General features: G+C 46.6%; 3 protein-coding genes and 1 long non-coding RNA gene across 10 annotated transcripts; all 4 read left to right on the top strand.

Moving 5' to 3' along the window:
- LOC110402109 lies at positions 6,083–10,378 on the top strand. Its single transcript, XR_002440909.1, has 2 exons — positions 6,083–6,699; positions 8,302–10,378. It is a non-coding gene; the product is annotated as an uncharacterized LOC110402109 (long non-coding RNA).
- Positions 10,648–93,342, top strand: ACTN1 (actinin alpha 1). Of its 5 annotated transcripts, XM_021403742.1 has the most exons (22): positions 10,649–10,934; positions 47,310–47,424; positions 51,844–51,963; positions 58,894–58,980; positions 59,543–59,630; positions 60,993–61,071; positions 66,237–66,318; positions 67,947–68,032; positions 74,890–74,982; positions 76,085–76,315; positions 76,849–76,996; positions 77,563–77,713; positions 80,098–80,206; positions 80,691–80,831; positions 82,922–83,104; positions 84,026–84,160; positions 85,034–85,213; positions 86,139–86,285; positions 88,269–88,349; positions 88,898–88,963; positions 90,442–90,600; positions 92,454–93,342. In XM_021403742.1, the coding sequence occupies exons 1-22, from the start codon at positions 10,827–10,829 to the stop codon at positions 92,610–92,612; spliced, it is 2,748 nt and encodes a 915-aa protein (XP_021259417.1). In that variant the 5' UTR covers positions 10,649–10,826; the 3' UTR covers positions 92,613–93,342. The 5 variants fall into 5 exon arrangements, with proteins under 5 accessions (XP_021259418.1, XP_021259415.1, XP_021259417.1 ...); XM_021403743.1 differs by lacking the exons at positions 67,947–68,032; positions 88,269–88,349 and adding an exon at positions 69,359–69,444 and having other exon boundaries at positions 10,648–10,934; XM_021403740.1 differs by lacking the exon at positions 88,269–88,349 and having other exon boundaries at positions 10,648–10,934; positions 92,454–92,612.
- On the top strand, positions 98,504–115,078 carry LOC110402073 (serine/arginine-rich splicing factor 5-like). 3 transcript variants are annotated; one of them, XM_021403760.1, is made up of 9 exons: positions 98,504–98,699; positions 99,380–99,503; positions 100,891–101,029; positions 104,464–104,534; positions 105,637–105,720; positions 107,750–107,822; positions 111,609–111,682; positions 112,458–112,568; positions 113,558–115,078. In XM_021403760.1, the coding sequence occupies exons 3-9, from the start codon at positions 100,904–100,906 to the stop codon at positions 113,850–113,852; spliced, it is 834 nt and encodes a 277-aa protein (XP_021259435.1). In that variant the 5' UTR covers positions 98,504–98,699; positions 99,380–99,503; positions 100,891–100,903; the 3' UTR covers positions 113,853–115,078. The 3 variants fall into 3 exon arrangements, with proteins under 3 accessions (XP_021259435.1, XP_021259434.1, XP_021259436.1); XM_021403759.1 differs by having other exon boundaries at positions 98,516–98,699; positions 113,555–115,078; XM_021403761.1 differs by lacking the exon at positions 99,380–99,503 and having other exon boundaries at positions 98,558–98,699; positions 113,555–115,078.
- ZFP36L1 (ZFP36 ring finger protein like 1) lies at positions 137,512–140,623 on the top strand. Its single transcript, XM_021403758.1, has 2 exons — positions 137,512–137,722; positions 138,128–140,623. The coding sequence occupies exons 1-2, from the start codon at positions 137,666–137,668 to the stop codon at positions 139,076–139,078; spliced, it is 1,008 nt and encodes a 335-aa protein (XP_021259433.1). The 5' UTR covers positions 137,512–137,665; the 3' UTR covers positions 139,079–140,623.

Genomic DNA, 141,306 nt, shown 5'->3' on the forward strand with positions numbered 1-141,306 from the left:
AGGTCCTCTTCTGTTGTTCGTTTAATTAAAAATAACCTACTTGTCTTCTGGCGTTGGCCTTGGCTGAGGCTGCTGGAGCTGCACGTCAGCCTCCAGCCTCTGCCACCCGCCCTCACTTGCAGCTGAGGTGACCCCCGTGCTGCAGGCGCTGAGGGCTGTCCGTGAGCCGTCCTGCCTCGCCCTGCCTTGCAGCCCAGCACCGTGAGCCCTGCCCGCATCTGCTCTGCTGCGCTGGAAGGGACGATGTGACAGGTCCCATTCCTGCAGGGCTGGCTGGGAGAGGGGTGTAGGGTGAGGGCACAGCACAGGGGCGTGGCTCTCTGAGAGGGGCAAAGCACCAAAGCTTTCCTCATTGGTTTTCATCCTCCACTCCTGCTCTGGGGGCCTCTCAGCACCAGGAAGGGTTGACAGGAACAACACCAATGTGACGTCATCCATGTGGGATGTGGGTGCCAAATACTCCTCATCTTGGTCTCACCGGTGACACAACCCAAAGGGGAGCGTGGCCCCACCGAGGCTGTGCCCTTGGGCTTTCCCTGCAGAGAGCAGGGAGGCTTGTGAGAAACAGGGAGCCTTGTGAGAACAGCGTGGCTGTGATGAAATCGTCTATGGAGCATCACTCATCGAGGCAGCCCGGATGTTGAGCTAGGCTGCCAAAAAGGGAGCTTTTCCCATCCTCCCCAGCCCTCTGCTTTCAAAACATTATTTTTCTGTGAGTGGAGCAAAGATTTCTGATCCGAAAACTTAATGTTTCTCAGGACCCTTCTTGCTTTGCAAAAAGAGAAAGGTAGAGCATCTGGTTTCTTTGCTTCATTTTAAATGCCAGTGCTTGTTTTGTTAATATGTTTACATTCCAGATTTCCTCACATGTAGTAAAAAATGAACTCTTTGGGGATTTTCTAGATAGAAGCACATTAGCTTGGTTGTTTTTTAGGCAGCAGTAACAAACCTGTACTCAGAGCCTGGAGTTCAAACATCAGAGGTGGGGAACAGACTTTGAGAAAAGTTTTCTGATTTGCCGCAGAAATTTTCTGACCAGGAGGCACTGACTTAGGCTGGGAAAGGGACAAAAAAATATCTATAAAAAGCCAAAAGGTTTACAATATAGCATCTCAAATATTTTCTGATCAAGCATCCCATGCGTGCTAGGTCCCCAGCAAGTTCAGGATGGTGAGTTCCAGATAACGTTTCCTTCTGCAACTCTTAGACCTTTTAAAGCAATTGCAGCACCTTTTGAACGAGCGATGAAATTCGTCCTTATAAGGTGGAAAAGCTCCATGTTGTGCTCCTGGAAGACTGGAATGCAAGGATGGCGAGGATTGCCTCACATGAGCCTCTTATCTGAGAGATTTGTGATAAGACTGAAGAAGTTCGTGCGATACAAGAAGAATTTCCCTCTTATGTCAAGGAACCCAGAGATGTACAAGAGGTATAACACGCAGGGTGAATTATGAGGAGGAAATGATGTAAGCAGGCCAGACTGTTCGGAAGTCCGCCTGCTTGCTTGAGTGTGTCCTATTTTGTTCTTTGAAGGATTTTGTTGACATCAGTACAACATCAGCTTTACAGACTCTTGACTGGAAACATGATTCTGTTGACTGTAGGACAAAGTGACAAAACCCAAGGTCTTTACAGACCCTCACATTGTGCCATCCCTATTTTTGACCTTTTGCTGATGTTGAGTTGGGGGAGAGTGAGGGAGGACTTTGGCAAAAGCCTTTCAGCCTATCAGTTATTTGTAATTTCCCTCAGGCAACTTCTCCTGAAGGTAGCAGCCCCTGCCCCTCTTGCCATGCAGGGGGATACGCTGTGATGCTGAAACAGCTCATTTGCCTCTTACTAGCCACGCTCTGTTTGCCCAGCCCTTCCCATATTGCCTTTCTCCTGGTCTTAGTACTCAGCTGAAATGCTGCTTATCCTGCTCGGCACTGCCCAATAGAAAGCCAGATGCCACATCTCCCCTTGCCTGGTCCATGGACTGCAGCGAGAGCGGTTCCAAGCCGGGGGCTGTGAGGGAAGGACCACACACACACCCAGTCCGGGAGCAACACAGAGCCAGAGACACTCTCTGGCCAGGAGGTCACCAAGGTAAAACCCGGGTACCTCACGAAGAGGTTATCTGTGCTATTCCTGTTGGCTTATCGTGCTATGGCAGATGTTGTCTTTCAGGCATGATTTATTATTTTTTTTAATTGAAAGTCTTTGTCCTTCAAGAGAAGCTCAGAACATGTTTTTAAAGAATAGCCCTGGGTTATGTTATCAGAGACAAGGGCCACTAGAAGTAGCATAATGGGGTTCAGAGTGACTTGCTTAGTTCCAGAACAATGGCCATTGTTTTGGTGTAGCTGAGGGCAGTCTGGGCCCTTACCAATTCCTGTTTTTTTAATAAACCAGGAGGAAGAAAAATAGAACCTGACTCCCTAGCTGGGCAGAGCTGCAGCGGCTTTTGTATGGTGAGTGTGACTGAAATGTGGTAAAAACACAATCCAGTGTCAAGCAAGTAGAGAGGATGAATAAGACAGTGTTAGTAGAATCGTGCTTTTTTGGCCTAAGTTACCTGATCAAGATTGGCCTGGCTCTGAGCAGGCAGACAGACCAGATGTCCTCAGGGGTCCCTTACGACCTAAATTATCCTGTGATACTAAAGAATAACAGGCCTGCTGGCCTGCAGGTAAGTCAGTCCCGAACTTCAATAAACACTAAGAATCAGATTCACGCTCCTACTGCTTTCTTACATTATAAGCCCAGCACTTGATGTGGCTTTTTGGTTGTATTTTCCAGCAGCCCACGTGGCAGCCCAGGGCTCCCGGCAGCCCTCCCAGTCCTGCTGCTCAGCCAGTTCCTCCCACCTCACAGCCGTGCGTCTGCACGTCCTCTCTGAGGGCAACACCCTCAGTGGGAGCTCTTTCCAGGCCTCCCTGTTGGTGCTGGAAGGGAGGAGAGCAAAAGCAAGATCTGAATTTTTTGCAGCATGGCTGAGTGTGGAAGGAATGCTGCTCTGTTCTTCCAGGGGAAGTGAAATGCAGGAACTGTCCCTGTTCCTTCTTTGGGGCACCTTCCCAGGCTTTTCTGAAAGTAAAGACACGCTGAGAACAAGTTGGTCTACAAGTCATCTTCTGCTTAATGAAAGGGATGGGGCAGATGTGAGATCACAGAACGATAGGATGGCCTGAGTTGGAAAGGACCTCAAAGACCATTCAGTTCCAACCCCCTGCCATAGGCAAGGCTGCCACCCACCAGCTCAGGCTGCCCAGGGCCCCAATCAACCTGATCTTGAACACATCCAGGGATGGGGCATCCACAACCTCTCTGGGCAGCCTGTGCCAGCACCTCACTGCCCTAGAGGATGCGAGCACACATAGCCTGCGGCTGTCTTCAGGGGGATATCACAGCTTGAAACACCATCAGTACTGGCCAAGGAGGACTGTGAGGTATCCAGACTGCTGGTGGGGGTGGAGCATGGAGATCCTCCGTGTTCCACAGATCCATCCTTGGGGGGACAAGTTTGCTGCACAGAGATCCATACTTCTGCTGAGCCAGGCTGCAGAAGAGTGGCAGAAATTTTCCAGCTGCTTGCACTCATCTCTAATTTTCTCCCACCAGCGCTCTGGCAGAGCTGTTGTCTATTGATGTTTAAGAAGCTCTTGGAGCTAGTTTCTTCTCCCAGGGTGTTCTAAATGTACACAACACGCTGTGAATATGCTCCCTTGAAACCTGATGGATTGGCTGCATTTTGTACATAGGAATGTACATATAAAGTTAGAGCTAAGTAGGTAGAAGAGAGAACGTTGCTGTAAACCCAAGGTGTGCCCTCTCCTGTAGCTTTATTTGGGAATCAGGAAGATGCCAGCCTCAGCCCTGTTCTGTAATCGTAGCTTTGCTATTGGTTACACACAATCTGGACCGGGCCGAGGCCCTCTTTCTCCCACTCTCTTTTCTTAATTGCTCTTTCCATAATTACAACTATTGTTGTGTGGTGTTGGCTGTTGGTCTTTTTTTTTTTTCTTTTCCCTTGTGAAAGTTTTCATTGCTTGAGTGCAAAAGCTATGATGCAAATGAGTCACTCCCAGAGAGTGCCCAAGGGCTGGGGTGCGACTATGCCGAGATGGGGCATGCTGCAAAATGATGAGGGTTAGGGGGCTCCTTCCAGACCAGCTGCCATCAGAAAAGACGCTGTGCCATCGCCGTGGTGCTTTCTCTCCCCGTCTGAGAGGCCTGGGCAAACAAGGAAAATGGCCCTGGAGAGGAAGCTCAGCAATTGCACAGTGCTGACAAATGCCCAGAGAAAACAAACCACAAACGCATGGAGAAAACAGAGAGCCCTGAGCCTTCCACTTTGTTTTTCACTTGTGGGGATCTCAGGTGTCACGCACGGAGGCCAGACGTCTGCAGACAACATTTTATTTTTAGCTATAGCAATGTACCTTGTGGCTAATGTGCTGCTTTAAGAAAACAGCACTGGAGAGGGGTGAAGTTATTTATGCGTTCAGTGAGACCCAGGCAGCCTGCTCCACGGCCCCAGCTTAAGCCTTGGTTGGAGGGGATGTGGGTGCCACCACACCAGGAGCTGCGCTGAGCTCTACTAACTATCAGCAGATGTCATCTGGGGATGTTACAAAGTGATATTCCAGTTACCTTCATCACATATCTCCCTTTTCCTCTCACTGAAGTCAAGCAATGGCACTAAGCTGAACCGAGTACGAGGGGTGCCTTTCCAAATCCAGAATGGAGCCTTGATTCAAGCGATAGATAAATATTTACCTTTATTAATTGTGTGCTCATATTTATCTTTATTTTCTTACAAGTATGTGGAACAGAGTATGTGCACAGAGCAATCATGGAAATTGCTTCGTGACTCTTTCTGCTAAGGGTGCCCCAAAGGGCTGCTGTTATGTCAGAACTGAACCAGAACTCCCCAGCAAAAACCCTTCAGCACCAAGCTCACATCTTTGTAGTACTGGGGCTGAATTTGGCACTGGCTTGGCTGTAGTTTGCAAAGGAATAATTTGAATGTAAGTTCCCTGAGGTACTTAGCCAAATGTTTGCTCTTTATCGCTTTCTATTTCCATTATTCTTCAGAGGTACTCCAGGTACCTCAGGTACTTTGGGTATGAAAGAAACAGAGATGGGTATTAAGACAAGCGTCATTGTTTGCAAGTGGGTATCTATCGGTGGAGAACTAGAATTGTTTATCTGAGAGAGGATTTCTGGTTCTGTACCTGAGATTGTCGTGAACATTAGGACACATTATAGTTGCAATGATTTGCTTTATCTAGTTCTGCAGCAAAGAATAATATATTTCACAGTGTTTCACAAATGATGTTGTTTGTTCACATTACACCTCTGGGAGCCCTCTTGATTTTTTCAAAGATTTGCCCCTTCAAAAAACATCTACCTTTCAAAAAGGATCTAACTGTCTTTATAAACACAGAGGCAGACCGAACCACAACAGTTTTCCTTTCATCTGGATGTTACTGTAGAGAAAGAGGGATTATAATCTAGAGCTGTCACCCACGGGTCATCTATGACTCCTTACTACAGCCATCTAATGAACTTTTCTGAGCCTTGTGCTTTGTTAGCTCAGCTTCTCTAACCACAGCACTTTGGCACGCTGTACATAACCTGTGCAGTGACTGCTGCAAGAGGAAAACCCTTGATGTCTTCAGCCCCGGGCCCTGTGCACTGCCATTGGCCATGGGAGACTTTCTGCTAAGACTTTCTGAAAAAGTCTGCTTCCAAATACATTCGAGCTTAGTTATCACAGGCACTAAAAATGCCATCTGAGACAAGGTCATTGAAAAAAAAGCTAGGGATGAGCAATGAGGAGAGAGAAGCCAGACTCCAAACAGTGGAGATGGCCCCTGAGCCCCTTCCCCTGGCTGCTGGGCCATGACTGGAGAGCACCGGTGGGGCTGCAGGCCATTGCAGCCCAGGCCCTGTGTTGCCCGCATGGCCTCAGGAGCCTTCTTCCCCTAGCTTGCGAGTGTCCCTGGCTGTGTTTCTCATGGCCCTTTTCACTTGCTGTGGTTCAAAGCCAGGTTCACAGTAGGCTTGGAGGAAAGGCATGTGCAGGGAAGCATTGTTTGGTAAAAAACATCAGAAGCAAAGCTCTACAAGGAGCCTCAGGCAGGTGTTGCTGGCCTGGAGCCTTCTCATAAGTGAGATCACAGGTGTGCATCATGTGAGAAGATGGTGAGGAGGGGGAAATCCTACTAGAGAAGAGATGAAAGGAAGCTGAGGAGAGTGGCTGATCATCTTTGCTGGTTGTGGCTGGCTGTGTTCTGTGCTGTTGGTGCTGCCCACTGGCATTTCCTCGCTTGTCATGTGTCATCTCCAGACTCCATTTTACAGCATTGAACATAGTGCTCCGCAAGTATCATCTTTATGCAGTGAACCTGCTGCAAGTATGAGGGTGTGAGGTTTGCTGTCGCTTCCTGAATGGAAAGTTTTCTGATGAAGGAGGTAACTTTGCACTGTGTGGTTTGATTTGGGGTAGCTGCATGTTGTTGCTCCCACTCTACTATGAAAAACCAACAGAGAGAGTGGACTGGTTAGGAGAGAAACGTAATGAACGCAGGATGACTTTCTGTGGACACCGGAAGTCTGCAGCTCAGCTGTTTGTTGCTAATCTCCCAAGGCAGCCCCTGGACACTAGGTGATGCTACAAGAGCTGTGTGTCCTGAAGACTGCTGCTAACAGGTAAGAGCTCTTAAAAATGGGAGTACTAATTCTTATGTCCTATTTGTTGACAACGAGGGTGATGTCCCTTCATTGCTATAGATCTGCATTTTCTCTGCTCTTTACGTCACTGTGGCGTCATACCTGAGCACTGATTGTAGATACATCTTTCTGCTGGCAGTCAGATATCACTGTGACCTGTTTCACTACTGAAATAAATGGTTTATGCCAAAAACATGAGAGGTGGGGAGGCCACGAGAATCCCATTTGAAAGTCAAAACTAGGAGTGAAGCATCTCATTTCAGCACCTGGAATTGCAGTGGTGAATTTTGCTGTTGGCCTTAACATAGGAGGACTGGATCTTTCTTTTTTAGGAAGTGGATTTAAAGCAGTCTTTGTCTGTGTAAATGTACATCCATGTGTGGCTGTATTTTTTTTTCCCCGCTTACCTCAGTCACCTCTCTCAGCTGACTCCAGCTCCTGCTGCAGCTCTGTTGCCATGTGTTCTGCACATGGACATCTTTATGGGACAGTCTAGGTCAGGTTGCATGTGTCTGCTTTTACATCTTACATTCCTTTTCCCAGCAGCTGTATTTACTTTTCCAACATCACTAGTCACTTTACAACCATGTCATGTTGCTTCACAGTGCTATGTTACCCTCTGAAGCAGACTGTGGCGCAGCGCTATGGAACAGAGCTGCAAGGGACCCTGGAAGGTGACACAGGTCCCATCCTCCAGACCCACGGCAGGATCTGCTGTCCAAGAAATTCAGCCGTTTCTTATAGCTCTTTACCTGTTCTTTAAAGCCTTTAGCAGCTTTCTTTTCTGGTGTGCTTGAGTGGTTAGCCGTGATGACCATTGGCAGGTCCTTCAGCAGCTACAGCAAATAGTTTATTGCCTTGTGCTTTGCAGTAAACTTTTACATATTTGAGGTCTGCTACTGCATCTCACTTCAGCTTTTCCTTCTCTAGACTAAACAAGACCAGTTCTCCCGGTCTCCCCTCAAAGGTCAGGCAGGCTTCCTAGTCCTCTGAGCCTCCTTGTTACTTCTCTTTGGACTCCTTCCAACTGCTGTTCAATTGTCTCTCAAAGCCGGAGCACTCCATCCTCAGCCTTATAGATGCTAAGGGGACCAGAACATGGTGGCCTTGTGTCCCAGTGACACTGGCGTATATGTGCAGTTCCAGGGATGGGATTCCTGGGAGAGGCCTGAGAGCAGCAGTAGGATTTGGCAGCATATCACATTTCTACCATCCACTGCCCTCTGTAGTTTTCTGCACTTGCTGGAGCCTGCCAGGAAGGTCATCCCCAGCTCTGGGCAGAAAGGGGTTCCCTGGAAAGCAGCCTGAAGGGACCGCTGCTCCGGTGCAGCTGCAGGTGGGGGAGCACTGCTGTTTTCAAGCTTTGTTCTAGAAGATTGCAGACCTGCAATTACAGAGAGCATCAAAGCAAAGGGAAGGGATTTTAAATGAAGCTTTTAAGCTGGGGCTAAATAATGATAGGTCTGAGAGGTCAGCGATTCTCTCATGAGAAAAAAAACTTTTCTGTGAGGGTGAGCCGGAAAGAGGCTAATCCCTGCACTTGCATTCCTGCTGCCATCTTGCCACTGCTCCCTTTCACAGGACTTCACTGCTCTTCCCTCCAAAGCATGTCATGCTTGCTCCACAGCCAGGTTTGGTACACTTACTGTTTGGGCCAGGCAGAGGAACTGTGCCAGGACCATGAAATGGGACATCCTTCCTGACAGAAAACCTGAGCAAATGAGCCCATGAAGACCTGCCCCTCAGTACAGGACAACTGGCAGGTACAACATGAAAATGAGAAACCCTAACCATGAGCAGCTGGAGGTATCTGTGCTCAAACCATAGGCTCCATCGGTTAGGTACCATCTGTCTGATTCTACCCTCGGCATTCCTCTCTAGCACTGGCTCAGCAGCTGCCTGAGTTAAGCAGGCTTTGCTCACATGTGATGCTCCTTTGCACACCTGAGCAGTAAACATCTTCCTCTTCAGAGCTGAAGGGAGGAAGCAAAGGCAAGTAGGTATATAACAGTCACACATGGTCGCAGAATGACACATATTCGCAGTATGAAGTGTTTTTTTACACAAGAGTTTCATTTAGGCCCCTTCTTCCTTTCCTCCAAAACGCAGTGTCCATGCCTTGGTTGTTCCTTTTTTTTGCCTTACTCCTGGCTATCCTTGGATGACCGGCATGGCCACCATTATTCTATGGTGCTCCTTAAAATCATAGGTTTTAACCAATCTTTGGGCACCAGACATCCCCCACAATGAGTCAATCAAATTTAAGCACTAAATCCCAGAGCAACAAGGTTTTGGAATTATGTGCAAAATATAGATGGTGAAACTTAGCTGTGAGACTTCCCAGAATAAAAGACTGCTTCCATGCAGCCTCGTGCATTGTTGTGCAGTGCCCAGCCCACCTGCTGAGTCTCCTTACAGAAGCTTATGTATGTTCTTTGCAAGAAAGCAGGTATCTCCCCAGGGAGGCTCGTGACCTGTCGCTAATGTGTTAAGCACAAAGCAAAAGAGCAGCAGACGGTAACCAGAAATACCCAAATGCCCTTGGTTGCTTCCTCTTCTCGTGGGGTGCAGGGCCAGCTGTTCCCACGGTGGCTCTGCCCGCTGTCTGGGAAACGGCCCTCCCCCTTCTTTGGATCAGAAGGACCTTGTTGGAGACCTGTTTGAATGATGCCTGAGGAAGTCAGCAGCAATCTTGTACGGAGCAGAACTCTAGGGGACTAAAGGGGACTAAATGAGGAAAACCAGAGCACAGCTGTGGCTACGGGCATCTCATCAGGATCACCAGTTGCTGCTGTTCCTGTTGCTGCTGTGCATCCCCCTCCCACTGTGAGCTCTTCTGTTCCCTTTTGCAGGGCCAGTATTCTTCACAAGGGCATAGCGTCTAGTGGATCCAGGAACTAGCCTGAGTTTAGAGCATTTTTTTTTTTCTGCACCCGGCCGCTACCCGTAAGTTCACAAACTCTGGCCAAGAATGCTTTCAGTTCTGTTAAGGAGCCCTTGAAAAAAGTTGGGATAAAGAGTGAAAAATTAAAGTGTTTGCCAGAAGTCCAGGGAAGAATTTTGGGATCTGAAGATCAGGATGTATAAACGGGAGACGATTAGGCAAAGCTCTAATAATACACAAGAAACATCACAGTTCTTGATTTCTTTGCGTTTTATTGCATTGACACTGCACATTAAATCATCCAGCCTTTGCAAGAAGAGACTGGTAAACGTATGGGGCTGCTGGTCCTGGCTATTAGAAGCATTTTTCTGCTCGTAGCACTACAGAGATGTAAGGTCACGCCGTACCTTGCACAGGTACGCTGTGACTGTGGGACGGGTGCTTCTAGCACAGCTACCAGGAATCCACAAGGTTCAGCGTCACAGAAGAGCACTGTGTGCCTTAGGATTTGGATCTCCGCGGTGCTGAGCATCCCGGGAACACGCTGCAAATCTCCGCTCACTGAACGGCAGCTGAAGCTCTCACCACGTTTGGGGAGGTGTAAAAAGTAACCCCAAAATGTGCCATTAAACTACGAGGGTGGGGGAGCCCCACAGGGACCACCGTGCGGCCGCCCGTGCCCCAGGAGCAGAGAGCGGGCCGGCCGGGGGCCAGCTGCTCTCGTCCGCGTCCTGCTCCGGCCCAACTCCGCGCGAAACCCTCGCCCGCTTCCCACCCCGCTCTGTCCAACGCCCGCAGCCGCCATTTCCCCCCTCTGCCGCTGCGACGGACGCTGCCCCACGCGGCGCGAGCCGCTCGGCCGCCTCCTCTCACGATAAGCCCGCGGCCACGGCCACCGCGGGGGGAGGCGGCCGGGGCGGGGCCGCCTCGGCCCGCCAATGGTAGCGGCCGCAGCTCGTGACGGACGGATAGAACGAGCAATGAGCGGGGCGCTGTCTCCGGGAGACGGCCAATGAGAGGCGGGCGGAGGCGGGCGAGCGAATCGGCTCGTCCCCGCGGCTGAAGCTGAGGGGAGGGAGCGGGCGCCGCCGCCGCCTGCTCGGGGTGAGCGGCCGCGGGCCGGGAACAGCGGGTAGCGCCGGGACGGGACGGGGAGAGCGTGTGTGCGTGCGGATAGACGGGCAGACAAACGGACGGACGGACGGACAGACAGGGTGCCGCCATGGATCATCACTACGACCCGCAGCAGACCAACGACTACATGCAGCCGGAGGAGGACTGGGACCGCGACCTGCTCCTCGACCCGGCCTGGGAGAAGCAGCAGCGGAAGGTGCGCGGCTCGCGGGCCCCGTAGCGCGGCCGGGCGGGCAGGTGCCGAGCGGGGCCGCCCCGAGCCCCACGCCCGCTGCCCCTCCTCGGGCGGGCCGGGGCTGCAGGTGCGCCCTGGGGCGGCGGGGGGCGGCCCGGGACCGGGAAGGGCGACGGCGGCGGGGCGGCTGCTCCCGGGCGGCTCCGGCGGCAGGAGGGTGCTTCGCCGCGCGTTTGAATGGTGTGGGGTAGGGCAGGGCTTGCGCGGAGCTCATGTCCAAAAATGGTAACATTCGGCCCTTTTTTTTAAACTTGCGGGTGGTGGCGGGGAGGGAGCTCGGAGGAGTTGCAGCCTCGCTCGTTCCCCGCGTTATTTTATCCTCCCTCCTCCTCTAAGCCTGAAGCATCCTGCGTTAGACCGCTCAGGGATGCCGATCCCCGGAACGTTTCCGTCGCAGCCTCTCCGTGGGGCAGCGGTCCAACGGCGCCGTACGTGGAGCAAAACGCGGCCGTGGCGGGGGCACCTGGGGCGGCCGCGCCCCCGCTCCTCCCCCGCGCCCCCGTTGCTCCCGGCCATCCGGGATCCAGGTGCGCGCCCCGAGCCCCTCACCGCCCTGCTGGGTGTACGGAGCGCTCGGGAGTGCCTGAAATACTAAGGTGTACGGTTTGATCCTGGAAGGAGCTGGGAGCGAGCGGAGGGGAGGGACTGCCGGTGAGAAGGCTCTTCTTCTGCAGCACCTCTCCTTCATCTTCTCCAGCATGCTCCTCGGCTTTCAGACCGAGGATTTTCAGGATCTCCCATCTGTAGCCACCAAAACTGCTGCTGGGAAGGCTTTCCCCTGGAGCCCGATGAGTTAATTGGAGGGGAGAGCCATAGAGCTACTGTCAGCGGTTTCCTTGACTGGGGAGACTTGCACGGTGAGGGGAGACAGCGTAAGGATAAAACATACAAACAAGGGCATTTAATGGAGAAAGAGCTCATGGTGTGTGAGCTTGCGTTTCAATGAAGCAGAAAGAGAGGAATGCAGTCTCTGTCAGGGGTCCAAGCACTGGGTGGTTCATCTGCCAACCTGGTTCAGGCCCTTTGGGGAAGGAAGTTCCTTCCTTTCCAAGAAAGCTGCCTGGCTACAGGCCATATCTCTAGTCCTACCCGTGACCTGTACTTCCATCTGACCCCCTGAGTCTGGCCCGTGCAGCCAGGAGCAGCCTGTGGGGCCCAGGTTGGGATGGGCAGTGTTGATCACAGCCTGCAAAGGAAATTGAGTGTCATACAGCAGGGCTTTCCCCCTTCATGGGGTTGAGGGCAGTGAGAGTATTTTATGTGGAGAGGGACACTGACGTGATTGTTGGAAGCAGGTGTCAAACCTCTGGTCCCAAAACACAAGTGATATGTGCCTCAAAGGCCATGTTTTCTTTTAATTCCCTCCTTCCAGGAAATGTTCAGTCCTCTTGATCCTATCACAAGAGGGGGACAGAGAGCCACTGTATTAACTTGGGTTACTTGTGCAGAGGGGAAAAGCCAGGGGAGACTTTGAAGGTATTCATGTGTGTACTCTGAAATAATCCAAGCCGGTTTCTTTTGATGGTCATCCACTTCCAGTGAATGTGGCTGGCTGAGTGTCCTTCTCCAGCGTGTTGAACACTGTTTCTTTTGCAATGTAGTCACTGGGTTGTTTCTCCTTCTGTGGGACAGCTGAAGCCGTTCTGTGGTGGATGCAGATCAGTAGCTTGGTCATGGCCCATCCATCTGGTGCCCGTGGGTAGGAAGGTGGGGTCTGGCTGGACAGACAGCCCTTCCCTCTGAGGGGCTGCCGATGGGGCTGCAGCCTGGGCAGGCTGTGTTGGTGTTGAAGGTCCTGCTCCTCTCCTCTGAATGTAACCAAAAACCCTGCTGGGGCATTGGGGTTTGCCTTCTGCTGAGGATGGGGAGCTAACAGTACCCACCGGGCACAGTGCAGTGTAGTAACACTTCTTGCCAGCAAAATTAAATTGCTGCAGTAATTATGGTTACATGTTTGTTTCTGTGCTTGTGATGGATGGCTTACCGAAGTGAATTGTAGAGCTTTGTGCCTCCCAAATGTTCCTATTGGCGCTCTCTGGCTCAGTCTCAGGCTGTTCTAGTAGGCTGATGTGTTGTAGGTTTTTTCCCCATCCAAGAAACAGCTAGAGAAATTCTAAAAGCCTGTCTGTCTGCAATAGAAGAGCAGTGAGATTTGAGAAGAAGAAAATTGGTTTGGAAGAGTACTGAGATACTGTTTTGTGAGCTTAATTCTGTCGTTTATGAATCTTGAACTTAGATGGGATTTTTCTGCCCACATAAATGGGTATTTGGATAATCAGTTATTAGAAATTGCTGTGCCTGTTTTAGCACTGCCATCAGTCAAGGGCCTGTATCGATGGGAGAATGCTGATGTTTCACTGTCTGCATGCAGAAGACCCAGGACTTCCTCATGAGTGAGGCTCTGTTTCAAGTCTTAAGAACAGTAGACCCCGAAGCTTCCATACTGGAACGGGGAAAGAGATATGAGGAAATCTGTCTGTGCAGGGATTTAAGTACTCCCAAATTATTGTAATATTATGATTTCACCGATGCCATCCAGTGAGGCACTCTGCAACTTTGGTGCTTAGGAACTGTCTGGGAGCGGAGGTAGTATCTCCAAAGCGGTGGCACTTCTGGTCAGTCGGAGAGCAGATGTCTGTGGGAAGCAGCTGAGCTTCACTGCCTCAGTCCAGCCAGTCATGTCCCAGGTTGGTGAGGCCCTGCAGACTGGGGATCGCTGCTGCTGTGTTACTCTGCCTGCCTTGTGCAGCCGGGATCAATTGAGGCTGGGAAGCAGGCAGACTGGGGATGTTGCTCTGGGAAGAAATGAATCCATCTCCCTGTCCCTTGGCTGCATAGGCTCAGTGGAGCTCGTGGCAGGCCTCAGAAGCAGGAAGATCTGCTAATATGTGCATTAGTAATGTGCTCGACAGGATGAGTTTCTGAGCTCTCAGGGAGCTGGTGTGTAGTTTGCTACTTGCACTGAGGAATAGATACAGCAGCCTCGGCTGTCTGGGGTAGTGCTCGAGGTATGGAGGGACAGTGCTGGGGTGATGCTAGCACTGCTGTGACCCAGTGTCTGGGGTTTCACAGTGCTGGGGAGACTCCTGGTTCTGCTGCACAATCATTTAGTGGACTGGTTGCTCAGAGTACACCTTGTTCAGGGTTTGTTTTAAAATCTGACCTGAAATGACATGCCCAAACCGCAGAGCTGAGTGGCAAAAATCCCCTTTAAATGCTGAACTGCTTTCTGACTTGACAGCTGCTGACTTGGCAATGTGAGTAGGAAGTAGTGTGTGTTTGTAGCATATAGAAGACAGCCATATACGACTTCAGTGCTGTAAGGAATGGTGGGAGTGCTTTTCTTCAAAATACCAGTGAAATAAACGTGCCTTGTCTCTATCTAGTGCTGGTCTGCCTCTGCAGGTTGACACTTCTGTGCCGATGTATCAGTAAATGATATTGTTGCTTGAGAGAGCTGAAGCATTCAGGTTCCCACTGCTACTGAAGCAATGATAGCACAGCATTTGGGAGCACCTCTTCTGCCCTCAAGCAGTGCTAAGAATAGTTATTCATGAAATTGCTGGAATTCCCCGATGTGAATGACTATTTCCCAGACCTCTCTGTGTCATGAGATACATCCAAAGATGCACATGAGTACAAAAAGCTATGGCTGTCGTGGCCCTGCTGTGCCTGCATCCAGCGGGTCTCGCTGCTTTTGTTATGGTTTGAATTTTGCTGTGCTAATTGCCTCAGTGTCTGGTTGTTAAGGACAGAAAACACTCGTTAAACGTAGCCCAGGTCCCTGGTGGAAACACCCCACCTCCAGGCCTGCTTGTAACAGGCTCATACCAAGTGATACGAGTGTGACTAATAGCTGACAAAACGTAGATGTTGCAGTCACCACTTCATTTCCCCTTGGTATGAGTGTCCTCCCTTCCAGATGGCCTGCTCGGAGAAGGGTGCCTGGTTTTCTGGGCAGCTGTGGTTCTGCTGTGAACCCACGTGGAGGTTACTTGCTAATGTCCCTTTCAGTGCCACCACGGTTTCAGCAGTGAAATAAATGCATACCGTTGATGAATATATAGCTCTGGCCCCCGGGCTCCCTCTACGTGACGCTGATGATAATAGATGGGTCATAGCGAGGAATGGACCTGTGGTCTGTGCGGTGCGGGTGTGCTGTAGGAAAGGTGGCCCTGATGCACATAGGGATTCTCCATGCCTTCTTTAGCAGGGACTGATACCAGTGTAGAAGCAGAACGGCAACATGTTTAAGGCTGCTCTCGCAGCTGCTGTTTTATAGTCATGCAAGCAGGCAATATAGGTCACCAGGTATCTGTTATCTTTCAGATCAAGCTTTTGCTGTTTAACATAGGTAACTTGTTGCCAAATACTTGCTCTTAAAACACTAAGCTCAGAAGTTGCTGTAGGGGGTCTCAGGAAATACCCATCTCTGTAGATCAGCTGCTTTGCCCCGAGTGTGGGAGCTGCCTCCCGCTCTCTGTGATCAGGTTTCATCAGGAAGTGAGGTTTGCGGGTTTTTGACAAGAACATTATTATTCATCGTAGCCTCCTGATGCATGAGGGATGCGGGCTTTGCAGTGACTTACCACCTATTCGGCATCCCGATAAGGGAAAAACTGAGGAGCAAGCAGGCATGGGTTATAAAGAAGACTGCAGTTCTTTGATCCCAAGGAGCCGTAGGTGTGAAGAGATGCTCACCAAACTGGATTTGAACTGCTTGTCCTCCTTATCCTCTAGGGAAGGGTGAAATACCTCTAAGGCATCCAGCTACCATGTAAAGTGTGTCTGTCTGGGGAACTTCTTGCTGACCACTTCAGGCCGTAGGTTTAAATTCTTGTGCATGCGATTTGGAGATGAGGCTGTTGGTGCAGAGCTGCAGAGGCCCAAGGTGCTGACGTTGTCTTCCTCCTTGACCACTTGTGGTGCTGCCTGGTGTAGCTCGGGGCATCTGCTCTGCTAGCCTGCCACAGAGAGTGTTTTTAAGCAGGAACTTCAGTTTTCTTGGCTGTCTGGTGAGAACTTGTCCCTTTAGAAGGAAATGGGTACTTCTGCGTGGGGTGGCATTCCCTTGCTATGAAAATCAGGTGTAGTTACAAGAATGTGCATCAGCAAATCTGCTCAGTAAGTGTTTGGCTTTCGTGAGCTCTTACATCACATTCTCAGAAGCCCCAGGTGAATGCTGCCTGCTCTTAGCAATGCTGAAGGGGCCACCATCAATTGTAATGGGCCCCAGCTGCTCCTGCTGTAGGCATTTTGCTCTTTGCATGTGAGATGCTATTTCACAGCCCACCACATCCCATGTATTTCAAATGGGAGGAGCAGCAGCATTTAGTCAGCCTTCCCGGCCAGATTCTAAGCCTCTGTGCTTTTCTCTGCAGCTTCCTTGGGACCTACTTAAGACTTTGGACTGGAGTTCTTAAGGCTGGCACAAATAGAGGTGACAGAGAAGATGAAACTTAGCATGAGGTGCAAAGGAGTACAACTGAAAGTGCTTCCAGCTGCCTGTGCATTATCACTGCTGTCTCTGACACCTCAGCCCTTCCCTGGGGCACAGTTCTGCTAGCAGGGGATGGCTGCGCTCCTGCTGATGGCAAGGCACAGAAAGCAGTTGCTATAGAAAAGAGACTGGAGCTCTGTCTGGGGAAACCCTGGGGAGCTGCTGAAGTACAGCAAATAGAGTGGAGTGGACTTACTTTAATGTGTCTACCCCTGGGGCTTGCTGGATGTATTGCTGTGATTTCTAGTGGCATTTATTACAGTCCAAGCAGTGGTGTCAGAGTGGGAGGGTGCAGAACAGAGTGTAACAGAACTTACTCTACTTCTTTGCATAAAAAACTGATTTCTTGCCATGTATGACTATCAGAAATGTGATGATTACCGTAAGGAACATGCTTAGCATGACTGCTACAGATCGTGTACTGCAGTGTAAAGGCCTCCCAGCTCAAAACTGTAGCTGAGCTCTGTGAAGGGGGGAAGCATGGACGTAGTGTGCTTGGCAACAGCTAGGTGGAAAAGCTGTGATCTTATCAAGAAAGACTCAGAGTCCCCTTTTCTTCCTAGAGGGGTAAGATTTGCTCAATTTCTGGGATATTGGGGCTGAAGAATATTACACAGAACTTGGATCTCTTGGGGTGAATTGGTGCAGAATATGAGATAGGTTTGTCAGCAGCAGGACCTTCAGTCTGACACGTCATACCACAAAGTCTGTGTTACCTACGTCTGCAGGACTGTCCACCACTGCATTTTGACCTTTCCTGTACATCAGTCTTGCCTGGTTCTGAACAGTCACCCAGATCCTTGAGGCACAAATGGGGAATTTGTGGGCCAACCCCAAAAATGCTTAAGTGAGTGAACCCAGTAGCATCAATATGATTAGCGTATGAGCTAGCTTCCTGTTCCCTGCTGTCATCTTCCTTGCTGTCATTCCTCAATGCATCAGAGCAAGAGCTTGGCCAGTAGGATGTTTGTGGTGTGGCCTGATGCCAGTTTAACCTCTTAGCACCCTATCGGACAGTAAAGCAGAACCTTTTTGTTCCTACTTTGGTTTCCTGTCGTTGTGTCCTTCTTGCTCAGCTGGCGATGCGTGCATCCTACTGGTAAGGCCTAGGTCGGGCCTTTGCAAGCTAGCCCTTGTGCCAGTATTGCAGCTGACCTGAGACTTTCACCTGCAGTCATTCTCTTTTCTGTATATGTTGCTGCTTTGGAAGCACTACAGTATGATCAAGGCTCTGTAGAGGCCTTCTTTGCCATCAGTGCACTGAAACAGCTCCTAACGACAGGACTGGGTTATGCGTGATCAAACAGTGAGGATTTTGGTCTCTCATTCAGATGGCTCTTTGATTTGTTGTTCCATCTACGTGGACTGAAAGCCTCCTGGAAATGTGTTCATCTCTGTGGTGTGGGAAGTGATGACAAAACTGGCCTTTCCATTGCACTGGATTTGAAGTTCTGCTGTGAAAGGCGTTTGCTGGCAGGTGGAAAGGCCGTGCCTTGGCTATGAGCGCTTGCTACAGTGGATACCACCGACACGAGGCTCCCTGTGTCTCCTGTTGTTCACACTGGTTCGATTTCAAGCAAGCCTTTAAATGCCTGAGATCCAGCACTTCTGGGCACAACAATGTGGATAGTTTGTAGGCAGATGATGCTGTAGGGGAAACTTCAACAACTTGTTCCCCATCCTCCTGGATGGCCTACGTGGTCATTGGGAAGGCAGGGATGACTTATACCAGCCAGCTGCTGCTTTAGCTGTTGGTTTGACTGTGCAGTCACCATGCGTAACTGCAGCAATGATTGTGTACCAAAACTTCTCCAACAAAAAGAGAACTCTGGGGCAGAGTTTGCACCTCTGCTGCACTGCTATACAGCCATCTCATAGCTGAGTGGTGCTGCTGGGTGAGGAGGAACTCAAGATAGATAGTGAAAGAAGTTGGAAATGTAATCTAAGCCCTCATAGCTGATGGTGGGTGCTTGTTGAGCAGAAAGGCCTGGCTCTGAGAGTCACCACTGTCCTTCAGGGTGGCACAAACAGGCTCTGCTTGCACATCCCACGTTTGGCCCTCATTTTTTGAGGGACTCTTGCAAAATCTTTCATCTCTGTGCCAAGCAGCGTGCTGTGGATGGGCTGTTTGCTCCACTCCTTTCATGAACTGAACCCTGGTGCTGATCCATGGCCAGTTGGCAGCTGAGGAAGGACTCTGGTTTTTCATGGCCTTTGCATCAGGCAGCCAGGGCACTTGTGGCTGCTCCCTGCGGTGTGTGCTGTAACTTGCTGCTGCTGTAAATGGAAGTCGTGCTGTTACATCCTTGCTCCAGGAGCTCGCCTGTAAAGGCCTCCAAGAGATGGGGCAGAGAGAGATCCATGTATGGTGTCTGCACCCAGCAGAGCACTTTCCTTCATCATGGAAAATGGTGTGCCTGTCCCAGGGCTGAGCTCCCTGGCTGGGTTCCTGCGTTCTGCAGTGGCAGTTTCTTCTGCTACACAGCGTGCACTTACCTGCCATCCCCTCTGGGTATTTAAACATACCCCTCAGTAAATCTGCCTGTTAAATGTCCCTAAGAAAACTTGAAAAAAAAAAAACCTTTTAAAAAAAAAAAAAAACTGAGTCCACAAAAAAGCAAATAAGTGTATTTCTCAACTGAACCATACCAAAGAAAAGGCACTTTGTTTATAGCTGCTTAGATCATGCCTGTGCCAGGTTTTATCACAACGGAAAATACTTAATTTCCTTAGGAAAATTTTGATTGCAGCCAAAAGCAGTTGCAGCTCTTTAAATGTGTTCATGCTTCCAGGTGAGCTTCCTACATGTTTTATCTGGTTTGGGAGATGAGATCTCTGAGGAGGGAGGGGAGTGTGGCAGCCCTGCTGCGGGAGTGCGGTGGGCAGAAGGGTGCGGGAACGTGCTTGTTTGAGCCCTCATCTCCCCTGTGGCTCTGCCTACAGTGTTTCCGTGTAGAAGAAAGAGCATCTGTGCAGGAAGCATCGCTCTTGGCTGCTCATGGCCTTACACACATTGCAGCAGTGTGCCTGTTCACCGTGCGCCCTCTGACAGTGCTGCTTGCACGTGGCTGCTCTGTGTGGAGCAGGCTGGGTGCAGGCAGCGCAGGGGTACATTCATCAGAACACACCAGCTTGCCACCAAATGGCCAGCGCGTGGAAACCTGCTGTTTCCTTGGGCTTTGTTGGGCTGTTGGGGAATGCTGGCCAGGGATGAGACTATTTCCAGCTGTGGGGAGCCAAGTGTGAACTCACCCTGGGCAGGATGCCCAGCTCTGCTGTTTGTTCTTGCCAGAAATCCTCACCCTCCGGCCAGCGACACCAAACCAAGTTTCTGCCAGCACTCAGCCAAAGATCTCTGCAGGGAGGAGGAGGAGGAGGCCAAGCAGTAGGCAAGAGAGTGCTGGGGAGGCACTCAGGGTGGGTGGGAGGGCAGCACTGGAGGCGGCTGTGGGTGACACAACGGCCTGCTCTGTCTGGGCTGGTTGGAGAGGGGAGAACGGTGGTGAGGACAGAAGGGGTCAGCTCTCCTTTGGCAAGGCCCACATTTGCCTTGTATGGACTTTCAGAAACTGAAGAGGTGAAGGAATTAATGTGGTCCTTCCAGTGCTGGCAAAAATTGCTAGGGAAGAGAGATTTCTAGCTGCTGTTTCTGATGAATGCTTCTGGCTCCTGATACTGTGGATGTTTGTGTTCGGCTGTTTGGTTGGAGCTATCAGGCCTCTGCTGAAGAGTATCTAAAATGCCTGTAGTCACAGTGCTGCATGCTGAAACAAAGCATCACAGGCATGATACTGTCTCGGCAGAGCATCGTAGGCACACCTGTCTGCAGCCTGTCTTCTGGGCCTGCTCACTTGGAGCCAATGGGGCCAGCAAGTGAGCAGGAAACCGTCTGTTCCTGTGAGCACACTTCCTGCAACACTAATAATTTTAGTGGTCCAGCCTGTCATTTAGCGATACGTTACACCATGCTTTGCTGTTGGAGCCTGTTGCAGATGGCCTGACCCAGCCATCTAACAGCCTCGCATGGGTGGACTGCTGAAATCTGAAAGAGGCTTTCAGCCGAGACCCTGAGCAATATTTCCCTCCTCCTCCTATAATGTCTTGTTTCTTTAAAGCTGTTAACTGGCCATAATCCAATCATTACTAATGTAATTAGTGAACTGCTTACAGTAAGTAAAACACTTGAAGCCTAATACCCTCTGCTGCTTGCAGAGTTTGGAACAACTTTTGCTTGCTGTGCTGTAAGAGGCAATGACCACTGAAAGCCTGGGAAGGGCTGGGGAGGGTACCTGTTGCTATGGGGTTTCTCACAGCCGGTGGGAGCTCAGGACTCTGTGCTGGTGAGCCAGTAAGCCCTCAAGGTTGCTTTGGCAGAAGCTGGGACTGCTCAGAGGCCCCTTGACCTACAGGGTCCTTGCTTAGCACCAACTGCTTGGCTCCTTGCTCTGCCGAAAGCAGCACAGTGAGGCACGAGGCTTGCTTCTGTCACGTCAGAGGAATCTGGGCTTCGCACAGTGGCTGTGGCTGGCACGTGGTGATCTCCTGCTGCCCCTCTGTCAGCCAGGAGCCTTCTCATCGCAAGTTCTGCCAAGGAGCGTGAGGCTGCTGGCAGCAGTGAAGGTGTAATAAGCAGTGTTTAATGCTAGGCATTTTTTTACCATGTAATAAACCAACCTTGCAGCAGGCTCAATGCCTCCTCCAAGGCAAAGTAAAATACCTACTTACCCAGCTGCCAGCCATCAGCCAGCAGGCTCGCTGGGCTCAGCAGCTGAGCAAGGGATTCATTTGTTGTATTTGGCCTGAGATAAGGTCAGAAAAATGAAGCATCTGTTCAGTGTGAAGACAATGTTTAAAAACAACAGGAAAAAAAAGTCATAGTTTTCATTTTTGCTCTTCAGCAATCACCTTGCTGCTTTTCTAGACTTCATTCCTACCTGGTGCTGGAGATCTGAGGTGCAACAAGATCTCGGTCTGCATCCTGGCTCCCAGCAGGTGAAAAGAATTGAGAAAAAACCTCTGAGTGTGAGTTCATGTTGTGTGCCATGGATTTAGCTTGGGAGAGTGTTATAGGTAACACTGGAGTTAAAAAGTTTTCTTCCTGGGTTTCGGATGACAAGGAGAGGTGTTCTCACCCCTCTAGATCTAGTGCATGCTGTCAACCTCTGGTGCCGCTGTCTGTGTACCTGCCTCACTGCCCCAGGAGTCTGCTGCTGTTACTGCACTGTGGAATACTGACCTCGTGCTTATTACTGCGTGGTCAGGAAGGTGAGGAGCCCTGAAACCTGTGGGATGGGCCCCAGGGTTGTGCTGCAGTCGCTGGCTGCTGGCCTGAGCAGCGATCTGCCTCCTTGTACTCCTTGCCTTTGTCTGCATCTTCCTTCCATCAGTTGCTGTGCTTGCTGGTAGCCTGCAAGGTATCTGAGGAAAGGACTGTTTTCTTTGCCCTCCTGTACCTTGCACTGCAGGTCTCTGATCACTGAGTGTGGCTCCCAGACACTGCAAGGCTGTGAGCGCTGACAAGATAAGAATGGATTTTATATGTTTTCCAAGAGCCACTTATACCAGTTACAGGCAAATAAAAGTTGCTTCTCTGTTTGTAGTACTTGCTTACCACAACTCTTGTCACTCAAATGAAAAAATATTCTCAATTCCTTCTTATATTCTAGCACCATGCACTCGATTTTCTGTCTGGTTTAGGTGCTGCCTTGAATTCTATCGTCGTGTCCTGCTCGAGTGCTTCCCACTTCTCTACAGGGGGAGATCTAGTAATAGACCACTTCATAGTTGCGCTTCTGTATTTGTTGCCTTTGGCTCCAGATGTCTGCTGCTGTCAGTGCATCGCTCTAAAATTGCAAGCGGAGACGTGCCTCTCTCTGTACCCTTCCGAGTCAGCTAGGTTGTACAGTAGTATGCTGTAGCTGTAGCAAGCTTGTGTTGCGGTGCAGCCGTAGAGCATACACTGAATACACAGACACATACAGTTTTTATTAAATTTTGCCTTGAGTTTAAAGCTTCAGGTGGTATTCCTTCATATCTTTTTCTTCCTATATTCCCCAGTCCCAAATACTCCCCCCTCCTCTGCTACCTCCCTTTCCTTGCCCCACCTTAATTAACAGGAGCTGGGAAGGGAAATCTGTTTTCCCACCTCACTCTCACTCTGACATTTTATTGAGAGATACTTTATGCTTTAGTTTGAAGATTGTTGTTCTGCTTAAGTAGGTTGCTGACTTTCATGGTCTGATACATTAACAAAATTATATGGTATTGGAAGGCTCTCTAGAAACTGCTTTTGTTAATAAGTTTTTTATAGTTATCTTCATCTCCTTCATGTAGAGAGTAATTTAGTGGTTTCATTTTTCTTCTGAGCTTAATGTGAAATCTCTGGTTGGCAGTGAGCTCTGGCAGCCCCGCACCAGATGAACCCTGCTCTGTTTCTGAGCAGAGCAGCTGCAGGCAGGCCTGAAATAGGGGAGTGCTTGCCATGGGCACATCCAGGGTGTGGGAGTGTGGATTCTGTCTGTGTGTCCCATCCAGAGAAACAGCTCTCCAGGAATGAGCAGGCACTGTATGCTGTACAGCACACGCTAAGAGCTGTCCTTTGGACAAGTATGCCTCTGTGGATGTGCAGGCTGTCCTGACACTAGAGCAAAGCATGAGACACTGACAAAGCGCAGTTCTGCTTGTGTTCCCCTCTGACCTTCCCATATGATGGATTGGTAAGTCATATTCTCCTATGACTTCTTCTCATGTGAACCCTTAACAAGATTTTCTAAGGGTGCTTATTTGTCGTGAAATTGGAGTGCACTGGAACAACAACTACCCTTCCAATAGGAACAGTAACTGCAGTCTGTAAAGTGTACTGTAGATAGTTTGTCAGGAGGTGAGGTAAGGTATCTTCAAGTTGACAGGCCCTGGCGATTCCAAAGACATGACAAAATCTTAACAGTTTGCACCTCATTTATTTAACTTCTGCATATGCAAATGTTGAGTGCTCTCAAAACTTGTTTGGGCAGGACTCACTCCAGGTTCAGTTTCACAATTTTCAGTCCACCCTGAGTGTTCTTACCTGCGTCAACTGTTATCATCTGGACGCAAATTGCCAAAGCCAACCATGGAACCAGTTCCTCAGCGATGTGGTATTTGGAGCTGGAGCAAATGCAGGAGCTTCTGAATAGCTCTTATTATGTTGGAAGGCAAAGCAGCACATTCTCAATCTTTAAGCCCTGCCCAAATTCCTTGAATTTTTGCAGCTCCAGGTGATAGTTCTAGTCTGCATGTGAAAAGAGTAAACTGTCCACCAGCTCTCCCAAGGTAGGAATGCTGACTAAAGTCACCTCTAGCCATGCTATTTTTAACTGATTTTGCCGTGGAAATAAGTATTAGTGGATCTGTGTTCTGACCATCACATTACCTGGTTCCCCAAGCACTGGCCCTGGACTGGGGTTTGGCATCTATCTCGCTTTCAGGTCCAATGCAGTGTTCCTCTTTCTGGAAATGAGTGCTTAATAGCTGATCAAAGAAATGCTTTGGAGCAGATGCTGATTTAGGAGAGAAACTGCTTCTGTCACCTCTGCAGGAACATAAGGTGCCTCCTCTTAGGCCCTGCAGTGTGTGTCCGAACTCTGCACTTCACATGGACCCAGTTGCTGAAGCTTTGAGGCAACAAAGCTTCCTTGCCAAGTCTGAAAGCTCAAAGCCTGGAGACTTTGCCATGCTGCTCTGGAGGATACCAGGCTTCTTCCAAGAGCAGGTACCAATAGTCTGATCCCCATCTTTAAATAAAGAGTGGCAAGGCTGCTGTAGGAAGTTTGGGAGCAAAGGGCTGTGCCCTAGGTTGGCTCCTTCTGCTTTGGAGCTGGCACTTCCCTGTTGGGAGGATGCAACAGAGCTGGCTACAGTGAGCTGAGTGGGAACCTCTTGCAGCAGTTGAAGCCAGACACGGTGTGCCAGGTGCTGTCAGATGCTCATGTAGTGGACGTGGGGCCCTGGGCAGTGGCTGGTGCTTGCTGTAGCATGTGACAATCACTTCATTGCTCAGCAAAGAAAGGGCCAGGACAAGTGTGCCCTTGCTCTTCAAGCCCACCCCTTGGCTGTTCAGTGTGCTGGGATGGGATTATTTCTTCCTGGCCCACAGACAAGATCAGCTTGAACCTCCTGCTGTGGGATCTTAATAACCCATACCCCTTTCATTGTGAAGCTGCACATAAACCGGCGTTGTTCTTTGACGTGGTTCTTTGCTGCCCAGTCATGTGCTTGGGTAGAATGGGACAGCCTCCATGCAAAGCTGGCTTCCAGGGGACTGGTTATGGTGGAAATCGCATTCATCCTTCGCAGCCTTCCGTTCCGTGAGCGTGGCTTTCCAGAGGAGATGGCAGCAAGCACTGAGCTGAGGACAAAAGACCAGCCAGCCTGTGGAAATGAGGTTTTGCCGTTCCCACTGCAACTTTGTGCTGAAGTGCAGCTGCCAGCAGGAAGAGGGTTAAGCGCTTCTATCACATGGCGAGATTGTGTTTACTGCATACTTCTCATAATCAGGGCTGGCATCCAAATCCGGAAGAAGATTAGCACTTAACCAGAGACCCTGAAACAATGCGTTTCATGCTGGTGTTCCTGTGAAGCTGTGCATTCTGCCATAAGCCCCCTTGCAGAGACCTGTTCCTCCAGCAGCCTTCAGAGGAAGCTTCGGGGAGAGCAGAAAATGGATGGTTTTAGGAACAAAGATTGGACTGGGCTGCTTTCATCTTTGGTGCAAACTTGAAGCCAGCGAGGCTTTGCCAGGAATTAACTTATTCCAGAATAACCTGATCTCTCTCAAAAGATGTTCTGGGGATTTCTGGCAGGGACGTTGGTCTTCTGGGAAGCAAGAGAACGGTGACGTTGTTCAGGCATGACAGTAACCAGTTTGGGAAATGGGACTGTGTCTCATGGCCAGAGGGTTTGTATAGGTGTCACTTGCACATTTGGCCGGTAGGTGAGTTCTAGGTTCCCACTGTACTGAGTGCTAGGTATGACTGCCAACCGAGGGTACCGCTTCTTAGACTGAAGTTGTTGTATTTTTAATATTTATGGCTGTCTTAAATGAACTTTTCCATGTTAGTCCTGCTCTGAACTGGATTAATGCAGGGGAAACAGAAAAACACTTGGACTTCAAGAAATAATCCCCAAATCTTCTAATTAACAGATTCATGACGGGTATCTTGTGGTACTAGTAAGATAGCTATTTACAGTCACTATTGTCAGACCTGTGGGATGATGTTTAGCACTGGGATGAGTTTTTAGTTTTTCTGAAACAAGCTTGAGAAGTAAGGAACGTGCCTTGGCTCTTTGTTCCAGGGTGTCATTTGGCTTCCATGTGGTAACTAACACTTATCTCTCATCTGAATGCCACCTTCCTGCATGCACTTTGCCTCGCTCAGATGATTCCTTAGTGAAGAAAGCAGATGACAAACATCATGACAGCGATGACTTATAGATTACACAGAAACTGTGTGTACTGCCACGTGGCTCATCTATTCCTTGTCAAGTGCTTTTTTTTTCTAATGTAATATGACGCAGGATCTGCTGCTTTTATTATTCCTACTGTATGTGTCCATGCATATATTGCAGTACTAATAATTTAGGTGTTACGTAGATAAAGAATAAAATCCTGAGTGTCACAGATCTGAAAAGAAGCTAAGGCTTGCCAAAAGAGAAACAAGACTAAACAGCCATGGATTTTACAGTGTATCCATAAGGCACAATCACCATGTATCAGTTGTGATAGTAAGCTGAATTGCAAATGTTTTGCCTAGCAACTGTTGCCAAGGAAAATTGTCAGGCAGCAGCTAAGTCAGGAATGAGTATGGGAGCTGTGCTATGACGTGTTACTCTGACTAAATGATTTGGTATTTTCTTATGAACAAGTAAGAGTATGGGCACTTATGAATATGTATCAAAGCACAGGCAATTTAATCCCCTAGTTCTGTGAAGGCTCTTGTGGCTTTGAGAGTTGTAGGTACCTCAAGGCTGCTTCCCAATACAAGGCTGCAGGATCAGAGAGCTTTACCTGGTATTAACTTATATGGCCCCTCATTGGGAAGCAGTGAAGAATTTGGGTGCTAAGTGCAACCACCCAGATGTCTACTTCCACATGTCTCCTGCCTGCCCTTTGCACTTGATCTTAACAAGGGACTGTTGCAGAAGAGGCATATGAGCAGCAGCTAGGTATCAGGATACCAATACTGCCAGTGTAAGAGCTTTTTCATTAGGCGTTACTTATTCATGGGGGAAATGATTAAAGGCAAAAGAAGCCTGCCTTGAACTGGCATGCAGGAGATGCATCTCAGACTGCATAGAGAACCTTTCTGCTGGGTTGTCTGTGAGAGAATTCTTGGCATGTGTTTCACTGAATCTTTTTGTTGAAGAGAAAGTAGATAGAACACTAAAAGTTCTGTAAGGAAGAGTTGCAATACACCCTTATAGTGTCTGCTCAGATTGCTTGCCTGGCCTTGGGGTTAAGGTTTTGCTTTTCCTAGTAGCCCAGTGTTACAGCAAGGTGTGAGGTGTTTTTGTTGCCCTTCTAGGCCTGGGATCTGTTGGGACCAGGGCACTGCTTCCTGAGTGCCTGCCCCAAGTGAAGCACCTGGGCATCAGTGTTTTGTGGGAGTGACAACGTGGCTCAAGTGGAAGTTCTCTAACGTGAGAGCTCCCAGGTTTGATCTCAAAAGGCCTAGCAGGAGATCAAGTTTTAGCAATGTATTAACTCTTCTGAAGTTTTCTTCCCACCTGAGTTGAACATTTCTACAAGGACACCAAAGAGAACGTCTCTCATCGTGATGGGTTGTGATAGTCCTATGAGCATTGGTGCCGCTAGCTCTGCTTTGGAGTTTTGTTGTTCAGGCTGCTCTGTATGTTTGTTTGTTTTTGTCGTTCTTTAGCAGGAATCCTCATTGCTCCAAGCCACAGTAGCTCACAAACAAAAGTGGAATCCCTGCTGCCTCACCTACCCTCAGCTGACATGTCTTATGGACTTTTTCATTGTAGCATTGTCTCTGTTCACCAGGCTGGGAACTTGGCAGGTGCTGGGGCTGTGACAAGCTCCAGCAACCTCTCTGCTAATAAAGAAATCAGCTGACCCATGTCAGGAAGCATGGATAAGAGTTTAGAGACTGGCTCTGGGAGCTGAGTTCCATGAACAGGCATCTTTCTCCATGGGCCTTGCATTTTACTGAGTGGGTGCTTCCGAGAGCTTGCTCAGGAACAGAGACAGCAGCTGAGAGCAGCTATGGGGAAAGCAATCTCATGGTGCTTGTGCATCTGACTGCACCCGCAGTGACACTGCGGGTTCTCAAAGTGATGTTCCAGGGATTTGAAAAAAAAAAAAATCTGCTGTAGCCTAAATTAAGGCACTGTTGAAAGACTTAAAAGGGTTTGGAATGATAAAACCACAAACAGCACCCTAATCTTGTGGGAAATCCTTCCCTAGCACTGGTTGTGGAGAGCATCTCCACAGCCGTAATGAGTTCAGCTTCAGTCTACTGCCAGCACATTGCTTAGATCCACATGCTTTTCCAAAATCACCACAGATGAAAGCTAAAACTGCCTGGAATTTTATTATATCTCTGGCTTTAAGAAAGCCCATTCTACTTACTGAAGAAACAGAGATGTTTGAGGAAATGCCATTCAGGAGCTGGAATGTCCATCTCAATGTCTACGTGGGATTAGGGCTTCTCTTGTCCCTGAGGAAGAAGATCCCATCCTGCTGTGCCAGCATGCTGGGGTGAGAGACTGCTGCGGCAGCTTGGAACTCCTGCTTTGGAGCAGCACCCCATTTCTTGTTGGCTGTCTCCTACTTTTAATTAGAGATAATTTGTGCACCAGAATTGAGGCACCTGAGAGTGTTTCATGCATGACAGAAAACAAGATGAGCCCATGTCCTGGAAAGTTCCTAGGTGCCACTAGTGGCATAAGTATCTGTGCAAGCCAAAAGCAGTGGGCATCCTTGTGCTTTGTTCTGCCTGATGGACTAGACCTCAGGTGGTTTCGAGAGCAACAAGTGCAAGCTGGGGACTTTATAACTAAGTTACGTGCAGTTCAGATGAGATCAGTGCTTACTAGAAAGAAAAAAAGCAAAGGAAGGATATGGGTTAAAGATATGATTACATGCATGCTCAGTTTAGGCAAATAGTGTGTTGTGATGGTTTGGTGTTTTTCATGCTCTGTTTTATTGGGACTGCTTTTTGAAGCAGTGTAGTTCTGTTATCTGCACAAAACGACTATCTTCATAAGAGTAATTCAAAATGTTGTACCTAAGCTTTGGTGAAAAGCAGCCCATCCTTTGAGTGATTTCATTTCTCTGTACGGCAGAAGGGCACCTCCCCACACAGCCCTCAAATCTGCTCGTCGGTGGCAGTTCTCCCCAGTAGTTAATGTGCAACCACTGTGTCCACAGAAAGTCTAGATTTAAACAATCATTTCTGTACCTTGTCAATGTCTTTTTCAAGAGCAGCAAGGGAGGGGCAGGAAAAGGGTGATTTACTTTGTATTGCCTTAAAAAGGCAAACAAACCAACTGTAAGCCACATAGTATAGATCTGACCTTCACCTAAGTCAAACTCTACATAAAATCTGCCATGGATGTATGGAACATCATGCCATCATTCTGTTCTTTCCTACTGAACTGTAAAGCAGAAGTAAATTGAACATTTTGAATGATTTAAGGAGTTTGCTTACAAAAATGCTTTGTTCTCACTCCCTCGTTGTGCAAGCTCAGGACCCTGCTGTGCTCCGTGTGCAGGCAAGCACGGAACAGAGCACTGTTACTCTAATGTCTGTAATTATTTTTCATGCCATTCCTTCTTCACCTTTCCTAGCAGCCTCACATTTAGGATATTGCTTTGCCTTAAGGAGGTGAATTGATGAGGGCTCTTTACAGTTTTGTCCCTGTTCTTTTTGAGTTAATTCAGGATCCAGTTAGACATTTGAGTAGTTCCAATTCAATGGACCCTTGGAATTTTATCACCAGTGTCTTGTTTGTCATTGTTACTCCCCTGTCTGATTAAACGTAGTTCTTCAGAGCTAAGCTTTATAACGGGAATGTGTTTTCACCTTGGTGATCTTTCTATTTTTCTAATAATTAAATGATACTTTGCATGAAAAGTAGGTAAAGCCCTGCTCTGCAATGGAGGCTTTCGGATGCCTTTATTTTCTCTCTCTTATTTAGCTAGTTTATAATCCAGAAGAGAACATCCCTCTTACCGTAAATATGACTGCTTGCTTTTGATGATCAATGATCATCAAAATCATCAATGATGATTTGATTGAACAAAGTCAGGGAAAACAAGCAACAAAGAGAGGTGCTGTCTGTATGCTGGGTGCTGGGGGAGCGGCAGGATGAGGAAGGCAAAGAGCTTTCCTCCTTATTAGGCATCGGAGAGTGCTGACCGCAGAGCCAAGCAGGAAGCCAGCTTCGTTGGTTCCGTTGCTTGCTGAACAGTTTGTTATCAAAAATAAATAGGTTTATGTTTGACTTCGGGGTGAGGTGTTTTCAAGAAGAGATGAAATAAAGTAGCAATTTAATGCAACTGTACATAAAAAAAAGTGTGCGCCGGCATTACTGCATCTTCCAAGAATGGCATACTCCATTAAATTGCCAGTGGTTTGCTTATGAATTGCCGTGGGCAGCTGATGATCAACAGAGCTAGGAGGCTAAGGCAACTTCCTGAAATAAAACTAAAGCAGCTGTGGGCTTTGATAGAAGCAGGGAAGGGGAGCAACCTGAATGATGCGTGAATCCAGTGCCATTTTAATGGTTAGCTGTGACCAATGACAGATAAGCACTTACAGTGTTTACAAAGAAGATGGTGTTGATGAATGCCCATGCCTAATGCAGCCAGTTCAGCTGCACTGTTGGAGATGAAGTTGGTGATGCTGCAGGGTCCTCTGGCTTCAAGAGGTAGCACCCCCAGAATGTCCTCCTCTGCTGTGAGACCTCTATGTTGGAGGGGACCTGCAGGGATCATCAAGCCCAAGGACCTGCAGGCCCTTGGAAGCCTCACTGGAGTGTGGGTTTCCCTTACTCTTCCTGGAGGGAAGGCAAGGCTGTGGTGAGATGGACACTGGTTCCAGTCACTGCTGGCCATTCCCTCTGGGAAGGCTGCTGGGTTGCTCTCGGCACTGCAACTAGATTCTTGGTGAGACTTTGTGTTGGTCAGGCTGAGTGCAATTTTCACAAGCTAAATGCAGTTCTTTGTCATACAGGAGGTGGGAATTTAAGCTTCTGTGTTGACTCTATCGCATCACTTGTCAGAAGACAAAGAGCTGGAGTAGGGTATACCTGAAGGACAGGGAAACTTTCCTAGTGCTCACACCTGGTGTGAACAAAGACTGAACCTGGAGGTGGAGCAGCTGAGGCTTGGGCACATGCTTCTTGCTGCGCCTCTCGGTGGTATGGCAGTGTTCAGCCACAGGGCAGGGTGCAGCTATGGTTTTTTTGGAGCCTACCTTCTAGTTATAGCATAAAAAACCTTTTGGGAAGCATCATTACCTAGTGTGCAATTACACAGCTGCTTGTGTGCTTCTGCTGGGCTGAGTTGCATGACTGTGTGGGGCGGTGTTGGTCCTTTACTGAGCCTGGCTGAGCGGGTGACTCTGCATCTATCCCCTTGTGTTTGCATTTGGAGCAGTGAGCAGAGCTTTTGCACCATGACTTCACCTGCAGGACTTGCTTTGTGCCAGGGAAATGGCAGAGGAGCCAGGAGGGCTCTGCGCGGCAGCTGCAAAGGCTGGTCTCAGCCTCTGAGGCTCTGTGAGGACGTGTCCTTCCTGAGGTGGTCACGGCGTGGGGAGGGCTTTGAGGGCTCTGTTAACCCAAAACGAGTGGGACAGAGATGAAGAGTGGTGTACAGGCCCTTTAAGAAGGAACTGGCAAAAGAAGAGCTCAGTATTTAAATTTAGTGCAGACGAAGAGGGAAAAAATTCCCTGCAGCATCTGGTTTATATTAGTACTCTCTGCTTTGGTGGAGGATGTGTTTACAGTGAAGCTCTTGTGTGCGTGGGGAGGGGGGGGTGCGGTGCCCATGCTGGTTGTTTTTAGGGGACGCTGGGCCCCCGCCATGCCTTGCAGCTCCCCTCCCTCCTCCTGGGCTCCCAAACCAGCCCTGTGCCGCTGTTGGTGCCTGGGTGGGCGCGGGGTGTTTGAGCACAGCTGTCTACCAGGGCTCTGCAACAGCGCTCACTGTGCTGGCCGCTTCCCATCTTGCTTGGCTCAGAAATGGAGGCAGATAGTCCCTTGGTTATGAGTGCATGCAGACATATCAGCAGTGGCTGCCTACAGAGGCTGTAAAGTTGCTGATGCATCTGTGTGCTGGCTGCTGCTGTGCTTTGATGAGAGCTGGTCACTTCTGCCTTGGGCTGAAGGTTCCTGCTCAGCATGGGAGGTGGAGGGAGCTTTAGGACGACTGGGTTTTAGCTGCGGTGAAATTTCTCTTCTCTGTGCTTTCTTTATTGAACTGTGGTTTGTGGTCTCTCTCACTCAAGAGAGCCACGCTCCAACAGGAAACTCAAATGTAGCAGTGTTAGTTGGTGTGCGGCATGTTGGGAGGGAGGAGAGGTCTGTACGAGTCTGTGCAACCTGTGTGGGTGCTCCCTCCACCCATAGCCTGCACATCCCACAGTGCATTGCCTGGAGGCTGGCAGCCCCTCCGGTGGTGTGTTCTGAGCACGTATGGTTGTTGGAGTCAGCAGCGAGCACCTGGGCTCCTCTTAGCGCAGAGGTTAAAAATTCTTGCCAGTTGTAATACCTTGTTGAATAATCATATAAAAGCATTGTGAGAGTTCATCATATTCGAGGATTAAATAAATGCATATTTTTAGACCTAGAACCATTGAAAAAATAATTCCTAAGCCACAATGATCATTTCAGTATCTGGTATTTGAAATTTTAGGGAATAGATGCCATATGCTTCCAAGCAGAAGGAAGAAGAATGGAAAATTTTGGATATATGTTCATGTACAATGTAGATTTTGATATGGCCATTCCCTCCAGCTGCTGCTGGACCAAGCCTGTTGCCACCACCGCAAGACTGAGATTAAAGCTCATAGCAGAAATAAACTCTTCCCCCAGCTATTTTTGCAATTTCCCTCATCCAAGAAAAAACAAAAGTGGTCTCCACCTCCCCTTTTCCCTCCTCCTGTCCCAGGACAAGTCAGCAGCAGTTTCCCTTCTGCAATTTTCATAATCCCATTCTTATTTGCCTCTGCTGCTGTTTAATCCTTGCATAACTGCATTCAAATCAATGCTCCTCAACCACCAGTCATCCTTTATAGCTGAAAGCATCTCCCTCCAGGTGAGTCAGAAGTTAAACCCTGCCTCTCTGCCATCCTCTCCCAGCTACTGCCTTTCATTTCTTCCCAGTGGTGGCCTGCTGGTGTGATGTAGAAAATACCTACATTTCTGAACCACGTGCTGGTGGCAGAACTGGCAAAGCCATGCCCCATCCTCATGATGATGATTTGGGAAAAACTCTGGTACCTAGGGGTGTTCTCACCCCGTTTGATTTGAGACTCTGATCCTCTCCGTGTGGTTACTGGAGAGGGCCCCTCCTCGAAATGCTAGGGAAACGCTCTTTGACCAGATATGTATGTACGTTCAATTGCAGAATTACAGCTTTTTAATGAAAAGTGTTTTCCATGGGGGAAAAGTCACCCTTGGTCTTTGTTTGTTTGTTTTCAAAAGCCAGGTTCTGGAAATCCCAAATATTTTGGCCGGTTTCCTTACCCTTCTACAAAATGCATCCAGGTATGCAGCTGTGTAGTTAAGATGTACTTGTGGAGTGGTTTCCAAGTGAATTGCATCTCCCACTACATACAGTTGCCAGACCTGTGTGACATACCATCCTCCTTGGTGGAAGAAGCCTCTAAGCAAGAGTTCCTGCACAGTGAAAGAAAGTAGGAGCATGATGTGCCAGAGCTTGCAGCTCCCAAAGGCATCACAACGCTGCTGCCAAAGCAACATCCTGCAGCTCATGAGAAAGTATTCCTCTTACTTGCACCCTTGCTGAAAACAGGCCTTTTTCTGTACAGCAGGAAAAATGTCTCTGATTCACTCTAACCAATAACTCACGTTATCAGAGCTGCGCTGAAATTGCGGCTGTTGGATGGCAGCACTTGCTATTTAGTTGGAACATAGCGAGGAATGTAGTTAGAGATGAAGTGGAGCTACAGAAAGGAAGAAAGGATCCTGAGGATTTCGAGGTGATACAGAAGTGCTTTACCAAGTTCACTTTAACTTGTGGTTCTGAGATGGATTTTACTGAATGTCTTGGGTTTCTCATCTTCCCATCCTTCTCTCTTTCCCAGGTAATATTTGCCTTAATACATAGCACCTTGAGAGATTCAGCGTGGCTAATAGGAATCATTTCAGCACTCTTCCAGCCTAAGGCTGATTAAAAATAGTTAAGACTTTATCTCTGAGGCTCATTCATTTTTCTTGCTGAAAATACCTGATTTTTCTCAGAGAATCTCTCTTCCAGTGTTCTGCCCTTCTGAAAATTCCTCCTTAAAGTAAGAAAATGATGTTTTTTTTCATCCCTTAACCTGGAGCACAGAGCTTTAGAAACTGCTGTCATTTCATACCCAGTACGATGCCTCCTTCTCTAGCCTGCTGAAGAATGCACCTTTTGTACCCACGGCCTTTCCTATAAATGGCAAGGCTCTGGGTATGTGCGGTGCACAGGGAAGAAAAATGAGCGCTGGCATTCAGCATCCAGTTTACATCATCCCTCTGCTCTTGTGGTGAGCTCCTTGCCCTCATCTCCTAGAAGTGAGCAAATGCAGGAATGTGAACGTGTCGTGGTTAGGGCGTAAATCACTCCCCATCCCCTGCCACCAGCAGTGTTGCTGCTTTGGCCTGCAGGGTGGCGGGGCTGGTGCTGGGCCCTGCTTGCTGAATTAATGCCCGGCAGAGTACAGCAGGCAGCGCTACGAAGTTTGGGCTTCTTGAATCTTGTGTGGGGCAGCTGAGGATCAGGGTCTGATGTTTGTAGAGCATCCTGGGCTGAGGACACCCCCAGTCCTCACAGGCTTATGGGAACTCTGTTTGCTGGAGCAGCCCTCCTCCCCTCCCCACTTCCTTTGTTCCCTGGAGAATGCTGTTTGAGGCCTCTGGTGCTTTTGGGTGGAAACGCAGAAGCAGCAAATGGTTCCTGAGGGGCTGAACTGGCAGGTAGCTGCATTTGGCTTCCAGTTCTTCCTGCAGTGTGTTTTCCCCTATGTTCCCATAGGTTTTTCTGTCATCAGGACAGTGAAAATCACGTTGGTAGGTTTAAAAAGATAGATCCAGTTCTTCCTGTTAGAAAAGTGTTGTGCCTATCAGCTTTTAAATAACTCCTGTCTCCTTCAGACTAGGCTGGAATCCCCACATTTGTTGTTCTGCCATTGCCCTGCAGAGCAGGGCCTGGTTCAACCCTGGTGTCAGTGGAAACATTCTCCCTGGTAACCCTTGGGCCAGGTGCAGGAGGTTTGCTTTGTAATTCTCAGATCTTACCTAGGACAGCTGCTGGAATGGTCAGTGCAGCTTCCTGCTGCATGTGTCTTTAAGTCTCACTTTCTTTTCTCCTTTTTCATAAAAGTTTTGAAAAAAAAATAGACTGTAAAACCATAGCAGAAACTTAGGAACAATAATGGTGTCTAGTTTTCTAATAGCTCAGAGCTACTGTGCTACCAAGAACTGAAAATGTGTTTGTTAATGGTTCAGCTTGAATAAAACATCAAAGGATAAGAAAACATCCTTCACTGGTTCTCCTTCCCTTTTAATCCTTGATATTAATTCAACATCTGACTTCTTTTAAAGAGATCTTCCTGTTTTGATAAACTACACAAACAGCTTTGAGACAAACAAAATAATTGACATCAAAATTTATTATTAAAAAAAAAAAAAGATTTTGGTCTTCAGCTCAAGAAAAGTAAGGGAGTGCATCCTCTTAAAGCTGGGTCATCTCCTGCTTTGCTCTTCAGGCTGGAGTCCTCGTGGCTGTGAGGAAGGCAAAGGAGCACAAGACCGAGCACAGAGCATCCTGAGGGGAGCGGAGGATAAATGCTGTGCTGACCTCAGCCAGGTGTTGTGCTAGGGAAGCCAGCCCTACCTCCATCTCTTAATACAGTTCCTGCTGTCTCAGGATGTCTGAAACACTGAACCACAGCAGCCTGGAACAAAGCTCCTGCTGTAATTATTCCCCTGTCATAGTTTTTAATCTTCCGCTTCCTTTTTGTCATGCTCTGCTTTAAGCGCTCCATCCTGGTCTGAGCACACACACTGAGAAGACCTGACCTGACCTCTCCTGCCTCCTTGCTCCACTGCAGCTCTGAGCCTGGTTCCTGTTCCTGCTGTGTGTTCTGGTATAGCTCCTGCTTCACACAGCTCTGGCCCAGCCTGACTTCCCCCAATGCTCATTGTGGTGCCCTGGCTCGGGTACCCAGACACTTCTATTCCAGTTTGTGTGGTGATGTCCACGTGTGCCCGCAGGGGCTCACTGCAGAGCTGAAAGCACACCCTGGCACAGGCAGGGTGTGTGTGCTGGATGAGGATACAAGATCCCAGTGTCTGCAGCATGTGCAAGGGTAAGGTGGTAGAAACTTGTGCTGTCACGCAGGAGCCCTAAGGGCCCGTGAAGAGGTGAACTAATTAGACCACTCCTTGCCCTGTGATGCTCACTGAGGAGTAGCTTGCTACTCAGTGCTAGCGTAAACAGTTTAAATCCTGTTTTATCCATGCTCTTAGATGACACATTCATGCCTCAACAGGGAATGTGTCTTAAGATGCCAGAAAAGACCATCTTCATAATCTCACCACCCACAGTAGCTGTAGCACTTTTGGTATCCAATTAAAAATAAGTCACGATGTAATTCAAATTTGAATATGACCGTTACCTTAATAAATACCTCTCCCCAGAATGTAGAGTACACAGGCACTCATATCTTTGGATTTGTCTTGCTCTTGGCTGTTTCAGTTGTGACTTAAATATATAGCACAGATAAATACTCTAGAACCTACAGGTGTGCAAATGTGTGTGCCCACCTAGGAGCAGCAGCCTGCAAGGAGACGTGCCTGGGGTTGGCTCCCAGTAGTTCAGTGAGGCTCCAGTTGTCTTCACAGCGCCTGTCTGTGTGCAGCTGGAGGCCCGTGAGTTGAGTGAATCCCAGTAAGGGCTTGCTCCTTGTGCATGAGGTGCGGGACTCAGCACCATCTTGATTCTTAGAGGCAGCAGCTGTAAGAAGTGACAGTTGCTGCCGCTGCGTGTGTGCAAATGAAAGGGCTCATCTACCTAGGGATGCACAAAGAAGCAGTTCCTCCTGTTCACAGAGTCTACTGGTGTTAAAATTGCCCGTTGTTCTGTTCCTTAAGGGTGGAAAGTGGGGGTTCCAACTCAGAATCCTCAGTGCTCAGATTTGCATTTTTCTTTTTAAAAGACATTTAAAGCTCAGGGAGATACAGATAAGACTATTTTTTTTTTCTGTAGTGTCTTTATGTAAATATTCAAAATCTAATCTACACCCAGATCAGTTAAAACCTTTCATCCAGTAATAGCTGTGTGTCAACGGTTTACGGGCATTCGGCCTGGTTCCGTGACGAAGAGGACGGGGGACCCACGGGCCCACGCCCCGGGAAAAGGGGAAAAGGGTAAGGAGATGGCCCTGAGAGCAAAGAACAGCGGCAACGATCTGAGGAGAAACAAACGAATTTACTAAATAAGATATCAGAATGCAAAACAACACACTATAATACAATATAATTACAATTTAAGCTGATAAATCCAATACAGAGAAAGAGAATGTCCCGAAATCAAGGTAGGCCTTACTCTACTACCGACGATAAGACGGCTGGAGAGCGAGGTGCTGCCAAGACGAGAGACATCGGAAAAAGGGACGAGGTCTCGTGATCTGCAAGTTTTTATACTGCGAGCTTTTATCTTCTCCCTCCGGCTGGAAAATGGTAACAGAGGAGAAAAGTACCGTGGGGACTGTAGTAGTCCTTCTCTTCTGAGAACCAGGAACATCCACTACATGATGTTATAATGTGGAATACCAATAACCGAAAATCACAAAACCATGACACTGTGATATTCCCTTCTCTGGCCTGACATTTCATTTCCCTTCAGAACGGGTGATGGATCTCCAATAAAACTCCCACATGGGCTTGCAGTTTTATTATATCTAAATAGTTGCAGCATCTTTTTCCCAACCTTGGTGAAGCAATCCAGTAACACTCACACTCATCCAAACAGACGCAGCAGATAATTTTTATAACCCATCACTTACAGTTGTGCCCTTCAGTTCATGTCTCTCCTGTAGCTCCTCTTTCTTCACCTCAATAAACCTGAGGTGCCTGTCTTTGCTTTCTAGGCCCTGTGTTGCCTGGGTTCTCCCATTCTTGGTTGTCTGTGTTGGGAGCTCTCACATCTATCAGCCTGGTACCAACTGCTGTAGCCTGCTCATTTCATCTTTTAGCAAATATTTTATTGCTCTTGTTTGCCTTGCCTCTCACTGGGGAGGAACCTGCTAGAAACAGCCACAGTTTTGCAGTTTTTTTGTCTCCTTTCCAGTTAGGCTGCCAGCACCAATGGCACGGACCAAGTGAGAGCAAATTGCAGCGTGGCAGGAGATTGTAGCTTTCGAGCAAGGTGGAAGTATCAAAACATAACCACGTGAGACTGCGTGGAAACCACTCCCGGGCTCTTGCATGGGTGCTTGCTGTTCAGATGCAGTTACATAGCTTGTGATTATAGATTCATGAATTATTTGTGACTCTTTTTACAGAAGGACAGTTGGGAATGCTGTAATTTAGCTCACTGTCTTTTTGGGATTAAATCTGTATTGCCACGATCTTGGCAAAGAGCATGATGAGAGGTAGGTTGTGGGTGTGCTGAGCCCTCTGCCAAACACCCTGGCTGACGTTGTCTCGTGCTGAGTTGTGCTGCGTCTGCTCTTACGTCTGAGTCTTATATGGAAAGTGCTTTGGAGCACAAAGCAGCTTTTCACTATGAATCTTTGTATCTTTGAGCGTGGGAAGGACTCTGCCCATGGTAGTGTAGGTGCATCAGAGTCATCTTGACCCAGGATCAATTTTTTTGGATTTTCAGTAATCCCATATGAAGTGAGCACAGATTTTTTTTCAAAAAGAGAACAATTTTTTCTCTTCTTTTCAAAAGAGATCAATTGTAGATGTTTTTCGAAAAGAGAATCCTGTGGAGTTGGCAGCTGTGTTTCACAGCCATGAATGAACGTGAGACCCCAGAGTGACTGCGCATTTTGTCAGGCAGAGAGGTGATGACCAAGGGGACAGGTTGAAGCAAAGGTGGTGGCGTCTGTGCAGACGGCAGTGTTGAAAGGTGTGGAAGGGGAAGACTCAGCTGGGCACTAGTCTAGGTCAATTTTTTGCCATACATTTTAGCCAGGTGTTTGGGTCAGCAGTGATAGAGGTTGAAGCCCAAATATGTGCCATCGGGAGCTCTGTGAGATACAGGTATCATTTCTGATTCCTTGCTCTTTGTCAGGGAGCTCGGGCTTCACGCCGGGCATCACTTTGGAGTCCATTTCTCACTGGAAACGATGTAGATTTCTGTAGCCAGGATGCTCACCATCACCACTTAGAAAACTAGACAGTTTCAGGTTTCTTCTTCCCTCCTGCGGTCACCATCATTCTGCAGACCAAAAAACAGCTGCTTGTGCTAATTTTGCAGCATGTGCACAGAGCAGCGGGCAAATACATTAAGTTGTTTCAATTATCCAACCTGTTTACTTAGTTCCGTATTTAGAAAGTCTGGATAGATGAAGCTGTAAATTCCTCTTCCTGCCTTGCCTTTCATCAGCAAAGTAAACAGCCAAAGAAGAACCTCGGAAAAGGCAACACCTGGGAGCCCTCCCACCAAACAGCCGCTTTGGGCAGCAGTGGGCTGGCTGGCAGCGTGGGGCAGTCCCAGGGTCTGAGCCTGGGCTGCACGAGGCCTTCCTAAAGCCCCAAGTCAGAAATTGCCATAAGCCGGTGTACACACACGCTGCCCTGGAGGGAGATGCCTCTTCATGCTGACAGCGTGTTTCCTCACGCCACAGGTGCGAGGCAAGCCCTGTCAGCTCTTTTCTTTTGGTTGACAGCTCACTTTTCAGCCACATCAGCTCCCTGCACTGCTGGCTTTTTGGGCTTTGTAGAAACTTAGTATAATCCTTTCCCCCCAGCCAGTCCCTGGCACAGCCTGCGTGACACCCCACATTGAAATCGATGTAGGGCCAGAGTAAAGTACCGGAGAAACTTTGTGCGGTGAGATTTACAGCACAGGCCTGCCATTGGGGTGTAAAGCTGCTCGTGTACATGTTCATCCCTGTGTTCTGGCCCAGCTCTGTGCCGGGTGGCTGCAGTTCAGCCTCCCCCGGCTGAACAGCTTTGTTTGCAGTGGTTTGCTGCCACTTTCCAGTCCATAAATAGTTGCATCCCAGTGCTCAGTAAAATGATTTCTTTCAGCATATCCCCCAAATGCTATAAAGGATTTGGGAGGCTCAGCATATAAAGTGCAGAGACCAGCTCTGTTTAATTTTTGTTATAAGAGAACTCGAAGCAAGTTGACGTTTATGAGCTGATTTCTTAGGAGCAGAAGAGCATAATGAAGAGACTTGCTAGTCTGAGCTTCATATTAAACTGTGAAAGACCATACTTCTGGCTAGTTGATCTCACTGTGCAGTTTTTTGCATGGTTTTTGCATGTCTGAAGACTTCTTGTAACTTTCTAGGTATTTGTGCTCCCTGGTAACTCTGGGATAAAGAGTGCTTGCGCTTTACTGCTCCGAAATGCCAGCTGAGTCATTGATTTAATGTCCAGGAGCTTTCAAATGGCAGAAACAAATGCCTGAAATGGTGCGGCTCTGTAGCAGAAGTGGAGTTAAATGCTCTGGAGGAACAAATGTAGAAAAGAACAAATATTTACCCTGTGATGGAAGGGAAGTGCACTGGATTGAGATCTCTGCCCTCATCACTTTAGCCTGTTCTTAGCAAATAAAAGGATCGCTCTGACTCCAGGGCAGTTAATACCATGCCAGAGGAAAGCCAGCAGGAAAGGTACTCTGTGGTTGTTTTTTTTTTTTTTTTCTCCTCTCCCCCAGGGGAGGGAAGAAAGGCTCTGAGCTCTGCGTTTGCCTGAGCATAAATGAAAAACTCCCACACTGACTATTTCCTTAAGCTCCTTGCAAGTGATTTGCTGATTCACTCCCATTGTCCAGAAGGGTGGATTGATAGTCAGGAGGGTTTTGTTTTCCCTATGCTCCTGTTCCTAGGTCTTCTGGATGAGGAGAGATTTGGTAGCGAGCATTACATTCCCCATGGGATCCAGCCTGGCTCGTGCAGATGTAGTCAGGACTGGGCTCTTCCTGCCTTAGTGTTGTTCTCATCCCGATCTGCAGAGTTGAGTTTTGGGAAGCTGCTAAAGATGTGTGAGCTTCGAAGCAGTGACTAAGCTCTGTCCTTCCAAGTTCAGGGACTGTTCCCTGGAGTTGGGAGATGCAAGTAATTCCCAAGGCACTCACCACTGGTTTTTTAGGCGGTAGTAACGTGCTGTACAATGTAATGACACCTCCCCTTTTCAGTACATAGTATTTCAGGAGCAGTGTGAGCTGCATTTTGTCTTTCAGCCGCACTTGGAACTCAGCAGCTGCAATTAGACCGGAACAGGACATTACCCCTGATGTGTGTGGTACTAAACTCCTTTTGTGAAGGTGGTGAAATAAGGCTGAGAGTTTCTGTAAGGATTTTTTCCTGAATATCTGTTTTTTTTCTAAGGGAATGGGCTAACCCCACTGGAAAGCAGAGTTCTCCATTGTACAGCATCAGTCTCATTGACCATCAGATCTGTAATTCTGTAGGCCAGCTGCTGACAGTGGAACGCTTCAGCACAAACCAAGCTCTTTGAATCACCTGAAAAATGGACTCAGAGTTAATGCTGAAAGGATTTATCAAATGCTGTTCTTCCTTCAGGAGTTTTTAGGTGGCATTAAATACAGAGCAACGTGCAGAGAAGCCGAGGCTATGTTTGAGGCTGGAAGATGAAATTGGATAGTATGGCCAAAGAAAAGATTCACATTTGAACAAGAAGCCCTTTGGGAGCTCCCCAGAGTTACAATGAGACTTGTGTAGAGGATCTCCAATCCCTAGAGCTTCACTGCTGGCAGATCATAGACAGTGGGGTTTTGGTGTACCTGAAGCCATGGGGAGACCACCAGCAGTTCTTTAGGTTTGGAGGGGTGGCTGGGAGAAAGGAGCACCAGAAGAACTACCAGAGAGCAGTAGCACCATGAAGGAGAAACCGAGTGACGCTCTGAGGTTAATATTAGTGATGGATTGGTGCTGAGCACAGGGAAACTTGGGCTGGGAAGCTGGGAGTTGTTTCCTGGCCCCTCAATCCAAACAGTTCCTTCCCATTAATGAGCTCATGATGGTCTCATCTGTCTGGTGGAGGAGAAGGAGATAGAGGTTGAGGTGCTGTGGGTTAGGATCCTCTTGCTCGATATGGTATGTTCAGCTACCAGGGTAGAAGGGAGCCTATTGTGGAGCAGCTGGAACTGCTTAGTAGTAATTCCAGGGCTTAAAGAAACCTTGTGTGCAGCAGTTTTCTGCCTGCTCTTAAAAAACTGTTAGTCGTTATTGGGCGAGTGCCTCAATCCTTGTTCCAGACGATTTCTTTCAAATAAAATCCCTTGCAGCATGTAGAATGCACTGCAAGAACAAGCAGCTTTGTCTCAGTGGCACTGTCCTGTATGGTGCCGTGCTGGGCAGGCTCTGCGGTGACGCTGCCTTCAGACCAGGCAGCAAACGCTGCTGCGGCTGTGCCTGCGGAAGCCCAGGTGCACTCGTCTGGATGCAGGCAATCAGAGGAAAAGCACTTGCAGCTGGTTGAATTGATTTTTTGTTTTCCAGCTGTGCATGATGTATTGTATGAGTATCCCGCTTTCCTTTCTAGTGATCCAAAAGGGAATCTTCTTGTCATTTCCCTTGCAACACTAGAGGAAAGCCTGGACCTGTACTCACAGTTTACAGCAGGTACACGTGCAGTTGTGTAAAAGTGTACTCTTTGGCTACTGTTTGTGCGCCAGCTGCACCATCCCCTCCTTCACAGGAGCCAGAGCTTTGTGGGCACGTTGCAACAGCAGTACCGGATTGAAATAATTGACTAAAACTCATCCCCCAGCATAAGCACAAGGAAGGAGGGTCTCTTGGTGGCTGAGCTCTGTCTCCTGTGGAGCATGGTCCCGGCATGCCAGTGAAGCGGTGCTCTCCAGCAAATTCTTTGCTTGCTTAAGCCAAACCTCATTGCTGTCAAGAGGGGAGGCAAGCAGCGCTCCCTGCTCAAGATCAATTATAGCTTCTCTGGGGCTGCCGTTCAAATACAACAGGCTCTTGGCCGTGTTGGGAAATTTATACTCATCCATGGACTGTATGGAAGAGGGATTTAGCAAGGAGAGAAGTGAAGAGCATCTGGAAAGGTCAGATAAAGCTGGAATGTCACTGTCACAGCCACACAGAGATAAAACTGCCCATTTATTATTTTTTTACTGTCATTTGTGTGGCTGTGGTAGCTTTGACATTTACATTGCTAAAATTGCTCAGAGGCTGAAGCGCCTTATGGCTGTTTTCTTGCAGTAAAGAGCTCAGTAGAGCTGCTCTCAGCGGAAGCTGTCTCTGAACTTAAAATACTGCCTTGCTGTCTTACTTCCCCAAGTTGCAGGAACGTTGTGTGAACCACTCAGGTACCAGAAAGGTACAAATCGTATCTATAGATGGGAGTAAGGGGAGGCAGAGAGTAGCAATGACATGTGCGTGTGAGCACACATACTTCTTCCTCGGGTGTTACTTCACTGTGAGCACTGAACAAGAAACAGACCTTCAGGGCGATCTGCTGTGTCCAATCTAGGGAAAGATCCAAGAGCCAAGAAACACAGCTCTGTCTGTACCTCTTCTGAGGTTACCGTAGAAAATATATGGTGTGAGATTCACATGAAGAAAATCCACATGACAGTGTGTTCTCATGCTGTTATTTGGTAAAAGTAGTTTTCCACTTCTGTGAAATTTTCTTAAATCGCAAGGTTAATGGAGTATTTGTTTTCTCTTCTTTGGGACAGAGAACCAGAAGTAAGCATGAGGATAGTCTCAAGCTTCTGCACCCACAGACAGCGAGGAAAAATGTCTGCTGCTTAGAGCAGTGGTGTGACTTCATGGCTAAAGAGACGATGCCTGTGCTGGGCATTGCTGTTCTGCCCTCCCTCCTGGGGACAGGCAGCACGGGGGCTCGGCAGCTGCCTGCGGCCGATTGCTGCCGCTGTGACTCAGGGAGGAGGGGATCTGGTGCTAGGAGGTGGATGGGGCGAGTGGGCGGTTTCAGTAGGTTTCCCAGAATAACAAAAAGGATCCTGTGCAGTTGCATGAAGCCAAGTCAGTAAAAATGACTCCAAACAAGACTGCCAGGATTGCAAGACCCAGTGGACAGCAGAAATTTCAGCTCTTCCTTCTCCTCCTCCCCTCACCCCAGCTTTTCTAGCACATTTCTTCAGCCTTCTTTCAGCTGTCTGTCACATTTCTTTCCAAGTTACTACATGGAAATAAGAAGATATTTTATTCCTGAGCAGTGTGTGCAGCAGATGCAACGTAAAGCAGTTTTCTGCTTACTCTGTTTTGACAGATGTTGCTGCGAGTTGGTCTGTGAAGAGTACTCTTTGTGAATCCCATGGCTATGAATGCCCATTCATATTAAAAGCATTCATAATCCGAATTGCTTCTAAAATGGCCTAATGCATCCACATAGGGCTGCTGGTTCTTGCTGTTTCCATATATTGTTGTACTGTTTGTGGCACTGGGGAGTTCACATATGTCCTGAAGGGTGCCACATGAAATGGTGGAGGTGGCTCCAACAGTACAGTTAGGGGGCCGGCTCTGGGCTGTACTTTTCCACCAAGGTTCAGGGGACTCTTGCACCAATAAAGGTCGTCTCAGTTATGTGGTCATCATGCCAAACTTCATAATACTGCAAAGTTTAGAAGGCCTGTGGTTTGGTTTTAATGTGTTTCTTGGCAGCACAGACCCTGTCACCCCCTTCTTCAAAATGTGCAAAAGGAGGCCCAGTTATGCTGGGCCTATCCACGATTTAGAGCCAAGCTTTCTGATCTGCTTTAGGCTGATTGATAAGAAAACTGAAATGTCTTCAGGGATGTCATACAAGAAATAAAAGTGCTGTCTGGTGGCCTGTGAAGTAGATCTTAGACTTCCTCCTTGCTTCAACACAGATTTGTGTTGTGAGCTAGGGCCAGTCACTAGCTGTAGGTATCTTCCTCTTTCTGCTTTCACAAATGAGGAGGAGGTGTATGGGCATCCACAACTTTCCTGACATAATTTGCTCTCATATTTTGATACATGATGATGATAGAGCATTTGAAAACATCTATGCTGTCGTTTGCCCCTCTGGGGCAGTGAAGGAGCCTGGCTGCAAACATGAACCAAGTAAATGAGTCTCTTCTCATGTAAGACAGCGCAGACTGTAGAACGAAGAAAGTAGTGCCGAAAGGATATACTTCAGGATGTGGAGACTGTTCACAAGTAAAGCCACTCTTGTTCTGAAAACAAAGAACAACAACAAACCACACTTCTGTTTCTCAGGGGAATAACAATAAAAAGCAATAAAAGGTACTTAATGACTTACTCTTTTTTGAAACTTCCAAATCTGGAAGGAAACCAGACCGTCTTGAAAATGGAGATCCCAGGCTTTCACAATACATGTTACCCATCCAAAAAGCAGTTGCCATGAAAATACTTACAGCTGCACTGTTTTCCTGCTCTGTCCCAGGGCCCCGGTGGAGAGCAAGGCCAGAGCACAATAATGTAAAGCCCAGCAGCTGTTAAGCCATGCTTCTTCCTAGGAAAGATTCTGCTCTACACTGTTTGCAGTGGTGTAAGCATGAATGTAAGCAGGTTAGTGCAGGAAACCCAGCCTCTAGAAAAATAAGAAAAGCCTTGATGCTCTTTGCCATTTGGGGTGGTCTTTCTTTTGAATTCCAGCATATGGTGTAAGCAGTGGTGAAGCATTCCTGAATTTTTGGCGTGCCGTGCTTCAGTGTCAGCAGGGTCCTTCCTGCTGCAGTTGTCCAACAGCATGAGTGCTGTGGTCTGCTCCACCCTCCTTCTTGGCCCATATTTGCCCAATTTCCTCTTGCAAATGCTTGCCAGACTCTGTTCCATACACTAGCTCAGCAGGAGACTTGCCATATTGGGGAAAGCAAGCAGTTCTTCGCTGGGTCAGTGAGTTGAGTTGGCTCTGGGAGCACGTCTAAGAGGGAGAAGGGAAAACCTCCTTTTCTGTGGTACGACTGAGATTTTGGAGCTGCTTAGGTTTTAAGTAACCTCACCCTTCTATTTAAGGAGTGATATAGGGGTTATCCATCTGTAGAAAGGAAAAGGTTTGCTTGGTGTCCTGTTCAAACACTGTGAAGATCATTCATTAGTACTTAGGCAAACTTGTCTGTCCATAAAGAACTAGTTGGTGCCTTTTCAAACCGTTCTTTTGTTTGAAACTCCTGCACCTCCAGTTTGGGCCCTTTCATTCCTCTGGTTGAGGCCATGTCACGCTGAGAATGTTTTATATTTGACTGTCCAATGATAGCACTAACTTTTCCCTTTCAGACTTGTTTTTTCTCTTTTGAGATAACTTCTATTCTCATGTCTTTTACAAATTTAAACACAGGCTTGGATCTCATAACTGACGAGCTGCTCTTCTCCCTGGGCAGTGTCCATGTGCCCGTTGCTCAGAACAAAGGCTGACAGAGCACAACCACAGAAAATGTGTGTTGTCATCACTTGTGGCAAAGTTCATTTCTCTCATATGAGAGATCCTCTTATCCTGACCACTTGAGGTCAGAAGGCATTTCCCAAAAGAGTGTTATCTGTCCTGAAAGCCACTGGCTGTGTTGTAATTTGGACTTCAGTCCCTCCTCCACTTCAAACACATTACTTCAGTGGTCCTGCATCATATCACTGATTACGAAGTGGCTGTGATCCCTCTGTCAGAGGCACTCAAGCAGTGGGAGTCTGGGTCTCTGTTGGGCAGCAGCATAGGTAATGCTTACTGTTGGCCTTTGGAGGACCTGTTCTTCTGTTGAAATGGGTGGTAGTGTCGTTCAGAAAGCGTTTGCTTCTCCGTGTAAGGATCTGTTGCAGCTACAGGGGGCGTGTGGAACAGGCAGGCAGGAGAGGGGCTCTGCTCAGTAGTGAATTATGGGAACAGCAGCAGCAGGACCAATGCTGCTAGTGTGTAATTTGTGTGGTTGAGTTCTCTGCCTCTCAATGCTCCTCAGAGGCTGCAGCCTTTGGTATTGGAATAGACTGGAAACAGCTGTCAGAAAAAAAAAAAAATCATTGTTTTTAATGCACCAACCTAGAGACACAGAGGTCTGGAATATTATTTTCCCTTTTCCTTCATGTTATGTTAACACGTCACCTAACTCCACTGGAGTCCCTAATAATGTGAGCACTTAGCATAAGTTTCAAGATGATGTAAACCAACCACAAAGTTTAGGGGTCCTTCCGGAAGATCAGGTGCCCTGGAGCCATGAAGTCACCGCATCTATCAGACTTCTTTTGCCACAGGAGCACCCTGCAACTCCTTTGGGTATTTAGGTACTAACATTTGTGCTCTGCAAGGTGGAAAAAGATGATAATCTAACTGGTGTTTCATTCTGTATCACAGTACCCTAGCAAGGACTTCCTTGGTACTGAACTGCTGTTTGGCTTCTGGGAAGATAACTGACTTTTTTTTTTTTCTTCTTTCCTGTGTTTTAGACATTTACAGCATGGTGTAATTCTCACCTCCGCAAGGCTGGGACACAGATTGAGAACATAGAGGAAGATTTCAGGGATGGTCTTAAACTCATGTTACTTCTGGAAGTCATTTCAGGTGAGAGAGGTTGTGTGTGGTGCTCTCAAGTGTCCTTAGCATCTCTGTTCTGAAATCTGTCTTCCCCTTTTCTTGCAGAACAGGGACAGCAAGTGCTGTAATGCTGTAGATTTTGCTGGAATACAAGAAGAGCTGCTTTCTGATTCAGAACGAATTTCTTTCTAATGAATATCTTGTCTCCAGCAGTGACCATGAATGTGCTTTTGGAATGTGTTCCAAGCCTCATGGCCTGTGCAGGCTGCCCATTGCATTCCTGCTCCTGCCTCTCGGCTTTCCTCCACCCGCCAGGAATGCACAGCCTCTTGTGAAGGCTCAGGCAATGTCTCTCACTCCTTGGCAGGGCTGATGAAGCAGCTCTGGGAAGAGTGTGGGAATGCTACACTGGCAAATCATACCAAAGCCACATGACAGTGGGAATAGGATAGAAGTTATTGAAAGAGGAAAGTTAGACCAGTAAATCTTCTGTGTCATTCAGTTTCAGCCGTGACTGAAGTTTTTCCATTCTAATTTCAATCTGAGCTAAGTGCTCAGGCCTTCAGGAAAATAAAAAAAACTAATGCAAAACAAAATCCCAGAAAGCTATCTGAAATAAAAACAGTGACCAAATTAGGTCAGATTTGTTTTAACTCCCTATCACAAATGTCCCACTATTTGACAGATATCTCCCTGAACAAGGATTATGTCGTATAAGCAATAATCCCCATAGATGTGCTGATGAAATAAATACCTTAAAGTACAGTGGGAGGTGTCATGGGGGATAACAGTGTGAAACTGGGGCTGTGTGCTCACAGACTTTCTCCTGTTCAGTCACTAAGAGCAACCCTATGACTTGTACCCCTGAACTTTTTCGTGTGTTTTGCAGTAAAATTGTTGTGAGGGAGGCACTCAGCCTATCTTCCTTTTGCCCCTCTTTTCCTAACCTTCTCCAGCTCCTGCAAAGATACTGTCAGTGTATGTACTCTTGAGAATTTATGAATACATGATAATACCTCCGAGTTTTTGCCTATGCTGGTAGTTTGGAAGGATCAAACTTCAGAGTGTTACTTCTGCAGTACCTGTGAGAAGCTAGCAGGCAGAGTCTTACTTTTCTTTTCTGTGTTTATCTTTTTGCTGAACTGTTCTCTTCCAGAGGAGGGGCTGCAGCCAGGAAGCTGAGGCAGATGGGCCCTAGTGGCTTTGGTTCTGATTGCTGAGTGCCTCACACTACTTAATATCCTCTCCTCATCTCCCACCCCTCCAGTGCTGTTGTCCTGGTGGGAGCCTACCTGCAAGTGTGACCAGAGGACAAAGGCACAGGGAGCTGCTGTAGACCTCGGGACAGAGCATCCTTCCTGCTCTTCTCCTGGAGCCTCTTTGCAGCAGCTGGCCCCACCAGTAGCCCCTCTAGCCCTCACCTTGGGAATCAGCAGCTCCTGGGGAGCTGCCTGAAGGCAGTGAATCCCCTCCTCATGCCTTCCCTGCTGGCGAGGGCTCGCCTGGATGCTCCTGCCATGGCTCCTGCTGATGGCCTGCCAAACGAGAGAGGCTCCGGATGGCTCTTAGCCCTCTGGTTCAGCCTCTGCCTTTCCCTTCAGCTCTTGGCTCTCTCCACATCTTCCTTTTCCTGTGTTTTGGGGAACCGTGGAGCTGCTGACAGGAATTCGGCAGGGGTGGGATTGCTGTGCTACTCCTTTCCTCTAAGACAGCTTAGCCGTGGGCAGAGCAACAGCCAGAGGAGCCTTCAGCCATGTGAGCATGGAGCCGGGCTGGCCAAGAGCCACACAGAGCCGAGCGCTACCTGCTCCTTGGCAGCGGGCCTGGAGGTGCGCGAGGGGGAGTGGTAGCACTGCAGATCCCGTCCTGTTGGTTCTGTGCTGGGAAGTAACAGGTGGGCCCCACAGAAAGTGCCTGGTATGATGCACTTTCATTTTTCACTGCGTGTATTTCCTTCCCCTGACAAAGCCATTTTAAAAATAATACCACGAGACTCGAAAAGGCTGAGCCCGTGTTTACTACTTTAAAATAAAGTTATACGGCTTTTTTTTTCCCACCAAACAGGAGGGAGGACTAACTGAAATTTTTTCCTAAACAAATTTGCTGTAAACAATGTCTATGCCAACACTTCCTTGCGTTATTTGGCTTTTAACGAACAGCCTTAGGCTAGTACATGAGAAGTGGAGAATGGACGCGAGTGGGCCATTTCCATTCTCTCAGCTGGGAGAAGTACTGAGAAATAGAGCAGTAATGCAAACAGCTGAAAGTAGAACATATTTCTAGCAGGCTTCCGTTTTTAACAGTCTACTTCATTAATACTGCATGGCATGGAACCATATGAAGCTTTGCTCTGAAAATCTAAATTTGTAATAAAGTTCAGGACTGAAGGCAATAGCCATCTGGTCTGGGGACTTTCTAAGTTCACCAAAAATTATTCTAAGACAAATATGCTACCGTGCTGTTTTGGAGAGAGAGACAGAAGTTTTGCAAACATTGCTGCTTCTCTTGGATCCTGATGTGGTTAGAGGGAGAGATTATGCCCTTCCCAGCCCCAGGCAGAGCAGGTTGGTACCCTCCCTTTTTTGGCAACGTGCATTATGCAGCCACAAGGTGAATGGGATCGGCTTGCTGTTGCAGCTGAAACCCCATCCCCTTCATTTTTCTGGTTTGCAGTCACATCAGTTGAAGAAAATGGTTATTTTTTTAGCTGACTCGAACCATTTGTTGACGTTTGGCAGTGTAAATCAGCTTAAGTCCATTCTGAAACTATATTTGTAAAGATGACATTGTGAAGCTGTCACAAAAAGTGCTTCCACTTCAATTTACAATGGCGGGCATTATCCAGATGGAAAAAGAAAGCAACGCACCATGACGTGTACTTGATGGTCCATTAAAGTGAAGGAGATTTTTTTAATCCTAAGAAGGAGCTAGTACTGTAAATACATCTTTTTACTTAAATTATGTCATTTGGAAAGTGAATCTGGTTTTATCCTTAAGCCTGACACCAGTCTAAAATAATAAAGGATTTTCTTTTCCAGACTTTTTTCCTTGGGAGGGTATGACTATGGTGATAGTCTGTTTTTCTCCCTTGCAGCTTTTCTTCTCTCCTTTGTTAGGAAACAAGCCATCCACTTTAATATGACAAAAGAGCTCAAAAAATGCTTTCCTTTTTCACCCTTAAGCCTCCAATAGAGCTTTTGAGTCAGCTCACGTTGATTTAAATATTCATGCTCAGGATATAGCAGTAGGCTCTTGGAATTGGATCTGAGTCATTACTTGCCTGGACTTGCCCATTTGATCTCTTTTTAATTATTCCATACCTTCTTTTTCAAAATGCAAAACCTTGCATTTTGTTTGTGTTTGTTTGTTGTATTCTGGAGCCTTGATCTGAAACCCAAGCTGCTCTGTTTGATTTCTGGTGATCTGGGTCAAATATAGGTGCCTCCTGATGTCCTGTCTATATTCCTAGCAGAGATTCCTCTAAAATGCCCGCTTGTCTGGGCTTTAATTTGCTTACCCTGAGTATTAGATTAGTGTGAGTAAAAGCAGGCCATGGGGGCAGTTGCACGCAGCCAATTGAGAAGAGCACAACTTCACTTCATGCAGCTCTTTCGAATAAAGAGGTCAGGAAAGTGCTTTTCCAAGTTTTCCAGCATAGTTCCAGTAAAGGTCTGGTTTGTACCCTGAGACTCACTCCCTTATCCCAGAGCTAGGCTGCTTCCCTCTCTGCCTCATTATAAGCTTTTAAAATGCATACTGTTGTGTACAAAAGCATTACAAAGAGGTAGAAATACATTGGATACATTTAGCGGAAAGGAATTGAGGTGATGGTCCTTATAAAGCTGCTCACTGCAAAAGTGATTTTTATTTCCCAGTAGGTGCAGATGTGACCACTTGGTACAAAGACTAGAGCGATGTAAGGTCCATATCCTGTCTGGGGAAAAGAAAGCAAGGTACAAGCTCATCCTAGTATTTGACAGTAGGGAATTCTGAGGAAAAGACATTTACTTTGTAAATTGACTGTTGTAAACACTGGAGATGAGCTGCTCACTTGTCTTCATGAGGAGAAGTTAATTTCCCTTCCAGGCATCATTAGCTGTGGTTAATTGTACAGAGGTTAATTTTTCAATGCTGAACTCAATGTGGTTTTGAAAGATTTCTGTAAAGACCTTTACACCTCTGTCACAAACCTACAGTGGAAAGTCTACAGTGGAAAGTCAGCACTCAATCATGTTGACAAGTCCTCAATTATGAAATTATCTGGGATCTGCTTCTTCCTGAGGGTACCTAAGTGTGGCTGTCCTGCATTCACTGCCAAAAAAAAATGCAGGGAAGTCTACCCTGTGCCTTGCTGAGCAGTGGGAGCCGCCAGGATGGGAAAACATCCACAAGAGAGGAAACGCTTCAGAGTTGTTTTCTAATATATTTTTTCTCTTTTCTTCTTAGGTGAACGTTTGGCTAAGCCTGAAAGAGGCAAAATGAGAGTGCACAAAATATCCAACGTGAACAAGGCCTTGGATTTCATTGCCAGCAAAGGAGTCAAACTAGTATCAATTGGAGCAGAAGGTAAAGAAAACAGCTGATCTGTGTGGGCCCAAGCTGTGCCCAGACAACGCTATGTTCTACCATGCCAATAAACCACGACAGTAAAAAGGGAACATGTTAGATCTTTGGTAGGTCACTACAGGCTGTGAAACTTAATTCCCTCCTGGCCTTTATTGGTCAGTTTTCTCCTCCTTTTCTCCTGGTTCTCATGACTCATGGAAAACAGTGAGCTTTCATCAGGATGTTTCTTTCTCAATTGAAATAGAGCAGCTGTTCGTACTTAGCTTGTTGCAGAGTTGCTGGGAAAGATCCCCTATTGCTGTAGGGCATCCCATATGTCAAAGCCAAGGGCAATCACCAATACGGGTAAAGGATCCCAGAGACTTCAACTCTCAAGGCATCCAGGCTTCTCCTTGTGCACTCTAGAAATGTGAGTGCTGTGGCTGGAAGCCTGTGTACTATTGTGCAGAGACCACTGTGAGCAGCACTGGGGGTGCCCTCAAAATAAACTTGCTGATTGCACAGCATGGAGTTGTGCAAGATTTTTGTCTTTCTCGCAAAGATGACAGGTGTTTTGCAGATACATCACATGACCCAGATAGGCTTGCAGGTTGGTAAGATAGTTTGCTCTGATTTTTATAAACCTTAGCAATTTGTAATCTTATCTGGACTGTGTTTTTATGACACTCATTTTTCTTTGCTCTAGGCCTTTGTCTGAGTTCTGCCTATAGACTCGTTTTGTCACTGTTGCTGTGGAGACACACTGCTTCTGTGGTATTTCTAGGTTTGCCTTTACAATGACCATGGAAAATGAGGGGGTTTGTTATCTCCATCTTACAGATGGAAATGCATGGTTTCTCCATGGAAACTCTTGACAGCCAGGAAATGCGCCCATAGTACAGTTCTGGATGAGCATTCGTCTTCTGGCAGAGTTGTGGGGCTACAAGGCTGAGATCTGTCTGTTTATAGCCCAGGACATCAGCGCAATGTTGGTGTGCTGTCCTGAGATCTGGCCTCTTGGACACGCTCTTGGGATCATCTGTGGTCCACTAGTTCTGTATGAGATCAGGCAGAATACGTCAGCCACTGGAGGTGTTTGTGTTTGCCTTACCCCATTTACCCCAGCGTAAAGTTGTGATGTTATGAAAACTTCAGAACAGTTTGCAGAGATGCTTTTTTACAGTGTTTGGTGTTTAAGAAATAAACGTAAGAGAGAAATAATTTGATATAACTTGCATGCAGATCTTCTCTTCAGTTTTCTCACCTTTTCCCACAGCAGCAACTTGGAGTGTTGCTTTCCCTGAGTTCTGTTTATGTAAGCACAGAAGCACAGGTACAGTTATTTTGTGCCCTTACAAGATGTATCCAGTGTCTTGATTCAGTATTCCATATCAGTATGGCATCCCATATTGGACATGAATAACTAGAGGTTGGCCATGAAGACATAGGTCTCCTGCCTTAAGAGAAGACAACTGTCATCTGGATCTCGGACAGATATTTGGATCCTTCTGGGCGTCTAGAACATGTGTAAAACCTAACTTAACTGCTCTGATGCCTTTTTCTTTTTTTTTTCTGGTTCTGGTTTCCCTGGCACTAGTTGACCTTCTTCCTCTGGTTCCCCTGGATTTTTCTTTTTTGATCTCTGCTCCTGCATCAGCTATCTCCCAGCACTTACAGATTATTTACAAGTAAAAGGCTCTGTGACCAACGATCTCCAGGGCCCCATTACTCAGTACTGACTCATAGCAGTTATCCCGTTCAGAAGTAGGCTGTGAGGTGCAGTTTTGTGATAGCCACCATGATTTAGTTTAGTCTAAACTGTGATCCCATCTTCTCTGCCAAACATTCCTGCCTCTCTTCTGTCCCGGTGCCCGTGCAACTGTGTGGTGAACCAAATATGGTTTTTCTTATACCCCCCAAAAAGTCTGGCTTTTAGTAGATCGCCTTGATGAATTGGCTTTTGACAGCACTGAAGTTTGGACTGATGTTAAATTTTGGTGTTTATACAGAGCAATTTGATGCAAGCTCAAGCTGTGCAAGCATGATCCCAGACGGGCCCCCAGCCCAGTACCTGCCTTTGTCCCCAAGCTGAGTCCAGTCCACTCTGGCTGTCAGCAGGAGGCATAAGCCTGCAGTGACGCTTTTGCCTGCTCTAAGTGCTGGGTACGTGGTAAATTACACATCAGCTGTAAAAATGGATTTTTGCTTTGGACAGTATGGCAGTAGCTCCATCCACTGAAGGAATTGTAAGCCTTCCTTGAGCATGAATGTTAAGGTATAATATTCAGCCTTTAAGAAGACATTGCACAGTGGCAATGTAGAAAGTAAAAGTCAATGAGGCGGTTATAACACAGTGCCAAGAAAATGAGCTGTAAATGCCTCAGGCAGGCGGGACTGATCTAGGAAGTTTTCACCCTTAAGGGAAAGTTGGAGTCTAGTGGCAGTATGAGGGTACTGGCTAGGGCAGCACACTCCTTACCTTGAGGGCGCTTGCTCCATCTCTGGTTATCTATCTGCCAGACAGCAGTTTTGTGTGAAAGGTCTGCAGCCTGCCCGGAGTTCTCTGTATACACTAGATAAATAGCATTGGCCATCAGTGTCCTGTTTTTCCTTTTTTTTTTTTTTTTTTTTTTTTTGTGGTTAAAACATAAGCTCCAGAAAGAATCCCACTGGGAGACTCTCAGGTCAACTTAAGCCTTGCGAAACCGTGTTTAACCAGAGTTAAAGCCAGCAAAAATGTTTCCATGGTATTTCTCTTGCATTTTGTCAGATGAAGATCCCTTTATGCTGTTTACAAGCCAAGCTTTGCAGCTTTGTCCTAGTGGATGAGAACCAGAATGGAAGAGGGTTTCTTACACACAGCATGTGTGTGGGACATGTTCCATGTCCGCACTAAATGGAAAGTGAACTAAGCAAAAAGAATAAGCATTGAGGCTTAAGAGCTGCTTTTTACGGCAGTTGTGGAGTACAACAACAGATCTCTGTAAACCTGGATCAAGGAATGGTCTAGTCTGCTGCAGCTCTCAAATAGTTCTTCATCTGCTTTTAAATCTCTTTTTCATCTTATATCTCAAGAGCTTTCTTTTGCTGTAATCAATTCCATACTAGGATCAAATGCTCCAGGGATTTACCAGATTGAATAGGTTAAGTATTTGACCCTGAGACTGTTTTATTTGCACCTCTAATCTGCATAGAAAGTTACTGATTTCTTAGATATAGCTCAGCTCAACATAGAGATAACTGCTGATCCCTCTTCTCACCTGCCTAAGTGAAAGAAGAAATAAAGCATAAAGATTTCAACAATTGCAGAAGTCACAGCTGAGCAAAACCCTTCCCAAACCACCAGGCAGAGCAAGCATACATCTATCAGTGGAAAGGAAGGAAAAATAAGGTCTCACTGTGTCAGTGAGTGAAACATAGCTTTATATTTGCCCCCATCTCCTGCCCACTCACAATTAGGGAGCTGAAATGCACACTCGCATCACTGATGCCAGCAAGCTGTCCTAATCTGGCTGTACCATCCCTAGCAATGTATCTTTAATTCCCAAATCCTAACACTGTCCTACCAGTTGTTGATGCTCTGCAACTCCTTTGCTCCGTGGGGTAGCCGGGTGCTGTGCTCTCATGGACAATTCAGTTTTAGCTGGGGGTGGGGTTAACAGTTTCTGTGGCATTGATTCTAACTGCTCAGGCCAGGGGTAGAAAAGTAAGCCTGGTCCTTTTTGTATTTTTCAAAATGAATTCATGAATTTGAAATGGCATTTTAAAAGTCACATCTATGTAGCAAGCTAGTCTTGCTCCTAAGAAGTGAATATTTGTCAAGCCCTTAATTGGCTGTCAGAAAAATGGATGAGAGTGCTACAGTCTTTGCGTATTTTGTTTGTGGTCTTTGGAGCAATAGTAGGGGCTGGGTGGAAGTGTATTCACTGATGCAAGAAATTTCCTTCCAGTGGATGCAGATGCATTGTCAGCTTTAGCCAGTAACCAATACACATCCAAGTTGAATGTAGATCACATTAATAACGTGTACTTGCTGCTGCTCTTGGTGGAGGAAACTCAGAGAGTGTTTGCAAAGGTCCTGCTTAGGAATGAGTACTTAGAAAGCACAGTCAAGCAGAAGACAATGTGTATTAGCTTTTTAATGGCATACTTGAACTACTCTCATGTTAATTGAGTGTCGCTTGCATCAGAGGGAACAAAGAAAGTATCTTCAGTTAAACAAGCATTAGACTGTTCCAACTTTGTAGTGTTAAGTTCAACATTTTAACAATTTCTGTGGAATTTCATTCTCATCATGAGGAAGCAGATGGCTCCACGCAAACCTGTTTTTCACTTTTGCTTCTTGTATTCATCGCATTAGAAAGAGCCTGGCACCAGCCAAAGGGCACTGAACGAATCCTCAGGAAAAACAGGTTGTCTGTCCTTGGGGAATGCAAGGATGGGAAACTGAATGAGTCAGGGCCAAAGAGCACATGGCTCTTTCTGAACAAGCCAGTTGTTTTTTTGTAACCAAGTTGCTGGGAGAAGTTTTTTAGCTCTGTAAATGAGAAATGCTTGCCTGCTTCTAACAAAGAATAACAATTATGTCAACTCTATTTGAAAGAATGTAAAAGAAAAAAAAAAGATAAAAAGGAAGACAAGGACTGGGGATAATATGGTAGGTTAAATCTGCAACCCAAGATGGATCATGCACTAATCTCACTGACATCAGTATCTGCTTGATAGGTGGTGAGTTTTCTATTTGTCAAGAAAAAAACAAAGCAATCTGTAGAGATGAAGCGGCGGAAATACTTTGGGCTTCTTCCAGAGCGGTTTTGATTTGGTGCAGTGCCAAGGAAGAAACTGACATGGGAACCGCGAGCAGACATCTTTCTTTGAAAAAAAATTATGCGAAGAGGAGGGCTAGAGGAGAAGGGGTGCTTTCCACCTTAAGTCCACCTTAAGCTAACTTTATAAAAATGGGAATTTGAGAACGTGACTAGAGCACAGTACTGAGTTCTAATGCCACACTGGCAACTTAACACCATCTGGTTTTATGTAGTGCATTGACCTTTATTTCCAATTAAAATACATGAAACAGTAATATCAATTACCTGTTCCAGCTCACTGATTGATATATTAGTGTTCATAAACCATTTTCAGCATTGAAGCGTTGCCATCAGATTTTAATCTAGTCCATTAAAAGAAAGAGATAAATTTATTTTCAGATCTTAAATAGACCCTAGGGTCCTCCTGCCAACTGCTGTGGTTTTTACAAGCATTACTTTTTATTTATTTGTTTATTTGTTTTTACATCTCCACACTTGAACAAAACAAGCTGAAAACATGGACTCTTTCTTATATATTTTAGCTGTGCTAACTCAGGTGTTTTTAACAATAGAAAGGATTTTTTGTTATGTTGATTGCGGTGCTTCATGGAAAAAGTACAGAACTGAATATACTCACCATCACTGACATTTTCTTGCATCAGTCCAGAAGACAACTCCCTGACCCCAAAATACCTGTAAAAAATCATTTTTTAGAAAACTTATCAACAAGTAAACATAATTTTTCATGCCAGAAATAACTGCGGTTCTTTCGTACTGCAGTGAAAAGTTTGTTGGCCATTTAATACTGAGCAAACCAATGCCCCACCAAGCTGTAAGTGCAGGAGCAAGTGGACACAGAGGTGTGCTGGAGTAGAACAAGCTGGCATGTCTAGTTTTATGTCTTTGAAACTTGTGAATCCCTAATGCAGTTGTATATCAAAGCACAGCAGAAGTTATCCTTCCAGTTTGCACTGGAAATTGCACCACAGGGGTCACGAAATCACAAGGCAACTTCACTAGAAAATTTAAAATATTGTTATTTTTGTGACAGAATCCAGTTGGGGGGCAGCCTATACCACACATTTCTGCTTGCCCCGGTACATGATGTGTTTCTGCTTAATGGAAGCAGTGCACAGAGATTTGTACAGTACTACAGAAATGGTTTCTGGCAACGTTGTTAGGACTTGGGTTATTCTAGCTCAAACGGTAGATTACTTCTAACCCTCTTCTTACTGAGAATGCCTTTGTGACCGGCTAGTTGCTTCCGAAACAGCCATCTGCTGTTCAGGAAACTACCAGAGAATGGCTGGAAGATAGATAGGTTATTTTCACCATCTGAAAAAAAAAAGAAGGCTGTAAATTTTATAACCTGAATATGTAGTCTGCACAGATTTTTTGAGGATCAGTGCTTGAGACCCAGCTGCAGCTGCTTGCAATTTGGACTGTTTGGTGCTCATCTGTATGCAGTAGAAACCCCTTTCTGGGCCAGCATACACCCAGCACCTCCTCTAGAACCTTGATCCTTTATCCCTTTATACCTCACACGTGCAAGCAGTTGCTTTCTAAAGCCTCCAAGCTTGTTGACCCTGACTGATTTATATTGCAGAGTCCGGTGAACAATAAAACACAATCTGCTTGACATCTTAGTTTATAATATGCTCTGCTCAACCCGATTAGCATGAGTCTTTGCTTCCTCTTCAAGCACGATGCATTTATTTTGAGAAATGCTCTTTTGTGTCTTTTGGCAATTACATGTCTGAAAGAGGTCCTACACAGGCAGTCTGGATCATTTAGGTTTGTTTGAAATGAAAATTTGGTATTTCTTGGTTTTATTTTGTTCACACTACAAAACCGGCTCCTGTGGTGAATTGTACTGTTATAGATTGGTCCTTATTTCTGTGACAGTGGCTGTTTTTCAGTAGTAAATGCAAGAGAGCCAATGTAATTAGTGAGTATTACTGCGCAAGACTGCACTGCACTGTCAGAGCATCTGAGTAGACAGAGAAGAACAGATTTAGCTAGAATTCTGGTTTTCCCTTCTGCAAAGGGTTAGATTTCCCAGTGCTTCCATTTTACTGGAATTTGCACTTGCAACTTGCTACCTTCTTTTTCTTAATTTTCTCCTTTTTCTTTTTTCCCATAGAAATTGTTGATGGCAATGTTAAAATGACTCTTGGAATGATCTGGACCATCATCCTTCGTTTTGCCATTCAGGATATCTCAGTTGAAGGTAAATCTCAGTTCTTTCCAACCACAGTTAAGCAACAAAAAACTGGGGTAGCCTTATGGCTTTGCCGCTTAAAAGGCTCAGAATGTGCTTGTACATATGTCACTGAGATCCCAGGGAGCTGCCATTGTGGTCTCATTGGCATTTCTGACCAGGCTCAGGTATACTGAGAAGAGCTTTTCAGCTTCCCTTCTTGAAAGATAGTTTAGGAGAAGCTCAAAAAGATGGCTAAGCAGGAAAGTCAATTTTGATGATGGAAGCTATTGTTATTCTTGCAGGCTGATGCAAGGACTTGCACTGAAAATTGACCTTTCTTTTACAAGTTTTACAAATCTAATCTCAGAACACCATTTCTTTCTTACTGAACCTCATTAAGAAAATAACAATAGCAAAGCTATTCCAGTAGAATATCCCCATCAAGGGATTTTATGACAAATGACTTTATTTAAAGTGTGATTCAGTGCTGTCTTTACTAAAGAGAAGTTGGTCATGTCTAGCATATGCTTCACCGACTCTAGCTTTCTGACAAAATGGATTAATTGGTGTGCATTTTTTCTTTCTTTAGAGACATCTGCTAAAGAAGGACTTTTGTTATGGTGTCAGAGGAAGACAGCCCCCTACAAGAATGTAAACATCCAAAACTTCCATATCAGGTGAGAACAGGCAAGAACTCAGATTTACCATCTGTGTTATTTTCAGATGTCTTTTTGCTATATTCAACAATGTTCCTGATGCAACTGCATTTCTTTGGGATATCTATATTACACGGTAACAAAGTAGTCCAGAGAGGTGTTGGATTAAGAGGTGCAAGAGGAAGGTCATCACTAACTTCATTTCCTGAGTATCGTTCTACAAGAGGCATCTTTTGAGCATGCTGTTTGGAATTCAGAGCACTGCCACCGAGATCAGCAAGAACATTACCACAGTCTGACCATACTTCATGTTTTGAAGGTCTGACTTTCTTCCTTGTTTGGGATTTAGCCTTATTCAGGCTACTTAATTCCTTACGTTTTTTCACCACGCAGTTGATAATGTTGCAAACAAAGCAGAGGTTATAAGAGGATCCAAGTACCAACATCTCAATTCCTCATTCCAGTTACAAGTGCTGCTTTTATAAATTCTAGAGCATGAAGTCTTCCAAAAGCATCATATATGTAACAGGCTAAGCAAGACAGCTTTTACTGTGTGAAAACTCATAACAGCTTAGAAGCCTTGAAGTAAGGCCTTCTTAAACCCATATTTCATCAGAAACTTTTTAGTATAGCAGAGTTGGAAAGGGATGAGAGATTTTCTTGTTCTGCTTTTGATATTTGTAAACTGACAGGTGTTTAGTGAAGATTCTGTGTAATAGTGCTTTTGCCAGCACATCTTGGAGAACTGATGAACCATATAAATGTAAAGCATTTTTTTTGAGAGCTTAAATTCTGTCCATATCAGTACTGTAGTGGACCTTGCTATGGGCTTGCCTTAAGACTTTTATATCTGAGTGCACAAGTGCCTCTGAGAAAATCAAGGGGATCAGTGTCTCACATCCCTGATTAGTTGATGAAGTCTTTAGGTTCAGTAAATTGTAGGAAACAATCCTGCTAATTGAAATGAGGAATTCTGGTTCCAGTTCTTCTCACAAGTCCAGACTACGCTGGGAGGCAAAGCATTGGCTTGTATAGTGCTGGTTATAGCCATCAGTAGTCATTGCTTTTCTCCTCAGTCTGCCTTTTCCTATGGCCTTTTTTAAGCTCTGTACCCGTTCTTGCATGCTCCCCAGGATAGTAGACATTCAGGGCAGAGGGCTGGCATAAAGGAGGTGACAATGCAAAGGGCAGGTCCTAATTGCAGCAGATTCTTGTAGGGCTTGAAAGAAATCCTTTCCAGCACTTAGAGAGACACCGCTAACTAGAAACTAAACCGTGATTAATCATCCTGGTGTCTTGATGCCTTCCCTTATGCTCCTGCCCATCACTGTATCTTTCCCTGGCTGAGCCTGCTCATTTTGCTCTCTTCTGTCTCTCTCACAGTTGGAAAGATGGCCTTGGTTTCTGCGCTTTAATTCACAGACATCGTCCAGAGCTCATTGATTACGGGAAGCTACGAAAGGTACAACTCAATTTGTTTGTCATACCAAATGCTTGGCCTGTGTAAATAAAGAGGGAGAAGAATTAGCTTGATAAGCAGATAATTGGAGAACTGCAGGATAAGCTGGTGGTTGCAGGACTAGGAGGGAGGAAGGAGGGATGAATCAGTACATTCAGGCTTCTTAGTGAAGCGTGAACTTAATGAGTTGGCTGCTTGACTTTCCTTGCTTTCACGCTGCCTTAAATGAACTGCACGTGCTCCAGTCACAGCTGATTAGCAAAAACTGCTGAATTCAGTCACATCAAATGGGAGGCTAATTCTGCACTAACGTCACAGGCTAGCAAGTCAGATCAGACTTAATTTTCCTAGGAAGAGCTGGATTGAAACTGGTTACTTGGTGATCAAGTGCAAGAGCTCAGTGAGTGCCCTCACTGGATGCTTGACCCATGCTTCCAGCTTAGCACTGAGCCATCTGCAGTGCTGAATGTCTCCAGACATGTGGATGACAAGTGCCAGAAAAGCAATTGCCTTAACACTCAGTTTTATTTTACAAACTGCCACTGGAAACACAGCATCCAGTTGCTCCAAAGATTTCCTCCTGTGTGTCTTGGAAACAAGACTGTTCAGTGAATGATGAGAATGAGTGTTCAGCACTTTGTTTTGCCAGCAGTGTTCTGACCCAACCTAGTGGCAGCAAAGCAAACTGGATTCATATCCTTCTTGCATTCCCACTGTCTGCTTAGATCCTGTTCTACTGTATCTGTGCACACAAGTGGAGTGAAATGTCAGCAAGAGCATTACTGATGCTGATACACAAGAAGTTTGGCCATCAGATCTCATAGGCTGGCTGTTACAAAGTGCAGTCATGCTCAAAACTAGCTAGGGAAATAAACATAGAATCCCACCACTAATAGATCTGGGCTCTTGAATCACTGTGCAAATGGACAATATGTAAATGGCTTAATCAAATTAGCTGCATCCTTGAGGCAATGAATTATACAATGCCTGATCTGCTTTTCAGTAACCTTTTATATCTTTACTATCTTGCAGATCAGTCAATTATATTATCTGATCAATTTTAGTGTCTGGAGTCAGTATGTGACGAATAAACAGTGCGGAAAGGCTGTACTTGTTTACGTAAACAGCACCAATAAAAAAGGGAATTATTAGAACTAACTACATTTTCAGTGACTGATCTTTGGAAAATGAAAGCAGCTAAGCAATGTGTCTGACAAACCCAAGAGGGTAAATGCCATGATGCTGTCCATTACCAGCAAAGTCCTAAGCCAAGTCCAAGCAAAACTAGAGTGAGGGAAAGAAAACTGAAGGTTTTTTGTTATTTTATCTGTGGGCGTTTTAAGGTGAGAAAGAGTGTAATTGTCCTAATTAAAATCAATATTGATGGGAAGGGATTTGTCCTCCTTGGAGTAAGGTAAAGGGAACTGGCTCCTTTTGTGCTCCTCTTGCCTTTATCACATCCTTCATCAAGTTCCTTCTGCCCTCCTGTAGTCTTCTGACTTACTGTGTCATTTTTATTTTTGTTCTGCCTAGATTGCTCTAAAGGCATGAGATAAAATGCATGTTTGATAACTCTACAGAACTAAAGTCTTCTGCAAACAGCTGGGAAGAACTTAGTTCAGAGCCTAGCCTTTAGCTCTGATTGTAGTTGGGTGATGATGGCTCGAACACCCCCATGTACTGCAATCCATCTAGACCACATCTGGTCTGTGTGTTGCTGTTGGATGCATTTCTTACAGGTATTCCTGAAGACATGAATTGTACTAACAGGATCTTTTTCCCAATGTCTTCAGCTCTGGCAGATACAGGAAGTACTGACTCTCTCTTGATTTTCCTCCATCTCCTTGCCTGAATGCTAGTTAATAGAAATTTTTTTTTGTCACACTGCAATAATTACCATGGCAACCTTGTGTGCTGAGGGGACTTGGGACTAGCTGGAGGAGGAGAGATGACTCCTTGTGTGAGTTAGGGTTGTGCTGAATGAGGAGGAGCTGTTGTTGTCTTTAGTGAGTGGAAGCAGTGAACATGCCAGGTAGGCATTTGTTTAGAGCAGGTTTGCAGTCTGCCACTGTTAAAACAACATAATTCTTATATGGAAAACTATATCTTTCCTGATTGTTGACCCCGCTACAGCCTCCAAGTTACTCCTCTTCTTCGTGTCTCCTTGTCTCTATTTCTGTGTTCATGTAGGCAGCCTGGGAACTGAGGCACTTCTGGAGAACCTCATCTCAGTCAATGCTTGAGCTGTGAAAGGAATAGGGATGAGTGATTCTGCTTTTTTATCTCTGCTGCCTTTGGGTCATTAAAGTGTGCCTGCAGCTGTGGTGCTGGAGTGCTGCTCTGCAAAGCCTAGAGCTGCCAAGACAGTCTTCACTTATCTTTCTCTCTTCACGGGGAGTCAACTTAAAGAAGGAATTTGAAATCATGAACAGCTGGTGTACAATGGTGTGGAACTAAAAGCAGTGGTGTTCAGAGGAATTCCCTGGGCTCAAGGCCCTGTTTTATGTTTCGGCAGGCCATGGGGAAACCTCTGTCTTGCAGCAAAAAACATCCCCTTTGTGATGAGCAGCTCCACAGTCCATGTGGGGGAAGTTTTTCCCACAGGTAACAGGGCTTTGCTCAGGCTTAGATCTCTACACATCTGTGAGCAAGTCTTGGCCTTAGGTAGCTTGCTTTCAGTGGCATTATCTTTAGCTTAATTTCTCGAGAGACTATGTGATCACACATCTCTAGTACATATGAAATAGAAGTCAGCTGGCATCATCTAGGTGAGTCTTCAGTTTCCCACACATTAAACTTCCAGCCCTTCCTCTGGGAATGCCCAAGACCAGTAAGTTTTCCCATCAGGAAACCTCTCCCAGCTTTCAGCTTATGATTTCTTTTTAACCTTTGGCAACATTGCTCCTGGCGTTGTTTCTTTCAGGCTGATAGGAAAGCTATCTGCAGTGAGCTTGCTCCTCCCTTTCCTCTAGAAGAGGCTGACTGGTCCTCAGGCAGCTCGTGCAGATGGGCCTGTGCTAAGGAAGGGTATGGGTTTGTAATGTTGTGGAATCATAGTCGGCATGGGTTGCAATTAAATACGTGGTGGTGACATTGCTGTAGAAGCAGAAGATGGCATGTGGACTGTGGGAAGATTATACTCTAGTGAAAGAAAGACAGTTACGTTTCCTTCCTCTAAGGGTAAATGGAGCTAAGAGCCTGTCTATATGTAGTAAACAAGGTATGTTATATACCAGTTAGTCTCAGCTCCTTGGGTAAGGGGTTTGGTTACTCTTTGGATTCTTAGTTGTTTCTCCACAGCATGTACAGAGGACAAGTATGCTGATGTTGAACTGGTGCCAATGTCTGTAATTCCATTGCAGAGTGGTTTCTTGTGGCAGGGGGATGTGTAAAATCTCCTACACCACTAGGGTTTGAAAAGGTGGATTTAGATATATCTGATGAAGTCACCACCGAAAGGATAAGGATACTGTACAGAGATCAAGTTCTATGTGATGCTGAGGAATGATGGTTTTTTACCATGTGTGACGGCTGCTAGTCTCATCACAGTGTGCTCGTGCAACATTTTCTCACTTGATATTGACTTGACCCATTGGACTAAGCACGAATCAGTGGTTGTGTTTGTTTGGATGGCCTCTACCTGTGGTTTCCTTCGGCAGGTGAAACACTGCTGTCTCCTAGAGACATTCATCCAAATGAACATGACATTGTTGTGGGATGCCAACCTAAGGCATGCATTAATTCCTGGGGACCTGCTGCAACAAACTGCTTTTCAGAAGGGCTTGACTTCCTAGCTTCACAAAACTGAAATCCAAGGGCTACCTAGTGACCAGTGCCTTAAAGAAACCTTCCTGCATGCTCGCACTGTCTGCCCAGGCCTGCCTAACTTCATGTTTTGTGCTGCCTTGTTCAAATAGTTTCCTATTGACTGAAGTTCAGGCGCAGCTGCGTCTTCCAAGTCAGTATGCTAAGTGAAGGCACATGCTCTCAAATAAAAAATAAACAGAATGCATATGGTAGTTTAGGAAGAAGGTTTATATAAGAAGATTATACTTTTTATTTCCTAATTTTTTAAGGCAGGACTCATTTTGTATGTCACAAAAGACGATATGGAGAGAGACACTCCATCCTTCCTCCCTCCTGAAAGCCTCATAGCAAACATGGTGACTAAACACAAGCAGTTTGGGAACAGCCCCTCTTCCGCAGGAGCCACTTCTCTCAACAGTAGAAACGAGAAGTGAAATGTCATTTGTCATCCATGGAATTTCAGAATAACTAAGTATCATGGATATACAGGAATATAAGAATCAGGCTTGTGTGAGGGTCTCATACTGGTTATTAAAAGTCTTGTAGCTGATAGTTATGTTTGAATGCTGGGAGCAATTTGCAGAGGTCTTTTATTTCCAGTGACATCTGCATTTCACATTCTCTTGTTTGGCTCTCTACAATCTGCTTACCTTTGTCATATGACTCATATCGCACTCAACTTTGTTTAGAATTTGATTACTGTGTATTGAAGTCTGTATCTGAAGTGCATCCTGCCACAGCAGAAGGTTTATATAGAGAGAAATAGAAATACACTAAGGAAATGGCAAGTCCTGTGCAGTGCATAGGGAGAAGACTAATACTCAGACAAAATGGGTACTTTTGTATTTATTTTGTAGAGATTTGTTAAAACATTTTTCTTCCTCCCACTCAACTGGTGTTCAACAAACTGTGCACTAGCTAAGGACAGCACACATTGCAGATGTTGTTACTATTTTAGTATTGCTTAGATGTTCTAACAGATACACTGCTCTGCAGTTCTTTAAAACGGGAGATGAAAACCTAATGTAAGCATGAGATCTAAATGTTAACGTTTACTATCAGTATGATGTGAAGCTAATGTAACTTTAAACTAGGTTCAAGACAAAATGTATTATTCCTTCTCATTGTGAGTGCAAAGATTCTATGTTATTATCCTATCATGAGTCTCCGGGCTCTACTTTCCAAAGAAAGCTAATTATTTCATCCTGCTACATGATGAGTTGCATGTAATTTTGTCTGGACAGCTGAGTTACCTGAACTAAATCAAGCACAATTGCTCTGTCTTGAGAGAAATGTTATTATGTGTTGAGAGAACCTTGTTATGAGTCGATGCTGATTCTCTGGCTCTGTTTCTTTCCCAGGATGATCCTCTCACTAATCTAAACACAGCCTTTGATGTAGCTGAAAAATATCTGGATATCCCCAAGATGCTGGATGCAGAAGGTAAAGTAGAATGCAGTGGGTGTTAACTTGCCTTTTCTCAGGGAATTTCCCACTTATTTTAGGTGGATTTGTCTTGTACAAGAATTCTGTAACCAGAGTGCTCCTTCCATCATTACTTACTAAATGTACAGGAAAAAAGTTACAATGGAATAATTAAACATGTGTTCTGCTTCCCTCTTCCTTCTGTGCCCCTCATTTGTCAGTTTGGTACCTTTGGAGATTTTAACCTGGGGCTGACTCATTAGGAAGAGATGAGTAACACCTGGCTGTGTCCACAGCTGACTAAAGTGTTCCCTTTCAAGAATCAGAATTAATACAGAGATAATGTATGGTGTAGGACTGTGTTCCTTTTGCTCCAGAATTTTTTCCTTTCTGAGCTTTTTTCTGACAGTGCTGTTGATCTTCCTTTTGGGAATATAATATGAGTTTTATAAACTACTACTTCTTCTTGACTACTCGAAAGTGTTGGGCATGAGGATCCCTCACTGACTGGGTCTGGACACCAGGGGAGAAATCTGTGTTTTTCAGAGTTGCTTTTGCTACTGACTGTGACAGCTTTGTGGAGACTGCTTGGGACAGCAAGTATTACTTCTCTGAGCCTTGCTAAGACCAACTTGCCAAATAGACTTTGAAGACTGTAACTCTGAAGTATAAACAACAGCCTAAAATAATTCACTGGTTTGGGGGCTGTTCACCTGAAGCCAGCTGATTTCAATGGTAGAAGCTGTGTTTCAGGCTTGGTTTGGACAGGAGAAGCAATTAAAGGATTTTTTTTAAAGGAGAGAGAGGAACAAGGGAGAAAGATGGGATAAGGACGACTGAACCAAGTCAACCTGTATTTCAATAATTAGGATGTTCATATTCTTAGGCGATGTTTTCCATCCCCAAGAATGAATTGCTTTCCCTATGCTTGTTATGTTGAGGTCACAAAAAATCATGAGGTTTCTGGAGTAGACTTGACTGTTTCCTGCCATTCTGTAGGATTAAAGCCACCCCCAAAATACGTGGATTTAGCTTCGGATCTCAGCAAAGCTAACAGTGATGAAGAAGGTCACTTACAGGAGCTCCAATTGCTCTTTCTTGATCAGTCTCCTCGCTCACAGACTGGGGCTAATACACATTCCTCTACACAATTAATTCTGATCTCTGGAGGTGTTGAGTTTCTGCTGGAACTAATGGAAGGGCATTTTGAAATGCAAATCATCGTTGTGTCAAAATGGAGGACAAGGGCTCTGAATGGAAGAGAGAAAGGATCTTTCCTGAAGAACTGCATGAAGGAATTGCAGTATGATACATCTATAAAAACCATGCCAACTTGTTGCTAGTTTGGATTGATTCAACCAATCATTTACAGTAATTTTCTCAGGAGAGGGATGTGCTCTGATTTGAGACATGCTGACATGTGACTGCATTAGCCTGGCCAGACACTGGAAGCAATTGTTTCTTGAGGGTGGGGTAATCCTGACTTCTGAGAGAGACGTATCTTCTGGGGAAGGCTGGGAATCTCTCCAGAGTTACTATGACAAGCATATACTCCAGCACGCCTCCTGGACAGTTGTGGTTCTCCCCTTCCTTTACATTCCTTCCATCAGTTGATTATGCTCTTAACGTGAGGTTTTTTTTGACAGACATTGTTGGAACTGCCCGTCCTGACGAGAAAGCCATCATGACCTATGTTTCTAGCTTCTACCACGCCTTCTCAGGAGCCCAGAAGGTATCGCAGGATCCCAAGCTCCCTCCACAGAGCACACCTGGTGCCGTTGCTAATGTCCAAACCTTTTTTTCTTTCTCTCTTTCCTCTCCAGCTACGGGCATCTTTATTATGTTTTTGGTAGAGTTGGCTGTTGGTTCAAAGTGGTGCCCCAGACACAATACATGGAGCAAGGGAACCAGGAGTCCCACTTCCTTATAGTCAGTGTTCCTTTTCCAGTGGCACTTACATATGCCAGTGCCTTGGCATGCACATAAAGCCCAACGAAGCAGGGAGCTCTACCTTCTCCATTTGCCTTCCAAACTACTGCCCTGATGACTGAGGACCTGCAGCCTCTGTTCCTGGGAAATCTGAGCTAGGATGTTTGGTTTTAAACATGGAGACTGCAGATTGCTCGGCAAGACACTGCAGGCTGACCCCACTGGAAACAATGCTGATATCTATTCACTTTTTTTAAATTTCTTTTTCAAAGATGGGGAAACAGAGCTGACTTAGTGATTTTATGTAGGGTTCAATGAATATCCAGAACTCTGTCTTTCACATGACATGCGCCGCAGGTTCCCACACCCTAGCTTCAAGGTCTGAACCTGCTGCTTTCTCAAGTTGTACCTCAAATTGAGTCCCAGTTCACCTGGGTCTTACAAAACATGTCTAACTAGTATTTCTGTGGTGATTTGCAAACAGAGCACTGTTTATCATGATTGAGATGCCTGGTTTTGTTCATTTAATTCCTTTTAATCTTTTGTCACCCACCATGCTGGAAATGGGGCAGTTGAGTCCTTACCGGTTTTGGCTTAGCCGTTTTCCTGTTGGTAACTAGTCACTAAAGGAAAAAATTTTGCAGGTGAGACCTTGTAAATGTCTCTCACCAAAACCAAGCAGCTGTCCTTACTTCAGTGCTGTAGAAGCACACAGTGCATGTTGAAGCAGAGCAGACACTGTGTAGGAAGTGCATTGCATAGGAAGGCTCTGATCTCTACAGCTCCCCAGCGTGCAGAAAGGCCTTGGGCATGGATGCTGAAACCTTCCAGCAGCCTTTTTATATCCTTGGACCACAGCTGTGAAGGGGCAGAGCCCGGATCCTCAGCTCAGGACCCTCCTGGACTCAGGGGGAGGGAGCAGGGGTGCCGCTTCGAGCCACAAGCCAACGCTGCTAGCCACCTTCTGATCCGAACTCCCAGCTCTCCGCATGGAAATCTGTTTGGCCTGTCCTGCAATGCATGATGGGAAATTTTCTCCCCCTCTCTCACGCCACCCGCGACTGTTTTGTTTTATTCTATGTGCTGCTTCTTACTTTATCCTTTCAACCTCTTTTCCTTCTCTGCACAGATATTATAGGCACGCTAAGGCCGGATGAGAAGGCCATAATGACCTATGTTTCATGTTACTACCACGCCTTCTCAGGGGCGCAGAAGGTGAGACTTTACTGCTAACAACCCCTCCCCATCCCCGCCATGCCCACTGGTTCTCTCCACCGAGGGCAGCTCCAGCCCCTCTGCCTGGCACAGCTCAGCAGTCTCAGCTGTGCCCCATCCAGCCTTGCGTTTGGATGCATGAGCTCCAGCGTTGCTGGAGAAGTGGTTTAGGTGTCCTTTCAAACGCACTTGAGCTGATCTTTCTCTTCAGTTGTCACACCCAGTGGTGGAGAAAGCATTTTGATTGAGTTGGCATAGAAAGAGGAATGTCTGCTCTGACAGTCAGTACTGCTTGTTAGTGATTAGTGGGCCTCACCCTGGCCAGGTGATACATCTCTAGAAGTACCCTAATCGGATCAACCTGGTCCGGGACATTGCAGCCTGGCCTTTTTGTGCTGCCTGCCTTCTGTTCACACTTAGCCCTCGATAGGTCAGGCGTCTTTTCCTAGATTGTACCATATCAACTGATTACATAGCAGTAGCCTCTTTTGTAGCACTTCTGTGCTCCAGCCACAAAGTCTATTCCTACCAGGCCTCAAGCTTTCCTAAGCACATCCACTTCTCAATTTCTTTCTTCTTCGTAGTCGTTCTCCTCCCTTTCCCAAACCACCTGTATGTTTTATTTCTCTTTCCCCTGCTTTTCCCATTCCTATGGCTTCAGTAGTACTTCCTCTGCTTCCTCTTTACTCCAGTCTCTTTGCCTGGCACTGGGACATTTGTCCTCAGAGGAACCAAGTAGTCACTTACAGTCACATTCTTTGGATGAACTTCCTCCAAAACATCTATTTCCCTGCAGTCCTCCAAACAGAAGAAAAAGTTCCAGCCTTTCCTCCCAAGCCATAGCCTGACTGGGCTGTAGCCTTTCCACAGGATCATCACTAACTTCAGACTGTGGGCTTTGGAACAATAAAATCCAAAGTTCAAGACCAGATCCTTCTCATTATAAAAAGGATGTAAAATCTCCTTATTTTCGTAACTTCTTTCTCTCAGCAGGTCTTTTATACCTAAGGCACAGTCTGTGTGCTGCCCAGCTTGAGGGCTAGCTTGACTCCAGAAAGACTCCATCTCTTTTGTACAACATTATGCTAATGGCTCAGCGTTGATGTAGATTCCATGCTCATGCTGGGTTTCAGAGGGCAAACAGGCAATAGATTGCAGGGAGCAACTCTTCAGGTCAAGCTTTTTGTTCCCTGCATTGTTTCGTCTGTATTAATGATGTCTCCTTTCCAATGAATTGGAAATGGATCCCGCAGCAGTGCAGTACATTTACCCACTTGGCATGATTTATGTAGACGTGAATTTCCCACTGGGATCCTGCTCTGTAAATAGTTCAAAACCCTTAACACCAGGCTACAAGCTCCATCCAGCTGATACTTGTCTCTGACAGTTGTATCCTCCAAACTCAGGCTGCGGTGGTAAGGCTTGCTGTTTGCCAGGTGCCCCTTAGGGATTCCTCCATGCTTAACCCAGAGAACTCCAAATTAAGGAAAGAGAAAACCACAAATACAAGGAGAGTAGTGGCCTCCTGCAGAAGTGGCCATGTCCCTCTTCAATCCCCTTCTCTTCTATCTGTGTCCATTCCACCCTTCGGAAACCTGCTTAGCAGGTCCCATGTTCTCATCAGCAGTTTAGATGGATGCTAGGCCTACTGGGATAACTGAAAATCTTCTGCTGCCTCAGGGCCTGAACCGAGTAGCTGGGGTGAAAACTAATGATGGAACTTTGTAGTTATTAAAGCTTCAAACCCATGTAGTGTAACTTGTTTATAGGGAAGATTACGAATTTAATCATTAATTACATTTTTAGTAGGCCTGATGGTCTAGCACCTTAGTGGTGACCTGGCAGGAGGGGCACATCTCCTTTTTGGAGCTCTCCAGCCATACCTTAGCCAGCTGCTGAGTGACAGATTCAAATCCTAGGGCAAATGTAGAGCGATGACTGAGTGCAAGCCCCAGGCCAAAGTGTCTTGTAACGTGTTGCCACCTTGTGCACGGTTAGGTGACTGACTGTGATATCACTCCATTTTTCATTCAGATTTTTCCTTACTGCCACCAGTCCTGAAGGGGAAGTCCCATGAGCCGCTTTCTGCTTCTTTCACTCTCTTGTACCGAGCCTTTGAAGGTACAGGGTCCCCAGCCTGATGTGTGTGTAGATGGCTGCTTTTTCTTTATGCCATTTTGTTATATATTTGTAGGTATACTTGCTTTGGTTGGTTTGCTTGTTTTCTAACTGCTTCTGACTTTCACACTAAATGCATGATTGTTTACTACCGGTCAGCTTAATATTTTGTAAACCTGATTTCTGGGGGTGAAAATTTCTAACTAATGTTTTACCATTTTATTAAAAGATTGTGTTTGGCATACAGTATTCTGGGATGGTTCTCTGAGGGCAGAGGGCCGCAGGCAGGCACCCTCCCTGGGTAGTGTTCTGTGGGAATGCCTTCCTTTATCATCCTTCTGTAAGAAGAGACCTGAAACCAAGAGCTAGAGACACAACTTCACTTCCTTCCTAAGCAGTCCAGATTAGGGTTACAGTAAAGACAGAAAGCGGAGAAGTTACTGCTCCTTCTGCTATTCTTTGGCTATTCAGATTTCTGTTTGAGTCCACCCAACAGGACATGCATATCTCACAGCAGTGCAGTATCAAGCAGAATGCCCTAGGCTTGCCCTCCATTCATGATGTTTGACAGAAAATAGTATAATGCGTCAGTGCCATGCTGTACCAAAGCTAATCAGATCATATAAGTCCTTGGTGAATACAGCTATGCAGACTTCAGAGCCCAGGATGGTGCATCTTGACAGTACTGCCCCATGCCTTGTGGGCATCCTGACTAGTTTGGACCCAGCCTGAGCATCCTAAGTGCATAGTTGCCTTCAGCAGTATGGGGAGCACTAAATGTCTTTTTTCACTCCTCTAACGAATATGTACGTGCAGATGCCTTGGCCTCATGCAGTAAACACATTAATGTGCAACTCTTCTTTTACCTGAGAGCGTTTCACTGAGGTTGTCATCTCCACAGAACTCACATATATAGCAGTGTGAGGGGTATTTGCAAAGGTCACTTGAAAATGCTGGAGTCCTTTCGTCCTGCCCTGCTCAGACCAAGTCAGTGTAACATTTTGCTTATGATATTAATGATCATGGTGACCACAAAGCCTTTCCTCTGCTGCACAGAGCAGTCTGGAGTAGGCAAGAACCCCAGAGAAGCTAGTGCTAGGGCAGGAGAGGAAGAAGATTGGCCTCTGCATGTCAACCATTAGGGTAACACAAATAATGTTGTAATTGCTGACATTCAGAGGGCTTTTGTGTTTGGACAGATGTTCAACACATATATACACACATAGCCCTGGGCAGCTGGAGGAAATCTATTGTTAGAAAGATGTAAATGTGCCTATGCCAAATGGGGTCCCTCCTGCACAGCTGGCTGCTGCTGCAGTGAGTTCCAAGGATATGAAAAAGAAACGGAGAGTTGAGAGCATACAGAGAGCTCCTCTCCTGGGAAGACGGAGATAAATGTTTGTCACTGCCCGTTCCCTGCGGTCACTAGGTGCATCATGGTAGGGCTCTGGCAGTTTTTTTGACAGATCATTTTGCCCCAAGCCTATAAAGTTTTCTCTGGATACCAGAAGGCTATCCATTAGAGTACAAACTTTTGTTAAAAACAGATCAAAGTACAAGCTTTCATAAATACAACCATCACTTACACTTTTTACAGATTATCTTTTGAATGAAATGGCTTTCTCACATACAGTTTGCTCTGGTATGTTTCTAATTAGTTAATATCTCTGCATCTGCTAACTGACCGACTTTAATGAAGGGGCAGATCACTGTATATACATTCTTAGAGCTTCTTAAAATGGCTTAGATCATCATATCCCCTGAGATCTCAGCAATCTGTATGTCACTGTATGGCCTGTGCCTTTATTGCTGTTCTTGCTGCCTTACATCAGCTGCAAAAATTAGAGGATTTTTTTTCAAACAGCCTTGAGGATTGAGTAAACAGGTAATAAAAGGCCTTTTACGAACAGAAAGTGGTTGAAACTTGCCAGCTATAAGCTCAGCAAAGCTTCTTTTGGTATCACTCCTACACAGAGTTTTAAGACAGGGCACAGCACTGACAACTGGCCTGTTGTATTGCTGGCATGTGATCTCCTCTTCATCTCCGTGTGGCCTCTGTGGCTCAGTGAAGAGTACTCCTCTGTTGGGGTCCTACAGGTAGCTCTAGCACCTACCTAGGCACCAGGACAATACCTGTGCTGCAGTAAGAAGATGCTGAGCAGTCTCCTGACATCCATCACAGGGCTACGTCCTCCAAGGCTTTACAGCATTGCACCTGCCAAAATATTGATAAGGGGAGCTGCACAGATCCACAGATAAATGCTGTACAAGAATCAGCCTGCTGTATATTGCCCATGCCAAACACTTTTATGGCACTCTGGGGCAGGCTGTTCACTCCTGAGCTCATAGCTGGGATTTTTTCTGAGCATTGCTGTGTTCCAAATTCATGTTTTAACGTGTCCAGCTCCCTGCAGAGAGACAGGTTTTGGTCCCATAATGTGAAAAAAAAATACCAACTGAATAGTAACAACAGGCTCGTTTTGTTTTGTTTTGTTTTTGAGATTTACTTTGAGATAGTAAGCAGAAAAACTACCAAGAAAGGGAGTAAAAATCCTCTTTTCAGCTGGATCGTAAGAACCTGAATACATGGTAGGTGTCATGCGGCAAGATGCTGGAGGACACAGTCCTGTTATATGTGTGCCAGAAATATAAGGAGTGCTGGAAGACATCTTTGCTGAGTGGAATTTGAGTTGAAGGATATCTACTGCTTTGTCTTCAAAGCAGATCTAGAGCATTTCCAAAGTCTGATATATGTATTCGCCTGATGTCCCTACCTATGGTAGTGGAGTTGGACTAGGTGATCTTTAAAGGTTCTTTCCAACCCAAGTCACTCTATGATTCTGTGCAGATAGGTATTGTGTTCCATAGGTAAAAGTAAGTAGAGAGACCCATCACACTGACACCATGCAGTTCCTGGTGCTGCAGCTCTGCATGTTGGTGAGAGGGGTGGAAGTGATGACAGAAACTGTTGTTGTAAAGAGGTAGCTGGAGTCCCTTTGGCAGGAAGCAGACAGCAGGGCCCTCTTGTAAGAACGGCTTCTGAAAAAGCATAAAAGGTGATTGTCTCGCAACACACAGGGCTGGGATCACCTAAGCTCAGAATCTCTGAAGGAATGTACTCTCCATAGAAGGGGAAAGAAAAAGTGTTAAAGAAGTTCTGATGACATGCAGAGAGGTCAGGACAGATGTGCTGAAGCACAGACAGGCTGCAAGAGCCAAGATTAGGAGACTTTACCCACAGATACGTAGCAGGAAGCTAAGCAGCAAACTTTGGTTTATAACTTTTTCACACTTTTCCCCTTCTCCTGTTTTTCTTCTCTTTGGCAGGCGGAGACAGCAGCAAATCGTATTTGCAAGGTGCTGGCAGTCAACCAAGAGAATGAACAGCTCATGGAAGACTACGAAAAACTGGCCAGTGATGTAGGTGTCCGTGGTACTGTTGGTTTCTGGGTGGTGTTATGTAGAAAGGAACTGCATTTAACACTTAGAGCTAATCCTGGGCAGCGCTATTGGCCTGTGTTTTCCAAGAAGCTTCTTTCTTTCCCTTCTAGCTTGAGAAAAATTAAAGGAAAGAAAAATCAGCTTTTAAGTGGAAAACTCCCATGGAGCAGTTTTAAGTTTCTCAGTTTATTAGGAGCAGCCACAACAATAATAAAATTTAAGGAAAAATCAAGCTGCTTTGACTTGTGTTGCTCAGAACTATGTATGTGTCTTATGATATCTTTCATACAAACTGTATGCCAACATACTGCATAAGCCGGCAATTGGATTTAAGAAAATGGATGTTAAGAGATAACTGAGGAGAGAAATATGCGTTTGCTGATAACTGGAAAGAATCTGTGTACAGTACAATCTGAGGCTGCGTTGGTTAATGGAGAAGGCTGACAGACTGACAGCTGTGGATCTGTAAAAGTGACCACATGTGGTCTGGAGTACGTTTGTGGAAGATAAGTAGGGAGGGAAAGATGGAGAACAAAAGGTCAAACATAACCCATAAGCCTATTTTCAGCCTGGTTTGAAAAGCATAGGACATTACTTCACTCATGCTATAGACTGCTCATTGCCACCTTGCCAGCTCCGCAACTCAAAGGGCAATGCTGACTTCTAAGCAGCTAGAGTGAAAAAAAGCGTAACTGGAGGCAACAACTTGCTTTCTCCTGTCAGACGCCTCTGGAGCCAATATGACTTACAGCATCCTCTAGTTGTGCAACAGCCCAGCAACATTCTCAGGCTTTGGTGCAATCTAAGGACATTGTTTGGTCCTGAATGTGTGAAAGCTATGGAAGCACATTGGACTGGCAGTGCTGCAACAAGCAGTACTACTCAGTGTGGTAAGGAATGGGCTGCTTATAAGGAAAAAATATATAATTCCCAAAAGGCTGGCAAGGTTTTCTTTACTAGCCCTGCTGTAGGCAGAACCTTTCTGATAGCAAATGAAAGTAAACGGTCCCTAGTAAGATCAGACCAACACCTGTAGTTTTAACAGTTTCAATTCAAGGCTTCTTGTCATTGCTTTTTTCAGCTGCTGGAGTGGATCCGTCGCACCATCCCCTGGCTGGAGAATCGGGCACCAGAGAACACCATGCAAGCCATGCAGCAGAAACTGGAGGACTTCAGGGACTACCGTCGCCTGCACAAGCCTCCCAAAGTCCAAGAGAAGTGCCAACTTGAGATCAATTTCAACACCTTGCAGACCAAGCTACGGCTCAGCAACCGGCCAGCCTTCATGCCTTCAGAAGGGAAAATGGTTTCGGTGAGTGGGCGTAACAGAGCGTGTATACCCAAGCTGTTTCTGAAAAATGAAACTTGTTTATGACTGTTGGTGGGCAGAGCAATGTCCACCTTCAGAGTGAGCTATTCTGTGGTAGGAACCCTACAGAACACAGTTCAGTAAGTCCATAATAAGAGAGGAGCAAGAAATCATTGCTCCTCTGTCTCTAACCCAGACTCTGAGGTTCTTCACAAGTTCAATGCCTTTATGAGGAGATGTCTGGGTGCCTCTCATTCTTTCTAATTCAGAAATTCTTGGGTTTTGCTGTATTTTCATGTGCGGGAATGTTTAGAGAGGTTCTCTCATGCAGACCGCTATATCCTAACTACTGCTAGGCCTGCTTATCTTAAGTCTGACACTTTGTCTTCCTGACCTGTCTGCACAACCCCCTGAGATTAAAAGCCCACAGCCATTCTCTCCAATGAATTTGAACCATGTAGCCCACTGGGAATAATTCTGAAGTACTTCTACCGTAACTTCTAACCTCTAGTTTCTTCCCATGCTCATGTCCCTAGGATATAAACAATGCCTGGGGTGGCCTAGAGCAGGCTGAGAAGGGCTATGAGGAGTGGTTGTTGAATGAGATCCGGAGGCTAGAGAGGCTGGATCACCTGGCAGAGAAGTTCCGGCAGAAGGCATCTATTCACGAGTCCTGGACAGATGGTAAATGCCAGCTTACATGCTTCCTATTGCCTGACATAGTGCTGTCAGTTATGTGGAGAGGAAGTGATGGATCATATATGGGTTATTCTATGAGATTTTCCTTTTCAGAGGTTCACATTACTGTATTAGAAAAAAAAATCATGAAAATCACCTTGATCTCTGTTGTGTGTCAGCATTCCCTAACTGACAGAGTGAGATTCTTGAATAAAATAGAGCTACGGAGGAGAGAAGAGGTTGCTGTACAGTAAATGCTGCAGCTGGCATTTACAGGACTAGCATAGCACAGTTTGCACACAGTGAGATGAGTTCAGTATAAACTGTGACTGCAGTGGCCTGAGCTGCGGTATTTGCATCTCTGCTGATCATGGCAAACTCATTCACAGTGGTTTGAAAGTTATAATTTTGCAACTCTAGGCAAGTATGTGTGAGGACAAGACTTAAGCGGAGTGTCTGAAGTGGGGAAAGTGCAAAATGGAGAGCCCCAGGGCTGTCTAGGTGCAGGGGAGCTGGCTTTGGGAGCATTGGGTCCAGTCCTTCATTCTCCTGTCCTTTGGCTCCCTCCTCAGGTAAGGAAGCGATGCTGCAGCAGAAGGATTATGAAACTGCTACCCTCTCGGAGATAAAGGCCCTGCTGAAGAAACACGAGGCCTTTGAGAGCGACCTGGCTGCACACCAAGACCGTGTGGAACAGATTGCTGCTATTGCACAAGAGCTGAAGTACGGCACCACAGCATACATCTAGATCCTTGGGGCCAGAGAGACCTGATCAGCTTTGCCCTCTGCCCTATGGACAGCCACGAAACCATTCCCATACAAAAATGTTGGGAAGTCCAAGTGTTTCCAAACTGTATCTAGGATACTGCTCTTCAGTATCCAGACACACCAGAAAAGCAGGCCAGGAAATGGTTGAGTTGTGGGTGCTGATGAGGGGGAGGCAGAATTACATTCTCAAGCCAAGTTTCCACTATTTTCCAGCTCGTTATGCTGCTGTGAACCCTTTTCTAAAGAGGAAACCTGTCTTTGGCCCCTGCTGGGTTTCAGAGTCGAAGCACCGTTCGGCTTTTCCAGGAACAGAAGGAAATAGCAGAGGATAGCATGCACTTCAGAGACTCCTGGTTGGCTGTTTTATCAAAAAAAAGTGAAGGAAAAAAATCAGTTGTTTCGGCCCTTGGTGGCCTCCGTTACCACTGCAGGCACTTTGCCCCACGAATAATATGCTGTGTGCATCCAGTTAGCACTTGCACCAGGGGCTCTTTCCAGCAACTCAGTTCCCTCTGGACTTCCCCCTGGCTTAGAAACCTTCACCTCTACATCTTTTTCTGGAGTGAGGAGTGACCAGTCAGCAGGATAAATGGTGTCTCATCAGAGTGGAAAGTTGATTGTTGGGAAGAGCACTGGGAGAGATTTTTAAGCCCTGTGTGTTTCTTGGCAAAAACAGCTTGAGCTATTTGGCTTTCACTTTGTTTCCTATAATTAAAAATACTTCCATATCACACCAACCTATCTCAAGTTAGACGTTGTCTGGATTAGATCAGCTCTCTTGGGCTGAATGACTGTTTTTCTCTAAAAAATCAGGATTATTGGATCAAGATCGTTATCTCCTTTACCAACACAGATTTACAGAAGTGTTCCCTTTACCACTGGAGGATTGACCTTGAAACAGGAGGAGAGTTGAAGGCAATCCTCCATGTCAGTAAGATTAAAACTGAGGCTAGTTAGTCAGCAAGCATTAGCTGACCTGCCACTTCCAAAGCAAATGCTACGTGCCAGACAAAACAGCTGCAGCTCTAATAGCGGCAGGGAAGGATGTGTCCTTAGTTGAGAGAGAGGTGATTTCCTCCAAAGTGTGAGAACAGAAGGCTCTGCCACCCTTCCAAAGCTGTCTCTCATCTTAGCAAAAACGCTGTGCCTTGAAATTAACATGGCTGAGCTCTTTTTTCTCGCAGAGATGCACTGCCAGGGAGATCAAGAAGATGTGTGACTGTTCATACCAGGCATGTGTGGGGACATGGGCACACTGAACTCCCCAGCACAAGTGATCTGGCCTGAGTGCATTATAAGCAAGACTCAGGCGCAGTTATTTCAGGTGCAGTGCTTGCTGTGCAGCAAAGTAGATCAAGGAACTGATCTGGATTAAAAACCCAGCAAAGAAAAAGTTATTTTTAGCCCAAGGCAGTTTCATGACTAGTTTTCTGCAAGACTCCACCAACAGTTGTGCCCACACACCTCAGGAGGGGCAGTACAATGATGGGAAGAAATGAAGTAGGAGGAAACTGTTGAAACCTGTATTACTGCTTAAGAGAAATGCTCATCATATTGCCCAGGGTCCTTTGGTAGCTCAGCGAGTTATTCCACCTTCTCTTTTATGGGTGACACTTCACAGTTTGGCTTGTCTCCCTCTGCCTACAAGCTTCTCCCTCTTTGATCATACACAGAACCAAGAGCAAAATGCAGTGCAAAACCACAGGCTTCAGCCTACCCCTACCCCCATGATCTCCTTTTTCCATCCATGCTCTTAACAGCCCTTCTTCCAGAAATGCCAGGCTACAGACATCGCAGCCAAACACTATCTATCTGGCTTATTGGAGAGAAACTTGCACTGTAATTCTGGAATTGTCCTAAATAAGCAAATTGTTGCTGAAGATTGCCATCTCTCCTATGCAAGTCTTAAAACAAGTGACTTCTTTGCATTCGTAATAAAATTATTGTTGCCTTTACACCTGATGTATATCAGGTACATGCAGGTAGCTAGCCTACGTGATGTTCTTAAGCAGAATACAGGGCCATACTGCTGCTTTTAATCTGCTTATTCCCAGCCTGAGTAAAGACTCTACTCCCTTCCCCCAGTGCCAAGTTATTCCTATCAGGCAGCCAAGAGCAGCCTTGAGTGGTGGTTATTTTTCTTCCTGTTCTGAGTTGTTTGATGTGCCAATGTCTCCAAAGCTAGATACTGCTGTCCTCCTGGCATACTTCATTTGCAGAGACCACGAGCCCTCAGTTTGCATCTATTCTTAAGGCTGATAAAGATTTCTAATGTATTTATCATTCTTCACCAAAAGGTCTTTATTTGGTGTTTTGTTCTTTTTCTCCACCCCTCATAGTGAGCTGGACTATTATGACTCTCCGAGTGTCAATGCCAGGTGCCAGAAGATCTGTGATCAGTGGGATAATCTGGGTGCTCTAACCCAGAAACGTAGAGAGGCTTTAGAGGTGAGTCATATTGCCAGTTGGACTTTTGGGATTACATGAGTAGGTCATTTGTGGGAAACAAGCTGCAGTGGGCATGAACATCCTATTTCAGCCTTTTTTGTCCACTTCTAGAAATCCCAGACTGTAATCCTGAGCTACATCTCAGTATATTTAGCCTCCTTCTCTGTTTCCAGCCCAGTTACAGTACCATTCATTTACTCAGGCTATTGATTTGTTTCTAGTCTTCTGTGTTTGTAATTTTATTCTGCTTGAAAAGACTCCTTGTTTTGTTTCATTTCAAAGGACCTCATATTTTTCCCTCAGAGCAAGGAAAAATTCCATCCTGTGTGTAATGTCTCAGCAGAGACTTTTACTGTAGTGCCTTCCTGAGAGTACCAAGCAGGTCTGAAAGGATGGAGCAACTCAAAGAACCCACGTATCTGTGTGATTTTTATTCTCTAACCATCTTCCCTGATTTTCTTTCTTTTCTTTTTGTGCATCTTAGAGGACAGAGAAGCTGCTGGAAACAATTGACCAGTTGTACCTGGAATATGCCAAACGAGCTGCCCCCTTCAATAACTGGATGGAAGGGGCCATGGAAGACCTGCAGGACACATTCATTGTTCACACCATTGAGGAGATCCAGGTACAGAGCAGTGATTTGCACCAGCCATGCTGGGATAGAGGGAAGTCAGAGGTCACCCGAATTCCTAATGGCACCAGATTTTTAGGTCATGTTTTGATGGTGCTGCTCTAGTGAATGAGCCTTAGCACAAGCAACAAAAAGGACTATGCTTTTCCTTGATCTCTTCCAAAAACCTGTATCTGAGTAGATATGAGTCAAGTTCACACTATTCTAGCTGAGTACGAAGAACTGAAAGTGGATTTTTCGTTGTGACTCCAGTCTTACAAGTGAGAGTTGGAAAGCTGAGAGGATCTTTTAGGGTCTTGCATTTGTTAGGTGTTTTTTTTTTTTAAATCAAAATGAACAAAACTTAGTGCTGCTGTCAGGTTCTGTGCGTCAGTTGTCCTATATAATGTTATATTCACGTCATCTGGTCCTTTGTGATGTGTCATGAGGGCAGTTGTTGAGCTGCCAGCTGGGTTTCAGTGCTGAGCATAGGAAACATCAGAATTCTGTGCTTTGTTAGTGGATTGCCATTTGAAGCCAAGGATTTCTTGCCTCTTGTAAGACAACAGGGACATCTCCCCTTTTGAAAGGGCGTAATGAAAGCAATTTGAAGTACCTATAGGTAATTTTCAGACCTTTGAGAGCGGAAATTATCCTTCTCTGAGTTCTAGAGGGGAGTTTGTTTCTTCTGCTTGATGGGCTCCTGAAAAGATCCAAATATTCATTTGGATATAGCTGATTGAGATGAACAGCCAGGATATTCTTACAATTAGCAGTTGCTGCACTACTGCTGAAATTTCTTCCTGAGATTATGCTTTCTCAGGACCTGGTCAGTTTGTCAAAACCTTATGAGTGTTTTGTAGGAATGGTTGACGGTTGACCGCAATATGGCTATTGGTGAGGCAGTGAATGGGAAACCGGCAGGGGACACAAGGCAGTCGGGGAGACAGAGGCAGTAATATAGCCCTAGCATGGTTTGAGCTCTGTTACTGAAGCCTTTCTACACCCTTTTCCATCTTGAATAAAGGGATTCACTAAGTCTTTCATAATGCAGAACAAATATGAACAGTGTTTAAACATTTCCATCATCTCTTTGTGACTGCAGAATATTTCCCAAGTCTCCCAGACTTGCATTACATTTCTGTGGCCACTGCAGCAGATGTGAAGTAATGAGTCACCATGTAAGGAAGCAATTTTACAAAAGTAGTTGCAGTGTATGTGTTGTAAGAAAGTGGTCAGTTATGAGGTTTACTTTCATTCCCTCTTCTGTCCACACTGTTCCTGCCATTATCCCTGCACATGCTTCTCTGGCTCACATCTGTTTTGCTGCCTCTTCCCCTGTGTTTGCCTCCCTAGTCTTGATCTTCCAGACTTCTGGGACAAAGTATCTTAAAGGCCTGTAGAAGCAGTGGGAAGTAAGCCAGGACCTACTGGCTTGTCAACTGTCCACAAGCTACCAGCAAGCATGCCCCCACCTTCAGTCTGTGGATCACAGTCTGAGCACCACAGCCAGATGGGGAACAGAAAGGGCCTGTTGTGTACAGGGAGAAGGAGCAGTTTTCAGCAACAGGAGCTTATGGTGCCTGTACAGGTTTGCTGTGGTCTGAAAGACTTTCATCTAGTTCTAACTTAAACTGATCAGACTGGATCTGACTTTATTATTCATCTGGAGTCATCTTTGTTGTAGAACTAGTACATACCTAGTGGGAGAAGAACTATATGATGCATTTAGACTTGTGAGATATGGCCACTTTAAAGTAATGCTAGCAGTTCAGTTTTCCCTAAGGAGACAGCCCGTCACACAGCGGTGTTAGAGAAACAGTTTCTCTTAAACTGTGAGCCAGAATTATTCCATCATGTTTTGGGATGTGATCTCTGTTTCTGGTCAACACAGGACAGAAACAAAGAGAGGGAAAAGGAGACTTCATTTAACTACTTAAAACAACCTGTTCAGTAATGCTGAGAGATACTGGAAGTCTGTTAGAGTAGCCTGTTTTGTATATTGGAAATGTGTAAGCTTTTGCAGTTACTTCAGCAGGGATATATTTGCTCAAGGGGCTATTTGGTAACTAATGCTCTTTTCTGCTGCCACCTTCCTTCCACAGGGATTGACCACAGCCCACGAACAGTTCAAAGCCACTTTGCCAGATGCCGACAAGGAGCGACAGGCCATCCTGGGAATCCACAATGAAGTCTCGAAGATTGTCCAGACGTACCACGTCAACATGGCAGGAACGAATCCTTACACTACAATCACCCCGCAGGAGATCAATGGCAAATGGGAACATGTGAGTTCTTTACAACGTTGCAGTTAGTGTGGGAAAGGCTGCTGCTCAGTCACTGAGGCCCCAGGATGGGGATTATTTTCTCTCAGTTATTCTCATGCTTACTGCTGAGCTTTTGCGCATTTGTCATATGTTTTTGGCTCAAATGCCATGTGTTTGGAAGGTGGAAGAGACCTTTAAAATAAATGCCTAAGGGTGTCAGGTCTCTTTTTGTTCTTCTTTTTCTAGGGAAAGATGTGAAATTAAGAACTTTAAGATTTTAAGTTCTCTGTTGACCTGAAAAGCAAGTACAGTATGGGAGTCAGTGTCCTTCTCTATCATTCAACCCTTCAGATATTCAGCCTCCACAGACAAGGAGCCTTCTAATGCTATAATACTAACAGAGCAGTTACTCTCAATACCTGCTGATGGTCCTTACCACAAAATCAGTGGCAGACTACAACTACTGCATTTAAGCAAATGTCAGACACAAAAACCCCAGATAGTGGATGAAAGCTGCTTTTCGTGGCATGAGATGAAATTGCAGAATCCATCCTGTGCTGGAGAGGATTCACATTCCATGAGCCTCCCTGCAAGGCCTAAAGCTTCTGACTGCCTCTTTTCAGAACAAACACTCCTCTCCCTAGTCTTACAGGCCTGTTTGCAACCCCACTGACAGTGAAACTCTGCACTTTCTCCAAAACCTAACCCTAACCCTAGAGAGTGCCCAGGTCCAACACCCTCTCCTCTTGGGGCTCCCCTAAAAAGTGGCCAGGATTAAGCACTTCTTGCAGCCCTCAGCCTTTTTTAGCAGCCCCTTCACAAACCCACTTACAGTGGGACTCTGCGCTTTCTCTGTTTCCCTTTCCTTGTGTCAGTTTCTACAGTTATTATTCATTTGCTTTTATATGTATTAAATGCACACTTTGTTACTCTTTGCTCCAGGTGCGGCAGCTGGTTCCTAGAAGGGATCAGGCCCTAATGGAAGAACATGCTCGCCAGCAGCAAAATGAACGACTTCGTAAGCAGTTTGGTGCACAAGCCAATGTCATTGGTCCCTGGATTCAGACCAAGATGGAGGTACAGCTTTTGTCATTTTTGTTCTCTTTTCTGTGATTTTCACTGATTCTTTTATTCTGATTCTCTGTTTACTACTGATGTGGTCATTATTCCTTGAGATTACAAGGGAAACTTTTATAGCAAATACAGAGAATCCAAAGATTGGTATCAGTTACTGAAGTGCTTGTACTTTTCTTCCCCTAACTCTTTAGTAAAGAGATTAAAAAATGCTACCTAGAATGGGGAACACCAGTATTTTAATAGAGTTGAAATTATATGCAGCATGGGAAAGACCCTGCATCAGAAGTATATTTTATGGAACTGCTTTCATAGCAATTGCACACAGCTATTGGTACACATGAGAAAATAAATACATCTAGTGTGCTGAACATGAGCAGAAGAGAAACATTTTTAATGGGGATCTTCTCTCTTTAGGTAAACTATGAGTTCAAGTAATTGTGAGTTGGTAAGATGAAAATTATGAAGCTGTTAATGATGGTAGAAGGTATAAAAAAGCAAGCAATTACAGAAATATTACTGTGTGGAGGAATTAACACAGTGGCAGACAACACATCAGGAAAAGTTCTGTCTTGCTGCAGTACTGGCTTATGAACAGCTCTGTCTTGCTACAGTACTGGCTTATGAACTACAATTTCCTTCTTTTGCATCCTTACATTAGGTGCATCTTATATGATGCACTCCACTTGAAAAATGTTCAAGGCTCTGCTGAAATTTTTGCTGACAGTCTCTGCTCATCAAAAGTAACTTCTCTCTGAGATGTATTTTTGTTTTGATTCATCATCCTGTGTAAGCATTAAATAGCTGCATTAAATATCTGCCATGTTAAAGCTTTTCCTTCTAACAGGGTCTAATTTCTTTGGCTTTGCAATGCAGGAGATTGGCCGCATTTCAATAGAGATGCATGGGACTCTGGAGGACCAGCTCAACCACTTGCGGCAGTATGAGAAAAGCATTGTGAATTACAAACCAAAGATTGACCAGTTGGAGGGAGACCACCAACAGATCCAGGAGGCGCTTATCTTTGACAACAAGCACACCAACTACACCATGGAGGTAAATGTTTTGCAGTGCCTTTTCCCTGCTGGAGTGTAGTGCCAGCAGATCAGAAAGCTTGATTTGTCGTGGCACCAACCACATCCGGTTCAGGCAGTATGTTGTGGCTCTAAGGAAGGCAGAGATTGACAGAATGACCAGGCATGCAACACCACGTCACTGAAATTCTTTTCAGCCTTACTGTTCTTTATGCCAACCCAGTCTGTTGTACTTCCACATACAGACAGTAGAAGTAACCTAAATAAGATTAACAGTATTGCGTGAAAAATTGGCTGGTCTTGTTTCTCCTGCCACCTGGCTGTGGTAGCCTAATAGCTGGGATTAGAAAGCCCAGACAAGTGTTGGTGTTTTTGAGCTGCTATGGCATGGAAGAAGAAAAAAGTCCAGCAGAACCTTTTCGAAATAAGAGTCTGGCTTTCTGTTTACAACATCAGGTTTTGTGGAAACAACCTGAATTCAGCATGTGTCCTGCAAAACACAGACAGGCTTTGAAACTTGCCTTTTGGTTTCTGGCCAACTCTAGCCACAGACGTAGTGGAGCACCAGTATATTTCAAGGATTGTGGTTCATTTATTTTCTTGGTTCATGTAAGGAGTTTTCTGTCCAAATAAGTCCTAGAAGCATCAGGTTTGGTTATCTTTTGTGTTAAAGGCCCTCACTGTGTTGCACTACAAGGGAAAGGACCTTTGCAATAGGACCACGACTTTATTATGAACAGAAATTGGCCTCTTCAATACTTTCTGCAGTCAGAATTCACATTTTAAACATCCGGTTGGCTCACCCTGCAGATGAGAAGGAAGCTCTTCTGAGCAAATAGACTGCCTTGGCCATCAGGATCGCAACAAGTAGCACATTTGATCCAGTAGCTTCAGAAGCAGAAGAGCTACTTTTTAATTTTAAAATTTTCTTATTCTCTTTTTTCCAGCATATCCGAGTGGGCTGGGAGCAGCTATTAACAACAATTGCTAGAACCATTAATGAAGTGGAAAACCAGATTTTGACCCGTGATGCCAAAGGAATAAGCCAGGAACAGATGAATGAGTTCCGAGCCTCTTTCAACCATTTTGACCGGGTAAGTGAGTGTTGACTGTAGCGTGGTAAGCTGCAAGCTTCCATGTAGACTGCGCTGTGCAATAAGAAACAGTCACTGTGATAAAGCTAGATTAACAGAATATGTTGCATTCTTAAAAATGCTACTCCTGTGGAGCAGGGAGACTGCCAAGTGATCATTAGGCTGGACGATAAGTATATCTGAAATGCAAAGATCCCTGATAAAGATAAGGTTTGAAAATGTTTGAAGGCTTATTTAGGAAATGACATTTTTAGCTCAGCTTCACTATCTTGATTTATAAAATCCTTTGGAGCAGCCATCCTCCACTCTGATACCCCATCACATAAATTGATATTGAAAAAAACAGCATTGCTCTTGTATGAAGCAAACAGGAGGATCTATGCACAGCATGGCATTGCATAACGTAGATAAACCCTGATGTAAAGCCTGCCTTGCCTTACCGTGGAAATACATGGAAAGGCGCTAACAGGTACAAGACAAAAAGATTTCCTCAAAGAAAATCCTCCCCTTGATTATCCACCCTCCCTGCAGCTCGTCCTTGTACGGTGAGAAGCCATCAGCTAGCATCCTTCTATCGACCAAATCAGAAAGCTTTCACACAGGGAGGCAGAGACAGCAGCCCAAGCCTGACACCATCTCATGACTGGTTCTGTAGGCTCAGTCATTAACCCCCTCAATGTTGTCTGGAAATCCATGAGCAGCCTGCGGGTACTAAGTCAGTGATGAAAATGTAGGTGCCCTCCACCATTTGCTGCACGAACCAGACTGTTTGAAAGGTTTCCCGAGAACAGGGCTGCAGCCTGCCCTCTCAGAGGCTGACAACACTTTCAGATTGCTGAGCGCATTCGAGCCACTCTCTAGCTTTTCAAAGGAAAGCCAAAACCATCTCTTCCTTCCTTAGCAGGCCCCAGAAAGCCCTGTAGATTTAACATTTTTACCTTTATGTCATTTGCGTTTTCTCCACAACAGTCTGAATGATAATGCAGAAAGAACATGTCTTCCCAATCTTCAGCTGTGTATTTGAGTTATGAGGGCTTAACACTGGCTTTAAAAAGCTAATTTTTTGAGGAAAGTCACATGGAATTGGCCCCACAGTCCTATTTGTAGCTTCCTGTCTATGGCCAGAGATGGTGGCTGCCATCAGGGGCTCTTCAGTGCATGGAGCTGTCCTGAGCTAAAATTCTGTGGGGCGGATGGGGATTCTCAGTTCATGTGGTAGTTTGTGATCATGGATACATCCGAACACTGGGAGAGCAGGGAATAAGCAAGGGAAAGAGCAGCTGCCAAGCCTCATTGTGCCGTGCTGTACAGTAGCGCTGTTTTCAGAGCTGAGCACTTCAAACAGCTTGCCAGTCAAAGTTCCACCTTATGTGCAGGTCTCATAAATACAGCAATAACACTGCTCCCTCGAGCTTCAGCTGTTTTTCTTTGTCTGTTCCTGGGATGCCCTGACAGCTCAGCTTCCTTGGGTGTGTTGCCAAACGTACCTGCCCTCACCTACTCCCTTGGTGGGACTTTTGACTAAAAGAATAAGGCAATGCTTCCCACTGCCTCTTCCTGCTTACTGCACTCCAGGTTACTAGCGAAACACGGGGTTTCTGGCACTATGGATAACAAGCAGTGATGCAAGTAATTCACTTGGGAGATGGAGATCTTGAGGCTTCTGAGCAATGACTGTTTTTATCATTCAAAAGCTCTCAAGATGTGACGAGCTTTCTCAGAAGAAACTGTTCCAAGAGCATTTTTAGCACATCCTGAAATGTCATTGTGATATCTAATGTTGTGCACTTTTTATTTTTCTTTCCTGTGTTTCTTTCTATCTGCATGTCGTTCTTCCTCTCCCTGTCCTCTCACCCACTGCATGGTGCACCTGTTTGTTGTCTTTCCACCTCCCTTTGATTTCCTGTGTCTCCCTTCTGTCTGCCCCACACCGTCACCCCACTGGCACTGCATGTCCTGCTGCCTGGCACACCGCATAACCAGGACCACTCCGGCACACTTGGCCCTGAGGAATTCAAAGCCTGTCTCATCAGCTTGGGTTACGATATTGGAAACGATGCACAGGTACTGAATGCTAGTGGTGAACACAGCCAGATATTAAGCTAAGAAAAAATAACATTTTTTTTTCCTTTCTTTTCTCGTTTGTCTTAATCTATCTGTCATTGCTGTTCTTCTGTTTGGCTATATATGCATCACTTTTCTCTTCTACTTTGTCTCTAAATGTACCTTGGTATCTATTCCTTCTTAATTCCATAATGGTTTGTCTTGTGGAAACTCCTTTTATGTCTTTAAACTATTCCGTTTACTTCTGTGTCACTTAACACTCCTTCTCTTGTCCATCTCTCAATGTGTCTTGCTTAACATCTTCCTTCTGCTTTTTCATCATCAACGTTTTCCATGTGTGCTAACTATTCTGTGTCCAAAACAACTTTTACATCATGGTTTCACAAAATACCTTTGCTACATTGTTTTTCATTGTCTTGTACATACTTTTTTCCATCTCCTCCTCCCTAAAACTCATTCTCTGTAATGTCTCGTGTGGGTTCATTTCTCCCTGGATCGGTCTCCCTTTTCTCTCTTGGCTTTTCCCATCTTTGCATCACTCTCTGTAGAAGAAGACTGGTATGATGGATTGTGAAGATTTCCGAGCCTGCCTTATCTCCATGGGTTACAATATGGTAATGTAGAGCCCTCTATCACTTCTGTTCAAAGTGATTCTTATAGCCACCTACAGAAAGAAAGGGAGAATGTGTAGTGTGTGAATCAAGGTAAATGCAATCTTATTTTCCAGCAATTGAAGTTCAATCCAGTACATGTAAAATTGTCTTGCAGTAGTAGCTGAAGATTTAAAAAAACTGATATCATTGTCTTAATTCTTTGTATGTCAAATAAGAAGTGCGTTTATCAAACCGTGCAGCTACAAGTGGAAAAAACAATAAACTTTCTTATACTGGTACGTGTGCTCTACATGGTGACACATAAGCTCCCCGGACCTAAGCGTCAATTGAACTCTTCTGGAAGCCTGATTTCTGAATACATTCAAACGTTGCTGCTCTCGTTCCTGCCATTTATTTCACATCTCTTTGTTCATGTATGTAGGTTCAAGTTCCAGTCATCTTCCCTGTAGCTTTTCCCTCACCAAAGCACTTGCACATTCATGTGGCACCTCGAGAGGCATGATAACTAATGCAGAGGGTTTCACCAAAGACTGATATTCATCAAAGGGCAGGAGAAGAGCACGGTGCAAAAATGTTGAGCTCTACTCTTGGTATGAGCTCCTTATGTCAGGCAAAGCAGTGTTTGTCTTCCTTATCAACCCAGTGTAAACACAGACTCTTTTTGATGTAGTGTGCCAATCTGCAGCAACATTTGATTAGATACTTCAATTAATCTTGAAGGTATACTGATCTGGAGGTGTTAGAAGAGCATATACCCAGGAGAATACTCAGCTCTGCTTTCCTTCTCCTCCTTACCTGGGGAGAAAGGAATCCCACAGATGAGAATAGATAATATTTTGTTTATATGAGAAAGACAAACAAAAAAAAAAAACCCTACAGAGAACCAGAAAACTCACAGCATGGTTTTGCCTTCTGTAGTAAACTTCTGTTCTCTGTAGAACCTCTCCTGCAAAAGCTATTTCCCCGAGCCTCTCCAGATATAGAAGTCCTTTTCTCCAAAGCCTATGTAGGTAGGATGAACCAGATACCATTCAAGGCCCCAGAGAGGTCTCTGCTGGTGGATTCTGTTCCAGCAGCAGAACAGAACTGTGCAAGTTTAGGAAGTACAAGGATTTAATGAATGCAGATCTTCCAATATTGCTATGGACATCTATCACAACACCTATTACAGAGAAAGCTGCATCTTCCCCTTGAGTCTGTATGATATTTTCCCTAGTAGGAGCATTATCCTAGAACTAGTTGGAGTTGGATGCTATCTTAGGGCACAGCTGAGAATATTTTATTCCAAAGAACAAATGAGTGGGAAGCATTTGTACACAACAGCCAGATAAAAAAGAGTGTATTTTAATAAAGGGTTGAAGCTGTTTCTGTTTGACTTTGCTTTCCCAGCCGTGAGATGTGCTGCTGAACAGTCTCTCCTCACTTTCATGGCACTGCTGCCCAAGTGTCCAGGCTTACATGGCTCTCTTGTTCTCCAGGGAGAGGCAGAGTTTGCCCGCATCATGAGCATCGTCGACCCTAATCGCATGGGTGTAGTGACGTTCCAGGCCTTCATCGACTTCATGTCCCGGGAAACAGCAGATACAGATACTGCTGACCAGGTTATGGCTTCTTTCAAGATCCTGGCTGGAGATAAGGTGAGGCTCGATGGTCTTTCTTCCAATCTGTATTGTTCCTTCTTTCCTTTTTCCCTCCTGTCTGCAAGAGAAAGTGGTGAGGGAAGCACTCTCTAGCAAGGAGGGCATTTTCACAGGAACGCTGCGGTGCTGGAGGAGTGCAAGGCTAAAGTGTGGCCTAATGAGCAGCCTGCCAAGGCACTTGAAAGTCCTGTTCAGCTGTCAGCAGATCAGCAGAACTATGCTGCCCACTCTCGCATTAAAAAATTAAGAGCTTAGTTTCGATTTGTTACTTTAAAATGTATGATTACAATTAAACAGATGGTTCTTGATTATTCTTGAAAAACTGTTAATTACTGACAGCCATAGACTTGAGACAATCTTTTTAGATATCCGTCAGGCACTACAGTTGTTATACAATCAATACTAGGTTGTCATTAAAGATAGGCTGTATCTGCAAGCTGTACAATTTTAAAAGGGCATATTTTAATAATAAATTGGTTGCAAATAAGAAAAATTGCAGAATGATGCTGAAGTATTACTCTTCTAAATTTGCAACATCAGTGGAACCAGATGATATAAAAATAATATATTCTTATTTTTCTTACATAAAAATCCCCGCTGGTCTTCAATGTAATTGAAAGAATAAGTGGTATTTCTAATACTAACGATTCTCTGTGTTTTCTCATGATTTTATTTATCTCATGTGAAACATGGGATTCTATTTCTCAGGCTATAATGAGTTATCCTTTCATCCAGTATTGGTTTCGGTGCTTCACTAATCATCTTTTCATAACCTGTAATGTAGAAACCCATGATGCCCATCTTTCTCTAAGGCACAATAGCTGACTAAAGCCAGTTCTATTGTCTTTCGAGGCCTGAAAATTCCAGCTTATTATGATGGGCTTACCACTGAGAAAGGAAGCTTTTGGAGATACAGTGTTATTTACTAACTCATTTATTCTTTACAGTACATTAAATATAACTGTCAGTGTTTAATACACTCTAGTGACTATAGCATGAATCAGACCGTATTTCATTATGAAGAAAAATCTGCTACTCATTCCAGTCATGAAATTGAAGGCATGAAAGAAGGAATAGAAAGCCAAAGGAGAGAGAGAGAGAGAGAGAGAGATGCTCTGAAACCTGAGTCATTTATTCAGAAAACTGCAAGCGAGTCAGTTAGCTAAACACAACCTACTGGTTAGCTAACAAGCAGTTACTGTTACCAGCTGCATGAAAAGAAGCCAAGCTAGCCTCAGCTCAGCCGAATGAGTCTCCCGAAGCCAAATTTATGTAAAACTTTTTGCTTGCTTATTAAAAATGTCTGCTGTGAAAGACAAGAATTATTAGCAGAGCTGTGAAAGCTTCCAGAAGTGTTCACTCATCTGCTGCCTGCAGTGGTGCCACCAGCCAGTGCTAGTGGGTCTGGCTCCTTTCCACACTCTGAGGAGAGGGAATGGCAGCTCCCAAGCAGCACGAACTGCTGCCAGTGAGGGGCAGGATCCAAATGACATTTCTGCTTCTTCCTGTTTGCCTGAAGCCGGACTTCCACTTTCAAGAAGAAGGTACAACAATTTATCTGAACTCCCACCGGGTCTTTTCTTCAGGCGTGCCAGCATATCTCCTGCAAAAATAATCCTCCTCTCCTCTGTAAAAACATTTTCTTAGCCAAACAGTAGGGAGAGCAACTGCATTTTCCTCACAGGTGCGTGCCCAGCGAGCTCTGTGTATGGGCGCACGGTACAAGTCTCGTTGTTGTGGTCAGCCCCTGACTGCCGTCCGCTGCCCTGTGGGGGCAGGGAGTAGTGTCCCCCTGATGAAAGTCAGTGTTTTGAAGATAACATTTTCCTTATCCTGTGTCTTCGTTGCAGAACTACATCACTGTGGATGAGTTGCGGCGGGAACTGCCTCCTGATCAGGCTGAGTACTGCATTGCTAGAATGGCACCGTACAATGGCCGTGATGCTGTACCTGGTGCCCTGGACTACATGTCTTTCTCCACGGCGCTCTATGGCGAAAGTGACCTTTAACTTTTTTCTGTCCCACCACACACTCCCTCCCCTCTCCCCGTCCAACACACCCTCCTTTCTCTTTGCAAAGCAGCCTCTGCTCCGCTCTTTTTTGTGTTTCCCTGTTTTGCTTCAGATAACAGATCACGTTTTTAAATGGGGGGAGGACATTGACATGACACCGCCTACCTTGCCCTTGAAATGACAGTTTACAAAATTATTTTGTGCAAAAAAAGTTACGTTTTAAAAAGAACAGACATATTTTATTATAGAAAAAGGTATTTTTCTCCACCAGATTGAAACTTAAAAAGGAAATGTTAAAATATTGCACCAAATATTTTTTGTTGTGACATAGAAAGTCGAGCACAATGTTACATTCCATCCTTTCCAAAAAGAACCAAACAACAACAAAACGCCACTTGTTCTGTTAACTTTTACATCCGCGTATGTCTCTTTATCACGTTTATCTTTGGAGGGGGGAAGGCACACAAGTGCATGTGTTTGCTGGTTCACTCATTTCATGAAAATATTTTACGATAAACTTTTGAAATTGCTGTGTTTTCTAAGGAAAAAAATAATGTACACAGCTCATGTTTTCATATTTAATTAAAAATACAATATGCCTCCTATGTTTATCAGTGCACAACATTTTTTGTTGCTGAGAGTTGTCTGGTTTCAGATGAAGCTTGAGAGTTGATAACTTTGATATTGCTTGTCACAAACCATATTAAAAATTTCTTGTGATAACAAATCTAGACTTTATTCATTTGTATAGTGAATGCTTAGTCCTCTTTAGTTGAAACCACATACACGAAGAGAATCCAAAATGCTTTTTAGTTGAAATTACAGTCCTTTGAATGTCAGCTTCCCTCCCCCTTAACCTTTTCATTTTTGTTGAATTAAATTGGAAATTGCACAGCTTTCTGGCCATTTTAAATTAGATGTATTGTTTTTAATCATCCCTGACACTCACATATCTCTAGGACAGTATCCCCATTATTCCTTTAAAAACAGCACAGAATTAATTACAGAGCTATGCAAACAATCACTGCATTTTGAGCCATCTAATGAAGGATTCCTCCACTGTTCTATGCCCAGCATTGCATAGCTCACTGCTTTTGATATGGTATCTTCTGACATCATAAATTCTTCCAGCACCCACAAACATCTTTGTGTTAGACATTCAAAAGAAACCAGCCTTCAGAACAACTCCTTTGGGACCTTTCATGAATCAAAGTATATGCAAATGCACGTGCCTGGAAATTAGCAAAGGGAAGGGGCTAATCCTGTCATCTTAGATTACAAACACATTTCTTGCCCTCCTGCAACTGTTCTAGGAGTCATGGATTTAAGGATAAAAATCTTCATTAGCACTTCATGATGTGTTTCAAGTAAGCTTTTCAGGTGTAACCACATACTTTAAAAATAACAACAAACAGTAATACCAAGAAGTGAGGCAAATAACCACTGGAGTATTGAGTGACCACTGGCTGGAGAGAAGACCTGTGTTATTTTAAAATAGTGTGTGCTGTGGGCTGTCCAGCTCCCCTGGTGTGCTAGCAGTGTGAGTGGAGCCAGGTGTGTCCTGAGCAATCCTAGTGACAGCGCTCTGCCAGTCTGTGCTTAGAGATCTCAGAAGTCTTGGCAAAAAGCTAAAGGAGCTGTGCTAGTGTTTTCAGTCTTCGACAGGATTCACTCAAAACCCCAACTGGGCGTAAGCACTTCTGTTTTTTTGAGACAGAAAGCAAACAGGTGGCTCTTCCGTGCTCATGGCACAAACCGTGGCAGCATGTGGCCTATGGCAATGCTGGCTTTGCTGTGCTGGCACCACAGAACTGCGTCCTCAGCTGAAGCTATGGCGTTAACAGCATCAGAAAGGCCTCACCTATGTTTCTGGGAATCTGAACACAGCTCAAAATATTGGCAAGAAGTGTACTGATAATTCTAGTCACATGGACTGGTATTTCTTCTGCATAACCTCTGACAAATTGGCTAGAGCTGATGTTCACCCAGTCTCTGACCCTAGGTTGCAGATAAAGCCCCTCCATCCCCACGGCACCCACAGAGGAGCACTGTGATGCTGCAGCACATTGGCCTTCACATGCAGCACCAAATGCATCTCGCTCTCATGTGGCCGAACAGTCTCTGGGAGTTACTATGCTGAAATTTGAAAACAGCTTTTTGTGTTAGGATCATGGTTTTGCAGCTAATGTGCTTCTCTTCAGCCAAGTCCTGACATCAGCCTTGATTAAATTCCTCTCTGGAAGCAGCTGTCGGCAGCTCAGTGACTGCCCCTTCCCCTGCCAAGAGCAGAAGCAGCAGACAGCGTGTCTCAGGCTCACATCTCCCATTCAGAGATGAACTGATTGATTGTTTTCATCAGTCTGCCAGACTCCCCATGTTCAGGCAATGCCACTGAAATAATGCTTTTCCCAGAAATTAACCATTTTCATTTCATGGCTGTTGACATCTTCAGCTCTGGAGATCTCGGTACCTGCCCCTGCACATGACTGCATGATGGCCCAGGGACAAAAACACCTCAGATAACAAGGAGCTGTTCTGCCTGCCAGAATGTCAGCCACATTTCTAAAAGCCTCTCAAATGTGTATTGTGACTGCTGCATGTCTTCAGTGCTGCCAGCATCTGGTTTTGGAACAGAGGAGCAGAGCCAAGAGGCTCAGAAGACAATGAAAAGAAACTGGTCTGCAACCTTGAATGAACTTTTTTCGAAGAAACATTCATATGTCCACAGAGGATCAGTCCAGCTGAATCAGACTGGCTGGTTTTATCAGTGAACTAAGGGAGAGAGCAAGGAATAATGAGAAGAAGACTGTAATGGCTGAGAAAAGGAACTGTATGCATTAAAATAACTTCCTTCAGAAACCAGAATGCAGGTATGATTTTCAGCCCATAAAAAGAACATTATTTGTACTAAATTACTTGCATAACAGATGCTGGGTAGAACAGATACTAAGAGAGCTTAATCCCAATGAATTAATCGAATAGCCTAGTTAACTCTGACTACCAAAAGAGTCACTACTACATAAGACCTTAAAATCCACTGCATTAGCCATAAGCTGCTGGGAAAGTCTTAGCATAACAAACCTGGATTAGCAAAGGATAGGGCATACCCTAAGACAAACAGGTAACCAGAGCATTCCCCAGCATGCACTGAGGAGATATATTGGATGTGCAGTCAGTAGAGAAGTCAGCCATTGCAAGGGGCAGAGCTGGCCGGCTGGCTCTGTTCCGGGAAGGATGTCTGTGAGGCTATTTTAGGTGGACAAATCTATCAGCTTAAGTCTACTGAAATGGCAAGAATAAAATAAATCTTTTCTATATTCTGTGGACTTACAGACACTATAAGACTACACATCTCACCAACAAAATATTGGATTCCTCGCTTTTATATAGATACCATACAACAGTCAGGAAGCAGTTCCTTGGTTTTGTGCTCTGACTTCTACTTTCATTTCTGGGATATACATGCATGAAAATATGTTGGTAGAAACTGTAATACTGTCTTATCTCTTCCTAGCAAGTTCGTTCACACCTTTTTGCTACTTGTCAATAGTTCACAGCCTAGTGACCATCATGCTAGGTGTCACTTGAGCAAAATAGCCAGAATGTTCGCTAGCCATAGCAGTACCTCTTGATGGAAACAGATGTCAGCACGTTTCTCTCAGACAGCCCCAAACTGTGGATCCCAGTGAAACGAGGCTCTGGTTTCACAGCTGCAGGTGGGTGCCTCCGTGCTACAACACAAAGCCCTACATTTCTCACTACTGCTTCCTGGCAGCTCAGCACATGGGTATTTTTGGTCACTAGGTGCCCACCTGCTCCTGTGTCCTGTGCAGGGACCTAACTCCAGGTCTTGGGCTCCGTCTTGGACTCTGGGCTGCTGCACCTCCGAGGCGGGTGCTGCGGTGAGGACAGCTCAGTTGTTAGTGTCTCCAGACAGAAGCCACTTGCCTGTGGTCCTCAGGGAAGTCTGTGGTGAACTGAACCCAGCTCCGTCACATTCCAGTCCAAGTGCCACAGGCATCCTCCAAGGATCCCAAGCCTTTTCCCAGACCATTCCCCCTAGTTCCCTAATTGCTGTTGCTGCTTTTTGTGTGGACCCTGTGGCTTTGGTTGTACAGGTTTGCCTAAAACCAGGAACAACTTTTAAACTGCAGGGTTAAGAATGCATTTTATGCCTTCTTTATTATTAGGCACACTCAACACCGCCACCATCACTTTAATAAAGAATTCCTCTTCTGCTGCTTCTTAGTTGAATAGGACATAGTCTTTCATCTGTGGCACCAAACCATACTGTCCCCCTTTCTGCCACAGAGAAAATAAAATGTCTTCTTCAATAAAAAAAGAAAGCAATGCATGTATTCTCGTAATGAGCAGATTATGTTTTTTAAGCATGCGGAATCCAGCCGAGTGTTTGTTTGCATTTGTAGGCGTGCAGTCAGGATGCTAATAGTTCCCAGTGGGCTTTCCTATGGGCTTCTCAAAGTAACTAGGGAACTAACATGCAGCTCTACTGCGAGTGTTGATTTTGCACATGATAACATCCAGAAACACTACCCACTCGCTAAAGGCAGCACTGCAGGTTCTTTAAATGCTGTACGTCATGCCTTTTGCTGCCGTGCGGTGTCCACAACCAAGAAAGGGAAAGCGGGACTGCAGGCTGACCCAGGCACTGCCTGTGCAGTCGGAGCTCTGTTCCAGACGCACTGCCACATTCTTCCCCGCTGACATGATCCAGAGTGCAGAGATGAGATGCACGATTAAACCAAAATGCTTTAACTGGGCTTCCGGCATGACTTACCTTCATTATTGCCAGTAATTCCAATCCTTATTACTCTCATACCATTCCAAGACTGCCACCAAATGAGCTTTTTTCTGCTTCTGAACTTCTTGCACAGCAATTCAAGCACGTAGACATGCTGAGACTGATGGTACTCCTGCAATATTCCAGCTCTGCTCTCTGTACAGAATATTTGCACAGAAGCAGTCACAGAGCTGTGCCATTTTGGGTATCCTGGACAATCTTAAGAAATAAATTTATTAAAACAGCTTTACAACTGAATGTTGTGTTCAGAGTTGTAAGACATATTTCCCCCGCTACAGCCACCTACTTTTTTAACCACAGGCAGCTCTGTTGAACTGTTAGATCACACCTCCTTCTTACCAAAGGGGTTCACATCTATTGCCTTGCAGCAAAGGCCAGCAGCACCCTCGGCTGCATTAGGTGCACACCGCCACCGGGTTTTTTGCTCTAAGGGCAGGCAAACACTGGCACAGGCTGCCCAGAGGCTGTGTGCTCTCCTCCCTGGACATCTCCAGCAGCTGCCTGGACGTGGCCCTGAGCACCCTGCTCTGGGTGTCCCTGCCGGAGCACGGCTGAGCCCAGCAGGACCTACCAGCCTCAGCCGTTCTGCGCTTGTGATGGTTGCTGACTTCACAGGTTATCTCATTTAAAGAATTATAATCAGATGGCACGGCATTAGGATGATGCTCGAATCTAAACTACAGCGTTATAAACGTGGCATAGGTATTCACTTCCTGTTTAATCTCAAGTGCAGACCCGATGCAATCGAGAGGGGCGAACAGACAAAACACACCGTGCGTTGTCTGGATGGCGAGAATTTAACAAGCTGCGTTGCACTGAAGGAGACAGCAGCGCTCATTTCGATCCTCGCACCGTAACTTGTCACGAACCGCAGCGCCAGAACGCCACAGAACGGCCGGCTCTCGGCACCGACAAACCCCAGCAGCAGCAGCTCCGCGCCCCTACCGCGGGAGACACCGCGGCGCCGCAGCGGCGCCTCTCCCCGCGCGGGGCTCCCCCTGGCGCCGGCGCAGCAGCACGGCCTCAGCCGGGACGGCAGCCCACAGCCCCAGCACGCAGCGCGGCAGAGCAGGGGTCGGGGCGCGGCCTGGGTCCGCCGCGCGGCACGCTGGGACTTGGAGTCGGACGTTGGCGGTTGCGCAGCATCCGTTGGGGGCGCGCGGCGTTGCTGGTCTCTCGTAGGAACAAGGCAGCCATTGCCGCCGCGGCCGGGAAGAGCGCTCTCTCTCCTCACGGCCCGCAGGACTCAGCGCCCGGCGACGGTGAGCTCCCGCCCGGCTGAGGGAGGCGCGGGGCGGTGGGCCGGGCGGAGGGCCGAGAGCGGGCTCCCCGCGGCCGGGCCGCGCTGCGCGCAGGCCGCGGGGCGGGGACGGGCCCGGCCTTTCTTGCGGCGCCGCCGGCCGCGGGGGGGGAGTTGAGGAGGGAGCCGCCGGGGGAGGCCTCGGCGGGGAGCGGGCGCTCGGGGAGCGGAGGCGCGGCGCCGGCGGGCCGCGAGACCTCCGCACCGCGTCCCTGCGGCCGCCCGAGGGGAGCGCGGAGCCGGCGGTTGGGCGATGGGCCGGGCGGCGCCGCTGGGCGCGAGGGGAGGCCCGGCGGCCTCGGGGCACGCCGCAGCCCCGGCCCCGCTGCACCGCACGCGGCCCGGTGGGATGCCTCCCGCCGCGGGCCCGGCCTCCCCCGGTATTTTTCCACTGGTACGTGGTATCGCGTGAGCCGTCATCGGTGAGCGGCCGCGGTGCGTTGTGCTGGGAACGACGCGTGAAGCGCTGCGACGCGCGAGTGTCCGTGCTGGTCTCGGAGCGCCGGGATCCCCTGTATTTGCGCACGCCGTGCGCGGGCAGATGTACGGCGCTTCTTAGGCGTGATCTGTGCGACTTTCTAGGGCAGCCAGCCCCATCCGTCTGTTCTCAGTGTCTCATCTCCTCCACCCGTTGTTTTCTAGAACTGAAGAAGCGAGCCGTAGTCACGCGGTCGATTAAATCAGGCAGATCCGTGTTGTTCCTCAAACGAGTGCCATTGCCGAATGCCGGTTCTTGCCGTATTTTCAGGCACGCAGTTACGGTTATGTAAGTGTGGCCTTCCCCTGCTCTCACCCAGCGTGGCAAGGTGCAGCAGCGACCGAGCTGACCCCACCTCAGCTGCTGTGAGCCCAAGGGTGGGTTCCAAAGGGCAGGGTGGCCCGCACAGGGAACCTGTGCACTTGTGGCATGGAGAGCTGTCATCCCAGGCTGTGGATCCCTGACAGTTTAGGCTGATCTAGATAGGTGCCGTCGGCTGTGCTTTAACCCCAGCAGAAGGCCAGTGCTCTCTTTTCTGGCTCTTCTCCAGTGGCACAGTAAGACAAGTGAATAATCATCAGAAGAAGCCTAATGCAGAACGTGAATCGTGCTAACCCCAAATGCTATAACCGTTGTCCTTTCATTGCTAACCTGGAGTGTTGGCAAGCTGTTCCATCTGCTCTACAGCCCAGTGTTAAGACACGAGCTCATGCTGTATTTCTTTTCTCTAGGTCTTATGTTCTTCATGTTTTGTATGACAGCAAGCTCGCCTAGTGAGCCAAATAATTACAATTTTCTACAGTCACAAGAACTTAAAAATTTCTAAATCCTGTGAACTTAAAATTTGTTTATGTGCTTTCTAGTTAAAAATTAACTACGTATTTGGAGCAGTAGACCAATATTACAACAAGAAGGAAGCATGCCGTCAGATCTAGGGTCCTGAATTGGGGGTGCCTTGGCGCTGAAAATATGATATATTCAAGGCAAACAATGGGGCTTCCGTAAGAGTTCTCAAATGATCTATCCTGGATCAGCAGTTTTCAAAATCTGAATATCCAAAAAAGCCTTTCTTTTTGCCATTGTTGAAATCTCGTGACAACAAAATGCTTCTTCATAACTTGAGAGACTGTTAAAAACAGAATTTATGATTGGGCAAATTGAAATAATTTGATCGCTGCTGTTTATTTTTTGGACACAAATATAACTTTTATTGTAGTAGTCCTTTCAGGTGAAAGCAAGAGCTTGACATTCTTTCATGTTGCTATCCCAATGACTCGCTCTTTTTTAATTTTTTTTTTTATTTAACTACTGTTAGCCCTGTAAATTCATCTTAGAGTTTATGGAATGGGTTTTTTTTTGTTTGTTTTAATGGTCTGGTAGAAAAGCCTCTCTAGTGTAGCAACTAGTGAAACCATTATTTCAGCTACCAGAGGACTTTAAGTTATATGACTGAGAAGAACAAAGCTGGGAGTTCTGTACGGGTTCTGCTGAAAGTCAGCAAGACAGGAATTTATCATGTTTCTGGCTATAGAGGAGAACCAGGTTTTTAACATAGATACTTTGAGGATGATAAAATGAAATTTCATTTAACTAAGCTTTCTGAGATGTGAACGTGATCTTAATCACTCTATTTTAAGTTTGTTAATCTGATAAGCAATGTTGTTCTTTTCTGTAGCATCACGCTTACGATGAGTGGCTGCCGTGTCTTTGTTGGGCACTTAAGCTCACGTGCTCGGGAACGGGATGTGGAGAAGTTCTTCAAAGGATACGGACGCATACGAGAAATCCATCTAAAAAATGGATTTGGATTTGTGGTAAGTGATACCTTATTTTCTCTTGGTTGGAGACACTAACATTGCTAGGCTGGAGTCAAGGAAGGGCAAATACTTGAGGGAATAGTAGTTCCAATGGGAAATGGAAAATGTTGATGTATGTTTCAGATTGCTTTTCAGATGATGTGATTAGTTTTTTCCCATTCGGTTAAGTTTTTCCTTATTTTCGTCCAGGTTTTGCTCAAAGTCTTGGAAATGTTCTAACTGCATTAAATGTATTATGAATTAGAACGCATTCTTCTGTGGGGTTTAGATTTTATCCCTTATTTCTGAAGGCAGTACATATACTCTGTGATGGCATCATAAAACTCTAACAAAGTCTTGACCTGGAGAGGTTCTTATGGCTTCACTTCTATTTCTGTTTCCCTTCTTCTAGTTTGTTTGGTCATATCTCTAAGTAATGACCTGACACAAAAGCAAGGTAGTTAGCTAACACAGCGAGTGTGTAATAGTTGCTTGCTTGTTGGACTTAAGCAGCACAGCTTTAACTGTTATGTGGCTAAAGGTAGGTGTATTCACGGTCAGTGTATGTCCATAAGGCACGTGTGTCTCTCAGGCTGCTAGATGAAACACAGTTTACTGGATCTTACTATCCTACCGTGGGTTTTAGACCTCTGGGTACCTAAAACTATTGTCCAAATCTTTACAAGCTGGCTGAGGATGAGCCTGGTTCTAATCTCCTGAGAACGAGCCATTCTGTGGCGCTGTATTCCAGCTGGGAAGGTTTATGCCGCCCTCATACTGCTCTCATGCCATTCATTCTGCCAAGATCAATCGCTTGTGTGAAGCTATGGGAAAAGAAAAAAAATAGTCTTTGTCTACTTACGCTTCAAATGAATATTACTTTTTAACTCCTACACATACCAGTTACTGAGTGCACCACGTAATGAGCTATTTCTTGTTGACTGCTAGTAAGCAAATACCTGCTTCTTGAAGTCTGGAGGTAAATGGCTGCTGTAAGAGTTGAGTGTGAATTTATTCAGTCTGTCCTTTCCATGTGCTGCTGTTTCTCCATTGCCTTTCCCTGAGCGTCTCTCCTCTTTTTTGAGTAGCGCCGGTGCCTTATTCAGGGGAAAAGTCTGTTCAACTACTGTACATGAGTCAGCCAGCCTTCCTTCCTTTCTTCTCCAGTTCCTAGGTAGTGGCATTTTCTTTTCAGAACTCAATGTTTCTGTCAGAAACATTTAATTGTTCTCATAATGAGGAATATTTTTTCTTGCATCTGAAAGAAACTTTCCCTGGTGTAGCTTGTGCTCTTTGCCTTTTGTCCTGTGCACCCATGTGACTGTTTGGGCATTGGAAGACTCCAACTAGATCCCCTTTGACCTTTCTCTTCACCAGGCTGAACGCACGCGACTCTCTCATCCTTTCTTCCTTTACAAAATGAGCAGCTTTGATGGCTCTCTGCTAGTTCTGCTCCAGTTTTTTAATGTATTTCTTGAACTGGAGAGATCAAAACTGGACACAGTGTTCAGGTGTGGCCAAATAAATGCCAAGTAGGGCAGAATAAGCACGTCCCTTGATCTGCTAGTGCAGCCCAGGACATGATTTGTTTTTCTTGCTGTGAGGCCATACTGCTGACTCACACTTAGCTTACTCTCCATGTGGGTTCCCATGGGCTTTGCAGCAGAGCTACGTAGCCAAGCCACTCAGACTCCAGCCTGTACTGCGTCTTGGGATTAATCTGTCCCACGTGCATGACTTTATATTTTACCTTTGTTAAAGCTTGCAATTCTTGTTGGCACTATCTTTCAGGCTACCGAGATCTCTCTTTGTGGTGATTTTTCCATTTGGCTCATCTATTTCTGCTCCTAGTTTGGTGTCACCCACAAAATTGGTGAGGGTGCATTCATTCCTCTCATCTGTATCACTGATAAAAGCATTGAATAGTATTAGCCCATGAGGTACTCCAGTTGTGGCTGTTCAACTTTGTTTTGGTTATTTAAAATCTGCATTTATAAAAGCTTTTATTAAAAAAAAAAGCAGTTCTTATTTAGCGTTGTTGAGTGTTAAAAGTACAAAACATATTTTAGTCTGCTTGATCTGAATCATTTCTCAATCTTTGAAACAAATTATATTTGCTTTTTCTGTAGATGTCAATACAGAATGTTTTCAAATCTCAGACTAAAAAGCTAGTATTTAAAGCTAGGTAGACTTGCAGGCATTCAGTGTTTTAGAAACTAGCTGAAGTCAGTGGGAAATGTAGATGCGAACTACCGATGTTATTAAATGATGGGCCTAAATGAATTTTTCCAAGATAATGTCTGCATCATTTTGCAGGATTGTGCCATGCTTGGTAGTGGAGCAGATTTCAGTGTGAAATGGAGAAGAAAGCTGAAGCCAGTAGCGCTTCTGGAAAGCTGTTTGTAGTTACGCAAATGCTTTCCTCAATTTGAGAAGCTCTTTCTCTGCTGTTCAGTGCTCTTGAGCTGCAGTTCTGTGATTTTTTTTTTCCATCTGTGATGTTCTGTTGATTTAAGCAGCCCCTATCCAACTGTTTGTTCTTATTGCTTGCTTACTTCCCTTTTTCCCCTTGTCCTCATATGGCATTACCACAGTTGCTCAGCCACGCGATAAACTTACCTGAGAAGTTGATATATTTGAAAAATAACAATCTTTTCAGCCCTACCTCCTGCAGCAAGTGTGCAGTTTTTCATCTGGATAGGTTTCTTGACCTAGTTTCCTGCAGAGCAGTACAAACAGCCTTGCCAAGAACCAGTGGGCTGGATAGTGGGCAGGGTCTACTCAAGCTGACTAAAGCAGCGTTGCTGCCAAAAGTGAAGCAGCAAATTCCATTGCAACAGTATAGGGAATTGCACATCACAGCTTATCCGGACCCGCTGATTGCCAGTACTAAAGAGGGATTTATCTTTGTTACTCTTCTTACACAAGCACCATTTTTCCAGATCAGTGAGCTGAACTAGCTTAGAAGAAAATCAGAAGGGCTTTTTTCTTTTTTCCTGGCTTACTGTTTCTTTGCCAGTTCCTTAAGAATTCTTAAGAAGGTTTTGGAAGCATACAGTTCTCCTGCTTTTGGTTGCAAGTGGGTCATCTCAAGCTGTTATATAGTACTTCCCTGCGTGTAGTGCTGTGATTTTAAACTATATCCCTTAAAATCCCCCTGCTCCTGCCCAAAAAAGTATTTTAGATATTTCTGTAATAAACCAAATGTTTTAATTTGTTTTACATAGATCCCACAAATAGTTGTACTGAAATAGCTTAGGGAGGCAAAAGAAGCGTGCAGGGTGGAGGTAGAAGAAATGGTTGTAGATGGAACATCTTGGGTTTTCAGTTGTAAATGTACTAGGAGTCCGCTTCCTTGTCCGAAGTTCTTGCTGCAAAACATTTATAAAGAAAGTATATTTTCTACTATACTATGAGGAGAAAATGGTTTTTTATTCCCATTTCTTTTGTAGGAATTTGAAGACCACAGGGATGCTGATGATGCAATTTATGAACTAAATGGAAAAGAGTTGTGTGATGAAAGGTAAGCTTGACATATTTTCTTGTAGGTGTTTTGCATCTACACCTTCTGTATCTAACTGTATCTGAAGACATGCATTTGAATCTGTTGACTTCAGAAAATAAGTTGATGGTAATCCTCCTATCGTTTGGAGTGTTGCCCTTTGATTGGCAGCTAGGCAGACAGTAGGGATTGTATGTAGGTAGCTCCAAAAGTAATGCCTCCTATTTATTTCCATGGAAACTACAACAGATGCAAGGAGCACAATAATACTGTTTAATAGGGCAGAGTCTCAGCTACAAAACACTGTTTTTCAGCAGTCATAAGCATTAGCTGTGTATTTTCACCAGTGTTTAACGAGAGCCTGCATGTTGTGCTTGCAAAAATCTGCACCAGCGGAGGTGACCCACTGTCACCGCTGCTGAAACGCATTGCCTGCCGCCTCACTGTGCTCACACCCACTGGCTGGCCTTCATAAATGTTCAGCAAGTAGATGAGTATCAGTGGATGCAATTTTTTTCTGTGTGGAGGAATTCAGTGACACACTTTTGCTTCATCTGCGCTTCCATGTTAGGCGGCGTTTTGTCAGACTGCCCCTCTACTGCCTTCTGTCACAGGGCAACAAAATGTAATGGAGTAGTGGGGGGAAGGTTCAGCCTCTGCTGCCGTAGCACTAACATTCACCTCTTGACGTTGTGAGCTGACATCATAAAACAGGAGGCATTACTTTCAGAGCACCTCTTAATGTTACAGTAACTTTTGTTTTGATTGTGGAAACTGGTTTTAGGTTATTAGGTTACTGTAGCTCTTTTTGCTATCTTTTTCACTCTGTGATTAATTTTCTGCTCTGTTTCAATTAAATTTGGTAAACCAACCTATATTATAGACCCATGACCATTTTCATGAAAATCTGAGGGAGATGAATGAAGCAGGAGAACGCTATTATTGTTCTGCCTCTTTAAGAAAGGCTGATGACTGTATTATTAAGTATTGCTTGTCAGGGCAAGACGCTTCTTGTTTGTTCACATGTGCTTCCAGTTAGGAAATATTTCAGTCAGTGTCAAATACTTAAAGTTTGTGTTTTGTTTTTGTTTTTTTTGTTTGTTTGTTCTGTTGCTATCATAAGGGTCACAATTGAACATGCTCGAGCCAGAAGAGGAAGGGGCAGATTCGCACAACGGTTCAGTTATTACTCTCAGAGTGGATCTAGGTAGGTGGTCTGGACAGAAGAAGTGTACTGCAGCACTATTTTGTATTGGTGGCTGGAGCTAGGGATCCAGCTCTCTTTTCCTTGTGTTGCTTCACGGAAAAGGTTTTATATTCTCCGACACTGGAGGTCCCTTACTTCCTCTGGCTGGGGAGAATGTGGTCTTTGAAGCGGTTTAACTGGCTCATGGAGATTCACAAACATCTTTAGAGAAGCTCCCTCTCCATGTTGTGGGCACTGCATTGGTCTTGCGTCCTACTGTTGAGAAAATTATGTGAAGGAATAATGCTGCAGTTAAGTTGGCTGACTTAACACTAAATTGAGGAAAATGCCGGAGTTGCTCTATCGAGGCTTCTGTTGTTAAAAAGAGCTTACAGGCTAAGTAGAACGATTGTAAAGCAATAGTTCTCCAAGGTATTTACCGTCTAACGAAGCTGTCACGTTTCCAGTTGTATGGTTACCAAAATGCTTACTTCACTACAACACACAAAAGGAACTGCGTTTCAGAAGCAAGACTAGGTTTCAAGATATCTAGCACGTGCAGAAGCGTTTAAATACCATGTTTGGTGACTGGACAGGTTCCCTGCTGAAGGAGAGCCTCTGGTCAACAGGGGAATCTGAGAAACGAAGATAGCTCTTATCTGGAATACCTGTAGTGGACACAGAGTATTCATGGAAGTGTTTACTTTCAGTGAATTGAGCCAGTGGTGAATCTTGCACCGTGTTGCAGTGGATTTTGTGATGTTCATTAGATTCACATGTATACCACAGAAGAGTTGCACTTCACATGTCTGTGGTTTTTGTCTGCCTATCTGAAGTAAATATGCATGAAATAATTTACTCCGTAGAAACATTTATGACTGCGGCATACGCAGAGTAGCGTTTGAAAGATTTAGCTGACAAAATCCTCTGCGTTTCTTTCAAAGGCGGCCAGTTACAAACCAGTGTCTGGAACATCTAATTTGCATATGCACGTATGCTAATTAGATTATTTTTTCTTTAGTGGCTGTAACCTTGATGCGGTTTAATTGATCTGAGGTCCAGGCTAAAAGTGGACTTTTAAAGTAGGAAGTGGGATTGAAGGTCGTGGGCATCTGACGCTATAGTCACGTTCATGACGTCAGACTGCCGATGCCAGACAGGAAGAGACTTCGGTTTGCAATAATGGAAAAATGAGACTCAGCCTGCCAGTTTGGGGACTCTGGGACCTCTGTTTAAATGCCCTGAAGATCTGGATGTTCTGAAAAAAATTGGGACACTTTGAGGTATGCACTGAAATAAAATTGCCTATGCTTCAGTGTACGAACGGATACGCACAATTTAGGATTGTGTTTTTATGGGAGGAGAAGATAAGAACAGTTTGCTCTAAGGTCGATGTTCTCAATTCTTAGATCTTTGTAGCAACAGGAAGTAGTGCCATTCTTAGTATCCTGCATTACTTATCAAAAGGCTGGCATATGTTTGCCATATCTCTCAGATCCCTTTGGATTCAGAACGACTAGGATTATGGTCAGCAGTGACCTGCAAGGGCAGTGTATCTCCAGATGTCTTACTGTTCTTTTCTGTTTGAATATTTTTAAGCCACGTTTTTGTTGTTGAGAGGGTCCTTATAAGTATTTCTACCCACAAGAACACTGAATATAGGTCATGGCGGCATAAATAACTGTTCACAAGTGACTTGGCATTTAGAAGCATAAATTAAGATGCCTACCCAAATTAAACTAGTTCTCTTTAAAGTACTTTCATTTTAATAGGCGCTTATCTCAATATATCTAGAAAAATGACAGCTATATTGATTGCATTTGTGTAAAATTCATCATCAAAATCCTTTTTATTCCCCTAGTTACAGCTCTCTTCTTGTAGTGGACTCTTAGTTACGTTCTTGACTAGGGAGAATCAAATCTGCAGTCCAGCAACAAGAGAAATACTTGACCCAGATCTCGCATCAAACTGCAGAAAACATTTCATGTCTTACTTTCTAAATTCCTTACGCTGGAAGTTTGGTGTTTGTTTTGTCTCTGAACTCTTCTAGCCGGTATGGACCCCCTGTTCGTACGGAACACAGGATCATAGTTGAAAACCTTTCATCCCGTATCAGCTGGCAGGTGAGTTATCGTCTTTGCTTTTTTTTTTTACAATTCTTTTTCCTACCCTCCCTGTAAGTAACTCAGCCAAAATTTTTATTAAAGCCATCATAAATATTTATCATAAATAAAAAGTAGGCAAAAAACTCAGTGATAAAATCAGCATTCAAACACTTAGACAAGTCTTTGTACTTGTGTATGTTTTACACAAGACCGTGTAAATAGTTCAGTAAATGGATTTTATAGTTGAGGATCTATTCGTGCTTACTTGAATTTTGATAATTTGCCAATTGATAAAACTTTGAAAGACTGTAGAATTTTTCTAAGTTACTGAAGAATTACATCTATTCAAACTGTGTCATCCTTTTGTATTGTTATACCTGGAAGTGCATGCCTTTGTTTTGAACGAAATTTCTGGTCTTCTGTTTTACGAAATATCTTTGTGACATGATGCACGGTTGAGAAGTCGCAATGCGTCATTAATAAAGGAAGTCTTAATAAAGCTACTGTGTAAAGTGTGCTTACTGTAGATACTAAAAATAATCCCTTTCAGTAATCATCTTTTGCAGCTTTCTTACCTCTTTTCTCTTGTTTTCCCTTTTGCTCCTGTTTTTGAATTTTTTTATCTGGCTTTTAGGCAGAATAGCTGCATGATTGATTTCTCCACTTTTTAAAGGCATACCAGCAGGTGCTATTTACAAAAGGTGAATGACAAGTGGATTTAAGTCTTGTTCACTAACCCTTACATTCTCTGAGTAAACGGGCTTAAGTTGTGTACTGAAAAGCCTGGTAGAAAGTGTTGAATGCTCCAAGACCTGATCTTGCAGGCAAGTCCACGTGAGGAGGCCATTTTGGTGCCCGGAGCTCCGCTCATGCGTTCCATAAGAGCTTGGGTCCAGATGAATGGCAGAACTAGGTTTGTTCTTCTGCCTGATAGGTCCAGAAAGTTTGTAATTGTACAGTTGTGTTATGTACCAAATAACTGGAAAAGCAACTTCTGAGTTGATGTAATGAGTAAGTGGATTTCATCTAAATTACTTTTGGGTATTGTATTCAATTATGCATATAAGAGTTTTTATTAAACAAACAAACAAACAATATTAGGAAATGGTAGTGGGGACCAGCAGACTAAGCCAGAATAGAGAGTTAGAGAGTAAATCCTATAATGCTGGTATGTGTTAAGTTTATAACTTGGAAAAAAATGAACATTTTTGTAACTTTCTTTTACTTGCAAATATTTATAATGGCTTTACGTATACTTACTGTTTTAGACTGAAGCTCACTTGGTACAAATTTCATAGTAATGAATCCTTAGGATTCAAAGTAAATGTTTTAATGACCGTTTTATATATACATGTGTTACCATAAGAGACTTTACTTCTTGATACCTGCCTAGAGGTCGTTTGAACCTAAAATGCATATGTAAGCCTCGTTTTGTTTTGAAACTGTACTGCTTTCCTACTGACTATAGCCTTTTAACTTCTTTTTGCTGTGCTACTTACGCAACAGATTCAAATACGTAATACATTAACAGTAGGGGCATTATTATTCCTTTCTAATCCCTGAGCTTCTAGCAGCCACAATTGATATGGAACCAGGCTTTAAAACTTGCGTGCATCTTTTCGTCTTTGGTGTGTGCAGATCCCCATGCTTTGAGAACTTCTGTTTCCTTTAATAATTACTCTGTTGACATATTAAAAAACAAAACAGCAAACCACCACCACAAAAAACAGCTTCAGATCAGCATCTCTAAGCTGTTGACTGTATTGTCAATAGGTAATTTCATGCGTAGTAGACAGTTTTGTCAGAATTCTCCTCGTTTTAGTAAGTGCATTTCTGCATGTTCAGAGCTTTCCAATGGCTCTCATTAGTTTTTCTGCATCTGTGTATTTTCAAGCAGTTGGAAAAATTACATCCTTATGTAACGCAGATCTAATTTTAATATGCGCACTTCCTATTTACAGTTGTCCTACATTTGTTTTCTTTTGATGCTAAGGACATCTGGGTATTCTTGTGCTGTTTAAGGTGAACCAGAACAGTAAACTTAGGATAAAATTTAATTGTTCCATTATTATTTTTTGTTGTTGTTGTAAAACTAGATAACTTTAAAATATTCCCCTAATTATTCCCCCAGTTATACCAAATATTCTATGGATCTTGCACTCTAGCCTCTTCTGAGTAACGGTTTTGGTATCTTAATCGCGTTGACATTGCTATCGCAAATGGCAATTTGTGATGTTTCTCTTTAGGATTCAGCATATTGTGTGTCGATTCCAGCAAGGGAGCCTCAATTTTAAAGCCTAAAATTTTTAAACTAGAAAATAATTGTGTAGTTTAACATTTTAAAACTTTCTCTTGATTTACTAGTACTGGTCCGTTTAAATGTTCGTTGACTTCAGCAGAGCCAAAATTTTGCTCTTACCTCTAAATGGGGCTAAAGATGCTGAGGTTGGAGCGTTAGTTTTAGTGGTGCTGTGGCTCCACTTTTCATTTGCTGTTAAAATAAAGTTTCTTTGTTTTAAGCACATGTGAAACAAGGGAAATATCTGCTAGTTTGCGCCTGCCAGTGTTTAAAATTGAACTATTGAATTCTAATTTAGAAGTTGAGCTAAAACTAAGCTTTCTTATATCCTGTGGCAAATATTCTAAAGTTTTTCTTGGCTTTTTGCTTCGTAGTCTTTTCTTCCTCGAGCATATTTCTAACCAAGTGCATTTTGAACCTGTTCTAACAACCTTGATTTGGTTAACCCTCATTTTTCTTGTGTGGAGGAGAAAGAACCAAAGATTTGGGGGTTTTCTAGTGGCTGAAATTCTAGGGTTTGGCCTGTTCTGAATTTTCCTTTTGGTTCCTATGACACTCCTGTTTTTTGGCGATCTAGATCTTGGTTTGCCTGGGTTTGATCTCGATTGGCTAGCACAGATCATCCTCGGGTTCTTTAGCCACTTCTGGAGACTATGTCCAGTGCTTTCAGGGCCTCTGGTACCTCCGTGAAGCATATTGCTATGAGCCATCAGTCTGCCTTTCTCATGTAAGAGAGTTCCTCTTGGCCAGCTAGGTATTGGACAAACAACTCTTTGCTTAAGGTACCTTCTTATATCATCTGCCACTTGTGGCGTGCTGCGGTAAGTAGTCTGGGACTGTAAAATACCAGATACACTTTGGCAACAGTGCTGTTTTAAGTTATACAAATGTTTAGATTTTTAGAGACCTTTTGTTTTTGTACTCCATGCTACTGTGGAGCAAGTAATGTCATAGCACCTGCAAGTTTAGCCTCTGTTAAGTACAAGGGTGCCTGTTGTCACGGCACCGTAGCGTGACGGGAAAGAAATCCTCTTGTAAAATTATTATTTGTATGCTAGTTAAATCTATTTGTATTTAATTCTATTGTGAAGCTGGGGGAGGAGAGCATATCGAATGATTTTGTCTGAGTGTATTAAATTGTCATTTAACTGGGCCTTTCATCCTCAGAGTGAAAATATGCGTTAATACTATGTTGCTTTTCATCTGGTGTAGTTCTGATACAATGTACATGTTAGTGTTTTAAATACTACACTGTTTCAGTAATAGCTCTTTTTGTTATGCGGGATTATTTTAAAAGCGATGTTCTACTCAGTGTAGTTGTGAGGGATTCTTTCAATGTATAGCTGCTGTTACCTAGACTGAGTTTCAGAAACTGATTTTTCTAATACATGGGGAGAGAGTAAAGCATTATGCAGTTTTCGAGGAGAAAGTTCTAAGAGGATACTATCTGTTGCTAGCTGACTTTTGTGTCGGGTTTAAGGCTAAAATGTTAATTTCTGCTGCAGGACTTGAAAGATGTCATGAGAAAAGCAGGGGAGGTCACCTATGTGGATGCACACAGAAACAACAGGAATGAAGGGTAAGTTCATGTTTGACTATGAACGTATACAATAACGGAAACTGTTGAAAGCAAGATCATTATTCCTGTAATACAAAAACAAACCAAACAGAGATACATACTTTGGCTTAAATTGGCTGAAATTTCTCCAATTAAAAATAATAAACCTATCAGTAAATAGGAGTTCAGAATTAGTATTGAACTGCATCTCTCTTGAGAATGAAGTCAATGTCAGAACAGGAGAAGGGAGAAAAGTCAACTGTTGGGTTTTATAGTCTTAGCTATTTATGTGTCATCGTTTATGAACTAATTCTTATTTCTGTAGCAAAAACATCAACCAATCTTTTGCACTGTTTTAGCGGGCAGAGTTGCGAGAAATGAACGTAACCAAGGAAAAGAGATGGAAAAAACAGGCGATTCTTTTTGTTCACTGTTAAAAAATCTAAATAGGGCAGCAGGCTTTGCAAGTTTTTGTTCCTTGGACTGCTTTAAAATGCAGTTTAGTGGAGAACTGAAAGGTATTTCCACAGTTGATGCAAGTTTCATTAGCTTCTTGGGTTTTTTTCACATCACTGCAGATGAGTTATAGTAATGTCTAAGAAGACGTGAAAGGTATGAATGGCTATAGAATGGTTAGGGTCATATTTCCCTGTCATCAAGTTAAAAAAAACAGCTTTGAGAAGATCAAACATAAAGCTGTGAAACAAGAGATTTTAAAAGACCTAAACTCATTCTCCTTGCTTTTTCCGTTGCTTTGTAACTTTTTTTTTTTTTTGTCTTTCTTTATGGTATACAGGGTTGTGGAATTTGCATCTTACAGTGATATGAAGAGTGCACTGGAAAAATTGGATGGCACTGAGCTGAATGGACGCAGAATTAAACTGATTGAGGATCACAGAAGGCATAGGTATGTCACCTGACTAGATAAAATTGTGCTGAGGGCATGGATTTGGGTTATTTTAATGCCAGAGTTTAACTATCTAATTCTTTGGCCCCATGCTAGATACCACAGCGAAGAACCACTTTCTAGCAGTGTAAATAGATTTATGTAAGAACTGACTTGCTGAAAATAGGGTACATAAAATACTTAAGGATGAGATTAAGATTTTTTTTAAATAAAACATAATGATATTTAAATAAAAAGATTAGAAGCTATGAATTTTGGCATTAAAATCCTTTTGATTTATTAGAAAGCTGCTTCACAGACCTGTGAAATGCCTCTCAGATTGTTGTGAAAAACACTCTTTTCATGACAGTATAAGAAAACGTTAGCTTCCATGATTTATTCCCAAAACAGTTCTGCCATTTAGTCGTAGAAAAACAGATTAGCTGCAACTCTTTAATTAAGTCTCTTAAAAATAAAGCCATTTCTTTTCATGAAAAAGAGGAGCATAGCAAGGGATTGTGCTGAATTCCTGAGCCTTAAAGTGTGGTGGTGTTGGTGCCTTTAGATACTTTTTTTAGCATTGTGAAAAAACGCTAAGCGATTTGCACAGACGTTTCCAGAAAGAATAAATACCAGAGAGATGAATTTTCATTTATTTGCTTTTGTTGATAAATGGCTAAAAGTTGTTTGTCTGCTTCAGGAGGAGGGAAGAGAGGAGGAGTGTAGGAAGGGAGGAAGGCAGGCACCTTTCATTAGGCAGTTCTATTTTGTCAGGGTAACAAAGAATGTTAAGACTAGCAGTTTCTGCTGTTTTTGATCTAAGAAGATATTGTTTGATAGAACATGATAGAAACTTAGCTGTTCTCTGAAGTAACTGAATGCAGCGCGTAGTGTGTTAAGATGTTCAGCTGGAAGTGCTGCATGTACCAAGCAGCTGAGAATTAAAATGGATTTTGAGTATTTTATACTTGGAGATGAGACTACAGCTTTTAATTGTGTTTCTCTAGAAGCAGGTCTCGATCAAGGAGTTACTCAAGATCTCGCAGCAAGTCCAAGTCTACCGGCTCTTCGAGATCATACAGCCGGTCCAGGTCCAGGTCCAGATCAAGGTCCAGATCCAGGTCCAGGTCCAGGTCTCGCTCTCGGTCCCGCTCCCGCTCCCGGTCTCGTTCTCGCAGTCGTACCCCTAAAAAGAGCTACTCCCAGAAGAGTCACCGCTCCAGCTTGCCGGCTTCTTCCCCATCTCCCTCTTCTTCTAAAAGAAAATCTCGTTCTAGGTCGAGCTCTGCTCATAGCCGTAGTTAACCTGCTCTTAGAGATGTATTAATACATTTAATTTGATTCAAGTTTCTTGAAGACTTGAGACAAATTACACCTGAGAACTGGGAGGGGAAGAGTTAACGTGATGAAAAGGTAACCTCCTTTTACATTGCCAAAGTGCCTGTCATCAAATAGGCCGTCTCTGTGAGGAGAGGCTGTCAGCTTTCTCCTTTCAGTGAAGTCTGGAGTGGGAAGTCTTTTTTGTTGTTTATTTTTCCTGCTATTAGTAAACGTTTCTATTATAGATATATTATGTACACATAATGCTGAGGTAATGGGATGAGACAATACGCTGCTTTTTGCCCTCCCCTGCCCCCAGATTCCCCTCCACCTTCAAGGCCTTTGACTTCCAAAATAGTATGTTATCTTTTGTCCTTGATACGGAGTCCAAGAACAGGAAGTATAGATTTTATTCCTTAAAGTTCTGTGGCTACTTTTCTGTGCGAGTGTGAATGGACCAGCTGAATTTAGAGTTCACTTTTTTCCCCGTTGCTTAGCTTAAGAGGCTGTTTCAGTTCCAGCTTTAAATGACCTTGGTAATATGCTTAATTTGCAACAGACTTTCAGGATTACACCTTGGCCAGTTGAATATTGTGCGTTTGGCTAGTGAATCAATACAATGTTAACCAGTAATAGAAGCTGGATTTTCTGAGTCATACCATCCGGGTGTCAGGATTATTGCAAATCCATTTTACTAATTTTCCAGTAATTCACTAGTATGTGATATTGTATGTAGAGGCCTTATTTGACAGGTGACTCCATAAAACTGCACAGAAATGTCAATATGCATGTCCATGTTTTTAATGTTTATAAAAGTGGCATAGTTTTCATACCAAGAAGTATGATACTGAGTATTGTGTGTATGACTAGCAATAGTCTTGATGGAACAGAAAGTTATTTTAGTAAAGGACAGCAGCAAAAAATCCCAGGTAAAGCGTAGTCAGTTGTGACAGCAAAAGTTAATCATGTTGAAGGGTAAGGAGGGTAATTTCTTTAAATCTCCTGAATGCACAGTTGTTTTGATTAATAGAAATTTCCACTGCAAATACTGTTTGTTCTTATAATTTGGAATAAGATTTTTTTAACTTCTGGATTGTTAAAGAAGGGAAACGTTTTTGGAAAAAATACGTGTAAATTAAACTCAAAAGTCTTACGTGTGTTGAAATGTACCAATCCTAATAAAATAAAACCTTTTTTTCTGGCTTACGTTACAATGTTGTGTTGTGATGTTACTTGGTAGCAGTCTTGGAGGCCTGCTCGCTAGGAAACTTATTTGAAGGTGTACCCTCACGGAAACAAGTGAAATGTAAACTGGAACCCAGTTGTGACATGTGAGTACTCAGGTCCTTCAGTTGGGAAGGTTTTATTGTCGTGGCCATCAGTGACTCAGAAGCTTGTTTGAATCGATGGCAAATAATAGTCTCTCTGCTGTCCTTGCAGATATATTTGTGTGGTTGACCTTGTCCACCAATTCAACAGAAGGACTAACAGCCAAACGTGCAAAAGATACTGGAATTTTCCTGTAAGTAAAACTGTTTGGAATATTTGAAATATAGTTCCAGGAATTCTTATACTACCCATGCTCATCGTGTTTGCACGTTTGGCATATTGTTATCTGAATATGCTAGCACTTCAGAAAAACAGAAGGAGCAAACAGAAGTTATTTGTGAAGGAATTTCGCAAGGTGTCACTGTTGGGAGGCTGGGATGTGCTCAGTTGTCTTGAAGTGTCGGTGTTGCTTGCTTTGCTAAGTTGGTGACCTTAGCAAAAACCTTCCAGAATGTCCATTGCCCAGCTAGGACCTTTGAGATTGGCAAGCGCAATAGTGGAGACCTTGAGTGCTTCTGACAAGTGTGATTACCTTGCACGTAGTTTAAATACCGAGTCTGTGAATGTGTGTCTGTGAACATTTTCTATTCTTTATTGTACATCATCATTCCCCTTCCGTAATGTTCTGTTGATTCTCTCAGCCGTGGCAATGAATGTAGACCAAATAATGCCCCTCCCTCCTTCTAACCCCCTCACCTCATATACCTTGAGGTTATACACAAGGTAATAATCTGTGTTGTGACTGCAACCAGGAATGCATCTTATTTCTGAACCTAAAGCCCAGTCTACCCATGGATTTGAACTGCTATACATACTAATAAAAGTCATTTGCTTTTTAAACTTATTTTAATTTGTATAATTGAAGTGCTAGTGGTTTGCAGGTGAGGAAAAAAAAAAAAAAGGAAGTGGTGGTGGTTGAGGATGTTGACCTGTAGTTGAAAAGCAAGATGCCAGGAGCAGGCTGGGAATGTGCTTGCAGCAAAGGCTGGAATTCTTCATGGAACTGGTTCGTCTCTGACTTGTGCCATCTAGTGGCTGAACTTGCTGCCACTGCTTGTGGAGTCATGGAACAGGCCTGGATGCGTTTTGGTTCCTTTCTCTTGCAGAAGGATGTTTGCCATTCATAAGAATGCACAAGGGCTTCAGGATTGCTTTTCAATATGTTCTTTTTTATTATTATTATTTTATTTTTAAAAGGTAGCATCTGTTTCTCAATGAATTCTACAGCAGTTGGGTGTCTGTGTATTTACTTTTTAAATACAACCTTTGTGTCCCTTAGGAGGTGTAGTAGCCCCAAGGAGCAACCCTTTTCAATAAGAGCAGCTGAAAGCAAGGCTAACTTATGCTGAGAGGCAATCTGAGCGCTGAGACATCAGACCCGGGTGGCCTGGCAGCAGTTGGCACTGCCTACACGTGCTGTGAAGCAGCCTGGAGCTGGGAATTGTTCGGACTGAGGCTCAGACTTTTTCTGTTTAAGTAGCCATCTCTCAGGAAGCTGTTTGGTTTGAATGGGAGCTGTGGTGCTGGGAATCTGCCTGACAGATTGTGCAACTTAGTGCAATTTACCAGTCAGGGTTAGCACTGACATACCTAGTAGAGTTGCAGCTGGGGGGCACACAAGCAGGGTGCTCTGCTTGTTAGCTAACAATGAGGATGCAACAGGTGCACTGATTCCATGTGTGGAGCCATTCCAGGCCTACACAGAGAGCCAGAAGGAAAGGACTGGACTAACGGGCTGGGGGCTTGGCTTAAAACAACACCAAATAATAGGCTGTAGTGAAATGCTGGGTAGCGGCGGCTCTGTAGGTCTGGGTAGTCTCAAGATGTTCAAAGGATGATCACTGCTCTTGAATTACTGGGCCTACATGTGAGGGAGTGACAAGGGAGAGGTGAGAGTGTAAGGTAAAAACCGCTCTTGAAGATTAATGAAGGGCTTAAAATAAAGAGTTTCATTGGGATTGAATGATGCTCTGGTGTGGTGTAGTTGCAATTTCCCGTAACCGGGGTTGAGTCTCTTTCCCCATCTTAGAAAAACCCGCGTGCTGTGTGGGTATTCAGCAGTGACAGGTTGAGCTAGAAGGATGCAGATTAATGTGCTTGGAATAGATGCTTCAGTCCAGATCAGGAATTGCTCTCAGTGTATTTGTGTGTGTGTACATGAGATGCATCACTGGAGACTCTGAGATCAGGCCCAGTGGAACCCTACATGCATGTTTATTTTCTTTGGCCCTACAGCTAGCACTCAGCAGTTCTAAGGCTACTGAGTTCTCCTTGTGTTTCAGAGGCCTTCATATACTATTTTGTGGCTGGCATGGGTAAGATGTAGTAGGTCATGCTTTTAACAGATGTGAGCACCTGGCAGTCTAGCTGAAGGTGTTAAAATCTGCAGATGCTCCTGTAGCCTTAGTATGGAGTTGCAGATGCCTGGGGAGGCAGTGGTTGCTGGAGCCAAATGTATTCTTCCCAGACCATGCTGCAGACATGTCTGTCTCACCTGGGACAGTCCCAGCATGGCAGCAGGTGGTGCTTTAGGGGAGTATCCACATCTCCGAGAGCTCTTGCTGAGGGCTGGTGTGCCATGCACAGGGCTCTGCTCGCGGGAGGCTGCAGGGCCCCGGCCCCTCTGCTGGCAGTGCTGCAGCCATTTGCAGCAAGCAGCGTGGCCCCTTTGCTGCTTGAGGCTCGCTTGGACCCACCAGATGGTGCTGTAACACTGCCTCAGGGAAAGCCCCTTTCTGGAGGAAATGGCAAAACCCATCTTAAAATAGCCCTGGTGACCCAAACCATCACTTTTGTGGAAAAAAAAATATATTTGTATACTGAAAATACATAGCAGCACCCCTGCCTAGAGAGCTGGAAACTCTGTCTTCCTCCCTCCGTGTGGTTTCCGGCACGCTCACCTGCCAGGGGCGGAAGGAAGAGGAGGGGAGCAGGGCCTCAGCGCTCAGCCAAGGTGCATGCTGCTCACGCAGGATCTGTGGCAGCCCCTGTGTGCCCCTTCCGTCCATCTGCCGTGAGGACCCACGGGGTGACCCGACAACTGTGGGCCTGTTTCTCACCCAGCCCCTCAGCAGCTCCTGAAGGATGCAGGTACAGCTTCACAGTGGGCACCAATGACTGCTAGCAGTTGGGAGGAGTGAGGGGGACGTTGAAGTGAGATCCAGATACTAAATTACAACGGTAAAAACCACAAACCAACCGCCCAGGAAACCTTCACAGGCAGTTCTTGAGAGTGGTTGCTGAGGCTTAGAAGTAGCAAGAGCTTGCAAATGCTCCTCTTCTGAACCAGAGAACTGCTGAGGAGCCAGCCCCTGGTACCTTCCTCACCCCACACACAGACACGTGCCTGTGGGAGCTGCCCAGGAGTGGGCCTGGCAACCTCCTGCCATGACCTTGCTTCCAGGCACTCTGTGACACTCAGTGGTGCCACTCTTCTCAAGCAGGCTGGTGACAAAGAAGCTTCAGGAAGTCTTTTCTGGCTTGGTCTGGTGAAAGTGTCTCTAGGTGTGCTTTCTGAGCTGATGGCTTTCTGCTTTGTTTTACATCCCTTGCCCGAAGTAGCCCTCTCACAGCAGGGCAGCTATTCCCTGGAGGCTGCCTCGCAGGCTGCCCAGGGGCTCTGTCCCCAGGTGTGCCTTTCCTGTTCCACCTTTTCCAAACAACCTGCCTGGGGCAGCCTTTCTGCATACCAGAACCAGAACTGTGCGCCTCTGCCCGCCTCAGGGCTCCAGGGAGGCTGCACCCTCAGGCCCAGCAAAGAGGCCCAGGCTGTTCTCCCTCCTCATCAGCCCTTTTACAGCAAGGGACCTCTGCTGGATCTCTCTGTTCACCCCTGAGCAGAATCGGGGGCTGCAAAATGGCTCCCCTTCAAGACCAAATCCTGCTGCATGAGCATGAGGCCACAACAGCCAGATAGCAAGTGCCTGGAGGAGAGGGCTGGCCCACAGACCACCTGGGCTCAGCTCCTGCCATCTGTCAGCATGGTGGTGGGCTGTTCCATTCTCCTGTGGTCCAGAGAACGTGGGCTTGCCTCATCCTGTTTGTCCTTATCTTTCCAGCCCACCAGGGTGCCTGCTGGGCTGGAAAGCAGGGAAGACAAAGGTAAATGAGATGCCAATTGACCCAGCTTCCCAGGAATTTTACTTTGTCAGGATCTGGAAAACCTTTTGCAAATGCACAGGCCATTCTCAACAGCCTGCTTCATTGAGGTTAACAGATGGCATTGCCTTTTCCTCAGCCTGACAACCCGCCCACGGTGAGCTCTGTCCTGTGCCACTTCTCAGACATCCTGGCAGAACTGGAGCTCTACTGCTCTGATGGCACGCTGCTGATGTGCTGCCGTCTTCCATGGGCCATCATCTGACACCCGTGCAGTGTCACTGCCTGCTGCCAGACATCGGACCTTCACATCCCCTCCTTTGCACTGCTCATTTGTTTTCCTTCTTATTCTGAGAAGCAGGTTTATGCCATTTTCAGCTCCTGATTCTCCAGGAACAAATGTCAAAACTGAAAGAGAATACTTGGGAATGTTGTCCTGGAGGTACTGACAGAAACACTTTTCCATCATTTCATTTACTGAGAAAAACACCCTTGAAAACACTCCGCTGTGGAAAGGTTTTCTTGTCTTCAGCATTTCTGGGACTTCCAGCATCTTCTTGGGGCGAGACCTTCACCGGGGCCTGCCTCACTTCTCACTTGCGACCAAAGCACACAAAAAGAGCAAAGAAAGAAAGCAGAGGAAGTGGCCGCTGCCGTCCGGCGCGAGGGAGCTGCCCCTGCTTCAAAGCCCTGCGTGGGCAGGAAGGGCTGTGGGGCGATGCCGAGTGTGGGGTGAGGAAATGGCGGGGCCGATGGGACGTGAAAGCTGCGAGCGTGTCAAAGGCAGGACGGAAGTGTTGTAGGGGGCAGCCCTATTTTTAGCCGCTTCTTGCAGAACTTTGCTAGCACTCGCTGTAGTAGAAGAGCAGCTTCCCCTTTCCTTGATGTAAGCGGAGCCGATGGCGTTCGGGTCTGTTTGTATTTGGCCACTCACGCAATAGTGCTGACTGAAAGGTCCCTTGAGCACCGCTGAGTCAAAAACACCCGTGGTCACAGAGTCCTGGGCAAGGAGAACAGAAAGCATCTGGCACTTCCCTGTCTCCATTTCAGGACTGTGAGAGGTAGAACCCGAAGCTGAGGCTGCAGAGCGTGACTCTTAGTCACATCAACGGGGGATTTTGCAATTGGTGGGTGCGGGGTGCAAAGCAGGCAGTCTGCAAGCGAATTTGAAGTGCTTCGTGAAGCATTGGAGTGGGGTTCTTCTGGTGCCAGGCCGGCGCGGCACGGTGCAGCCCTCGCTCCCTGCTCCCCTGCAGCCTGCTGGGCCGCTCCGCTTGGGCGCAGGGTTTAGCACAAGTGAGCAGGGAGCACGTGGTGAACAGTAGGTGGCCATGGCTGCCCTGTACCTGCCTCCTGTTAACATTAGCAGCAACTGACTCCTATGCAAGGCAGGGCCCAGACTGGATCCCACTGAGTTTGGCCCAGCTTGGCTGGTGCCAGGGACAGGATGGAAGGATGGCGTTGAGACCCACAAAGCCAGTACTCCCAGCATGTCATCCTTACAGTGGATATGTGGATTATCTATCTGTAGAGCTCATTCTTAAGATGGATTGATTGAGGCAGAATTTGCAATTGTTGAATGAGAGATGACAGAATCATAGAATCACTTTGGTGGGAGGGGACCTTAAGGATCATCTAGTTCCAGCCCCTCGCCGTGGGCAGGGATGTGGATGGAGAATTGCTTTGTGCTGTAGCAATTTTATTTAGAAGTGAGAAATCCTTCCTAAGGAGGTAGTGGGAGGAGGAGGTTATTGACAATGCCACTCCTGTCCAAAGGAATGTGCTGGAAAGTCGCTTTGGCCTCTAGATGGCACCCCTATTACTCACACGTCAGAAAACTGAAAATACGGGAACGCCTTCCTTTTAAAAGCTGGACTTACAGGCAGGCCTAAAGCTTCGGAAGCTCAGACCAAAACCTGCGGGCAGTCAAGATTACAGTGGGACCCATCGTGGTTTGTTTCTTCCCGTCGCCTTGCTCAAAAGGAGGAGTATGGACTTGCTTCCCTCTGGACTCTGTACTTGGTAGTGGGCCAGGATCTGCCCCTGGGAATTCGTCCTGACATTTCTGAAATCGTCTGGAAACCGACGCGGAGCTGTGGTGCTCTGCCCAGGCCCCGCAGCAGCACACATCCGTGTGCGCCTCGCCCCGGGTGCCAGTGGCTCCCCTGGGAGCAGGAGGGCCCGAGCTGTGCTGCTGTGTGTGACCCGTGGGGCGCGGGGTGGTGAACTTCCACAGAACCAGAGCCCTGCTTTGCCAGAGCTATTTGTATAGTAAATTGCTGTATTGTTTCAATTAAAAAAATGCAGCCAGGCATTTAATGGCTCCCATCTGCAGCCGCTCTGGGTAATTCACTTCCCACTTTAAGGTTTGAATTCTTCTTTTCTCTTTTAATCATGGGGACAAAAAGGGAGAGTTAATGTCCCTAATGTTGATAGATCTATCTTCGTGCTCTCTACTCTAAATGAGGTTAACCAGGCTTTTGAGGGAGAAGAGTCATAAATATTTCCTTGTGTGAGCAGAGATGCTGGCACCGGGAATCATGGGAATCCATCTCAGCCAGCTATTAACAGACTGTTAACAGACTGTCTTTCTAATTGACTTAAACATTACTTAGTTGACCCCGTTTCAATATTTCCTGAGAACTCATAGTCCTTACTTTTTCCATTCTCCTAATACCCTGAGAGCTAACTGCCGTAGTCAAAGAGGGAGCTGGGGGAACCAGATTCTAAAGGTGTTTGAGCCCTAGAGTCTGGGCCTGGGGCTTACACATCCGACCTGCGCTGAAATCCAAAGCAGTCAGGACCGCTGCCCTTTTCAAATCCCACTGGGTTCTCTCTGGCATCTTTAATACCTCAATACCTACAGTACCTCTCCTTGTGGGGAGCGTGTGCACACAGAAGGCAGACAACATCCACAGGGTACAGAAATGTGGCTTTTTTTTTTTTAATTGATAGTTTGGGGAGGCAATAATAGTACGGGAAGGATGTCCCCCTGGGGCCTTTAGCGAACAGCCATCCTGCAAGCTGGATGTTCCCCCAGTGCTCGTGCACTGAGCTGCAGCAGCTCACAGCAGGTTGGATCGCTTGGTCAGGAGCACATTGCTCAGACCGTGGGGAACTGTCAGATCACGGAGCTGTCAGAGGAGCGGTACAGCCTTCCCGGTGCTGAGAAAGAGCAGAAGGGAAAATAAATGTTTAAGAAAAGGGGGAAACAGCTCTTAAAATAGTTGTTAGGTTGGTTTTTGTGTGTGTGTGTGATTTTTGGGGGGAGGAACGGGGACTGGGTAGATTTTTTTATACTTTAATAAAGTAGAAGAAAATTTATAAGAAATTTATGTTCTGATTTGAATCCTACTGATGCTCATGGGAATCCCTTTAGTGAATATTGGACCAAGTCCAAGAAAAGCAGGCTATTATTCCCCTCACTTCCATTTATCCATAGCTCTGTCCCTTTGCGTACAATCTTGTTAGATTTTGCCAGCAGATTTAGTCTGAGCCTCATCAGCAGGGGACCTGGATAAGAAACTGTGGTCAGCTGCCTCTCAGCTCCGAGCCAGGCTTCCCACAAGAGTGACGGTAACTTAGGATGCCATGGCTGCGTGACACACAGCTGCAACCTTGACCTGGTAGGATCTCCTACAGTCAGACCTAACATAGAGGTATGTGACTTCACTCTGTCATGCGCTAGGCCGCTCTGCCAGCTGGATGATTTAAGCACACCAAAACCAGAACAGCTCAATAAAATGGTTTCTGCATGAACAGTTCAATGAAAATATCTATGATTGGCTGTGGTAAAAAATGCAAATTAAAAACCCTTTGGGATATACAAAAAAGAAAGACCAGAAAATTGCCCTGTGTTGTCAGGACCAGAACAAACCCAGGCACTTGGAAGCTGCTCCTGGAGGTGTTTGAGGAACGTGTAGGTGTGGTACTAAGGAAGATGGTTTAGTGGGCAACACTGGTGGTAGGCGGACGGTTGGACTGGATGGTCCTAGTGGTCTTTTCCAACCTTAATGATTCTGTGATTCTAAGCAACCTGGGAGGCTGGAGATGAAAGGAAGCGGGTTCCAGTCCTGCCTCTGCCAAAGAGTTTCTGGCTGCTCTCTTTAGCGTGTAGTTGCTAAACCTGTGCACCTGCCATGGAGGAGGTCAATGAGAAATCCTGGCTCTTGTTTCAGTGCCCTAGGGACATGGGAATGCTTTTGGGGAGTTTTGTACTTGCATCACTTGCATCTGTGCTGTCCTCGGTAAATGTGTTTGAGTTCCCAAAGCCAAGAGGTTAGAGTCAGGAGTACTTGTGCTGCTTGGAAGGACATAGCTTCTACATGGAGCAGGCTCCTCTCTGCTGTTTGGAGAGCAAGATGGTGTATGGGACAGGTGATGTGAGCAGTCAGTGAGCTTGGGCTTGAAGCTAAGCCTGAGCCTTGAGTTATCCAGTCAGAAGTCTATCAGCGCTTGGGAATTCAGACTGAAGTTATGTCTAAGGTAAGCCCACACATATTAGAAGGTTAGAAACACGATTGTGGGATAACTCACTGGCCTCTGCCTCTTCTCCCATCCTACCTCTCTGCTATGTTACTATGATGAAAATCTCACGGGGCACATGGGAGACCAGCCTAGACTGGACTTGTTCCTGGGGACACAGGTTTGGGATTTGAGCAGCAGAGTGGCTATGGTGCTCCCAGTGAGGTAGGATTAGCCCTCATGCACCCTGCCAGCTGTCTGTCCTTCTGTGATGCTAGTCTGCTGTACGAGGTGTGGAGTGGGAGCAAATGGGATGTGAACACAGAGGTTTCTGCTGAGGCAGAAGCAGGTAGCATGCCCCCCAGAAAAGGGAACAGGAGCTGCAACTTCCACCCTTGTGGGCTAAGAGGAACGACCACCCCTGAGGTCCTGGGAAGCCGAAGGCTGCTCCAGACCCACCCTTATGCAAGAAGGAACACACCCTTGCTTCTGCCTGCATGTGGCTGCAGGTTCCTCGCTGCAGCCCAGCCCTCCTGATGATGTGTGGCCTTTGGGTGGTGTGACACCGCGCTGGGGAGGGGGCTGGCCGTGGTGGGCTTCCTCCTTGCCTTACTGCTGCGTGCTGCCCCTATAACACAGCCTCCTGCCAGCTGGAAACCCAGTGTGGCCCCGTGGCCCCAAAATGAAGATTTTGTCCAACAGTTTAATGACTCTAATTGTTACGCAGCTCTGTTGTAAGCTTCCCACTATCTGCCTCAAGCAGCTCATCTCAGCGGTTCCTCCCATGCTAATCTCTGTGATCTGTGGCATGCATACAGCACCGGCTGGAACAGTCCCTCCCCTATGCTGCACCGTATTTGCCAGAACAGGCATAACTCCAGATAACCGGATTTGAAACAATCAGAGCAGGAAGCAGCAATAACTGGCCTGGAGGGAAGGCAGGGAGTTGCCCATAGACAGTTTTTTAGAAGGGTGCCCAATTTGCGATATCTGATCTCTTTCCACGCTCCTTTAGCCCAGGTACAAAGGCAGGATGTAAAGCTTGCAGGAGTCATTTCCATCCTCGCTCCCTGGCTTCTGATTGCGTTCAGATCTGTACCATCTCTTTCTTACTGCAGTGCTGTGTGTATGGTGACATGCGTACTGACCTATGTACACACGTGAAGAAGACCTCCAGAGCTGCATCTACTTCAGACGTGACACTCATGTCACCCCACCGATGCTGCCCTTGCTGTGGACAAGGCAGTGGAGCAAAGTCAGCATTATTTTCTCCATGGAGTGCAGGGACCTCAAGGCTGGCTCTGGTGCCGCTGGTGCTCCTGTGGCAGGCAACCACAACCCATGCCAGCCCTCTGCCCATCGTGTCTTCATACCGTGGGGGTCAGAGCGGGCCGAGGCAGGTCCTAGGTGAGTGCTCCTGCTGCCGAGCCTGCAGCGTGGTCACCAGCACCCTTCAGCCAGCCACATAAACATCACCCACCGGGCTCTACTGCCCATCCCCTGCTCCCTGAGCCGAGGGTCACGAGCTGTGGCCAGCAGCCTGCTGCCAAACGCGGCCATGGCTCTGTGCAGCCAGCCTGTGAGAGGTCGTCACACGCCTCCTTAAGCAAACAGGGATCCAAGCCAGTTGATAAATCATTTACAAGGAGAAGTCAGAAGCAAGGAACTAGATTAACCAGGTCACTGGGTGTCCTGAGGGAATGACGTGTCAGTGGAGCTGAAACAGCAGATCCGCAGTTGCAATCTGTTGCCTTCTTCTGTCCTGACAGCAATTCATGGAAATCCCTGGAACTAGACACTAGTGGTGGAAAAATCCATTAGCTCATCCAAGTCAGCTTGCTAGTTAAAGCAGTCACTCCCATTGTACATTTTTTGGCAGAGTTAAAATGTCTCAAGAGAGGGGATTTCCACCAGTTCCTTCTCAAGGGGAAACTATTCCACCTATCGGGAAGGCTGCCTCAAGTGGTGCTATTTTTGTAAAACAGAAGTAACTCCAAGCCCAAGAGGGAAAACCAAAAGTTTCTGATGCAGAAACATGGGCAGCAGTAGTTAGCCTGCCCTGGCAGGTATGTGCCACGCACAGCACATCTCCAGTGGGAACGCTGGGGCTCCACGTGTGTTTATATACATCCACCTAGGTGTGTTTGTGTATACGCACAGCCTCCCTCTCCTTCCACAGGCTGGTTATGACCTTGTTCCTCCCTGGATAATCGACGTGTCATATCGTGATCTCACAACCAGTTTACACTTATGTAATGCCGCTGGTATCAAGGCGAAGAAAATTGCTAAACTGCTTCGAGGAGGGGACAGACACATGGAAAAAGAGAGGCACCAGCTGATGCTGCTGCTCCGGCACACGCTTCCCGTCTGTGTGGGGACATGGCATGTCCCCCAGGGGCCTCAGTTTCCCAGCAGTGTGCCAGGCACAGCGACCACCCTCAGTGCTCCTGGGGTCTCATGGCTGAACACACAACTGCTGGCAGCAGTCAGCCTGCAGCAGTAGGGAAGGCGCTGCAATGCAGAGCCGTGTCACTGGGGTTGTCGGCAGAGGTTATGGAGATTTTGGCAGCCAGGATTTCAGCACCTGGGAAGCACTTCAGGACAGTGGGAAAATAAATGAGCTGTATGATGGCATTTAAGGCCTTATCATTAGTTTCAGAGCTAGTTCTGCATTCAGATGAATGGGTGTAACACATATTGCTGAGCCAGAACGTTGTAGAGATAGGGAGGGTTGCTCTCTGTTCCCATTCAGAAAGCTCTCAGCCAGCAGAGCTGTAACTTGCAGTCCTGGTGCCTCTGTTTGGGAGCAGGGCTCTGCAGCTAGGGTAGATACAATGGCTATATTAGCAGCAAACAAACCCTGCATTATCCAGGGCTGATTACCAGTGTGATGGGGTGTTGGATATATGCCTCTTATGAGAAGAAGGCGGGGTATTGCCTGGGCGTTTGCCCTGGATTTGTAACTCCTCAACTAGTTGTTTTATGTGCCTCTCAAAACATCACTGCTGGCACCGCTGTCTTCCCCTTCTGGGACTCCTGACATTCAGGCACCATGTTTTGCATGGACTCAACAGCCACATACCCATCAGTTACATTGCAGCTGCTCTTGTGAGCGCTCTGTCCACATTATTGGAGAGTGGCTCGTGAGTTCTGCTCGGTGCATCCCTGGCTTTGGGCCAGGTGTTGTGCTTTGCAGGGCTTTACTTTGTTTAGCACAAACCACACTGAAGCACAAACGACATCTGTGAGGACTGACATGGAGTGTGGAAAGGGACCGAACCAAAAAAACGCAGGTCAAATCCCGGGCCTCGGCTGGGTCCCTTTAATTGCTGTCAAGTCCCAGTGCCAGTTGACCTACTGAGCCCCTTGCCCCTTGCACCGTGGAGGGATAAGAGCAGGTGAAGCCCGGTAACAGTTTAACTATGAGATTAACTCTCTGCCAGTTCCACTACAGAGGGCCCTCTGTTTCTCTGGACAAAAGGTGCTGACTCAAGGCTCCCCAGCACGTTGGCCCACGTTCTCCAGCCCCTTCACGGCCTGGCCTGCCTTCCCCACACCCTGCAGTTCCAGCCTGACCCTCGGCAAGGGTAGGGAGCCTGGGCTGTGCAGCCCGGTCTCTGCAGAGCTTAGGTAGTGCTGCTGCCTGAAGGAGGGCCAGAGAAGGAGCCATCTTCCTCTCCACTACCCTGTGCCTACAAGGTCCCAGTGTTCTGCAGAACCACACGCTGAGGTAGGATGAGATGCAGGGAGGCCTGTGAACAGTCTAGGTGCTCAGCTGCATGTCTTTCATGCTCCTAAGCACCACTGAGACCCTAGTTTCTCATGCCTTGAAATCCATGGGTGTTTGCCCATGCCCCTCAGCACATGCAGGACCAGGCTCCTGAACTGTCCCAAAGCCCACAGATGCCAAGGAGGTTCCTTCTTTAGGCTTCACTGTGGCAATGAAAACTGGTTTGCACGTGGCTAGGCAAGAGGCAGCTAGATGCCAGCTTAATGAGGATGAGCTGCCTCAAAGGTTTCATTTAAAAGAAGAACGTACCAAGTGTTTTACTTAAAAATGAACAGATGTGTAGAGTGAACTCTAACCTCCCCTTGGGTATGGTGAATCTGATCACAGTGCATCCTGCCCAGACCTGAGAACAGACAGACAGACAGAGCTGCGTCACAAAGTGGAACTGACTGATGTGACTCGCCCGCACCGAGCTGGGGATGAGTGAAACCATGCTCGTGCAGACAGCGTGGAAAGTGAGCAGAGGTGATAAGGAGCGGGGGTGTTAGTTGTTGTTGTTCTTGATTCTGCGTGGGAGAGGGGAGCGATATTGGCGAAGACTGTAAACAGCAATAGGTGCCACCAAGTAGTGGCTACATACAGCCCTGAACGTACAGCTGCCATTAGGCGCCAAGTGCTTCTCTGCTGAGTGCTCACACTGAGGGCAGCTTGGCTTCCAACAAGTGCCCAGCACTCCCAAGAGCCAGCACCACCTGCGAACACTGGCCACAGTCCTTATGGCTGCGTCCTGTGAGAGCCATTTCCACCACAGAGGCAAACACTTCCCTTCTACTGCCTCACAGAGCCATGTTTCCTCTTAGTCATTTGCACCGATTGTGTGGGGCTGCACTAATGCAGGCCTGGCCGAGAAGGGGGCATGGAGACGGGGATGGAGATGGGGACGGGGACAGGGCCGGCCGTGCCCAGCATGCAGATTGATGCAGGTCCTTGCAGTGTGGTGGGGTTGACCAACACCCCAGTGCAGAGTGTGTGTGTGCCGTGTGATGTGGTTGAGCAGCACGCAGTCACCAGTGTTCAGCTGCCTGCCCTGTTACTGTGAGCAGCCTTGCGCTAGTTTCGGGCGTAATAACATCGCGACATAATAGCACACCATGTTCTGATGACACCAGCACACGGAGTAAGCCACGGCGATCTGATCTCATTCTGCACACGCTGAGATGCGCACTGCTGCCTCCCAGTTCAGGTGGGCAGCAGGTGGATGCTGCCCACATCCCAGCACTGGGTGGGAACGTGACTCCTGGCAATGCCGGGGCTGGGAGCTCCACTCCGCAGCTCCAGCTCTGCCTCAGCTACGGCCGGTGAGTCACCGCACCTCTCTGTGTTCACTTCTTCCATCTGTGGGAAGGTGGCAATAACATTTCCTCACCTTACGGGGGGTGGGAGGTGTGTGCAAGGATGAACAAATGTTTACAAAGCACCTCAGTGCAGCACAGGCTGGTTGGGCTGTGACTGGGAGGAACCAGCGCTCGCTCTCCCCATTGCTCCTTCCCGGCCAGGCGAGGTGTCCTCAAGTAAACACTCCCCTCAGAGTCAACAGTCTTGAATGAACGCAAATGAGATAATTCCTCAGGAGAGAAACAGAGAGCAAAGAGTCAGCGTGTTGCCAGTAATTTCAATAAATTCTGTCAAAGGAACAGCGGAGTAACCTTTACAAGAGAAAAAAAAAGAATAAAGTAGAAAAACAAATGAGCTGCGACCAAATTTTTTTTTGTTAAGTGGTACCGTGGTCTTAGGTTTCACTTCCCAAATGGGAAACAGAACAGAGAAGTGAATCCCCTTGAAATAAAAGTGAAGTTAATAACGGGACGCCTGTAGCTGCTCACCACATCCTGTGTATGCTGATCACTCTGTTTATAGCTGGCACGAGCCCTTCTAGACTCTTCTCTACCAAGTTAGCTTGTTGCTGAGCCCAGCTGCGTTTAATCAGCACAAGGAGGAGCCCTGCCCGCCACAGCCACGCTGCCGTCAGCACGCCCGGCCCGGCCCTGCGTGGGCTGCGTGCTCTGTGACACCCCACGGCCGCTGAGCACGTGCTCAGCGTTGTGCACACGCACACACACGTGTGTGCATGCTCTTCCTATTCTAGCAAGCACACGCAGAGGGGAGCTTTGCTTTTTCTGGTAGTAAAGAGAGATGGAAAAACAAGCCCTGCCCACGTGCACTTGGGGAACTGCACGCAGCACAGCTCTGGGGCAGACATCCCACCACACTGCTCTGTCTCTGCAGCAGCCCTCCTTCCTGGGACAAGCTTTGTGCTGCTTCAGGAAACATGGCTTAGACTGGCACGTTCCTTCACCTCCCTGGTTTATTCTGGACACTTTTCTTAGGGTGCGCTGCTGCCTCTTGCTGCTGCCTCTTGCCATCTGCCAGTGCTGTTGAATGTGGACACAGACCACCCCTTCGTTAACAGACTTGCTCTTTTGAGCAGTTTCACTGCTCATTTTGCCATCCACCAGCCCCACACCTGCTCCTCAAAGGGTTTTCACCATTTCAGCAGCACTTAAAAATTCTGGTTTGCGTTTCGGAAGAGCTGCCTTTGCAACGGACACAGTCACATCCACTGCAGTGTGAATTCGTGGGGTTTCAATCCATCAATGAGATTAGAGGTGACAGAGTAAGCCACGCATCTTGAGCACTTGTGGACTTGGGAAGAGCCGCACACCTCCACCCCACATCCCGTCCCTGCGCTAAGGTCAGCCAGCTTCAGCAACAACAAGCGGGCACAGCTTCTCAGCTCTCAGGGCCGAGGTGCACACACCAAGGGGCAGCCCAAGTGGGAGTCAGACGCCACTGGTTATCATTATTATTCTCATTATTATTATGTCTAAAAATTGAGAAATGTGAATCATCTCTGTAGGCCCAGAGATAGCAAGTCTGTACATAGCGAAGCTACAGCCGAAAGCAAAGAAGTGCAGGTTGTGCATGTGCTGTTGCTGCCAAGCGCAATGGTCACGGCAGACACTAAGATACCAGTAACTGCAGCAGTACGCTGTGTGGATCCTTGCCTGCTAAGAAATGCCAGTGCTACTTCTGCTTCATGGGGGAGGCCAGGTAGCCATGGAGGGGCCACAGCTCCTGCTGCTGGCAGGGCTATCCAGCTGGACTGCCATGTGCAGCAAACCTCAGAGAGAAAACTCGACCAGCTTTTCTCTCTGAGCCTCAGAATGTAGTCCTGGGCTTCTGACTAAGTGAGGCTAAGCGAGCTCTGCCAAGCTGTGGGCTGGGATTTTGACATTCCCAAGTAGCACTAGGCAGCCAGCATCCTCTTCTTTCCAAGACAGCTAATCCCAAACATTTGAGAGCTGGGCTCCAAAATACCGTCAGTCACCTAAACAATATAATTTAAGAATTTGGAAAACTGGTTATGTTGGATTCTATGCTTGTTTATCTTCTGACTCTTCAGACTTTGGGCTCAACACTCTAGAATTTTCAGATTTGTCTCTGCAATAACAAGCGGGAAAAGCATGCTTTTCTTAGCTGAAAACTGAGATTATTCTATAATCACATGATTTACGGAGCAGAATCATAAAGAAGAAAAAAGTAGCAACAAGTGTGAGCAGTGGCTCTCCTTCGGCCCTGCCAGTAGCTAGTGATCAATGTTTCATGTTTGCACAACACACCTTATCCCATGACAGAAAGCAAAGATGTGCAGAGAGGAAGCATCCTGCTGTTGATCCCCTAGGCCACCAGGGCTTGGCAAAGTCCAGAAAACTGTGCCATGCAGCTGGGCATCATGGAGTCCCATCTCCAGCCAGCTCTCAAAGGCAGCCCACACACTAGGCCCAGTTTCTCTGCTCTCATGAAGAGCACGATCAGCTTTTCTTTTCTGGCAATTAGCCTGGGCCTTGATTCCTCCATCACAGCTCTCCCTCTCCATGCACACGCTGTCCCAGTGCAGCACTGGCAGCTCTAAACACGTGACAGGCACCATGCAGCAAGCTGTCCTCTCCCTGCTCCCTCTGCAGGGCTGTGGGACATCTCTCCCTCGCCCATTTCTCCACAAAGCTTGGAAAAGCTTGGAAACTCTGAAGGCACCTCAAGCTGCCTTCCTGCAGGAAGGGCTCGGATGCCTCTGCTCTGCGTCACCTCTCAGCATTTGGTCCTCAGACTTCATTCTCTGAGGTTGTGTGGCTCTCTACTGACTACGTAAAAGCGAGCAAAGGCCTGGTAGCATGTATTCCATTCTAGTAAATTATTTACAAATGCACTCCCCTTCTGTTTCTTATTGCACGGGGCTCAGTGTTACCACACCCCGCCAGGATCAGCGCTTGTCCCGGCAGAGCCATTCCCGCTCCGTGATGGCCAGACACCCACACTGGGCAGGCTTCAGGGCTGCAGCCTGGGCCACCTGCTGGTGCCCGGGGCTGGAGGAGGCCCACAGGGCAGCTGCAACCAGCCCCACCAAAACTGGTTCCCAGCACCGCAGCCGGAGCAGGCATGCTGCTACGGGTGGGCTGGCAGCTGGGCCAGGCTCAGGCCAGGCATGAGCTTATGGGCAGATCCCATCCCGTTTCCTTTCACCCAGGCTGCCTTTGGTGGGCTTTCAATCGGACCCAGTGGGGCTATTCTCAGGAAGCTGCTTTAGGCCCTGCTGCTATGGCCCTTCAAAGCAGGCACACAGGCAGGGACTGCAACATGCAGCCAGGCTATGCAGTGACAGATTCATCCTGCTGATCCGGGGTCCTGACCTTTTTTGAGCAAGGCTTGAGCAATCACTGCCCGTGGCATGGCTGACCCCTACAAGCTAACATCTAATTCAGAGCAAGAGGCTTGCCCAGTTTACTCTGAAACGGTTTGCACTGGCACTTGTGTAAGCTGAACTTTCTCCGTCATTGTGGTTTGGTTTCCTAGTTTAGTTAGAAGCTTCTGGAGCGCCTCCCAGCCCTGCCCAGCCATGCTTGAAGTTACAATAAATAATGCTCTGCCGGCAGCTAATGTCATTGCCTTGTTATCCCTCTTCCCTGTCTCTGCTTTTGACACCCCATTCTAAGGGCTGCCTCCGCCCCTCCGCACACGGCTCCACTGCCCAGCGCAGCAGGCTTTCCTTACCCTGCTGGCCATTTCCTTCTAATGGATTTTCTCCCTCCTATCAGCTCTGACCCACTTTTTAATCCATGACGGGACTTTTTGTCCCATGGTTGCCAAGTTTATTTCACTCTTGGAAAGGTCTTTATCAAAACCCTTTTGAAAGCCTGTATTTACTCTGCTCCCTACTTCTTCCTGATCAGCCCTTTTTAGAAGCCCAAAGAAGTCAACTGACTGGAGGGGCATGATTTAACTTCACAAAAAACTGCCTCTGCTTATTATCACTGTATCCTTCCCACTTACTTTGGATGCTGCTTGTGCTCAGCAGTTTTGTTTCTCCCTTTACCATTTCACTCCCTCCAGTGCAGAGGTCAGCCCTGGGGCACAGCAGATTTGGGACATGCCTTCACTCCAGACCCCACTGCTTCCTCCCATCCCAGCTCACAGCCACTCCCTTTCCCCAGCCACTCATCTGCGGATGGTGCTGGCACAGCCCCCCGTTTCCCCGGAAGCCCCATGTTATGCCCAGCTCAGCCTTTTTCTAAAAGTGCAGCTGCTCCTTGGTGGGACAAGGAGCAAGGAGGCCAGGGCTCCCACCATGGGGAGCAGCAGCAAAGCTGGCAATAGGGATGAGGGATGCTGTGCCACCACACATTGTGTTTTCTTGGGGAAGAGCCATAGGTAGGTCCAGGGGCTGCCGGGGCTGAGTGAGAGGCGTCCTGCACAGTCTGCAGGGATCGCAACAGGAATGTCACCGCTGCCTTCCAGAGGAGCAGAGCTGGGCAAGCGTGTAATGCCTCCAAAATCCAAGGTCAAATGTATAAATTTACCATATGTAACACCTCCCTGAATTCCAAACAGACTCAATTACATTCTCTCTCTTTCTCTTAATGAATCAGTAATTATATTGAAGAACACTATTATTTGTTTGGCATGACCTATATAAACCCGACTTGCGGAGTGCATAGTTGGTGCTGTGCCAGTGCTCTGTGCCCTGTGTATTATTACCTCATAAACATCACCATTGTTTGAATTTCAGATCAAAACAAACCGAGCCGTGGTGCTTGTCAGTTATTAGATATCTTTTTCCCAAATGCTCACCCAGACCGTATTACAATAACAATAATTATTATTATATACTTCCTTATTATATGTTTGTGCAGAGGTAACACATTTGCCTTTTTCCCACACATTAGCAGCTTCTCCCGACTCTTATGATTCATTCCTGCCTATTTCCCAACGTCCATGAGCACTCCGTGCACTCCCAGCTGCGTTTCGTCAGGACCTGCAGATTCGCGCAGTCCCCATCCCACATCTCACAGGGCTTGGGATGCTGGGCTTCGCTCCGCCAGGGAATACACAGACACGTAGCAAGGCATGGACCCTGCCCCAGCAGCTTTATAAATATTTAACTCGGTCTGATGAGGCGATAGGGGCTGATAGTATGATTTGGCAAGGCTGCGACCAAGCCTTGCTCGGCAGGGCTGCACATAGGGCCTCTAGGGGAAACGGGGTGGGGGTCCCAGAGACAGGCTGCAGGGTGGGAACTGAGTTTAGGGCAGCCACAAATCAGCTGTCGGGCCCTAAGCAAGTCACCCACCTGCCTGAGACTTGCAGAGAGAAGCGGGCACTCAGCTCGAGTGAGTCAGCCCCTCAGATAAATGCTACAGATAGCCAACGTGAATCACATGCTAGACGTGCTTATTTGCCTCCATTGACTATGCAAGAAGCCTGGCCAACTAATTAGGCTTAAACACCTAACTTTTAGGCACCTAAACCTGGGTGAGAGGAAACCCATCCTCTCTGAGAGCCTTAGTTACAAAGGTGCCAACAGGAGAGCTCCCTGGGAATGTCCTCCCGGGAGTGGGTACGACAGGAGCCCCACGCATGGGACACAGCACCATGCAGCAGGCCAACATTGAGGCCTGAAGGCCCTCAAGGCACGTTAGGCCTTCTCTTCAAAAAAAAAAAAAAAAGGAAAAGAAAAAGGTGAAAGCATTTAGTCCTAGCACATTCTTTCAGGGGAAAAAAATATCACGGAAACATTCCACCGGTTGACGTCTGCTGAATAACTCTGCAGCCAGGGCTGCTCCTGCTGGAAGCTGGCACGGGCACCAGGCACACTGCGCTGCTGTGTTACCGCGCTGCTGTGTTACTGCGCTGCCATGCCAGGCCTGTGAGCGGGAGGACAGCTGTGAATCCTGACTGGCTTCTGTGATCTGTACTGCCCTGCTCCTGCTCTTTTCTCCCACCCCCCTCATCCCACCCTGCTGTGGCCCTGTGGTCATCCCCGGCCCTGGCTGCAGTGCGGGGCTGGGGTTGGTCGTGGTGAGCAGCGGGACCTTGGCGTGCTGTCCTGTGATCTGCAAACACATTGGCGTTTTCACTGGAAATTGTAACACGGGCCAATTGGGCTCAGCCAATTTCTTCACCCGGCACCCGCTGGAAGAACACCTCTGCTTTTCCCACTGCAGCATCTTGTCAGCACTGCAGTGCCACATCCGTGCGGCCCTTCCTCGAGGCCATGCACTGCCTCCACCCTTTGTGCCTGACAGGGCCCTGAGCCCTCACCATGGGCACTCAGCCCAGGGCCAGCCCAGTTACCTGCTGGCAATGCTGTCCTGTGCATGAGCTCATCCTGGATGGGCTTTGGTCACTCAGAGGTGCAAAGCCTGCAGGATTAAAGGCTCACATTATTTGCCTGGCACTGCTGACAGCCACCTGCTTCACCGCAGTGCTGCAAAGGTACCCAGAGTGGGGGGGCCCAGTGCAACCTGCAGAAAGGCACTTCTGCCCCTCCAGGGGCACAGCCAGCAAAAATAGCACCTGACCCCTGAGGTATGAGCAGTGGCTGCCCAGCACTGGCTCACTTGGCAGCCCAGCAGTACTGCGGGCAGGAAGTGTGCTGAGACCAGTGCGCACATGGCATGGCTGCAGCATAGTGCTGGGTGCCTGTGGGGGGTCCCATCTCCAGAACCATGGGAGGGAACCTCTGGGCGATGGCAGCTTCCCAACCTGGAACCTCGGAAACTGGCTGCGGTGGGAACAAGCCAAAGCAGGTCTCCAGGGACTTTTCCTCCATCTATTTGTCAGATGGCTTCTTTGACTCTGTTTACACTTGTGTCATCTTTATCAATGGCCTATACAGTGAGATAGAGTGCACCTTCAGCAAGTTTGCTGATGGCACCAAGTTGAGTGGTTCAGTTGATGTAACAGAAGGAAGAGATGCCATCCAGAGGGACCTGGATGGCTTGAAAAGTGGGCCCATGAGAGCATAATGAGGTTCAATAAGGGTATTGCAGGGTACTGCTCTTTGGTCGGGGCAATTCCAGATGTATGTACAGACTGCAGGAAGAACTCGCTGAGAGCAGCCCTGCTGAGAAGGACTTGGGGATCCTGATGGATGAAAAGTATGAAACAGCAAGATACACTTGCAGCCCAAAATGCCAGCCACATCCTGGGCTGCATCAACACAGGGGTGGCCAGCAGGGAGAGGGAAGGGATTGTCCCCCTCTGCTCTGCCCAAGAACAAAGGAGAATGGCTTTATACTAAAAGCGGGGAGATCTGGGTTAGGTGTCAGAGGGCGGTGAGGCACTGGCACAGGCTGCCCAGAGCAGCTGTGGGTGCCCCATCCCTGGAGGCGTTCAAGGCCAGGTCGGATGGGACCCCGGGCAGCCAGAGGTGGTGGGTGGCAGCGCTGTCCACTGAGTGCCCGCTGCCCACAGCTCCGTGTGCGCTCTGTGGGGAACGTTCCCCTGCCGGCTCAGCACGTCACTTGTAATCCCCCGTTTCGCCCCCGCTTTTCGCCATCCTGGTTGGGGACAGCAGTTTTTAATCGCTGCGTTCCATGTGCGCGTGGTCCGGGAAGCCCATCCCTGCGCGCTCCGGGACGCGTACCAGAAGCGGGCAGCAGCAACGCCGCAGGCTGCGCCGACCGCACTGCGCACTCGTCCACTTGCTCAGCGTCCTCCTCCAGCAACGCGCTCCCACTGCCGCGCCCACCTCCCGGCCCCGCGCTGCCCGCCCCGCCCCGGCCCCGGCGGCCCAAAGCAGCGCACGGCGTGGGGGGGGGGGGGGGGGGGGCAGCGAAGCGGGGACCGCTGGCGGCTCTCGGGAGCTTTGGAAAGTCCCCGCAGTGACGTTTCCAGCCCGGCAATTAACGCGTGGTTAATTATAGAGGCGGAGAGCCCTGGGAACGGGCACCGCGTCCAGAGCACCGAAGTGCCCGCTGCCGGCGAGGGTAACCGGGCTGCTCCCCTTAAGTAAACAACAAGAGCAACAGTGCGAAAAGAGAGCCGGAGGGCCCCCGCGGCAGCTTCGGCCGCTCCCCGACCCCGCAGGAGGGCAGAGCGCGGCCCCGAGCCCCGCGCGCTGCGGCCGTTGGTCGGGGCCGTGCCCCGCTCCCCCCGCGCGGCGCTGCGTCCCGGGACGGCCCCGCGTCCGCCGTACCCGCACCGCTGCGAGCGGCGTCGCGGTGGGGTTCCGCAGGGTTACAGCCCTGAGCCCTGCGGAGCGGAACGGCAGCGCACGGGGGGGAGGGGGAACAGAACCCATCACGCATCCTTCTAAGCCCGTGTTTTAGTAACTTCGAGTGACGCGGACGCGAGCCAGCCCCTCCCGCAGCCCGCCGGGACATGGCCGCGGGCTGAGCGCACAGAGCCGCGCAGGACGCACGGGGAGGGGGAGGGGAAAGGCGCAACACGGAGCCGTTCTCGCAGGAACGCGCTTTTTTCCGCCCCTTTCTTGCCTTTGTTTTTTTTTTTCCTCCCCTCCCCCCCCCCCCCCCCTTCCTCCCAAAAAGTTTGCGAGGCCCGCCCGCCCGCGGGTGACTCAGCCGCCGTGCTCTTCACCCCGCCCTCTCATCCTCCTCCTCCTCCTCCTCCTCCTCCCCTTCCTCCCGCCGCCCCTCCTCCCGGGGTAAGGCCGAAACTCTATAAGTGCCATCGTCCCGCCGCGCAGCGAGCGGCGGGCGGCGCGGGGCCGGGCAGGGCAGGGGCGGCACTGAGCCGGGCGGAGGCCGAGCCCTTCCCGCAGCGCGACCCCTCCACGCGTGCCGCTGCCCTCCGCGTCCCGCGCTCGCCCAACAGCAACATGTCCACGGCCCTGGTGTCGCCCACCATCTTCGACCTGAGCGAAGTTTTATGCAAGGTGAGCGCCGCCGTCGGGGCGTTGCTTCTCCCAACTTCGGGAGCTTTTTGCCGTGCTTGCGCTTTTATTTTTTATTTTTTTTTTCTTTCCTTCCCGCTTTCTGCTCGCGAGGGACTTTAGCGCTGGGGCCGAGCTTCGGCGGGGACCCGCTTCCCGCCGGGCAAGGGCGGCTCGCGGGGCCGAGCAGCGCAGCGCAGCGCGCCCGGGGCTGGGCGTGTTCCGTAGCGCGTGGTCGTCCCGCGCGGCCGCTCTCAGCGCTTTCTTCGGAACGGGCGCTGCGCGCGGGCCGTGGGGAGGGGTGGCCGTCGGGGCCGGGCGCGGGGAGGGTTTCCGCTGCGGGACGGCCGCGGCCCCTCCGCTCCGGGCGGTGCGAGTGACCGGCCCTTGCTTCCTTTCCGCCCGCAGAGCAGCAAGATGCTGAACTACAGCCCCGCGGGGGTCGGCGGGTGCCTGCTGGACAGGAAGGCGGTGGGCACCCCGGCCGGCGGCGGCTTCCCTAGGAGGCACTCGGTGACGCTGCCCAACGCCAAGTTCCACCAGAGCCAGCTCCTGGGCGGCCTCAAAGCGGAGCCCGCGCCCGCGCTCGGCCCCCGGGAGAGCCGCTTTCGGGACCGCTCCTTCTCGGAGGGCGGCGAGCGGCTGCTGCAGCAAAAGCAGCCCGGGGGCCAAGTGAACTCCAGCCGCTACAAGACGGAGCTGTGCCGCCCCTTCGAGGAGAACGGCGCCTGCAAGTACGGCGACAAGTGCCAGTTCGCCCACGGCATCCACGAGCTGCGCAGCCTCACCCGCCACCCCAAGTACAAGACCGAGCTCTGCCGCACCTTCCACACCATCGGCTTCTGCCCCTACGGGCCGCGCTGCCACTTCATCCACAACGCCGAGGAGCGGCGCGCGGTGGCGGGCGGCCGGGAGCCCCCCGCTGCCGACAGACCCCGCCTGCAGCACAGCTTCAGCTTCGCCGGCTTCCCCAGCGCCGCCGCCCCCGGGCTGCTGGACAGCCCCACCTCCGTCACCCCGCCGCCCATGCTGAGCGCCGACGACCTGCTGGGCTCCCCCACGCTGCCCGACTGCGCCAGCAACCCCTTCACCTTCTCCAGCCAGGAGCTGGTCAGCCTCTTCGCCCCCAGCGTGGGGGTGCCGGTGCCCGGCGGGAGCTCCCCCACCACCTTCCTGTTCAGGCCCATGTCCGAGTCCCCCCACATGTTCGACTCGCCGCCCAGCCCTCAGGACTCGCTCTCCGACCAGGAGGGCTATCTGAGCAGCTCCAGCAGCAGCCACAGCGGCTCCGACTCGCCCATCCTGGACACCTCCAGGCGCCTGCCCATCTTCAGCAGACTCTCCATCTCCGACGACTAATAAGCGGGTTCCTCCCGCTCCCCCCTCGGTGGCGATGTTAAGCTGATCCCCCGCCCTCCCCACCCCCCGTTTCCCCCCAGCTGGATGTTAACGCGTCCGCCTGCCTGTCGCACACCCACCGGCTCCAACCTTAAGTGCCAAATTACGACGAGAAGCAATAACGTTTACAAAATTAGTGCCTTGTAACACTTTCACTGTGACTCTATTACCTCTCTGGCTGCAGAGGGCACCGCAGCTCTGCGCGCTTCCAGATGTGCAGGACGTGCCCGCACCCGGCTCCCCCCGCTGGCCGCCTCCTGCACCGCCCCCCGGGCCCCCCAGCTGCAGGCACGTGGCAGCGTTAACATCCAGCCCCTCGCCTCGCCCCTCCGCCCGCCCGTGGGGAGGGCGAGCTGAGAACCGACCGGTTGTGACACGAGCGGAACTTCGGCCGGGAGGACGACGAGCGAAGAAGACGACGGAAAACAAAGAGGTGGACTGTGCTGTGAGAGACTCGATTTTGGTGCTAAAAGTTCCCCGTGTATTCGTGTGACATCTTAAAAACAAATAAAGAAATCGAGGGGGTGGGGCGGACAGAAGTCATTCCACACATACACACGTTCGTGTAAACAAAGTTCCAGTAGACATAGCTTTAATGGTTTTGCTCTAGAGTACCTTAGACCTATCTTAGAGCACTCACGCCGAGCTTTTATTATTATTTTTTTTTTCTGGGTTTTTAATTTTGTATAACTTCAGAAATTGGAGAGCGAATTTTGCTTGTCACTGCACAACAATATAAAAAAGCTTATTTAACTTATCAAAACGTATTTATTGCCAAAACCTATGCTTTTTTGTTAATTTTGTTCATATTTATCGGGATGATGAATCCATAGAATATATTCTTTTATGTTTAAATTATGATCTTCCATATTAATCTTAAGATTGTGAAGTGTCTTTTTCCTTTTTTTTCCCCACAGTTTAATATATTATACTACAATGACATTTTTTGTAACTTTACACTTTTTTTGGTTATTTTATTTTAAAAAATGAAAAATTAATTTAAAAAAAATGCAAAAAACTGTGTTTGGATTATTTATTTTAGAATTTCCCCCCTCCTTTTTTTTTTTTTTGTGTTGGACTGCAAATTGAGTTATTGTGCTTCTTTGCCTTTCCTCTCCTCCTCCTCTTCCCCTGCCCTGGGTCTTGCCTACGTGGGCTATAGAATGTACATATGTGAGCTCTGTGCGAGGCAGTGTGGAAGGAAGACCTTTTTCTTCCTCTTTTTGTATAGTTTCAAGGAGACAAGCCTTGAGCTCCAAGTGCCTATCTGAAGACATTCCAAATACAGTTTGTCTTTGCGTTTCTGTATCCAAGTTTGGAGTTTTCCTTGCCGAGGTGAACGGGACTGGCACAAAGAGAATAATGAATGTAATTTTTTTTTTCCCCCCTGTTACTGTTCACTACATTGCTTTTTCTTCCTCTTTGTGTGAGTTTATTTAAAAGAGAATCTCTTTTGTAACGACTGTTTGCAGTTTAAATCAATAAACCCCAAGTTTTTTCAAGAAACTGACAGTGGTTTTACTTGCAGAAATCGAGGCGCTAGCTTTAGGTGGCCGCTCACATGCGGCTGTTTCTCTCCCTCTGCCGTGAGGCACCCACCAGGTGCTCAGCACCCTCCTTCACTCCTGCAGGTGCAGCTGGTCAGCCTGCCCAGCTCAGGGGTATGAAGGTCAGCACAGGTGAGTGCCTGGCCTTGGCCTCCAGCCCTCTGTCTCTTTAGAAGCCCCCTCCCGTCTCCTCTTGCCCCCTCTGTCCCTGCCATCTTCTCTCTGCTTGATGTAGCTCGTGCCTTGGGCTGGCTCTTCCTGCTGTAAGGAGCAGACCCTTTCCCCTGGAGGTGGGGGACGGCCTGTGCTGTGCTTTGGGTGAGGCTCTGGCAGGGTGCCGAGTGGTGTAGGTTTCCCAGATCTCTGGCCCAGCTTGTTAGTGGTGGTGGGCCTTGGTGGCGGAGTGGCTGTTGGGCATTTTGCAAGGGAGAAGAATGTAAACCCCCAGCAAAGTACGTACAGCTGATCCTAATGTTGCATTCAGGCTCTTGTACTCATGGGACCATCAGTCACCAATCCCGGAAACTTTTTCGACCAGTGTTTGTATTCAGGGGCTGCTCTCTGCTAGTGCTGCTCATGGTGCTGCTCTTGTTTTCTTCGCCTCTGAGCTCTCTGGAGGAGGCTTGACACTCTGCATCTGAA

This window comes from Numida meleagris, chromosome 6 (genome assembly GCF_002078875.1).
Source record: "Numida meleagris isolate 19003 breed g44 Domestic line chromosome 6, NumMel1.0, whole genome shotgun sequence".
In the NCBI taxonomy this organism is placed as follows: domain Eukaryota; kingdom Metazoa; phylum Chordata; class Aves; order Galliformes; family Numididae; genus Numida; species Numida meleagris.

Excerpts from the sequence above, each read along its gene's own strand:
- LOC110402073 (XM_021403759.1), top strand. The coding sequence starts at position 100,904 with ATGAGTGGCTGCCGTGTCTTTGTTGGGCACTTAAGCTCACGTGCTCGG. Across the intron at positions 105,721-107,749 it reads TACTCTCAGAGTGGATCTAG|CCGGTATGGACCCCCTGTTC; the intron begins GTAGGTGGTCTG and ends GAACTCTTCTAG. Across the intron at positions 107,823-111,608 it reads CATCCCGTATCAGCTGGCAG|GACTTGAAAGATGTCATGAG; the intron begins GTGAGTTATCGT and ends TTTCTGCTGCAG.
- ZFP36L1 (XM_021403758.1), top strand. The coding sequence starts at position 137,666 with ATGTCCACGGCCCTGGTGTCGCCCACCATCTTCGACCTGAGCGAAGTT. Across the intron at positions 137,723-138,127 it reads TGAGCGAAGTTTTATGCAAG|AGCAGCAAGATGCTGAACTA; the intron begins GTGAGCGCCGCC and ends TTCCGCCCGCAG.
- ACTN1 (XM_021403742.1), top strand. The coding sequence starts at position 10,827 with ATGGATCATCACTACGACCCGCAGCAGACCAACGACTACATGCAGCCG. Across the intron at positions 61,072-66,236 it reads ATTACGGGAAGCTACGAAAG|GATGATCCTCTCACTAATCT; the intron begins GTACAACTCAAT and ends TTTCTTTCCCAG. Across the intron at positions 68,033-74,889 it reads CCTTCTCAGGAGCCCAGAAG|GCGGAGACAGCAGCAAATCG; the intron begins GTATCGCAGGAT and ends TCTCTTTGGCAG.